The 144,179-nt window shown below is 44.9% G+C and overlaps 1 long non-coding RNA gene across 1 annotated transcript; it reads right to left on the bottom strand.

The window, feature by feature from the left end:
• Positions 1-33,142: 33,142 nt before the first annotated feature.
• Positions 33,143-106,533, bottom strand: LOC143774886 (uncharacterized). The gene is made up of 3 exons (XR_013215568.1): positions 106,396-106,533; positions 36,347-36,498; positions 33,143-33,261 (listed from the first exon to the last, which is right to left on the bottom strand). It is a non-coding gene; the product is annotated as an uncharacterized LOC143774886 (long non-coding RNA).
• Positions 106,534-144,179: the final 37,646 nt, after the last annotated feature.

The following is a 144,179-nucleotide window of genomic DNA, read 5'->3' as shown; positions in this document are numbered from 1 at the left end:
GCTTAATGTATGCGTTCTCAGTTTTATTGCGTTTTTATAGTGAAAAACTGCAAAAAAAACACGAAAAATCCTGAACGTGTGCACACAGCCTAAAGCAGTGTTCTTGTAGAACCTTTTTATCTTACCACACTGCATTAGTTTTCTTTAAACAATTTTAAATGGTTTATTTTCCTTATCCCCTTTCACAATAATAACTTCCACCGCATCCATCCAATTTCATAGTCCCAATTTTTGACATATTTCTTATGTTCTGAATACATTATAAGTCAAGATCTGATTCCTTTTCCCTTTTCCTTTTCAAGTGGTAAAGTGGTATACATGAAAAATTTCCAATTAATTTCCTTAGGAAAAAACTATTAGTCATTTCTTTACACTCTCCTCTTACAATTCTTAATATATACGTACCTTGTATTGTCTTCACATCCTATTCCATCCAAATGTGTCCGGATCCCAGAATTCCATGCGGCGTAAGTTCACCGACTGTCATATTGGAACATCCAGGTGATAGATTTCTCAATATGGACACTGCTGGTGGTACCAGCCTCTTGTGCGGTACCACCAGCGGTACCACCAGCAGAACACCGTCGCACCACACACACAATCACACACTGTGTACACCATATGCACCACACACACAAACGCAAACACACTCTGTATATGCTGTACGCACCACACACACACACACACTCTATATGCCATATGCACTGCACACACACACTGTATACGCCGTACTCACCACACACACACTGTATACGCCGTACTCACCACCCACACACACTGTATACACCATATGCACCACACACACACACACTGTATACACCATACACAGCCTCTTGCACGGTACCACCAGTGGAACACCATCACGAACACGCTGCCGGTGGCCATCACTGACCACCGCCATCTTTGTACAGAAGGAGCGCATGCACAGCTTTAATGTGACTGCCGCTATCTGTCTGCACAAAGATGGTGGTGGTCTGATTTACTGCGCCTGCACAAATTCTGTGCAGGCACAGTGAATCATTCGGCTGATCCCGGAGGCAGATGTGTGACATGTCTACACACAGAGGAAGCTGGTCACATTAAAGGGATTTTCCCATGAACAAAAGTTCATTTTAAAAATTGTCTGTGTCTGGCCATGTATGGAGCATACCACATCTCCTTGGCAGGGGAGGAAGCAAAAGACAATACTGAAATTACAGCAGGGGATCACAGAGGAATCATTTTGTAAGCTAAAATAATTCACTGACTGTTTTTAAACAATATTTTACCTCACAAAATGTATCCTCTGCGATCTCCTGCTGTAATGTCAGTATTGTCTTTTGCTTCCTCCCCTGCCCAGGAGCTGTGGTATGTTCTGTACATGGTAAAAAAGCACAGTGGTGGAGAAAAAGAGAGCACACAAGGGAGAGAGCACATGGGGTACACAGGTCAAGGAAGAGATGACATGCAAGGAGAAGACAGCAGATGGGGGAGAGAGAAAGCCCACAGGGGTAAGAGAGACAGAGCACAGGGGGGAGACAGCTCAAATGGGACAGCACATGAGGGGAGAACACAGCACAGGAAGGAGAAAGACAGCAGACAAGGGGGATATCACATGGGTAGACAGGTCAAAGAAGAGAGCACAGACGGGAGAAGTCAGCACATTGGGAAAGAGAGAGTGGATAGGTGAGTGAGCACATTGGGGAGAGATTCTCAATGCTGCAATGCCTGCCCCATCATGGCATTACCGCCCTCCCGATGCCATAGCATCCATGTAGTTCCTTTAATAAATGTTCATCGTATTACAATCATAGAGGGATATCACTCACATAAGCCAAAGTTCTTTTTTGTTTTTCATTTTTTCATCACGTTGCAACCCCATCATGGCTACTGCTCAGTGCTCACAAAACTTCCTTCCTTATAACTTCTGTACATGGATTCCTGCATATTTCCCCTTATATTATACTCTTTTTCTTTCCCCATACTCTCCTCTTAACCCCTTTCTGACATTAGACGTACTATCCCGTCGAGGTGGGGTGTGCCCGTATGACCACCGACAGGATAGAGCAGGCGCCGGGAAGCCTCCAGGAGCTGTGCACGTCAGATCGCCGATCTGACACAGTGCACAGCAAAGTGTCAGATCAGCGATCTTACACTATAACATGATGCACCCCCCGGGGTAACGTTATGGTGTAAAAAAAAATATTCACATGTGTAAATAAATACAAAAAAATCCCCCCCCCAAAAAAATAATATATATTGTTCCTATAAATACATTTCTTTATCTAAATAAAAAAAAACAATAAAAGTACACATATTTAGTATCGCCGAGTCCGTAATGACCCGACCTATAATACTGCCCCACTAGTTAACCCCTTCAGTGAACACCGTAAAAAAAGGCAAAAAACAACGCTTTATTATCATACCGCCAAACAAAAAGTGGAATAACACGCGATCAAAATGACGGATATAAATAAACATGGTACAGCTGAAAACGTCATCTTGTCCTGCAAAAAAACGAGCCACCATACAGCATCATCAAAGAAAAAAATGAAAAAGTTATAGTCCTCAGAATAAAGCGATGCAAAAATAATTATTTTTTCTATAAAATAGTTTTTATCGTATAAAAGCGCCAAAAATAAAAAAAATGATATAAATGAGGTATCGCTGTAATCGTACTGACCCGAAGAATAAAACTGCTTTATCCATTTTACCAAATGCGGAACGGTATAAACGCCTCCCCCAAAAGAAATTCATGAATAGCTGGTTTTTGGTGATCAAAAAATGTCACGTGCCTGAAAATGTCACTAATAAAAACGTCAACTCGTCCCGCAAAAACAAGACCTCACATGACTCTGTGGACACAAATATGGAAAAATTATAGCTCTCAAAATGTGGTAACGCAAAAAATATTTTTTGAAATAAAAAGCGTCTTTTGACGGCTGCCAATCATAAAAATCCGCTAAAAAACCCACTATAAAAGTAAATCAAACCCCTCTTCATCACCCCCTTAGTTAGCAAAAAATTAAAAAAATTAAAAAAATGTATTTATTTCCATTTTCCCATTAGGGCTAGGGTTAGGGCTAGGGTTAGTGCTAGGGTTAGGGCAAGTGTTAGGGCAAGGGTTAGGGCTGGGGCTAGGGTTAGGGCTAGGGTTAGGGTTATGGCAATGGTTAGGGTTAGGGCTAGGGTTAGGGTTAGAGCAAGGGTTAGGGCTAGGGTTAGGGTTGGGGCTAGGGTTAAGGCTACAGTTAGGGTTGGGGCTAAAGTTAGGGTTAGGGTTTGGATTACATTTACGTTTGGGAATAGGGTTGGGAGTAGGGTTAGGGGTGTGTCAGGGTTAGGGGTGTGGTTAGGGTTACCGTTGGGATTAGGGTTAGGCATGTGTTTGGATTAGGGTTTCAGTTATTATTGGGGGGTTTCCACTGTTTAGGCACATCAGGGGCTCTCCAAACGAGACATGGCGTCCGATCTCAATTCCAGCCAATTCTGCGTTGAAAAAGTAAAACAGTGCTCCTTCCCTTCCGAGCTCTCCCGTGCGCCCAAACAGGGGTTTACCCCAACATATGGGGTATCAGCGTACTCAGGACACATTGAACAACAACTTTTACTGTCCAATTTCTCCTGTTACTCTTGGAAAAATACAAAACTGAGGGCTACAAAATAATTTTTGTGGAAAAAAAAGATTTTTTTTTTTCACGGCTCTGCGTTATAAACTGTAGTGAAACACTTGGGGGTTCAAAGTTCTCATAATACATCTAGATAAGTACCTTGGGGGGTCTATTTTCCAATATAGGGTCACTTGTGGGGGGTTTCTACTGTTTAGGTACATTAAGGGCTCTGCAAACGCAATGTGACACCTGCAGACCAATCCATCTAAGTCTGCATTCCAAATGACACTCCTTCCCTTCCGAGCTCTGCCATGCGCTCAAACGGTGGTTCCCCCCACATATGGGGTATCAGCGTACTCAGAACAAACTGGACAACAACTTTTGGGGTCCAATTTCAATTGTTACCCTTGGAAAAATCCAAAACTGGGGGGCTAAAAAATAATTTTTGTGGAAAAAAAATAATTTTTATTTTCACGGCTCTGCGTTATAAACTGTAGTAAAACACTTGGGGGTTCAAAGCTCTCACAGAACATCTAGATGAGTTCCTTAGGGGGTCTACTTTCTAAAATGGTGTCACTTGTGGGGGTTTCAATGTTTAGGCACATCAGGGGCTCTCCAAACGCAACATGGTGTCCCATCTCAATTCCTGTCAATTTTGCATTGAAAAGTCAAACGGCGCTCCTTCCCTTCCGAGCTCTCCGAGAGGTTTACCCCCACATATGGGGTATCAGCATACTCAGAACAAATTGTACAATAACTTTTGAGGTCCAATATCTTCTCTTACCCTTGGGAAAATAAAAAATTGGGGGCAAAAAGATCATTTTTGTGAAAAAATATGATTTTTTATTTTTACGGCTCTGCATTATAAACTTCTGTGAATCACTTAATGGGTCAAAGTGCCCACCACACATCTAGATAAGTTCCTTATGGGGTTTTCTTTCCAAAATGGTGTCACTTGTGGGGAGGTTTCAATGTTTAGGCACATCAGTGGCTCTCCAAACGCAACATGGCGTGCCATCTCAATTCCTGTCAATTTTGCATTGAAAAGTCAAATGGCACTCCTTTGCTTCCGAGCTCTGTCATGCGCCCAAACAGTGGTTTACCCCCACATATGGGGTATCGGTATACTCAGGACAAAGTATACAACAACTTTGGGGTCCATTTTCTCCTGTTAGCCTTGGTAAAATAAAACAAATTGGAGCTGAATTACATTTTTTGTGAAAAAAAAGTTAAATGTTCATTTTTATTTAAACATTCCAAAAATTCCTGTGAAACACCTGAAGGGTTAATAAACTTCTTGAATGTGGTTTTGAGCACCTTGAGGGGTGCAGTTTTTAGAATGGTGTCACACTTGGTTATTTTTTATCATATAGACCCCTCAAAATGACTTCAAATGAGATGTGGTCCCTAAAAAAAAAATGGTGTTGTAAAAATGAGAAATTGCTGGTCAACTTTTAACCCTTATAACTCCCTAACAAAAAAAAAATTGGTTCCAAAGTTGTGCTGATGTAAAGTAGACATGTGGGAAATGTTACCTTTTAAGTATTTTGTGTGACATATCTCTGTGATTTAATTGCATAAAAATTCAAAGTTGGAAAATTGCAAAATTTTCAACATTTTCGCCAAATTTCCATTTTTTTCACAAATAAATGCAGGTAATATCAAAGAAATTTTACCACTTTCATGAAGTACAATATGTCATGAGAAAACATTGTCAGAATCACCAGGATCTGTTGAAGCGTTCCAGAATTATAACCTCATAAAGGGACAGTGGTCAGAATTGTAAATATTGGCCTGGTCATTACCGTGCAAACCACCCTTGGGGGTAAAGGGGTTAAAGGGGTTAAAATATTTCTAAACTTTTTAAATTCTACCACATCCTAAAAAGATGTACACATCATTTTAATTGTGGGTCCCTCTATATATCACCTGCATTGACCGCTTATAGTCTTATTACTGAATCTTATCTTCTAACTGTCACAAACATCTGCAACACCCCTTCCTATTTTGGGTAGTAATGAGTGAACCCAAACAGTAATTTTGGAGTTTGTACCGGACTCCTAGAGTCTGTGCACGGATATCAAACACAGACCTTTTCCCGGAAGTACATCATAATGTTGGGATTTGCAGCTGAATTATGCTTGCTGAAAAGCTGCTGTGCAGCCAAGAGCCATACCAGCCATGCCAAGTACTGGCCGGCATATCACCTGATGCAGCCTGTATAAAGGCAGGATCGCAAGTTGCCCCGCCATTCTATTCCTCATGCACTGTCAATGTTTTTCTCACTTCTCTGTGCCATATCAGCCTCATACTCTGTGCCCTAAAAGCCAGTCTCTGTGTGCCATATCAATATTGTGTAGAATGCTCTAACAGTCTGTTGCTCTCTGCCATAAAAGCCTGTTACTGTATGCCATATCAGTGTTGTTTAGACTGCCTTAAAAGCATGTTGCTTTGTGGCATAAAAGCCTCCTGTTTATAAGCACAGTCCAATATAGTAGAGGAATATAACCTCAAAAATATAACATCTACACTTCCCTAAAACAAATTGTTTAGGGCAAAAGAGGATCCATTCCTGATAGATTTTTTTTAAAATAACCAAAGTTTTATTTCCAATAATGTTTAAAATGTTAAAAATTCAAGCAGGATTAACAAAAAGTGACAAGGTCAAGTCAATATATCAGATGTCATTGATCCAAGTGGATTTTAAGCTCATAAACATAGTAAAAACTATATCCTTTTATTGTCCATTTCAATATATATATGCCAAACAGTAATCCCTGTAAAGTGCATGTGCCAAACAGTAACGAGATTATAGTGCTGAAACCACATGTTAAAGTAGAGATAATGTATTCTCTGCTAAAACAGAAATAGAGGTAGAGTGCTTATACTTACTTACATAAAGTGCCTATGATCTTGGTGTGCAAAAGACTTGATAAGGCTACGTTCACATTTGCGTTGTGCGGTGCAGCATCGGCGACACAACGCACAACGCAAATGTAAATGCATGCACAACGCAGCGTTTTGTGAGGCATGCGTCCACTTTTGCATGGTTTTTGGCGCAGAAAAAACTGCATCATGCAGCATCCTCTGCGCCCTGACGTATGCACCACAGTGATGCATGCATCACAAAACGCAAGTGCAACGCATGTCCATGCGCCCCCCGTGTTAAATACAGGGGCGCATGACGCATGCGTTGCCGCGGCTGCGCCTGACGCAACGCTAATGTGAATGTAGCCTTAAATGTCATCACCTCGATGACGCTGTTTCGCCATAAGTTTCTTCAAACAGGGGGCGATACTAACTAGCAGGGCTGCCTTCATTTTATAGACCGATGATAGATCTCATTGGTGGTCAGTGTTTATTTGGTGCATGTCCGTAAAATTCAAAAGACTTCCGAGTCAAGCAACGCTGGAGCACAGCATGGAACGCAAGTGGACCATAGTGCGCATGACCAGAAGTCTCCGGAACAGCTGAACTGACATACGCACCATCTGACCCACAATGAATATACATATACATATACCGTAGCGATGTTTGGAGGGGGTATGGCCAAAAAAAATTATGGACCCACTGGGAACTATATAGCTAAACTGCTGTACGCATCTTCTGACCCACAATAAATGTATATATACCGCAGCGATGTATGCAGGGGGCGTGGCCAAAACGTGATCTCACTAGGAGATATATATCAGCGGAATAGGTGAAAAAGAGGGAGGGCACTATAAAAAGATAATATGTGCAAATATATCTATGGCAATTTTTTATTTAGAAATTTTATTTTATATTTTTCAACTTTATTTTTATTTTTTACTTTCATTTTTTATTTTTCCTTATTTTTCACTATCCCCCTAAATCCTCAGTCATTTTATATCTAAGTTTATTTACCACAACCTGGTTACCATTTTTTAATTCTTTTGACATCTATTTTCTATCTCTGTTAGTAGAAACACAGTTCATTCCCTCTCCTTCCACCCAGTCATATTGCCTCTCACATAGCCTGTTTCACATGTACGCTGATGACAGCGCTTATCTCCACCCTTCCCTCTGTTTCCTGCCTACACATGTATATAAAGACAGCCTCCTGAGCTGTTTTAGTTCACCAGTGATTCCCAAAGCAGCACCAGACAAGGTTGGTACATCAAGCGCTCTCCACTTCACTATTTAACGGTTTCCTAACTGGTTTCTGACTGTACTTCTTTGCAGCCCATAATGGGATTTCAGTATTTATCATCTTTACACTACTTTACCCTTCTTTGAATCTCTACTATAAGGTCAGTATCTGCTGCTCTTAATGTGTCAGCTCTTTTATGTCCTCAGTAGTGCTCCACCACCCTGTATCAGTACCCTTTGGACACTAAACCCATGTATGATTCAGAATAGTCTCTATCTCATTATTTATACTGAGTCATGAATTCTTTGCATAATACCAGATTATTTCTTTGAGACTAAGGATTTATTTGTGTAAATGGGATCCTCTTTACGCACCATTATATCATTTTGTCTTATTTTCCTGCACATATTTTCTTTTTGTATATATCTCTATTATATTTATTTGTTTCTTTTCTTCTCCAATAAGGTTTGATAAAGACCAGGGACATGGTCGAAATGTTACCTTATGGAATAGTTTGCATTTCTCTACTGCGGTGAAGCAATTTTTCTTTATCTGGTGATTGAAATAAATCCTTTATTTGCAAATTATATGAGACTCTGAGAGCGACTGTTTATCCTCTGGAATATGGGTCTCAAGCCTGACAAACGGATCACAATACAGGTCCTCGCATGCATACACTGTATTCAGAATGTAATTCTGATGCTTTTGCTGTCTGGTAGAATCCAGTTTACTGTCATTGATCAAACAGCTCCCCCAACTCCTATATTATATTCACCTTACAGCATCTTTACCCACTATAACAGTAGTTCCATTGTGATCTAGTTGCCAAAATGAACCGTGACGCTCACAAAACTCATATTTATTGGCACCTGCTGACTGTCATGCTGCTGCAGTGCAGTGTAGCTCAAGCTCCACCAGGACGAGCTTGTGAGGGAAGTGAGACTGCACACAGAGTAGCGCTACAGAGCAGCAGCACAGGCGCCACCAAGTGTTGAGAGAGTCGTCAGACAAGCAGAGTCAAAAAACAGTCAGAAGCAGAAGTACCAGAGGTTGCAGCAGTACACGTTGTCAGGAACAAGCTAGGGAGTTCAGCAACGGTCGGAAGCAAATAAGACGAAGGCAGAAGCGAGTCCTAATACAAGCCAAAGTCAAAACCAGGGAATCAAACAAGCTTACAGGGAAACACTGGGAAAAGGCAGAGAGAGGGAGTCAACAGACGCGAGGCAAATCAGGGATCAAAGCAGGACAAATCAAGATCTACCAGAGTTAGGTACACACGTCGAAGGCAGAACTATAGATGACACCGACAGCGGGAAGCATCGGAGCTAAATAGCAAACTTGAACCCAGAATGAGGGAGAGCAAAGTTAACCCTTGACATGATCAGCCTGAAAAAAGGGCAGACAGGACAAAACCCAGAATGGACCATGACACTGACCTTCTGAAAATGTCAAGTGAGAGCCGCATAATGACATGGCGGTGGACATGATGGTGTTATCGGGTGAAGCTTAAAATTCAAATGGCCATGTTTTAGCTGGCACTGTAAAGTGATTAAGAATATGCATTTCACTATCTAGCTAACAATTTGGAATGAGGGAGAGACCTCCTATATATGGGAGTGAGAGCTCCCCCAAATGTATGATACAGTGCTACCTGAGGGCCCTTCCCATACTTAGGTTTCTTGGCACCTATTGGCCCTCTGAAAATGTCAAGTGAGGGCTTCATAATAACATGGCATTGCATGTGGTGGTGGTTGTGTGCTAAGCACTAAACATAAATTTGCAAAATGGACATGTTTTAGCTGGCATTGTAAAGTGATGGGGAATATGTATTCCACTATCTAGATAACAATTTTAAATGATGGAGGGTAATCACAAATGTAAGAGTGAGAGCCTTCACAAATGTAAAAGGAAAAACTAAAGCCCAAATGCTCAATGTGAACATATGCTACAGGGGAGGTATAATTTTTTAATTATTTTTATTTTGCATTATATACATGTAATTATGAAGTTAAAAATGTTTCTTAGCATTTTTCCCTTTAAAAAAGTTTAGGTTTGCTTTGGTAGGTCTCTTTATAAATCCGTAAAACCTCCGCTATATTCGGACAACATTATTCCCAAATACCGTATGTGAGTCAGAAAGACATGCAGGCATCTTCTCCATGCTGTTCCCATTTAGTTTTAGTTCTTTCCCAACCATTTCAGCTTTTTTCTCAGGCCCCCAGACCTGTTTGCTGCATCCAGCAGAAAAATATTCGGCTTTCCTATAGACTTGCATTGGATTCGTTATTCGGTACAAATACACGAATATTAGAAATTATTTGTTCAGATTTTTCCAGTTCTGAATATTTCACTATTCGCTATTCACTCATCACTAGTTGAGGTTACTTATATCAATTTTCCAAATTGATATATATTTTCAGACAAACCATCAGACAGCAAATGAAATCAGTTCAGAGTAAAAAATTATTTGCCTTCTCATGCAAATAAAGTATATCAGCATAAATATTTTATCACATTAAGCTTTTTCATTAATTAACAAGAAACATCACTTTCTCAAAATTAATACAACTACCATTAGGATTAGTCATTTTAATATATTTTTGACAATCTTATTATAAAGTGAGTGAAGAACTTAGATAGTTAGAGGCATTTTGATTTAATGTTTGGAAGGAGGAAAGGTCCACGTTTCTATGCTTTGCTATATTATCATTAATTTTTGGCTAACTTGTTAAAATGTATTTTTTTTTCCCGTGGGACAGACTTAACATTTTGCTATAAAATTGTAACATTCAATAGAACCAATTGATCTGCTCATAAAATACTTTAACAAGTTTAAAGGTACTGTATTTTTCGCGTTATAAGATGCGCCTGATTAAGACGCGCCCCCAAATTTTGTGAAGAAAAATATAAAATAAAAATGTTTTATGTTTAAATGGGGGTCTGTTTTATAATGCCAGTGACTGTCTTACAAATCATATACAGTATATGTCCCTCATCCTGGTATCTATATAACCCCAATCCTGGCACATTTCCCCCCCTGTGCTGGTACACTACACCCTTGTGCTGGCACACTGCCCCCTTGTGCTGGCACATTGGCACATGGCCTCCTTGTGCTGGTACATTGCCACCCCTGGGCTGCTGGTACATTGGCACATTGGCCCCTTGTGCTGGCACATAGCCCAGTCCCATCCTGGTTATGGCCCCCGGTTACTATATGACCTCCTGCTGGCATGCACATGGCCCCCCTCTATATGCCACCCTGCAGGCAAGCACATGGTCCCACTCTCTATATGCCCCCCTGCTGGCACGCACATGCCCCCCGGTCACTATATGCCCCCTGCTGGCACACACATGGCCCCCCTGTCACTATATGTGTTGTGGATTCTGTTTGCGGGCTCCCTCTGGTGGTTACTGCTGGTACTGGGTGACTTTGGTGGGTTGCGGCCTTTGGTTTCCATCTGTCCATCAGAGACTGGGTGTTTCCTATTTTACCTGGCCTTTCTGTCATTTCCCTTGCCGGCTATCAATGTGTTCAGATGTGCTCTGTTTGGTTCCTGCCTACCTGCTCCCAGATCTTTCAGGATAAGCTAAGTGCTGATTTTCAGTTGTTTGGTTTTTTTGTCCAGCTTGCTTAGAATGTCTCTTTGTTAGCTGGTTGCTCTAGTGGACTGAGGTTCTCCCCATGTGCCATGAGTTGGCACATGGGTTCTTGTAATCTCAGGATGGTTTTTTTTGATTAGGGTTTTTTGCTGACCGCTCAGTCCCCTTTTGTGTCATTCTGCTTTCTAGTTTTTAGCGGGCCTCTATTTGCTAAAGCTATATACATCATCTCTATGTGTGTGCCTTCCTCTCATTTCACCGTCAATACATGTGGGGGGCAACTATACCTTTGGGGTTAATTCCTCTGGAGGCAAGTGAGGTCTTTGTTTTCTCTGTAGTACTAGTTAGCTCTTAGGCTGGTGCGTGGCGTCTAGAACCAACGTAGGCACGCTCCCTGGCTATCTCTAGTTGCGTTTGTCAGGCGTAGGGCAGCGGTCAGCCCAGGTTCCATCACCCTAGAGCTCGTCCGATATTTATTATATTTTGTTTATCCTGTGCTATCCCTAGCCATTGGGGATTCATGACATATATGCCCTCCTGCTGGCACATACATGATCTCACCTTCCGATGACGGCTCCGTGCTCCCAGCTCTTCGGTTGCGCTTTCTGTTTCTTGGGTGTCCGATCATGTGACCTGGGCACACAGTGATGAAATCATTGTGCTGTGCCGATCACATGATCAGATGTTGGCACAGACAAAGGAAGAGCCACGGGGAGCTGGGAGCCATTATTAGAAGGTAAGTTAAGTGTTTGCTATTTTATCATGTGCGTGCCAGCAGGGGGGGCATATAGAGTGACTGGGGGCGCCATGTGCATGCCAGCAGGGGGCATATACAGTGACCGGGGGGCATATTCATGATGGGAGAGGGGAGTGCAGGCACCTGTAAAATGCGCGGCTCCCCTGTCAACCAACTCGGTGCGTCTTCAGCACTGAGGTGATGGACAGCGGGTGAAATGAATATTACATGAGGCTAATCAGCAGGAGCATGTGACCTCCCGCTGTCTCTGAAGCCTCAGCCAGCCCCCTGACACCACTCCAGAGCCACTCCCCCTCCTCTACAGCACATATTTGGATTGTAAGATGCACCCCCCATTTTCCCTCAAAATTTAGGGGAACAAAAGTGCATCTTATTATCCGAATAATACAGTACTCATCAGCTAATGCTGTCAGTTTGTCACATTTTCATCCTCCATACACCTGTAAATGTAATTTCTTTCCTAACTGCTATGTAGTGTTTGAGTAAGTCACTGTAAAAATAAGGTTCAAAATACCTTACATTCAATAATAAAATTGTAGTTTTACTAGTGTTTTGCGCATAGAGTATATTTTTATTGTTGCATAAATACAAAGCATATTTTTAAAAATAAATAAATACACTTATGAGTGAGTCCGGAATATTTCAAGTCGCAGACCAGTCTATATTCCCACTTTTAAGTCCTTCGCCAGGTGTGTATCAATCACTGAACAGTCAATGTTGAGGCCTCTCTGCTTTAGGTCTCATTCACTATACCATTTTTAAACATGTACTTGAAAAATTTCTCTGTGAGACATGGTTTGTGTAAAAACACAGACTTCTATATAGCACCACAGGTTATAATAAGTGCTTGTTCTATCTGAAAAAAAAAAGATGGACGTCTGAATGAGGCTTTTCAAATAGCAGCAGTGTTGCATAAATAAATTCTTTTGACATGCTCATAATATATACTGTACATGATTGTGAGCAAATGACAAGAGAAACTTTGATAGTGAAGCTGAAATCGCGCTTGAGGGTATATACACATATATGGCGTCATACATATGCCCCACACTCACACCCCACAGTGTGCAGGGTATCCCAGTTGAGACGCATTTGAGTTAACATTCCGTGGGTCTAATGTACCTGTGCTAAATATAGGATCCAGTAGGCACAAACAGTGGAAGCCTAAACGCACGATTATTTAAGGAGCCATCCACCCGTATTCAGAAGGGGACCTACTCAGTAAACCCCCCCACAGGTCTTCAGTGGGTGCACCCTTTTTCCTTTAATCTTTTACACATACCCCTTCACGGTTGTCATACCCTCAAGTGCAGTTTCATCTTCACTATCATCATTGTTTACAATATACGACAGTTCTAGCACATATCTGTCTTGATTCCAGCTGTTGAGGGTAACATTTAGGAGTTAGCGCTTGTGTTTTTTTCCTATTTACGGTCAAGAGAAACTTGTTCAAATATTCAAATAATCCAAATGGGCAGACAGTTTTTTTAGTATTCTGAATGAAAAATAAAAATGTCCGTTCTACTATTACAAATATACTGGTTAGGGCTGACATACAGCTCTGGCAAAAATTAAGAGACCACTGCAAAATGTTCAATTTGTCTGATTTTTCTCTTTATAGATATATTTTTGAGTAAAAAGTAAATTGTTCTTTTAGTCTCTAAACTTCTGACAACATGTCTCCGAATTTCCAAGAAAAAACATTTTGTATTTTTTTTTCTGACAAAGATAAATGGTCAGAATAAAAAAAACAGTGCTTTCAGACCTCAACTTGTGCAAAGAAAACAGGTTCCTAATCATTTAGAAACAACACTGCTAATGTTTTAACTTAGGAAGAGTTCAGAAATCAATATTTTGTGGAATAACCATGATTTTTAATCACAGCTTTCATGCTTTCCATCAGTCTTTCTCACTGCTTCTGGCACAAAAATGTAAGCAGTTCTTCTTTGTTTGATGGCTTGTGACTATCCATCATAATCTTGATTACATTCCAGAGGTTTTCAATGGGGTTCAGGTCTGGAGATTGGGCTGCTCATGACAGTTTTGATATGGTGGTCTCTTAATTTTTGCCAGAATTGTATATAATTCACATTGCCCTAGTTTGGCTTCCAACTAAGTCCTCTTTTGCAGTCAGACTTTACTTCTCCCCACATCCTTGGTTTGGAATCTTACGTGCCTCAAGGCCTCACTGGATGCTATGAGATTGATCGGCCTAGTAAATTCAAGGGCAACCAGGATTCCTCGCCAAAGATGGCAAAAAAATCATATTACAACTTTGCTCTATTTCATGGTCATATGTCCCCCAAATGGCCCCTTAGATATTACTGTTTGGCATTACAATTCCCCCCAAAATTAAACTCGTAAGGAGCAACATACAGTAACAAGCAAAAGGGTAACATTTTGAACTTTTAACTTTCAGACTCCACATTTCACCAACCACTGCTGCTTCAAATGTGAGATTACCATCATTTTATAGACAATTATTTTGGGGATATTATTTTTATATTATTTTGAAGATATTTAGCATATGATTAGTTATGCAGATTCTTGACATGTCACTTTATTGTTACCGTTTTGCTTCTTTTGGTGAAAAATCTTTTTCTTCCTTACCCTACAAAATAAAACCTGTTCTCACATTCCCTAATACATTGAGGGTAAACGTTTTAGAGACCATGTGCCCAAACTTCAATTCAAAACCCACTTATTTATCGCAGAGTGCCAATGTGGCAATTTAACAAGAACACTGAGGTTTTAGATTAGAAAAACAACTAGTACATTAGCGAGCTATAGAGTCTATTGCAAAGAGCTTGTAAGCACTGCATGCTGGATTGGCTCCCACAGTCCCCAAACCTCAGCCCAATCAAACACTTGTGGGTTGAGGTGAAGAATAAGCTGTGAGTTAACCAGTATCCACTAACATTGGGTACATGTAGAAGAGATCTGGAACAAGATTTCGGTTGAGACATGCTTACATCTGATCAAGAGCAGCCCAGAAGGATTCAGACAATATTGAAAACCAAATGTGGATTTACAAAATAAAATTAAAACTTGATTTTTAAGGGGCAAAATAGTAATAATGCAGAGACATGACAAAAATCTGCATAACTAATCATATGCTAATAAGTTGCAAGTCAAATGTGTGTTTTAGTTGGCCAACATGCTTGCCTATAAAATGATGGTAGTCTCATGTTCAGAGCAGTAGTGGATGGTGAGATATAGAGCCTAAAAGTGAAAGTTCACAACATTGCTACCCTTTTGCTTGTCACTGCATCATTTTGGCATGCGCTGTTAAACATATTTCATAATATACTGTATCTTCTATGTATTTTTCATTACCAAAAAAAATAATAGATTCATTTTTGTAAGAAGAATGCTTTAACAGTACAATATCTTAGACAACTTCATTTAATCAAAGTATTGGTATCTGTGCAATAGTCACATGACAAAAAACAAAAGTGCATCTGTTTCACGGCTTCTGGTCCATTTTTAATGACCTATTAATTTCATTGAGTAGAATAAAATCCTGCTGACATCATAAAAACTTCTCTGTAAAGACCTATATATGCATTTGAAAGATTGAAAGATTATTCTACTGTTGTGAATAATTGATCCTTTCTCATTGTCATTATTTTAATAAAAAGACTACTGGAAGTAACAGAAAATAAGCAGACAGTTAAAAAGCTATAGATTTCTAAAACTATGTTAACATAATTCAAATTCAAGGTTTTGCAAATTATTTTAGCAAAAGCAGGAAGATTCCATCAGTGTAACAAGTTGCTAATATATAAAGATACACATATTTTTTTTTATTCAAATTCACCAGCTTTTTCAAATTTTCATAAAAAATAATTTGACACAAATATTAATACTGCAAAGCATCAAAATGATTGGAGGTCTCACATTTCTATATTGAAGAAGATTTGAGCTATTTATTACAAACACATCCTTATTAACCCTTTCACGCCAGAGCTTGTTTTCACCTTCGTGACCGGGCCAATTTTTACAATCCTGTCCAGTGTAATTTTATGTGGTTATAATTTTAGAATGCTTCAATGTATCCCACTCATTCTGAGATTGTTTTTTCATGAAAAAATTGGAATAGTCCAGCAACTGCAAAAGTCATAAAACATTACATTTATTAGTAGATGAAAACATGAAAGGGAAAAATTTAAAAAACATGATAACGGTCGATGCGTTTCGAGCTACAATAATAAATAATAAATCACCTTGGTGATGAGAGACATTTTAATTCAGGAAATGCTGCCTATGAGAGAAAGCGAGAGCGACATCCACCTAACAAATCATTTTCTCAGATCACTAAATATTGGCCGGTAATTGCAAGAGTATAAAGTGCAGTAGGAGGAGGATAAATATACCCCCAAGTACTTGACAGCTTCAATCTTACATCTAAACTTAAAGTTTAATTTCAAATGGTCGAGAACAATCGGAGGAATGTTTAACGGCATGGCTTCTGTCTTGGTGGTATTCAACTTACTGTATATCCCGATACGCCCCCATACACTTTTAAAACAACCATTAAGTTAGGTAGTGCAGTGTGAAGTTTAGTGAGGGTCAAGAGGACATCATCTGCAAACAATGATCTTGTAGATTTTGTTCCTCACCTCTACACCTGAAATATTAGGATTTTGTTGCATAATGGCTGCTAGAAGTTCTCTACACATAACATATAGCAAAGGCGATAGGGGACATCCCTGGTGTGTGCCATTCGAGATGTTAAAAGGAGAGGATTGAAAAGACAATTTAATTGAGGCCGTTAATGCTCTTATAGCTGTTAAAAATGCCCTCATAGTCGCAAACAAAAAGAACCAGTTTAGTCTATCAAATGCCTTTTTTGTGTCTAGGCTCAAAATAAGGGTTTGTACATTATTTCTATTGAAAACCTCTATTCAGTCTATCGCCCTTCTAGTGTTGTCTTCCACCTGACAAAAGGGGACAAAACCCACCTGATCCTTATCAACAAGTCAAGGCAGCCAACAGTTGAGCCTATTAGCTAGAATGCCGGTGAAAATGTTTAGGTCATAATTTAATAGGGCTCTTGGGCGGTAGTTAGAGCAGTCCAATGGATCCCTCCCAGCCTTAGGAACAAGGATCAGATAGGAATGTGACAGCGAGTCTGGATTGGGAGAACCCTCCATAAAGGAATTAAACATCTTGATCATATACTGTAGAACTTAAGTTCCTCTGCAAAAGTTTTACAGTACAAATAAGTCAACCTATCTGTACCAGGGGATTCACCCAGGGGTAGATATTTTAAGATGTCTACAATTTAATTGTTAGTAACTGGCTGATTAAGAAATGTTATAGCTTCTGAGGGAAGCATTGGGAGGTTTAAGCCTACAAAATAATTTTGCAATAGGTGGTCTCTAGTATCCTTTTTTGGGGGGAGGGTATCCTTTAGGGTATATAATTTGCAACAGAAATCATAAAATAACTTTGAGATTTCAGCTGGATTATAATGAATCGTACTGTCACTCCCCCTAAGAGTGTGGGGATTAGAGGAGGAGACCTTCTCCTTCAACTGCCTAGCTAATAATGTGTGAGCCTTGTTACCCTTTTCATAACATTTTTGCTTTGCATATAAGAGTAGTTCATCAACTTTAAGGATGGACCTATCTTTTAGCCTATTCCTAAACCCTACCGCTTTCCTCAATACCCCTAGATACGGTAATGCAGCCAGTTTTCTTTTAACTTCCCTAAGTTGGGAGGTTAGTTTCTCATATTCAAAGTTAGCATTTTTTTTCATTCTGGAGCCTAGTATACAATAACCCCTCATTACTGCCTTGTGAGCCTCCCACAGAACATAAGGAGAAGAAACTGAACCCTCGTTAAGATGAAAGAACTCATTGAGATGGTCCAATAAGGTCTTTCTAATAGAATGTTCCTTAATTAAGAACTCGTTCAGATGTCAATAACAGGCCCAAGAGTGAGGTTAATCAGATTTAAGATCTAACACAACTGGGGTGTTATCAGATCACGTAATTTGACCTATCTCAACTCTTTCCAGTATCCTAAGAAATATATTAGCAAAAAATAAATCAATTCTGTTATGGGTATTATGGGGAGGAGAGGAAAAGGAAAAGGCCCTTTCTTTAGGATGATCTATCCTCCATAAGTCAAAAAGAGAATTAGCCCTTATTAACTTCCTAAAGTAAAGAGAATTAGTTCTTATTAATTTCCTAAAGTCTAACACTAAACTAACTGTGTTGTGTGATGGGGGCCTATCCCCAAGGGAATATGCCTATCGAATACCTCCAAAAACAGAATATTAAAGTCCCCTCCAACTAATAAAGCTGCTGGCGGAAGTTTCTGTAGTAGGGAAAACACTTTTCATAGAAAATGAATCTGCCCTGTATTTGGGGCATATAGAGCACATAGGATAATGGGACTACCCTTCAGAGAAGCCTCCAGAACAATAAATCTGCCCCCAGGGTCGATACATGTCTTATTCACCTGCAAAGGGCATGACGAAGATGTTAGAATCGCTACCCTCCCTCTTACCATTATTAAAAGCCGAAAAAAACTCAGGGAAGGTTATGAGGGCAAACTTAAATGTTCCATAATTATCATAATGTGTTTCCTGTGTAAAGGCAATGCCAGCTTTCTGAGACTTCAATTCCAATAAGGTAAGCCTCCTTTTTCTAAGGGAATTGAGACCCTTTTTTAACCAATAAATTTGTATTAAGTTTTAAACAAATACAAGTCATTCAGTCAGCACAGAGATAGTAGAATCAGTAATTGATACATTACGTGTAACTTGGTTCCTAGAAAAAAGGAAGAACCAAGTAGAACTGTAGTACAAAAATAGGGATCATATGAACTAAGGTGGGGGGAGGGGGGTGAGAGGGAAAGGTATACATGGGTCCATGAAACATTAACTGATTTTGATCATGTTGTAATTATTCAGTTTCAAATGCATCGTAATACCATAAGTAGGAGAGGTATTTTGTTTTAGGTTGCGTGTGTAACTGTCATGATCTCTATACATTAGATTAGTGTTTAAGTCAGATGGCTGATCGTTATATGTGGTTTAAGTTATAATTTCTGACTGATAGCTTGCCAAGGATCCAACTTTGGTCGGGTTTTATTGGCACATTGGCAGTCTGGAGCTAGCAAACATTCATATGAAATATATGAGCCTACCCTTGCCAAGATTTCCTGCATTGATGTAAGTGACGTGGATTTCTATTTTGAGGCTAAACCCTGTCTGGCTGCCATTAATATTAGTGAGCAAACCTATCATGTGCTGTAGGGGAGGTTGGTGACTCCGATGTTTAACAAAGCTAGGGACGAGTTAGGGTGAGTATGAGTTTCATTACAGCATGATATGGCATCAAAGATTTTTTCCCAATATTGCAATGCTAATGGACAGGACCACCATATGTGTAAGAGTGATCCCACCTCTCCGCAGCTCCTCCAGCAAAGTTGAGAACATGTGGGGATTATGTGAGCAATGCGCTTGGGAGCCAAGTACCATCTGAGATGGATTTTTTTCATAATATCTAAATGGTTTATGCAGGCTGAGGATTTAGTAGACCATGTTATTGCTAATTGCCATTGTTCATGTGAGAATGACAAACCCAAGTCTTTCTCCCATCTAGACATGTATTGAAGTTTGGTCTTGTCCGGCAGGGAGTATAATGTGTTGTAGGCAATTGTGATACATTTATGGCATCCTTTTTTCTTCAAAATAAAGGATAGGGTATCAGAAGGCAGGCTTTGCATCAAGATCACAGGGAACGAGTCTGGAAGACTTCGTAATTGCATATACTGGAAACAGAAATGTTGAGGGAATTTAAATGATTCTAATATGTCCTCAAAGGTTTTGAGTTGTGTTGAGCATTCTGATACCGCAAGTATCGGGTATCGGCCGATATTTGCTGTATCGGAATTCCGATACCGAGTTCCGATATTTTTGTGATATCGGAAATCGGAATCGGAAGTTCCCAGTGTATGGTTCCCAGGGTCTGGAGGAGAGGAGACTCTCCTTCAGGCCCTGGGATCCATATTCATGTAAAAAATAAAGAATAAAAATAAAAAATATGGATATACTCACCCCTCCGGCGGACCCTGGACCTTAGCGATGTAACCTTCAGCCTCCGTTCCTAAGAATGCAGTGAGTGCAGGACCTGCGATGACATCGCGGCTTGTGATTGGTCGCGTGAGTGGTCACATGAGCGGTCACGCCACCAATCACAAGCCGCGACGTCATCGAAGGTCCTTCACTCTGCATTCTTAGGAACGGAGGCAGACGCTTGGACCGGTGAGAGCCAGGGGCCGTCCGAGGGGTGAGTATATCAATATTTTTTATTTTTATTCTTTATTTTATACATGAATATGGATCCCAGGGCCTGAAGGAGAGTTTCCTCTCCTTCAGACCCTGGGAACCATTCCGATATTTTGTGTCCCATTGATATGCATGGGTATCGGGTATCAGCGATATCTGATATTTTTTGGGTATCGGCCGATCCAATCCGATACCTTTGCATATCAGAAAATATCGCTCAACACTAGTTTTGAGTTCTCTTCCCATAGTAACTGATTGCAAGATGGGAATGCCATGATCGTCCCAACATGAGAAGTAAGAGAACAGAATGATCAAGTCCATGCATTTAAAAGATAATCTGGATAAGGGTATATGCTCCTCTTTTTGGGATACCAGATCCTTTGGGGAATTGAGACCCCTAAAGTTCATTGATATTATACTAGTCATGTTGAGCAAGTGAAATACTCACATAAGCATTAAACCCTTAAGGTACCTTCACACGAAACGACATCGCTAGCGATCCGTGACGTTGCAGCGTCCTCGCTAGCGATATCGTTTCGTTTGACACGCAGCAGCGATCAGGATCCTGCTGTGATGTCGCTGGTCGCTGAACAAAGTCCAGAACTTTATTTGGTCGTCCGATCGCTGTGTATCGTTGTGTTTGAAAGCAAAAGCAACGATACCAGCGATGTTTTACACTGGAACCAGGGTAAACATCGGGTTACCAAGCGCAGGGCCGCGCTTAGTAACCCGATGTTTACCCTGGTTACCAGCGTAAAAGTAAAAAAACCAAACAGTACATGCTCACCTGCGCGTCCCCCAGCCTCTGCTTCCTGACACTGACTGAGCGCCGGCCCTAAACTGAAAGTGAAAGCACAGCGGTGACGTCACCGCTGTGCTGTTAGGGCCGGAGCTCAGTCAGTGTCAGGAAGCGGAGGCTGGGGGACGCGCAGGTGAGCATGTACTGTTTGTTTTTTTTACTTTTACGCTGGTAACCAGGGTAAACATCGGGTTACTAAGCGCGGCCCTGCGCTTAGCAACCCGATGTTTACCCTGGTTACCCGGGGGCCTCGGCATCGTTGGTTGCTGGAGAGCGGTCTGTGTGACAGCTCCCCAGCGATCAAACAGCGACGCTGCAGCGATCGGCATCGTTGTCGCTATCGCTGCAGCGTCGCTTCGTGTGAAGGTACCTTTAATGTCTCCCTACTCAGGCTTCTCAGCAAACATTGATTCTCTGAGCTCTTCAGATAGTCACCTTTCTCCCTTCCAAAAGACCGTACCTGAAGAAAAGGAAAGAGTGGAAACAGAAGGGCAAGGAGAAGACAAAGACAAAAACAGACAAAAGAACAGAATGCAAACTTTAGTAACATAAGTACCATAATTCCTAAGAGAAACTCCTTGCCCAGTGTTATTCCTGTGTTCCAAACTGAACCAAACAGGAATGGGAGACTTACAACTAAACCCCGGAGAAGTCACCAAGGTGGGCCGGGCTCAGAATCCGAACAGCTTAGAGGCGAGGGAAGGAAGAATTAAGGAGTTAAGAGAAAAAACCTCCAGAAAAAGGGAAAATAACTCCTTTCCAAAAAGTCAGGACCAGAGCTGCACCTGGCAAATAATAATGAACTCATAAGGGTTATTCCGCAAAACGTTTAAGCAGCTACATATAACTGACTTACTGTTATACAAATGTGCCTGTACCGGCTAATACTTTTGAATAGATGTTGGATGCAATATAAACTTTCACCAACATATTAATAGAAGTTAAACATCCATTTTAAACAACACAATTACGGGTATTTTCAAGGAAGTCTATTAGAAGGCAGTCTTCCCTTATTTGTTCTGTCTCCTGGTCCTCCTCTATCCTTTCTTTTTTTCTGGTTCCAAACTGGGGGTGAAGGAGAACATACAAGCAGAGAAGCATCTCAGTCCTCAATCTTGGGGATCTGCAACGCCATAGCTTCACTGAAAGCTGGAAGGTCCTCCAAAGAGCATAACGTCGCTGAGATTCCATCCCTGCGAGCTGTCAGAGCAAAGGTAAAACCCCATCTGTACAGGATATGGAGGTCTTTTAAAATGGACAGCAAGGGTCTGAGGAGCTGTCTTTTCTGTACAGTGAAACAGGACAGGTCCGGGAAAAACTGGACCAGAGTACCTCAGTATGTTATCTCTTTCTGTGACTTGGCCTTTGCCATGACCTTTTCCTTAGTCTCATAGTCATCGAGACAACAGATAATATCACAGGGGTATGGAGATGACCCTTTAGGCTGTAGGGCCTGATGGGCTCTGTCAAATTTGATAGGCATTGAGAGAGAGTCTCCCAGCACTGAGTTAAAAATCTCCTGAAGAACTGAGTTGGGATTTTCTTGATCCTTAGATTATGGGATGCCCCTTACCCTAATATTACACCTCCTTCCTCTATTATCAAGGTCTTCTAGTGGAACTCATAGATCTCTAACAGTCCTTTGTTGTGAAATGGTTAACTGATGTAATTCACCAACATGAGACCTAGTGGTATCATGGTCCTTTTCTAAAGAGTCTATGCGGCCAAATAGGTGGTGTAAGTCCTATCTCACACAAGCAATCTCAGACCTACCGGTCTCTTTGACTTCTGCAATTAGTGATTTAAAGTCATCTTTGGAAGGAAATTGTGAAAGAAGTCTATTCCAGGATGATAATAAGGGGGAACATCCATTTGACCCTCATCCTCCTCAGTAGACTCCCCAGTGTAATCACTCCAAATCACTGCATTATTAGCAGTAAGAGCTATATTGGGGGGATGTTTCTTGGAAGTCACCATTCCTACTTCAATGACCATTCTGGCCTCACTCAGGGGTGTCTTCTCAGCTGTATGATAGTGCAGCGTGGGAAGAGGTATCCACATATATCTCCCTGTGGTGGTCTGCCATCTTGGAAAGGATAATTTCATAGGGAGCCCAGATACATGTGCTCTCCCTGAGCCTGCCATTGCTGTGATGTGCCTCCAAGCTGTCAATTCTCACCACCCCTCTCAGGGATACACACGCCAGAAGAATTCTGAGAATCTTCTCCACTCATACCTCCTGGAACCACCTCCCCCTCATGCTTTCCAGCTTCTTACTTCTCCCAGCAAAATGGTGCCCGGACTCCCACACTTGCCTGCTTCCGCAGGAGGAATGCATCGAGAGCCGTTGTGGGGGTGGCTGGAGTCGATCTCGACAGCGCCGAAGTCTTCACACTCCTAGGTCCCATCTGAGCAGCAGATAAGTGGGCCGGTACAGGCACTTAACCCCTTTCTGACCTCGGATGGGATAGTACATCCGAGGTCAGATCCCCTGCTTTGATGTGGGCTCCGGCGGTGAGCCCACATCAAAGCCGCGACATGTCAGCTGTTTTGAACAGCTGACATATGCGTGCAATAGCGGAGAGTAGAATCGCGATTCACCCGCTGCCATTAACTAGTTAAATGCCGCTGGCAAACGCTGACAGCGGCATTTAACTACCGCTTCTGGCCACGCGGCCAGAAATGCACGCATCGCCGACCCCTGTCACAAGATCGGGGGTCAGCGATGCATCAGGATAGTAACCATAGAGGTCCTTGAGATCTCTATCGTTACTGATGCCGGTTTGCTGTGAGCGCCACCCTGTGGTCGGCGCTCATAGCAAGCCTGCAATTCAGCTACGTAGCAGCGATCTGATGATCGCTGCTATGTAGCAGAGACGATTGAGTTGTGCCAGCTTCTAGCCTCCCATGGAGGCTAGTGAAGCATGGCAAAAGTAAAAAAAATGTTTTAAATATGAACAAAATTAAAAAAATAAAAGTTTAAATCACCCCCCTTTCGCCCCATTCAATATAAAACAATAAAAAAATCAAACCTACACATATTTGGTATTGCCGAGTTCAGAATCACCTGATCTATCAATATAAAAAAGCATTAACGTATAAATGGCGTAGTGAGAAAAAAAATTGAAACGCCAAAATTGTGTTTTTTTGGTCGCTGTGACATTGCATTAAAATGCAATTACGGGCGATGAAAAGGACATATCTGCACAAAAATGGTATCACTAAAATTGTCAGCTCGGCACACAAAAAAGAAGCCCTCATCCAACCCCAGATCACGAAAAATGGAGACGCTACGGGTATTGGAAATGGCAATTTTTATTTTTTTTTAGAAAAGTTTGGAATTTTTTTTCACTACTTGGATAAAAAAACCTAGACATGTTTGGTGTCTATGAACTCATACTGACCTGGAGAATCATAATGACCGGTCAGTTTTAGCATTTAGTAAACCTAGCAAAAAAGCCAAACAAAAAACACGCATGGGATTGCACTTTTTTTGCAATTTTACCACATTTGGAATTTTTTTTCCCATTTTCTAGTACATGTCATGGTAAAACCAATAATGTCATTCAAAAGTACAACTCGTCCTGCAAAAAATAAGCCCTTGCATGGCCATATTGATGGATAAATAAAAAAGTTATGGCTCTGGGAAGGAGGGGAAAACGAACATGGAAAAATGGAAAATTCCAAGGTCATGAAGGGGTTAAAGCCGCTCTTAATCCAGGCCCGGCAGGCATGTCCATTCAGCACGGTATCCAGACATGCCCCCAGAAAGAATTGTTTAAGGCTGGATGAGGGATGGATGACAAAGAAGATATGCTCCAAAAATGATTAATTTGATATCCCTACTGTATGATGTTAGTAACCACCAAAATTTTTGGTGGCCTGTTGATGGGGCCTGCATACCTGTATAACATTGACTAGATGCTACAAGCAATTTCTATGTGAGATGTCCCCTACTGTATTACGTTTGTAACAGAAAAAAATATTTTTGCCTGTCGATGAGGCCTGTATGATTTTGACTAGATGGTCAAAAAAATTTCAAACTGAGATCTCCCCTTCTGTATCAAGTTGGTAACATAAAAAAATATTTTTAGTGTAGATGAGGCCTGTATAATATGTAAGATTGTCTGTGGCATTGGAATACCCTCTTTCCTACAATTGCTGCAGGTAAGGTGCAGACTTCTGGCAAATATAGCAGATGCGTCATTAGTTGCACTGATCAGGAAAAGGGGCATGATGACGGTGTGAATGGGAATATACAACAGGATCAATAACACAGCAGCTATGGGAAGTATGAGATCCAGTATCCAGCCTATAACGATTAGTCATTTACCCAACACCAATTACAAAAGAGCATTTGATTCTGGTTAGAAGATAGGTGTAACAGATGCACGTCTCAAAGTATGCATAAAAGATTGATTGCCAAATATGCACATAATCTAGAAGATAGGCTCAAAACAATTTCAAACTCAGATCTCGCTTGCTGTATCACATTTGTAAAAAAAAAAATGTGCAACTGCTCTGCAGACAGAACAATTTCAATGCCACTAAATGACAAGGTTGAATATAGCGAGCTGTATCACCATTAGTAACAGAATAAAAATGTGCATTTTAATGTGCTTGAGGTCTGCAGACAGCTTCATATCACCGCCACAAAATGACAGCATAGAATACAGCAGGCTGTATCACGTTTTGCAACAGAAAAAATATAATTTTTGTTTTTTATTGTGCGTTAGGTCTACAGACAGCTTCAATATGACAACGTGGGATATGGTGGGCTGTATCAAATTTTACAATAGAAAAAAATATTTTTCTTTCAATGTGCATGAGTTATGTACACTGTCTAATTTCACCATCACTAAATAACAAGGTGAGATATGGCATGGTGAGTCACAGTAGAAACTGCCCCCAAATAATATTTCTTCATGCGCAACACTTCAAATCACTTTCCAATGTCATCACACCACTAAATGATGGTGGGATATGGCATGCTGTTTCACATTTAGCTAGTGAACAAATAATTTTTAGAGCACTATACTCGTGTATGGAGCATAATATAAGCAGTGCACAACAGAATTGTAAGACATGGGCCCTGCTGTCTTTGTCTGTGGACCTCAGTAATGGCAAAAAAATAGCTTGAAGGTCGATTTCACAGCCACACAGAATACTACCTTGCTAAACTATCTGAGTAAGAAACAACCACCTAGCTAACTAAATAAAATCTAGATGCTAACACTGCCAGCATCAGGAGCAGCCTCTCTGCGCTGTTACAGTGTCAAAATAGTGCTGAAACAAGAAGTCTACTCTTTATATGGAGAGGGACATGTGATTTCAGCAGCCAATAACCCAAGCCATTGTGTCAGGACATTGTAGATTTTTCCTGCGCCTTGATAGCCGCAATGTGCACACATAAATTTTGGAAAAAAAATTAGTTTACAAGAATGCCGCACCTCTGAGCTCTGCAACCCCCCTACCCTCATCAAATGCATGCCAAACGCTCATTATACACCACCATTATCATTGCTAAAGTGCTTAAAATAATTTTGTGGCAACACAAATATTTTCCCGCACTTTTTACCGAATGTTACCGATTTGTCACTATTTTATAAAATGTTGCTCGAGTTTCCGATCACGAATCCAAATGTCAAATGTGCCATATTCATGCCGAATTTATATTTGGTGATAGTTTTCCAAACAAGTTCGCTCATTACTAGTGTCTGTCTCTCGTTTGATATGTTTTGGCAGAATTTGGAGCAGTTATAAGGTGGTCTGCATGCGTTTGTTTTTGCCTCCCATTGACGTAAAAGGAGTTCGGTTATGTTCGGCTAATATATGTTTGGCAATCATTTTCCGAACAAATTCACTCATCACTAATTATCATTTGAACACCTATTATTGCATTGCAGTACATAACTATTATTAAACATACTCAGTGAAATTGTTGGCATCTCCACGGAAAAATATTTTGCACCACAAGCACAGACATTTTCAAGCCCTAGCATACTACAGAGAGAAGAGATTGAGTGTGTGATAGGAGCAGAAATCCCCCACATTAAACCAGTTTGATGGCATTAGTCACTATTGATTGCAGCATCAAAGGGTTTAAACTGCCACATTTGGAACTGGCTTATATTATGGTTCTATGAAGCAGGTGTAATATGTTTAACTCCTTTAGACCCTCTACACATGAACACCTGACATGTTTTGTACATACACAGTGGGCATTGTGGAAGGGTTAAAACATATAAGTAAATATTATTTCTTTTTGCATTGCTTTTTATTTGCTGTCAATCGAAAATGGTTCAAAACACAATGAATAATGTTTTATGCAGAGAACTCTATGACCAGATCAATAATTGACAAGTAAACAGAACACAATAAGCTTGCTTTCAATTCTGAACAAATCCCAAATGGGATTAAAACTATCTTGGAGGAAAAACTGCAATAACATGAGCAAAGCTATTTTCCAGCAGGTAATCAGAGAACAGGTGTTTTTGAAGAAGGAAATTAAAAAGTATGACAATGGATAATTATTTTTTTCATACTGCTTATTTGTAGTTTCAGAAGTCATTTGGCAAAAATCCATAAATTGAAACAAATAATTCTCATTGCGTGCTATAGAAATATTTCTCAAGATCCTTTTAACGTATGAGGGTAAGATTGCATACAATGTTTATTGAGGGCTTATTACTTGGGACATTTATTAATACACATCAATAAAATATGTTTAACTACAATCTAACCTTAAATGAAAATACTAATCAGTTCTCAATATGGTCTATAGAACAAATCATATACACATTTTATACATCCCAAAAATCTGCTAAGCAGATTGTGCTCTGCCATTTAAGAAATTTAATTTAGAGTCGCAGACAGAGAATTGTCACAAGGATGGCAGTAGGTGGCTTAAGGGTGTTTTAAGCAAAAATAAAAGTAACTGGTAGAAATACGCAGATCAACCAAAATTGCAAAATTAGAATTTGCCTATTTTCATGGATTTTCCTAGAAAATTTTATTTGAAATTTTAAACTAAAGCATAAGAAATGTAATATGTAAAAAATGCTGAGTGGAGACTTTTGACTCAGATAATGCCTGGGAGGATTCTGTGCAAGCACGCAAAAGATCACAACATTGTGACATCAAGAGTTGCCAACAGGTGGTGAGGTGTAAGTAGGTGAGACTAAGAATTTCTATTAAATGTTTAACCTTTGCTGTTACAGTTTTGCTGAATGTGAGTAGAGGTAAATTACAAAAATATCCATATCTTGGCTAATGCAGATTTGGGAAGAGTTCAAGTAGAAATAAATTATTTGCTTATTTCTAGTGACAGAGGTTATTGGACACATTACAAGGACAGGCAGATGTTGTTTTTTATTTGTGCCCAAAATTCCCCTTTAACCCCTTAACGATCTCTAAAGTGTATATCCATCAAAGATCACATCCCCCTCTTTGGTGCGAGCTCCTACATGGAGCCCAAACTTTTTCCAACCCATGACAGCTGATCTTATAAGCTGGCATGTGCTTCTAACAGCCACAGATGGAATCGCGATTCAGCCGCTGCTGTTAACTAGTTAAATGCCACTGTCAACCTCTGACAATGTAATTTAACTCCCGCAAACCGGATGCACATCTTAGCTTCGTCTGTCTACACCTCTGTCACAAGATCGCGTGGTGCTGATGGATTGGCATGACTACCCAGGGTCTGCAGGAGACTGGTGGGTGGTTCTCATAGCAGGTGAGCATTTTTGTTACACATAGAAGGGCTGCAGCTCTGCAATATGTAACACAAGCGATACATACAACATACAATAGAGCATACAACATACAACAGTACATACAACATATGACATACAGTACATACAACATATGACGAGTACATGCAACATATAGCATACAACAACACATACAACATATAACATACAACATATGGCATACAGTACATACAACATACATACAGTACATACAACATACAACAGAACATACAACATAAAACAGTACATACAACATTGCATACAACATACATACAGAACATACAACATAACATACAACATATAACATACAACATACACCAGTACATACAACATATGACATTCAGTACATACAACAGTACATACAACATACATACAACATAACATACAACATATAGCATACAACAGTACATACAACATATGACATACACTACATAAAACATACAACAGCACATACAACATACAGTACATACAACACATACATATAGATATACAGTACATACATATAGACATACAGTACATACAACATAGAGTACGTACATACATATAGACATACAGTACATACAACAGAGTACATACCATCACCTTGATCCCCAAAGCCATTGCTCACATGTAAAAAATATTAAAATAATAAACAAACAATATACTCCCTGATCCACAGAAATCCAATTAATACAAGTGTCCCATGACAATCTCCCGTGGAGAGCTGCCACATCAGCTGATGCGACCGCTCTCCAGGGGCTCCAGCAATACAATGACGGAAGGTATCCTTGATCACTGTATCCCTCAGCTGCTGTGAGAAATAGTCCCTATTCTCAATTGTGGCACTGCTGTGTGGGAAAATTCCCACGCAGCTTTGTCATAAAGTGAGACCCTGAACTCAGGTAACCTCTTCAGTGATGCACTACAGGAGCCATTGTCTCCTGTCAGTGTGTCACTGGAGGCCTATAGAGCAGTGACATCACCCAATGTCACTGTTCTATAGGGGAGATCGTCGTGGGATACTCGTTATTAATTGGATTACGGTGAACAGGGAGTATATGGTTGGTTTATTATTTTAATTTTTTTCCAGGCGATCGAGTATGGTGAGTAAGGTGAAATTAGGAATACTAAAATACTTTTTTCTGGCTGTGTCTCTTTTTATTTAACTCTTTCACTACTATAGGATTAATAATGGAGAGGCATCTTATTAACGCCTCTCCATTATTAACTGGGCTTAATGCCACCTTACATTATCAAGGTGACATTAACACCTTATTACCCCATAGCCCACCACTACAGGGGAGTGGGAAGAGAGGGGCTAAGTGCTGGAATTGTACCATTTCTGGGGTGGCTGGGGGCTGGTATTTGTAGCCGGGGGGCAAATATCCATGGCCCCTCTCTAGGCTATGAATATCAGCCAGCAGCTGTCTGCATAGCCTTTCTGGCTATAAAATATAGGGGGACCCCACATCATTTTTTGGGGGGGTCCCCCTATTTTAATAGCCAGTAAAGGCTAAATACACAGCTGCGGGCAGAGATTCATAGCCTGGGAAGCTCCATGGGCATTAACCCCTTCCGAGGCTATAAACATCAGAACCTGGCCGTCGGCTTTTCCCCCTCTGGCTCAGAAATTTGAGCGGGAGCCAGCGCCATTTTTTTTTCAGTTTTTTTTTTTAAATAAACAGATTGCATTTACGGCACTAATTTTTCACTATTTATAACGGATCCTTTTTTTCAAAAATTCTCCGAATCCTGCCTGACGGAAAAAAACTGATGTGTGAAAGTAGCCTAACTATCCATATATCTATCTACATCTATCGATACATATATCTATAGATAGATACATAGATCTATCTCTTCATCTATCTATCTATCTATCTATCTATCTATCTGTGTATAATGGAGTGTGGTTGGACAAATGTAAAAGAGGAGGTTGGACAAGAAATGACATCACAATTTTTTTTTTGCTCAATAATACATCTTTATTTAGCTTTCAAAAACGCATCAAAAAACGCACTAAAAACAGGCACAAATATACATCAAAAATGCACTGTGTTTTCTGCCAAGAGCTGCGGATTTAGTGCAGAAAAATCTCCAGGCAAGTGTGCAACGTATGCACATACCCTAACTGTGAGTGGAGAAAAAGCTTTGGTGTTATCATTCATATCTCTGAAAAAAAGGCCAAGAGAGCAAAAATTATACCGGTGTATGTAAACTTTTCAGCACAACTGTGTATATATATATATATATATATATATATTAGCAAAAATTGGAACAGCACAAATCCTTTACTTATCTTCAGGTGCAAAGCCCCCAGACAGCCCGTCCTCCGGTTGTCACCAGTCCACACACTTCAAAAAAGCAGGCAGCACTCCATTTTCTTATAAATAATATGCAGGATTTATTTAAACCCACATCTCTGTGTGACATTTCGGCTCTGAATGAGCCTTTCTCAAGCAGTGAGTATTACTTCATATTGCATATATATAGACATTCCCATCATCCCCTAATCACAGCCAATTAAAGTGCTATTTTATAACATATATATTACAAATCATTACAATTAGCATAAAGTGCTCAAGTGCCACTAGTGTCCGGTGTTCATATACAGTATCTGTAATTAAACCATTTCATTCAGTTAACTACTGTCCATATGGTTAGTTGTTTATGCTTACCCCTGGAGGGACATGCTGTTCATGGAGGATATCGGCATTCTAAACTACTTACTGCTAGTGCTGAGCATTCCGATACCGCAAGTATCGGGTATCGGCCAGTATTTGCTGTATCGGAATTCTGATACCGAGTTCCGATATTTTTGTGATATCGGAAATCGGAATCGGAAGTTCCCAGTGTATGGTTCCCAGGATCTGGAGGAGAGGAGACTCTCCTTCAGGCCCTGGGATCCATATTCATGTAAAAAATAAAGAATAAAAATAAAAAATATGGATATACTCACCCCTCCGGCGGACCCTGGACCTTAGCGATGTAACCTTCAGCCTCCGTTCCTAAGAATGCAGTGAGTGTAGGACCTGCGATGACGTCGCGGCTTGTGATTGGTCGCGTGAGCGGTCACGCGACCAATCACAAGCCGCGACGTCATCGAAGGTCCTTCACTCTGCATTCTTAGGAACGGAGGCAGACGCTTGGACCGGTGAGAGCCAGGGGCCGTCCGAGGGGTGAGTATATCAATATTTTTTATTTTTATTCTTTATTTTATACATGAATATGGATCCCAGGGCCTGAAGGAGAGTTTCCTCTCCTTCAGACCCTGGGAACCATTCCGATATTTTGTGTCCCATTGATATGCTTTGGTATCGGGTATCGGTATCGGCGATATCCGATATTTTTTGGGTATCGGCCGATCCAATCCGATACTGATACCTTTGCATATCAGAAGGTATCGCTCAACACTACTTACTGCGCATGTCTCAATTCTTGTAATTACGTCATACCCACATGTTAGATTCAAGGCCAATCAGACGCCTGTATGCAGCATCTAAAATCAGACGCATGCGCAGTAGCGCCTATTAACGCCATTTTGGCTGTGGCATATCTCCCAGGGTGCTTATTATCGCCATTCTGGTTGTGGCATGCCTCTCAGGGTGCACCATCAACAGCGATCCACACGCACATCAATTGTATTATACTGCGCTTGCAAAATATAGTTACTTTGCTTTTTTTCTTTTTTTCTTTCAGCGCCTTTAACTCTATTAACCTCCTGGTATCACTAATTCGCACCATAGTGTAGTTCACAAAGCATAATAATCTTTCATTGCAACACGGACTTTGTTTTCTATTTATTTCTATGCCTAATCCCGCCCTGACAAACCAGATATGGCCTTTATTCAGACAATCATCAAGATGTCAAACAGTGTCAAGAGAGTGCAACCCAACCTTTCCAGGCAAAGTGCCTCAACTCCCGACCTCTGCACAGTGGTAGCACATCAGTCCCGGCTAATACCTAAACCGCAACTATATGAACAAACACATGGCTCTTTTACTTAGAAGTCAACCAGTACAAGAAAAATGCAGTTAACCCTTTCAGGCAAAAAAGCCCAACCTCTGATCACTATAGAAAAAAAGTACCAACCAATATATACAGCAATTTAAATAGTATCCAATTGTAAAAAATACTAAAAAAAAGTGTTTTTAAACAATTTATTTATTGGCCTTCAATCTCTTCACATGTATGACTTAATATATTTTTCAATGTGTTTTATATAATTATTTCTCATTATTTTGCTATTTGGTGGAACTAAATTCACAATTAATTTTTTGAAATTTTTTTTTTAGAAAAAAGAGCTTTTTTTCTCCAGCTCCGCATGTCACTCCAGATGAGATCTTCAACAATATTCAACAGCAAAAACACCTGAACAAAACAAATATATAAAATTAGGAACACACTCTAAAATAATTATGTACCCCCAAATATAAAATCACAGTAATAGACCAATACTTCCAAGTCATTCATTACAAAGTTTATGTTGAAGTACAGTATACTAAATAATTGCATGCATTTTAAAATTAATTAATTCTCTTTTCCTGAGGATCTGCTCCCTATCACCCCCTCCTATCTATGGGCAACACATCTATTATCTTGAATTTTAAGTCTTTTTCGGAATGATTACTTTCAATAAAGTGTTTGGGTACAGGAAGATCAGTCCTCTTCTTCCTTATGGTATATCGGTGTTGGTTCATTCTAACCTTGAACTCACAAATTGGTTCACCGACATACCACAGGATGCACGGACATATCAGGAAATAAATAACATGGTCTGAACTGCATGTTAAATAATGTGTATGAAATAAACCTTTCATGTTGTTGGGTGTTGAAATGTTGCACCCTTGATCATATGGGTGCACTTCACACAGTTTAGACACGGAAAGCATCCATTTTTTCTGGAACCTGTTAGAAACAATTGTCTGCTCATCTTTTTTGGGCCAACATCAGATTTCACCAAATAATCCCTAATATTCTTATTCTTTTTATATGAATATAGCGGCGGCAATTCAAATTCTTTTATACCCGGCAAACACCTTCCCAACATCCCCCAATGTTTTTTTATGACATTAGCTACCTCCCTTGTTGTGAATTCCGTCTGGGCTCCCTCTGGCGGCCTTTAGTGATACTGCGGGTCTGGAGCTGGGATCAGCTGCCTCATTTCCTGCTATGCTGGTTCCTATTTAAGTGCACCTGGACCTTTACTTGTGGCCTGCTGTCGTTGTATTCAGTACTGGTTCTGACCTCTCCTGGATTTTCCTGGTGACCTGTCTATTTCTGAGAAGCTAAGTCTTGCTAGTTCTTTTGCTCATTGTTTCCTTGAAAATGTTTCTCAGTATATGATGTGTTCAGTCCAGCTTGCTTATATGTGATTTTTCACTTGCTGGTAGCTCTGGGGAGCAGAGTGCGCCCCTCACATCGTGAGTCGGTGTGGGGGTTCTTGTACTTTCTGCGTGGATAGTTTTTGTACCGACCGCACAGATCCCTGCTATCTTCTGTCCATTTAGTGTTAGCGGGCCTCATTTGCTTAAACCTGTTTTTCATTCCTACGTTTGTATTTTCCCCTTAACTCACCGTTATTATTTGTGGGGGGCTGTCTAAAACTTTGGGGTTATTTCTCTGAGGCAAGTGAGGCTTGCTTTCTCTCTAGGCGTAGCTAGTTTCTCAGGCTGTGAAGAGGCGTCTAGGTTTTTAGGTAACGCTCCACGGCTGCCTTTAGTGTGTGTGGATAGGATCAGGATTGCGGTCGGTATAGTTTCCACATCCCCGGAGCTTGTCCTTCTATTCAGGTTTACCTATCAGGTCAGTTTGGTGATCCTACCACCGGATCATAACACTCCCTACTTTCTTCACCATACATAGTGACAAATGGAACCCTTCTCTGTTTTTCTTTGCGTTTACCTTTTAAATCTTTCTGTATAAGTTCTACCCTATTCTCTTGTAATACCTTATTTTTGGTTACTTCCAATAAACTTCTAGGGTACCCCCTATCCAGAAATTTTTTAACCATTAAATCCACCACTGTACCTATTTCTTCTTCTTTTTTAACTACACGCCTTACTCTGAGTAATTGGCTTAGTGGAATGGACTTCACCATATAACGTGGATGTTGGCTATCAAATAGCAACAGATTATTTCTATCTGTGTTTTTTACAAATAATGTAGTACTGAGTTCCCCCTCTTTTAGGCTGACAAGCACATCAAGAAATTGAATGTCTGTTCTAGACATAACCAACGTGAATTTGATTGTATCATCAATAGTATTCAAGAATTGATGGAATTCCTCTAACTCACCTTGAGACCCTGTCCACAGGAGGAAGACATCATCTATGTACCTCCACCACACCATAACATGTCAGAAGTGGTGGGATACATAGATGAGGTCCTCCTCCAGGACTTCCAGGACCAAATTTTCATATGAAGGGGCCATATTGGCCCCCATAGCTGTTCCACGCTTTTGCGTATAAAACGCGTCACCGAACAAAAAATAATTTCGTTTCAAAATGATCTCTAACATTTTCAATAAAAATGTTTTACCTTCCAATGAGTACTTCATTGGATCGAACTTTCTCTCAACGGCTTTTAAACCCTGTTCATGGTCAATGGACATGTATAGTGACACTACATCAAAGGATGCAAGTAGTACATCAACCTCCAAATGCAGTGCCTCTAATTTTCTTAAAAAATCAGTTGTGTCTCTAATATATGATTTACATTCTTTGACTATAGGATTGAAAATCTTATCTAGGAAGATACCCATCTTATTGAAAATTGAACCCACCCCCGAAACTATAGGTCGCCCTTGGGGGTTAACCAATGTCTTGTGTATTTTTGGGATTGTATATAGCACTGGAGTGCGCGGGTTTTCTTCCAATAAAAAATCATACAGATCCTGATCTATCACATATGTATCCAATGCTTCTTTTAAACAAGCCTTAATCTCTCTATTTATGTCAAACTTTGGATCACCATCCATTTTCCAGTACACATTGTCATCACTTAGCTGTCTCATTATTTCAGTAATATATATTTCCTTGTCCATGACGACGATTGCTCCCCCCTTATCTGCGGGTTTCACCACAATTTAATCGTCATGGACAAGTTCCTGCAATGCCTCAAACTCCTCCTTGAGGATATTTGGATGTGCATACTCCTTCACTACATTGTTTCTTAATTGTTCAATGTCTAGTCTTACTGCTGTTTCAAAAGCCTCAATCACAGCGGAGTTTGTTGGTGGTATAAATTTACTGTTTTTCCTTAGTTGTACTCTATTCAGATCAAATTCACTTATTTTAACCTTCTTATTAATATCTTTTTCATTAAACCACTCTCTTAATTTAATCTGTCTAAAAAAACGCTCAAGATCTAGCTGTAGCTCAAACCAATTTACATGTGCACATGGGCTAAAACTCAGTCCTTTACTCAATACAGAGATTTGCATGTCCGTTAATACCTTTTTTGAGATGTTTACTATAAGTTCTGTTCCCTCCTCCTGAGGTTCAATGTCTTTTGGGGTTGAGTTTTGATTTTTTTCTGATTTCTTTTTGCCTCCGGTGTTGGCGCCTGCCTCCCCGCCTTTTTCTTCTTCTGGAATTTTCATTAAATCTGTAAGGAACACAATCATTATTTAAACAGTCACTGTTACTAATATTAATTTCTCCTGTTCCCAAAGGACCTCTTTTCTTCCATGGCATTTTTAAATTATCTGTTTGCCAAATATATATACGACCAGTCTCATAGTCTCCAATGTCCCTGCTCCATTTTTTTCTTTTTGTTTCCTCCAATTCTCCTCGGAATTTGCACATATCTTTATCCACCTTCTCCTTAAACATTGTCCAATCATCTTTACTCAATACCTCCTGCATCCTCTTGTCCATTTCCCCAATATTATGTTGTAACTTCTTAACCTCGTCTTGCAAAAATTCAACATTCAACAGCATTATGTCCATAGCATATTTGTTTGATGTCATTGTGAATCTATTGCAAAATGCCACATTCCCAAAAAATAAATTGGGGCATATGTTGGATCTCAAACCTCTTGGTATTTTACGCTCCCTTAGATAGTGTCCCAGTGTGGTTAGATGTAGCTGTGAACTTATTAAATGCTTCATATCATTCATATACTTATGCTTCATTTCAGTATGTGAGGGTATTTTCAATTTCCATTCCACTAAGCCAATTACTCAGTAAGGCGTATAGTTAAAAAAGAAGAAATAGGTACAGTGGTGGATTTAATGGTTAAAAAATTTCTGGATAGGGGGTACCCTAGAAGTTTATTGGAAGTAACCAAAAATAAGGTATTACAAGAGAATAGGTTAGAACTTATACAGAAAGATTTAAAAGGTAAACGCAAAGAACAACAGAGAAGGGTTCCATTTGTCACTATGTATGGTGAAGAAAGTAGGGAGGTAGCTAATGTCATAAAAAAACATTGGGGGATGTTGGGAAGGTGTTTGCCGGGTATAAAAGAATTTGAATTGCCGCCGCTATATTCATATAAAAAGAATAAGAATATTAGGGATTATTTGGTGAAATCTGATGTTGGCCCAAAAAAGATGAGCAGACAATTGTTTCTAACAGGTTCCAGAAAAAATGGATGCTTTCCGTGTCTAAACTGTGTGAATTGCACCCATATGATCAAGGGTGCAACATTTCAACACCCAACAACAGGAAAGGTGTATGAAATTAAACATTATTTAAAATGCAGTTCAGACCATGTTATTTATCTCCTGATATGTCCGTGCATCCTGTGGTATGTCGGTGGAACGACTTATGAGTTCAAGGTTAGAATGAACCAACGCCGATATACCATAAGGAAGAAGAGGACTGATCTTCCTGTACCCAAACACTTTATTGAAAGTAATCATTCCGAAAAAGACTTAAAATTCAAGATAATAGATGTGGTGCCCATAGATAGGAGGGGGGGTGATAGGGAGCAGATCCTCAGGAAAAGAGAATTAATGTGGATATATAAGTTGAACACTCTCAGGCCTAAGGGCCTAAATGTAGATTTTAAAATGCATGCAATTATTTAGTATACTGTATTTCAACATAAACTTTGTAATGAATGACTTGGAAGTATTGGTCTATTACTGTGATTTTATATTTGGGGGTACTTGATTATTTTTGAGTATGTTCTTAATTTTATATATTTGTTTTGTTCAGGTGTTTTTGCTGTTGAATATTGATGAAAATCTCATCTGGAGTGACATGCGAAGCTGGAGAAAAAATATTTTTTCTAAAAATTAATTGTGAATTTAATTCAACCAAATAGCAAAATAATGAGAAATAATTATATAAAACACATTGAAAAATATATTAAGTCATACATGTGAAGAGATTGAAGGCCAATAAATAAATTGTTTAAACACTTTTTTTTAGTATTTTTTACAATTGGTTACTATTTAAATTACTGTATATATTGGTTGGTACTTTTTTCTATAGTGGCCAGGGGTTTGGGGCTTTTTTGCCTGAAAGGGTTAACTGCATTTTTCTTGTACTGGTTGACTTCTAAGTAAAAGAGCCATGTGTTTGTTCATATAGTTGCGGTTTAGGTATTAGCCGGGACTGATGTGCTACCGCTGTGCAGAGGTCAGGCGTTGAGGCACTTTGCCTGGAAAGGTTGGGTGCACCCTCTTGACACTCTTTGATGGTCTGAATAAAGGCCATATCTGGTTTGTCAGGGCGGGATTAGGCATAGAAATAAAAGTCCGTGCGGCAATGAAAGGTTATTATGCTTTGTGAACTACACTATGGTGCGAATTAGTCATACGAGGAGGTTAATAGAGTTAAAGGCGCTGAAAGAAAAAAAGCAAAGTAACTATATTTTGCAAGCGCCGTATAATACAATTGATGTGCGTGTGGATCGCAATTGATGGTGCACCCTGAGAGGCATGCCACAACCAGAATGGCGATAATAAGCACCCTGGGAGATATGCCACAACCAAAATGGTGATAATAGGTGCTACTGCGCATGCGCCTGATTTTAGATGCCGCATACAGGCGTCTGATTGGCCTTGAATCTAACATGTGGGTATGACGTAATTACAAGCATTGAGACATGCGCGGTAAGTAGTTTAGAACGCCGATATCCTCCATGAACAGCATGTCCCTCCAGGGGTAAGCATAAACAACTAACCATATGGAGAGTAGTTAACTGAATGAAATGGTTTAATTACAGATATATGAACACCGGACACTAGTGGCACTTAAGCACTTTATGCAAATTGTAATGATTTGTAATATATATGTTATAAAATTGCACTTTAATTGGCTGTGATTAGGGGATGATGGGAATGTCTATATATATATGCCATATGAAGTAATACTCACTGCTTGAGAAATGCTCATTCAGAGCCGAAATGTCGCACAGAGATGTGGGTTTAATTAAATCCTGCATATTATTTATAAGAAAATGGAGTGCTGCCTGCTTTTTTGAAGTGTGCGTGTGTGTGTATATATATATATATATATATATATATACACACACACACACACACACACACACACACACACACACACACACACACACACACACACACACACACACACACACGCGCTTTTTACAAAAATAGAATATCATCAAAAAGTTAATTTACTTCTGCTCTTCAAAAGAAAAAGTAAAACTGATATATTATATAAAGTCATTACAAACAGAGTGATCTATTTTAAGTGTTTATTTCTGTTAATGTTGATGATGATGGCTTACATAATTTTCTTAGTAAATTAGAATACTTTATAATACCAGCTTGAAAAATGATTTTAAAATCTGAAATGTTGGCCTATTGTAATGTATGTTCAGTAAATGCACTCAATACTGAGGGCTTCTTTTGCATCAATTACTGCATCAATGTGGCGTGGCATGGAGGCAATCAGCCTGTGGCACTGCTGAGGTGTTATTGAAGCCCAGGTTGCCTTGACAGCAGCCTTCAGCTCATCTGCATTGTTGGGTCTGGTGTCCCTCATCTTCCTCTTGACAATACTCCATGGATTCTCCATGGGGTTAAGGTCAGGCGAGTTTGCTGGCCAATCAAGCACAGTGATACTGTTGTTTTTAAACTAGGTATTGGCACTTTTGGCAGTGTGGACAGGTGCCAAGTCCTGCTGGAGAATTAAATTTCCATCTCCAAAAAGCTTGTCGGCAGAGGGAAGCCTGAAATACACTAAAATTTCCTGGTAGACGGCTGCGCTGACTTTGTTCTTGGTAAAACACATTGGACCTACACTTGCAAATAACATGGCTCCCCAAACCATCACTGATTGTGGAAACTTCACACTACTGTAGACCTCAAGCAGCTTGGATTGTGTGCCTCTCCACTCTTCCTCCAGACTCTGGGACCTTGATTTTCAAATGAAATGCAAAATTTACTTTCATCTGAAAACAACACCTTGGACCACTGAGCAACAGTCCAGTTCTTTTTTTCCTTGGCCCAGGTAAGATGCTTCTGGCATTGTCTATTGGTAATGAGTGGCTTGACACAAGGAATGTGACACTTGTAGCCCATGTCCTGGATATGTCTGTGTGTGGTGGCTCTTGAAGCAATGACTCCAGCAGCAGTCCACTCCTTGTGAGTCTCCCTCAAATTTTTGAATGGCCTTTTCTTAACATTCCTTTCATGGCTGCGGCTATCCAGGTTTCTTGTGCACCCTTTCCTACCACACTTTTTCCTTACACTCAACTTTCTATTAATATGCATTGTAAGACAGCTCTCCCTGAGTGCATTTGGGGATACTCGCTGGGCAACGGGATTAAAGCACTCAGGCACGGGTTCTCACAAAAACAGTCTTATTTGGTTTATTAACTCCATGAACCCCAGCGGCATAAACATAAAGTAACAGCCTTCAGATCCAGCAAAATAAAGTATCAATGTTCATAGCATGGTTCTACTCCATCAGGACTGTGACCATACCACCTGGAAGAGTCCAGTATTCAGGCTCGCTCTGGAGTCCAACACACACAGTTTGGGTTACCTGCTTGAAAACGTTGCAGGTTTGAACCAGCTGACATCACATGGGTCCTATCCTCTGGAGAAGCTGCCTTACGGGGGTCACCAACTTGCCTGGCAGGCACACATCTGTCAGTTCCAGACCCACCAAAGGATGGTAGCTTCCCCAATACAGTAGTTGTCACCGGCTCTGCAGATCCATGACCTCACCTCCTGCTCTTCAGGGATCCGGTCCACACACAGGACCTGCCAACACAGAGGTTACTCTGGATCACGGACTCATCAGGTGCTCTTCAGGGATCCGGTCCACACTCTGGACCTCCCAACACCCAGGTCTTTCCTCTCCCAGGATCTTATAGCCAAGAACCATTCAGGTCCATACACTCAGAACCTTGTGACCCAAACACTGGTCACATTATGTAATTGTAACCACTCCCATAGGTGGGAGGTGTGTGTGGTTAGCCAGTTCCACCCTGCTCTCCGGCTAACCCTGCAAGCCTCCCTTTTAAGTAAGCAAACACAAATACTTGTGGGACTACAGGTCCCAGAAAAACTTTACTTCAGGCTTAGAGCGCAGACTCCCTCTGCAACACATACCGGCCATTTACAATCCTGCCGGTCACTATTTCACCATTACCATTACAGATACGCCTCCATGCCTATCCTGAGGAGCACATAGAGCGCCCCCTGGCTGTAACATGGGCCACTGCACCACAGCTTGGATACAGCACTCTATGGACAGCCAGCTTCTTTAGCAATGACCTTTTGTGGCTTATTCTCCTTGTGAAGCATGCCAATGACACACAGAGACACACAGAGAAAAGAAGCAGGAGATGATTACCTGCTCAGGCCTCTAAACAAATGCACTGACAGGGTGCAGTGGACCCGATTAATGATGGCAGAAACACAGATGCAGCAATACCGATGAAACAGCCAGTTTCAATCCAGTGTTAGCTGTTTGGTATATTAGTGCACAAAAGATAAAAGATAATGATTTGTATGTGGCGTTATTCACGCAAGCAATGAATCTTGGTCCAATTGCACCATCAGTGCATTTGTTTGGAGGCCTGAGCAGGTAATCATCTTTGCTTCTGTTCTCTGTGATTTTTTTCCACTACACCCAATCCAGCATATGGAAACTCAACCAGGTGTGTTCACATTTCCAAAAATGTTTTGTAGAAAATACCAAAGTGGCATCAATTTCACAAAAGTAGAAATAGAATAAGCGGGACCGATAGGTCTTGCACTACACTTAATCTAGCAGATGGACACCCAACCAGGTGTGTTCATATTTCCAAAAAGTTTTGCCAGACAATACCATAGTGGCATATATTTCACAAAAGTAGAAATAGTATAATTGGGACCGACAGGCCTCAACTATACCCAATCCAGTAGATAGACACCAAGCCAACAGTGTTCACAGTTCCAAAAATTGTTGGCAGACAATATCAAAGTAGCATCAATTTCACCAAAGTTGAACAGTATAGTAGGGACCGATAGATCTTCCACTATGCCCAATCCAGAAGATAGTAAATATAGGAAAACTGACTGAACAGCGATCTAGTCTGAACTGGTGCATAACCAAAAAAAGTCTTACATAGCAAATAGATAATGGCTGCACTCAATTTTACTGTGCTAAAGCAAGGAAATGTGCGGTACATGAAATGTGAACAGCATACTGGCTTGTGAAATCTATGAAAAAACACAAGAGATGCTTAGCACAAGATTTGGCCAAAAATTGTGAGCCCATCCACCAAACGTCAAGGTAATCTCAGATCGGATGGGTAACTAACCTGTCTGCCTAGTGTGAACACTTACCTATGGCTAATAACATGGTAAAGCCTGCATTTATAGTAAGGTTAGAACCAACTGTGTTTGGATGTAATTAAAATCACAGCATGGTGAAGGGCGGGGCGTTCAAGTCAGAAAAAACAGTACGTAGTAAATATAGGAAAACTGACTGAACAGCGATCTAGTCTGAACTGGTGCATAACCAAAAAAAAGTCTTACATAGCAAATAGATAATGGCTGCAGTCAATTTTACTGTGCTAAAGCAAGGAAATGTGTGGTACATGAAATGTGAATAGCATACTGGCTTGTGAAATCTATGAAAAAACACATGAGATGCTTAGCACAAGATTTGGCCAAAAGCACAGTAAAATTGAGTGCAGCCATTATCTATTTGCTATGTAAGACTTTTTTTGGTTATGCACCAGTTCAGACTAGATCGCTGTTCAGTCAGTTTTCCTATATTTACTATGTACTGTTTTTTCTGACTTGAACGCCCCGCCCTTCACATTCTGTGATTTTAATTACATCCAAATACAGTTGGTTCTAACCTTCCTATAAATGCAGGCTTTACCATGTTATTAGCCATAGGTAAGTGTTCACACTAGGTAGACAGGTTAGTTACACATCCGATCTGAGATTACATTGACATTTGGTGGATGGGCTCACAATTTTTGGCCAAATCTTGTGCTAAGCATCTCATGTGTTTTTTCATAGATTTCACAAGCCACTATGCTATTCACATTTCATGTACCGCACATTTCCTGCTTTAGCACAGTAAAATTGAGTGCAGCCATTATCTATTTGCTATGTAAGACTTTTTTTTGTTATGCACCAGTTCAGACTAGATCGCTGTTCAGTCAGTTTTCCTATTTTTACTATGTACTGTTTTTTCTGACTTGAACGCCCCGCCCTTCACCATGCTGTGATTTTAATTACATCCAAACACAGTTGGTTCTAACCTTCCTATAATTGCAGGCTTTACCATGTTATTAGTAGTGTTGAGCGATACCGTCCGATACTTGAAAGTATCGGTATCGGAAAGTATCGGCCGATACCGGCAAAATATCGGATCCAATCCGATACCGATACCCGATACCAATACAAGTCAATGGGACTCAGGTATCGGACGGTATTCCTGATGGTTCCCAGGGTCTGAAGGAGAGGAAACTCTCCTTCAGGCCCTGGGAACCATATTAATGTGTAAAAGAAAGAATTAAAATAAAAAATATCGCTATACTCACCTGTCCGACGCAGCCGGGACCTCAGCGAGGGAACCGGCAGCGTTGTTTGTTTAAAATTCGCGCTTTTACTTGGTTACGTGAGGTCCCGGCTTGTGATTGGTCAGGGCGGCCATGTTGCCGGGACGCGGACCAATCACAGCAAGCCGTGACGAAATTACATCACGGCTTGCTGTGATTGGTCCGAGTCCCGGCAACATGGCCGCCAATAACCAATCACAAGCCGTGACGTCACGGGAGGCTGGACATGCGCGTATTTTGAAAAGCGCGCGTGTCCAGCCTCCAGTGACGTCCCGGCTTATGATTGGTCCGCGTCCCGGCAACATGGCGCCGTGACCAATCACAGCAAGCCGTGACGAAATTACGTCACGGCTTGCTGTGATTGGTCCGCGTCCCGGCAACATGGCCGCCATTAACCAATCACAAGCCGAGACGTCACGGGAGGCTGGACACGCGCGCTTTTCAAAATACGCGCATGTCCAGCCTCCCGTGACGTCCCGGCTTGTGATTGGTTAATGGCGGCCATGTTGCCGGGACATCACTGGAGGCTGGACACGCGCGCTTTTCAAAATACGCGCATGTCCAGCCTCCCGTGACGTCACGGCTTGTGATTGGTTAATGGCGGCCATGTTGCCGGGACGCGGACCAATCACAGCAAGCCGTAATTTCATCACGGCTTGCTGTGATTGGTCCGCGTCCCGGCAACATGGCCGCCCTGACCAATCACAAGCCGGGACTTCACGTAACCAAGTAAAAGCGCGAAATTTAAACAAACAACGCTGCCGGTTCCCTCGCTGAGGTCCCGGCTGCGTCGGACAGGTGAGTATAGCGATATTTTTTATTTTAATTCTCTTTTTTACACATTATTACATTAATGTTGTTGCGATACCCGATACCCGATATCACAAAAATATCGGATCTCGGTATCGGAAATTCCGATACAGCAAGTATCGGCCGATACCCGATACTTGCAGTATCGGAATGCTCAACACTAGTTATTAGCCATAGGTAAGTGTTCACACTAGGCAGACAGGTTAGTTACCCATCCGATCAGAGATTACATTGACATTTGGTGGATGGGCTCACAATTTTTGGCCAAATCTTGTGCTAAGCATCTCATGTGTTTTTTCATAGATTTCACAAGCCACTATGCTATTCACATTTCATGTACTGCACATTTCCTTGCTTTAGCACAGTAAAATTGACTGCAGCCATTATCTATCTGCAATCCAGAAGATAAACACCAAACCCTGAAGTTTTCACATTTAAAAAAATGAGGACCTGACATCACCTAAGTGGAATAAAGGTCATGAGAATAGAAATAGTATAATTGGGACCGACACATCTTCCACTACAGTCAACCTAGCATGTAGACCAACAATGACTCACATTTTCACAAATTTGTGTTAACATCATCATTATCAGAAGCAGCAGCAGCCAAAGCAGGCTCAGAAGCCACAATAAAGATATCACAAAGTGCAGTTATGTGACATTAATGCAGCACACTAAAAAATGCAATATCACCTACTCTGTACTGTCTGCGATTGGGGTGGAAAAGTTCTTGAAGATCCATGACTTGTTCATCTTGATGAAAGTTAAGTGGTCTACACTTTCAGGGGACAGCTGGTTGTGCTTATCCGCACAGTAGCACTGAAGACACGTTCTTAGAGGACGCTGGCTGCCGGGCATGATAAAACCTTCAAGGCGTGTGAGGCGAGCTAAGGGCACTCATCCATTTTGGAAGACCAAAATGTGAAAGGGTTCAAACCGTCCCTGATGCTATACTGATATTCAGTTCTAAACACTGCTGCACCATCCTCTCCATTAGTTCACCATGTCTAAGACGTGGATTCTGTTGTGCTGATGCATGAGATGGGCTAAATGAAGTGTCAAGGGACTCGCAGAAATTGCTTCTTCAACTTACACTGTTGCTGCTGCTAATGTTTTGGCATTGAAGAATTGATGTTGAAGTCTAGAGCTGTGATGCACACTGTGTGCTTCACTGCTGTCTTGGGGAAAAGCTCTCTTAAGGTTTTGTAAAAGCGTGTTTTGATACTCCAGCATTCACAGGTCCCTTTCCAGGGTTCGAAGCTTCTGGCAAAATTTGGTTTTATAGCTGCTTTACCTCTGTGGGTCACAGTCAGCTGCAGAGTTATGCTGACATCTGCCAGCATGATCCTGTAGCACTGTGACTGACAGAAGCGGCGGTAACGTTACCCCACTCACAGACACACACAGACACACGCACACACAGAGACACCCGCAGTACTGACATTAGTGTTACCGCACACACAGACACCTGCACACAGCTGCACACACAGACCAAGGATCTGATGAGCATGGCAGCGCCAGGTCTGAATTAGACCTGATGACGCTTTGCGGCCAGCCAATCACGGTAATGCCACAACCAACATGGCTGCGGCATTATAGTGTGTCAGACAATCCCTGCATGTTCATTAGATCTCTAGAGAGCACCAAACATGCAGGGGGGGACCCGAGCTCCAGCTGAGCAACCCCTTTAATACTCGGCGAGCTCAAAGCATCGTGAGCACTGAATAGTGGTGAGCATGCTCGCTCATCACTAGCACTCATATATCGGCTCTACCATGAGGTCCAAGCTTTGTTGGTGGCTGGGTAACAATGATCTTGTTTCCAAGGTGAAATATGGCATGCTGTATCGCATTAGTCACAGAAGTTTGAGTGTGGATGAGGATTGTATGACAAAGAACATATGCTGCAAACTATTTTAAAGTCTGGTCCCATATTGTATGACATTAGGAACACAAGAATTTTTTTTCTTGTGATTTACTCTTGTGAAATTGATGCCACTTTTGTGGTGTGAACACTCCTTGTTGGTTGTCCATCTGCTGGGTTGGGTGTAGTGGAAGACCTGTCGGTCCCTATTATACTATTTATACTGTGGTGAAATTGATGCTACTTTGGTGGTGTCTGCCAATAATTTTTGGAAATGTGGAGAGTCCTTATTTTATCTCTCCATCTTTTGTGTTGGCTGCAGTGAAAAAGAAACTTTGGTGAAATGCATGCCACTTCAGTGGTGTTAGACCATAATGTTTGGAAATGTGAACACACCTGGTTGGGTGTCCTTTTGATGGGTTGGCTGTAGTGGAAAAGATGTCAATCCCAATTATACTATTTCAAATCTTGTGATATTGATGCCACTTTGGTGCTGTCTTCCAATAATGTTTGGAAATGTGAACACTCCTGGTTGGGTGTTCATCTGCTGGGTTGTGCATAGTGGAAAACCTATCGGTCCTTATTATACTATTTATACTGTAGTGAAATTGATGCCACTTTGGTGATGTCTGAAAATAAATTTGGAAAATGTGTAGACTCTTGGTTGGGTCTCCTTCATACGTGTTGCCTGTAGCAGTAGGCCTCCAAGACCATCAGGCCTCCACTTCATTTGAGTCAACTACCCATGTTGCTATCATTAGAGTTTTCTGACAATAGCAGTCTGCAAAACTGATATTTGTGCCACTTGAGTGTGGCTGAGCTTGAAAGCAGATTGAGCTGCTACATGTGTTAGGTGTCGAGTTCCCGCCTCTGCACAGGGGGAATCTCGAGCCATCTCCACTGCGGTCTTCCATCCTTCTCCACCCGCAGTGGAGCCTGCTCAGCGGAGACGACGGTCCCAGCGTTTGACTCAGGCAGATACTCTGCGCCTGGTTACTGCTGTTCTTCCAGGTTCTGCCATTAAGTCCAGTGCTGGGCAGCGGCGAGCAGACGCTTTTGGGACTTAGTCCTGCTTTTCACCTTCTGAGCATGCCCAGGGTGAGATCTCTTATTGGAGGTCGAGGGTCACATGCTTTGATACTGCAGCAAAACCCATTGGTCCTCCAGGAAGGTCCTGAAGGTGCTCAGGCTCTGTGGTAGCCTCTCATTGGTCCTTCTTGGAAGGTCATGTACCTGCTGAAGCTATAAAGGATTCGCATGGCCGCAAATCTGTTATGTGCATGCGCCAGTGTGGTCACATTTATGTGTGTTCAGGGACTCGGCTGAAATAAGCCCCTAGAATGCCTGCACCTCCGGCGAGGAGATTGTGTGCGTGGATTTAGGGCCCCGGCTGAAATAAGCCCCTAGAATACCGGCTCCTCCGGTGAGGAGATTGTATGTTTGCGTGACCACAGACTGCCTTCAGCTCGGCAGTTAGCTGTGAACTCCTGTGGGGTTAACAGGGCACAGCGTCTTGTTTCCGTGCGACTCTGTGAAGTAGCAGAGTTCGCTTAAACCGCCATATAGTGCCATCATTTCTCCTGCACGGTGGACCCCGGGCTGCGAACGCACCAATAATAACATGTATATTTACTTGGTGCGTTCCGCTAGCCCTAACATAATACTAGCGCCAGGGTCTGGCTAGCAATGGCAGACAAACAGCAGCTGGAGGGTAGGTTGGCGGCTCTCGAGTGCACAACCTCAGCTGTGGATGTTACCGCAGTAGCTGTTCAGGCTGCTAGCATGGCTCCAGCAGCTTTTTCCACTGCCACTCCTGTTCCGACCCTATCTCGCCTCCTGCTGCCAGAAAAATTCTCTGGTGATGGCAAATCATGTAGGGGTTTCGTGAGCCAGTGCTCTATACACCTCGAGCTCCTGGCTGCACTTTTCCCTACAGAGCGGGCAAAGGTGAGATTCATTATGTCTCTCCTGTCGGAAAGGGCGTTGGAGTGGGCTACGCCGCTGTGGGAGCGTAGCGATCATGTGCAGAGTGCTCCGCTGTTTCTGAGCACTCTGAAACAGGTCTTTTTAGGACCTCGAGTCACCCATGATACGGTGCTCCAACTGTTGGCATTGACTCAGGGCTCGTCCTTGGTCAGCCATTTTGCCATCCACTTCCGCACCTTAGCATCTGAGCTGGAGTGGTCAGATAAAGCCCTCATCCCTATATTTTAGAGGGGGCTGGCTGACCATGTTAAGGACGCTCTGGCCACTAGGGAGATTCCCGCCACACTGGAGGAGTTAGTAGCTGTATCTACTCGTATTGACCTCCATTTTAACGAGCGGAGGTTAGAGCGAGCCCAGTGTAGGCAGAGGTTTCGGCTGGCTCCCACCTTCGCCAAACCTTTGGAATCTCCGGTCCAGGCACCCGAGTCACATGAGGCCATGGAGGTGCTACGAGTGGGACCTAAGTCCCGGACCGCTCGTGCACTTAGGGTCTGTCATGTTTGCCGGCAGTCAGGACATTTTGCCACCAGATGTCCTCAGCGGTCGGGGAAACGTCAGCGTCTAGTGGTAGTAGGTGGAGGTTCACTAGACATGGCGACGTTTGCCTCCTAATTGTCCTTCAAGGGGACAATTACCATTGGCCCATCCACTCATTCGGTAGAGCTTTACGTGGATTCCGGGGGGAGGGCAATTTTATGTCATGTGCCTTCGCCCAACGACACGCAATATCTCTGGTGATGCTCTCCCAACCAGTGACCATACGAGTGGTGAATGGGTCAACACTTCCCTCACAGATTACACACCAGACCATCCCATTTACTCTATCCATGTCGCCATCTCATCAGGAGATAATATCTCTGCTCATCATTCCTGAGGGAATTGATGAGGTCCTCTTAGGGATACCTTGGCTACGGTACCACTCTCCTCATATTGAGTGGTCCACAGGCAGGATTTTGGGATGGAGTGAATCTTGTGGGGGTAGATATCAGAGGGAATGCGTTCAGGTTGCTACTACAGAGGTACCCACAGATCTCTCCTCTCTCCCCAAGCAATATTGGCCCTATGTGGATGTGTTCTCCAAAAGGGCTGCAGAGACTCTTCCGCCTCACCGCCCCTATGACTGTCCTTTTGACCTCTTGCCTGGTGCTGAGCCTCCCCGTGGTCGAGTCTACCCATTGTCTCTCCGAGAAACAGAGGCAATGCCTCAGTACATCCAGGAGAATCTGGCAAGGGGATTCATTAGGAAGTCTGTGTCACCTGCAGGGGCTGGTTTCTTCTTCATGCAGAAGAACGGAGAATTACATCCATGCATAGATTACAGGGGTCTTAACACCATCACCGTTAAGAACAAGTACCCTCTGCCCCTGATATCTGAGCTTTTTGACAGACTTCGGGGAGCAAGAGTGTTTACTAAACTAGATCTGCGGGGTGCTTACAACCTGATTCGCATCCGTGAGGGGGACGAATGGAAGACGGCTTTTAACACCAGGGATGGGCACTATGAATATCTGGTGATGCCTTTTGGGCTTTGTAATGCCCCCGCCGTTTTCCAAGACTTTGTGAATGATATTTTCCGGGATATGCTCTCCACCTCGGTTGTAGTCTACCTGGATGATATTCTCATCTACTCTCCAGATATAGACTCCCACCGGCGAGATGTGTGCAAAGTCTGCAACCTCCTACGGGCAAATTCCCTGTTTGCCAATTTGGAAAAGTGTGTGTTTGAGCAGGAGTCTCTGCCTTTCCTGGGCTATATCATCTCGGCCCAAGGATTGGCTATGGATTCTGCCAAGCTACAGGTTGTGATGGACTGGCAAGAACCCCATTCTCTCAAAGCGGTGCAGCGCTTTATGGGGTTCATTAATTACTATCGCCAGTTCATTCCCCACTTCTCAACTTTGGTAGCTCCTTTGGTTGCCCTCACAAAAAAGGGAGCAAATCCCAAGTTGTGGTCGGAAGAGGTCTCCAAGGCCGTCCTTTCTATTAAGTCCCACTTTGCTAGTGCTCCCATTCTACATCGCCCCGATGTAGATAAACCTTTCATAATGGAGGTGGATGCCTCATCTGTCGGTGCTGGAGCAGTCCTATTCCAAAAGGATATGTCTAAAAATGAACCATACGGCGCTGCTTGGTTGCTCCAGGTGAATAAGCAGCAAATATATGGACGAAATCACTCCCAATCGTCCCAGAAATCGTTAATCAAAGAAAACAATATATGATATTTGCGCTAAGTTCACCTATATGGAGCCATAAATAGTTAAAATAGTTCAAATACTGGGAAATGTCATAAAACAAGGTTCCCCATACAGGACTGTGATTAACAAGATGTATTTACCTTAATATCAAAGAAAAGGAGATCTGTGTCCTAGTGCTGACATGCACAAAGGTCCTTCACTCATGCGCTGAAAGGTAGGTATCTGAAGCCTTCTCTGAATCTCTGTTCCAAAAATATCCAATATGTTGCAGAGCAAAATAGCTGGATAGGAGACGCTGTCCTGGCCGGTGACTAGCGTACTCTCCCAGAGCTTGGTAACTGCCGTGAACAGGCAGTGGCGGCCGCGTGTATAGAGCTGAAGCCGACAAGGTGCAGGACCTTGTGTGACGTCACAGTCACGTGATATGTACACGTGACCAGCTGCAAAACTGCTGAGCTGCGGAGCTACGGAGCTACGAGTAGCACACAGGACCAACTAATCCTACGCGTTTCAGAGTCACTGACTCCTTCATCAGGGATGTGACGTCACACAAGGTCCTGCACCTTGTCGGCTTCAGCTCTATACACGAGGCCGCCACTGCCTGTGCACGGCAGTTACCAAGCTCTGGGAGAGTACGCTAGTCACCGCCGGGACAGCGTCTCCTATACTACTATTTTGCTCTGCAACATATTGGATATTTTTGGAACAGAGATTCAGAGAAGGCTTCAGATACCAACCTTTCAGCGCATGAGTGAAGGACCTTTCTGCATGTCAGCACTAGGACACAGATCTCCTTTTCTTTGATATTAAGGTAAATACATCTTGTTAATCACAGTCCTGTATGGGGAACCTTGTTTTATGACATTTCCCAGTATTTGAACTATTTTAACTATTTATGGCTCCATATAGGTGAACTTAGCGCAAATATCACATATTGTTTTCTATTCCAAAAGGATGCTCAAGGTCAGAAGCATCCCTGCTTCTTCTTCTCTAAGACCTTCACACCGGCAGAGAGGAATTATTCCATCGGGGACAGGGAGTTGCTAGCTTTGAAGTTGGCCTTCTCGGAGTGGAGACATCTCTTGGAGGGGGCTCGTTTTCCCTTCCAAGTTTTCACTGACCACAAGAACTTGGTCTATATTCAGACTGCCCAGCGGCTAAATTCTTACCAGGCCAGATGGTCCCTGTTCTTCTCCCGGTTCCATTTCACCCTCCATTTTCTCTCTGGGGAGAAGAACATTCGTGCCGATGCTCTCTGCTGCTCCATAGTGTCATCAGTGGAGGAGGAGGAACCTCTGCTTATTGTCCCTTCTGAGAGTCTGAGGACCGTGGCTCCGGTTTTGCTAGAGTCTGTGCCCCTGGGTAAGACTTTTGTGCCAGCAAATTTGTGACTGGAGGTTCTCTCTTGGGCTCATTCATCCAGGGTGGGTGGACACTTTGGGACCAAAAGGACAACTGAGCTTCTGGCGAGGATGTACTGGTGGCCGCATATGGCCCGTGATGTCGGAGACTATATTCGGGCTTGTGTCTCCTGCACCAAAAATAAGTCTCCTTGACAACAGCCAGCTGGCTTACTTTATCCCATGCCGGTGGCAGACAGGCCCTGGGAGATGGTCAGGATGGACTTTGTGGTGGGCTTACCCAAGTCCTGTGGCTGCACCATTATTTGGGTGATCACTGACCATTTTTCCAAAATGGTGCATTTGGTGCCTTTTCCATTGCTACCTTCTGCACGGGCTCTGGCAGCGTTGTTTATTAAACATGTCTTTAGTTTACATGGTATACCGGACAAAATTGTCAGTGACCGGGGTCCCCAGTTTGCGTCTCGGTTCTGGAGAGAGCTTTGTCGTCTACTCAGCATTGAGTTGAATCTCTCTTCAGCATATCATCCTGAGACGAATGGGTTGGTAGAGAGGGCCAACCAGACTCTGGTCACATATCTGAGACATTTTGTTTCTGCTAGGCAGGATGACTGGGCATCCTTGCTACCATGGGCGGAGTTTGCGCTTAACAACGCCGTGTGCGACTCCACTGGTCAGACTCCATTCCTCCTTAATTACGGTCAGTATCTGCGGGTTCCTGTGCCTATGCCCGTGTCTTCTGCCGACTCCAGGGTGGCAGACTGGGCTGTGGAGGCATGGGATATTTGGGACCGCACTCAGGATGCCATCCGGGCCTCCAAGGAGAGAATGAAGTCCTCTGCCGATGCACATCGGCGCCCCGCTCCTATCTTTGCTCGTGGCGACTTAGTGTGGCTCTCCACCCGTAACATCAGGCTGCGAGTTGAGTCCACTAAGTTTGCACCTCGCTACTTGGGTCCCTTCAAGGTCCTCGAACAGGTTAACCCTGTGGTCTACCATCTGGCCCTTCCTCCACGCCTAGGTATCACCGACACCTTTCATGTGTCCCTCTTAAAGCCCATATACATGTCCCAGTTTTCTGAGTCATCTGCCGGGACATCGGGTTCATCTTCGGATGATTACGAGGTGAACGCTATCATGGGGTGCAAGGTGGTATGTGGCAAAAAATTTTATTTGGTGGATTGGAGGTGTTATGGCCCAGAGAACAGGTCCTGGGAGCCTGCTGAGCATATTTGAGCTCTGCAGCTCATTGCTGCATTCGAATGTAGTGAGGTCCAAGGAGGGGGGGTAATGTTAGGTGTCAAGTTCCCGCCTCTGCACAGGGGGAATCTCGAGCCATCTCCACTGCGGTCTCCCATCCTTCTCAAGCCGCAGTGGAGCCTGCTCAGCGGAGACGTCGGTCCCAGCGTCTGACTCAGGCAGATACTCTGCGCCTTGTTACTGCTGTTCTTCCAGGTTCTGCCATTAAGACCAGTGCTGGGCAGCGGCGAGCAGAAGCTTTCGGGACTAAGTCCTGCTTTTCACCTTCTGAGCATGCCCAGGGTGAGATCTCTTATTGGAGGTTGAGGGTCACATGCTTTGATACTGCAGCAAAACCCATTAATCCTCCAGGAAGGTCCTGAGGGTGCTCAGGCTCTGTGGAAGCCTCTCATTGGTCCTTCTTGGAAGGTCATGTACCTGCTGCAGCTATAATGGGTTCGCATGGCCACACGGCCATGCGCTAGTATCAAATCTGTTATGTGCATGCACCAGTGTGGTCACATTTATGTGTGTTCAGGGACTCGGCTGAAATAAGCCCCTAGAATGCCGGCACCTCCGGCGAGGAGATTGTGTGCAGGGCCGGCGTCAACACCCGGCCTAGCCGGGCAATTGCCGGGGCCCTGACGAGACAGGGGGGCCCACTCACACAGTCATAGAGCCATCTGGCTGCTTTAACCCTTTCTACCCTTTCAATTTGCGCTGGCACAAGCATCTTCTCACTGTCAGTGCAGGGCCAGGCACACATAGGGGTTAATTAAGGACACAGCCAGCGTGACATTGTGGGCGGAGAGTTCTCCTGCTCTGTATCTCCTGACTGTGTGCACTCCTGAACTTATCAAGGAGACCGAGCTCCTACCAGCACCTGAGTGAGTGCAATGCTATATCGCTGTATGTTCTGACAGTCTGGGACTGGGTGACCTGGGGCGGCCATGGGCTGGGCGGCTGCAGCTGATATATATATACTACAGCAGCCTCCCAGCCCAGGCCCCCAGCACAGCCTGTATAGATACAGTGTATATAATATATATACAGGACAGGTGCTGGGGGCCTGGGCTGGGCGGCTGTTGAAGTATATACACTGCACAGTACCACTCCCCTGTATATATACACTGTACAGTACCACTCCTGTCCTGTATATATACACTGCACAGTACCACTCCTCCTGTATATATACACTGCACAGTACCACTCCTCCTGTCCTGTATATATACACTGCACAGTACCACTCCTCCTGTCCTGTATATATACACTGCACAGTACCTCTCCTCCTGTCCTGTATATATACACTGCACAGTACCACTCCTCCTGTCCTGTATATATACACTGCACAGTACCTCTCCTCCTGTATATATACACTGTACAGTACCACTCCTCCTGTATATATACACTGCACAGTACCACTCCTCCTGTATATATACACTGCATAGCACCACTCCTCCTGTATATATACACTGTACAGTACCACTCCTCCTGTATATATACACTGTACAGTACCACTCCTCCTGTATATATACACTGCACAGTACCACTCCTCCTGTATATATACACTGCATAGCACCACTCCTCCTGTATATATACACTGTACAGTACCACTCCTCCTGTATATATACACTGCACAGTACCACTCCTCCTGTATATATACACTGCATAGCACCACTCCTCCTGTATATATACACTGTACAGTACCACTCCTCCTGTATATATACACTGCACAGTACCACTCCTCCTGTATATATACACTGCATAGCACCACTCCTCCTGTATATATACACTGCACAGTACCACTCCCCTGTATATATACACTGCACAGTACCGCTCCTCCTGTATATATACACTGTACAGTACCACTCCTCCTGTCCTGTATATATACACTGCACAGTACCACTCCTCCTGTATATATACACCGCACAGTACCACTCCTCCTGTCCTGTATATAGACACTGCACAGTACCACTCCTCCTGTATATATACACCGCACAGTACCACTCCTCCTGTCCTGTATATATACACCGCACAGTACCACTCCCCTGTATATATACACTGCACAGTACCACTCCTCCTGTATATATACACCGCACAGTACCACTCCTCCTGTCCTGTATATAGACACTGCACAGTACCACTCCTCCTGTATATATACACCGCACAGTACCACTCCTCCTGTCCTGTATATATACACCGCACAGTACCACTCCTCCTGTATATATACACCGCACAGTACCACTCCTCCTGTCCTGTATATAGACACTGTACAGTACCACTCCTCCTGTATATATACACTGTACAGTACCACTCCTCCTGTATATATACACTGTACAGTACCACTCCTCCTGTATATATACACTGCACAGTACCACTCCTCCTGTGTATATATACACTGCATAGCACCACTCCTCCTGTATATATATACCGCACAGTACCACTCCTCCTGTATATATACACTGCACAGTACCACTCCTCCTGTATATATACACTGCACAGTACCACTCCCCTCTATATATACACCGCACATTACCTCTCCTCCTGTATATATACACTGCACAGTACCGCTCCTCCTGTATATATACACTGCACAGTACCTCTCCCCTGTATATATACACTGCACAGTACCTCTCCTCCTGTATATATACACTGTACAGTACCTCTCCCCTGTATATATACACTGCACAGTACCGCTCCTCCTGTATATATACACTGCACAGTACCTCTCCCCTGTATATATACACTGCACAGTACCTCTCCTCCTGTATATATACACTGCACAGTACCACTCCTCCTGTATATATACACTGCACAGTACCTCTCCCCTGTATATATACACTGCAGAATTTACAATAGCTATCACTCATGTAAGAAGTGAAATCTGGCATTGTACTATACCTATATTTCTCCGCTGTATCTGGGCATCATGAATTGTGATATATTTTAAAGGGGGGGGGGGCCCACTGAGACTCTTTCGCCCGGGGCCCTCAAAAACCTGGAGCCGGCCCTGATTGTGTGTGTGGATTTAGGGCCCTGGCTGAAATAAGCCCCTAGAATACCGGCTCCTCCGGTGAGGAGATTGTATGTTTGCGTGACCACAGACTGCATTCAGCTCGGCAGTTAGCTGTGAACTCCTGTGGGGTTAACAGGGCACAGCGTCTTGTTTCCGTGCGACTCTGTGAAGTAGCAGAGTTCGCTTAAACCGCCATATAGTGCCGTCATTTGCTAGCAGCAGGTTCCTCCTGCATGGTGGACCCCGGGCTACGAACGCACCAATAATAACATGTATATTTACTTGGTGCGTTCCGCTAGCCCTAACAACATGTGGTATCAAATGCTGGCACAGACCCCGATACTTCATGCATGGCTGATTGATGTCTTGCCATGCTATAAATTGTACTGTGGGTAAATTGAGGCCACTTTCATGGTGCCTCCCCATAATTTGATGTGTTTTGGCAGTTTTGGGGGCCCTTTGAAGGTGTAGTGCATGCATTTGCTTTTCCTCCTTTTGTCTTGAATGGCGTTCGGCTGTGTTCAGCAAATATTCGACTAATAAATCAGTGAATATTGCAAATTCAGTGATTGTAATCCAAACCGAACATTGAAATATCTGCTCATCTCTACTTTTTACATCCATTTGAACATTTTCACTTCCCTCCCAGACCTCTTTGTAGGGTCTGCTGGAAAAAATCTTGGCTTTCCCATTGACTCCCTTTCCAGTCATTACTCAAAACAAGCAAATAAGCATGCAAGTATTAGGTGTTGCTCGATTCGAGAAGCGAGCACCTGAGCATTTTAGTGCACGCTCATCCGAAATAGACACACATAATACTATATCTCTTCCTCCCTTCTCTCTATTCCTCCTCTTTTATACTGATCAGTGGACATCTGTACAATTAATTGCACCTCTTTAGTTATTCTCTCCTCCTGTTTCCTAGACGCAACAGCCAGCTCCTACTCATGTGGCTCTGTACACCTTGCTGCACAGCAGTGTAATTGGGTAGACAAGAGAGTAGAAAGTTGATTCATTGCTCATTAACTGCAAGTCAACATCACCATCTGCTGGTCAAAGGCAAAAGTGAAGGTAAAAAAAGTTACAGCAGTAAGAACCTAATGGAGGCAACTAATGTTCCCAAATGAAGAGATTAAAGACAACACCAGGTCAGGTGACAACAGACTTGCAGTAACTAATTACAAATGGCCAGACCAGAAAGGGAGGAGTTGGCACCAGAACCTGGACTAGGATGTGTGCCTACGAAGTTGACTTACAGCCACCACAGAAGGATCTGAGAGTGGTGGGATGCCAAAGAAGGCATGGACTGAGTAAAAGATCCATGAGAAGCACTAATAGCAGTGCCAGTAGAAGATCTGTGAGCAGTGCCTGCAGCAGAGCCAGTAGAAGATCCGTTAGCAGCACCAGTAGCTATGCCAGTAGAAGATCTGTAGAAGCACAAGCATCATGCCCCACTAGAGTAAAAGACCTTAAGCAGTGCCAATAGAACACCGTGAAAACATTTGAGCCAGGCTCGGCAGGCGATCTGGGTGTAGCAGACCTTTCTTGTTGAAAGTTATATCCAGAGCAGATTACCGATACAGGGTGTGGGCTGGGGCCATGCTTCAGGAAATGGATATGGCCAGTGCCATGAGCACAATACATACCCAGTGGCTTGCTCTATCTAGGGCTTGTGGCCTATCGGGAAATACCGGTCACTTCAACGAGGGCTAGTGTACTGCTCAGAGGAGTTTACAGAGCCTACAGAGAGTGATGCCCATTAAGATGAGACATAAAGTAATTAATAGTCATTTAACTGCTAGAACATGAAAAACAACAGTGTATGTAATAGAACGTTACATAGGTATGATAGCTAGTCCTCATCCTTGAGTTCAGATAGTGTCAGAACATACTGTATTGACCCTGATACCCTTAATAGAGTGTATATATACAGTGCAGAACAAAAGTTTGGACACACCTTCTCATTTAAAGATTTTTCTGTATTTTCATGACTATGAAAATTGTACATTCACACTGAAGGCATCAAAACTATGAATTAACACATGTGGAATTATATACTTAACAAAATATGTGAAACAACTGAAATTATGTCCTATATTCTAGGTTCTTCAAAGGAGCCACCTTTTGCTTTGATGACTGCTTTGCACACTCTTAGCATTCTCTTGATGAGCTTCAAGAGGTAGTCACCTGGAATGGTCTTCCAACAATCTTGAAGAAGTTCCCATAGATGGTTAGCACTTGTTGGCCCTTTTGCCTTCACTCTGCGGTACAGCTCACCCCAAACCATCTCGATTGAATTCAGATCTGGTGACTGTGGAGGCCAGGTCATCTGGCGTAGCAACCCATCACTCCCCTTCTTGGTCAAATAGCCCTTACACAGCCTGGAGGTGTGTTTGGGGTCATTGTCTTGTTGAAAAATAAATGATGGTCCAACTAAACGCAAACTGGATGGAATAGCATGCGGCTGCAAGATGCTGTGGTAGCCATGCTGCTTCAGTATGCCTTCAATTCTGAATAAATCCCCAACAGTGTCACCAGCAAAGCACGCCCACACCATCACATCTCCTCTTCCATGCTTCACAGTTGGAACCAGGCATATAGAGTCCATCCTTTCACCTTTTCTGCGTCGCACAAAGACACGGTGGTTGGAACCAAAGATCTCAAATTTGGACTCATCAGACCAAAGCACAGATTTTCACTGGTCTAATGTCCATTCCTTGTGTTCTTTAGCCCAAACATGTCTCTTTTGCTTGTTGCCTGTACTTAGCAGTGGATTCCTAGCAGCTACTTTACCATGAAGGCCTGCTGCACAAAGTCTCCTCTTAACAGTTGTTGTAGAGATGTGTCTGCTGCTAGAACTCTGTGTGGCATTAACCTGGTCTCTAATCTGAGCCGCTGTTAACCTGCAATTTCTGAGGCTGGTGACTTGGATAAACTTATCCTCAGAAGCAGAGGTGACTCTTGATCTTCCTTTCCTGGGGTGGTCGTCATGTGAGCCAGTTTCTTTGTAGCACTTGATGGTTTTTGCCACTGCACTTGGGGACACTTTCAAAGTTTTTCAAATCTTTCGGACTGACTGACCTTCATTTCCTAACGTAATGATAGCCACTCATTTTTCTTTGCTTAGCTGCTTTTTTCTTGCCATAATACAAATTCAAACAGTCTGTTCAGTAGGATTTTCAGCTGTGTATCCACCAGACTTCTGCTCAACACAACTGATGGTCCCAAACCCTTTTATAAGGCAAGCAATCCCACTTATTAAACCTGACAGGGCACACCTGTGAAGTGAAAGCCATTCCCAGTGACTACCTCTTGATGCTCATCAAGAGAATGCCAAGAGTGTGCAAAGCAGTCATCAAAGCAAAGGTGGCTACTTTGAAGATCCTAGAATATAAGACATAATTTCAGTTGTTTCACACTTTTTTGTTAAGTATATAATTCCACATGTGTTAATTCATAGTTTTTATGCCTTCAGTGTGAATTTACAATGTTCATAGTCATGAAAATACAGAAAAATCTTTAAATGAGAGGTGTGTCCAAACTAATTATTGGCAATTATCAAGACACACTCAATAAAGGAGTGGTTCTGCAAGTGGGGATCAAAGACCACATCTTAGTACCCATACTTTCTGGCTGATTTTTTGGTCACTTTTTGATTGTTGGTTGTGATTTCACACTCGTGGTAGCATGAGACGGACTCTACAACCCACACAAGTGGTTCAGGTAGTGCAGCTCATCCAGGATGGCACATCAATGCAAGCTGTGGCAAGAAGGTTTGCTGTGTCTGTCAGCATAGTGTACTGTTGTGAATTTGCTTTTTGCTCCCTCTAGTGGTTACTAGTTTTTTGACTCTGGTTTTTCTGTCATTCCTTTTATCCGCACCTGGGTCGTTAGTTAGGGGTGTTGCTATATAAGCTCCCTGGACCTTCAGTTCAATGCCTGGCAACGTAGTTATCAGAGCTAGTCTGCTGTGCTCTTGTCTACTGATCCTGGTTCCAGTTATATCAGCTAAGTCTGCCTTTTGCTTTTTGCTATTTGTTTTGGTTTTGTATTTTTGTCCAGCTTGTTCCAAATCTATATCCTGACCTTTGCTGGAAGCTCTAGGGGGCTGGTGTTCTCCCCCCGGACCGTTAGACGGTTCGGGGGTTCTTGAATTTCCAGTGTGGATTTTGATAGGGTTTTTGTTGACCATATAAGTTACCTTTCTTTATTCTGCTATCAGTAAGCGGGCCTCTCTGTGCTAAACCTGGTTCATTTCTGTGTTTGTCATTTCCTCTTACCTCACCGTCATTATTTGTGGGGGGCTTCTATCCAGCTTTGGGGTCCCCTTCTCTGGAGGCAAGAAAGGTCTTTGTTTTCCTCTACTAGGGGTAGCTAGATTCTCCGGCTGGCGCGTGTCATCTAGAATCAACGTAGGAATGATCCCCGGCTACTTCTAGTGTTGGCGTTAGGAGTAGATATATGGTCAACCCAGTTACCACTGCCCTATGAGCTGGATTTTTGTATTCTGCAGACTTCCACGTTCCTCTGAGACCCTCGCCATTGGGGTCATAACAGTTTGCCAGGCCCGTATTAAATGTTTAATGCATTGCAGAAGAGGGATTATAAGAAAGAAGATTCTGAGTTTTTTTTTTTTTTTCTTCTTCCCCTTTACCTCAGAGTGGCTATGCTTGCTGCAGACATGAATGTCCAGACCTTGATTACAAGTGTGGACCAGCTGGCTACTCGTGTGCAGGGCATACAAGACTATGTTATCAGAAATCCTAGGTCAGAACCTAAAATACCGATTCCTGAACTGTTTTCCGGAGACAGGTTTAAGTTTAGGAATTTCGTGAATAATTGTAAATTGTTTTTGTCCCTGAGACCCTGTTCATCTGGAGATTCTGCTCAGCAAGTAAAAATTGTTATTTCGTTCTTACGGGGCGACCCTCAGGATTGGGCTTTTTCGCTGGCGCCAGGAGATCCGGCATTGGCTGATCTTGATGCGTTTTTTCTGGCGCTCGGTTTACTTTATGAGGAACCCAATCTTGAGATTCAGGCAGAAAAGGCCTTGCTGGCTATGTCTCAGGGGCAGGACGAGGCTGAAGTGTATTGCCAAAAATTTCGGAAATGGTCCGTGCTGACACATTGGAACGAGTGTGCACTGGCCGCTAATTTTAGAAATGGCCTTTCTGAAGCCATTAAGAATGTTATGGTGGGTTTTCCCATTCCCACAGGTCTGAATGATACTATGGCACTGGCTATTCAAATTGACCGGCGGTTGCGGGAGCGCAAAACCGCAAATTCCCTCATGGTGTTGTCTGAACAGACACCTAATTCGGTGCAATGTGATAGAAAAACCGCAAATTCCCTCATGGTGTTGTCTGAACAGACACCTGATTTAATGCAATGTGATAGAATCCTGACTAGAAATGAGCGGAAAATTCATAGACGCCGGAATGGCTTGTGCTACTACTGTGGTGATTCTACACATGTTATCTCAGCATGCTCTAAACGTATAGCTAAGGTTGTTAGTCCTGTCACCGTTGGTAATTTGCAACCTAAATTTATTCTGTCTGTAACTTTGATTTGCTCACTGTCATCTTATCCTGTCATGGCGTTTGTAGATTCAGGTGCTGCCCTGAGTCTCATGGATCTCTCATTTGCTAAGCGCTGTGGTTTTACTCTTGAACCATTAGAAAATCCTATTCCTCTTAGGGGTATTGATGCTACACCATTGGCAGCAAATAAACCGCAGTATTGGACACAGGTTACCATGTGCATGACTCCTGAACACCGCGAGGTGATACGTTTCCTGGTTTTACATAAAATGCATGATTTGGTTGTTTTAGGGCTGCCATGGTTACAGACCCATAATCCAGTCCTGGACTGGAAGGCTATGTCAGTCTCAAGTTGGGGCTGTCGTGGTATTCATGGGGATTCCCTGCCTGTGTCTATTGCTTCTTCTACGCCTTCGGAAGTTCCGGAGTATTTGTCTGATTATCAGGATGTCTTCAGTGAGTCTGAGTCCAGTGCACTGCCTCCTCATAGGGACTGTGACTGTGCTATAGATTTGATCCCGGGCAGTAAATTTCCTAAGGGAAGACTGTTTAATCTGTCGGTACCTGAACATACCGCTATGCGTTCATATATCAAGGAGTCTCTGGAGAAAGGACATATTCGTCCGTCTTCTTCCCCTCTTGGTGCGGGATTCTTTTTTGTGGCAAAAAAGGACGGATCTTTGAGACCTTGTATTGATTATCGGCTTTTGAATAAGATCACTGTCAAATTTCAATATCCTTTACCGCTGTTGTCTGACTTGTTTGCCCGGATTAAGGGTGCCAAGTGGTTCACCAAGATAAACCTTCGTGGTGCGTACAACCTTGTGCGCATTAAGCAAGGTGATGAATGGAAAACCGCATTCAATACGCCCGAAGGTCATTTTGAGTACTTAGTGATGCCTTTTGGGCTCTCCAATGCGCCTTCAGTTTTTCAGTCCTTTATGCATGACATTTTCCGGAAGTATCTGGATAAATTTTTGATTGTTTATCTGGATGATATTTTGGTTTTTTCTGATAATTGGGATTCGCATGTGGAGCAGGTCAGGTTGGTCTTTAAAATTTTGCGTGAAAATTCTTTGTTTGTCAAGGGCTCAAAGTGTCTCTTTGGTGTACAGAAGGTTCCCTTTTTGGGGTTCATTTTTTCCCCTTCTGCTGTGGAGATGGACCCAGTCAAGGTCCGAGCTATTCTTGATTGGACTCAGCCCTCGTCAGTTAAGAGTCTTCAGAAGTTCTTGGGCTTCGCTAACTTCTACCGTCGTTTTATCGCTAATTTTTCTAGCATTGTGAAACCTTTGACGGATATGACCAAGAAGGGCTCCGATGTAGCTAACTGGGCTCCTGCTGCCGTGGAGGCTTTCCAGGAGTTGAAACGCCGGTTTACTTCGGCGCCTGTTTTGTGCCAGCCTGACGTCTCACTTCCCTTTCAGGTTGAGGTGGATGCTTCGGAGATTGGGGCAGGGGCCGTTTTGTCGCAGAGAGGCCCTGGTTGCTCTGTTATGAAACCTTGTGCCTTTTTCTCTAGGAAGTTTTCGCCTGCCGAGCGAAATTATGATGTGGGCAATCGGGAGTTGTTGGCCATGAAATGGGCATTTGAGGAGTGGCGTCATTGGCTCGAGGGTGCTAAGCATCGTGTGGTGGTCTTGACTGATCACAAAAATCTGATGTATCTCGAGTCTGCTAAACGCCTTAATCCGAGACAGGCCCGCTGGTCATTGTTTTTCTCCCGCTTTGATTTTGTTGTCTCGTATTTACCAGGTTCAAAGAATGTGAAGGCCGATGCTCTTTCTAGGAGCTTTGTGCCTGATGCTCCTGGAGTCACTGATCCTGTTGGTATTCTTAAAGATGGAGTTATCTTGTCAGCTATTTCTCCGGATCTGCGACGTGTGTTGCAGAGATTTCAGGCTGATAGGCCTGAGTCTTGTCCACCTGACAGACTGTTTGTCCCGGATAAGTGGACCAGCAGAGTCATTTCCGAGGTTCATTCCTCGGTGTTGGCAGGTCACCCGGGAATTTTTGGCACCAGAGATCTGGTGGCCAGGTCCTTTTGGTGGCCTTCCTTGTCAAGGGATGTGCGGTCATTTGTGCAGTCCTGTGGGACTTGTGCTCGAGCTAAGCCTTGCTGTTCTCGTGCCAGCGGTTTGCTCTTGCCCTTGCCTGTCCCGAAGAGACCTTGGACACATATCTCCATGGATTTCATTTCTGATCTTCCGCTATCTCAGGGCATGTCCGTTATCTGGGTGATATGTGATCGCTTCTCCAAGATGGTCCATTTGGTTCCTTTGCCTAAGCTGCCTTCCTCTTCCGATCTGGTTCCTGTGTTTTTCCAGAACGTGGTTCGTTTGCACGGCATCCCTGAGAATATTGTGTCAGACAGAGGATCCCAGTTCGTTTCCAGGTTCTGGCGATCCTTTTGTAGTAGGATGGGCATTGATTTGTCGTTTTCGTCTGCTTTCCATCCTCAGACTAATGGACAGACGGAGCGAACCAATCAGACTTTGGAGGCTTATTTGAGGTGTTTTGTCTCTGCTGATCAGGACGATTGGGTGACATTCTTGCCGTTGGCTGAGTTTGCCCTTAATAATCGGGCTAGTTCCGCCACCTTGGTTTCGCCTTTTTTCTGCAACTCTGGTTTCCATCCTCGCTTTTCTTCGGGTCATGTGGAGCCTTCTGACTGTCCTGGGGTGGATTCTGTGGTGGATAGGTTGCAGCAGATCTGGAATCATGTGGTGGACAACTTGAAGTTGTCACAGGAGAAGGCTCAGCGCTTTGCCAACCGCCGTCGCGGTGTGGGTCCCCGACTACGCGTTGGGGATTTGGTATGGCTTTCTTCCCGCTTTGTTCCTATGAAGGTCTCCTCTCCCAAATTTAAACCTCGTTTTATTGGGCCTTACAAGATATTGGAAATCCTTAATCCTGTATCTTTTCGTCTGGATCTTCCTGTGTCGTTTGCTATTCACAATGTATTTCATAGGTCCTTGTTGCGGCGGTACATTGTGCCTGTAGTTCCTTCTGCTGAGCCTCCTGCTCCGGTGTTGGTTGAGGGCGAGTTGGAGTACGTGGTGGAGAAGATCTTGGATTCTCGCCTCTCCAGGCGGAGGCTTCAGTACCTGGTCAAGTGGAAGGGCTATGGTCAGGAGGATAATTCCTGGGTGGTCGCCTCTGATGTTCATGCGGCCGATTTAGTTCGTGCCTTTCATGCCGCTCATCCTGATCGCCCTGGTGGTCGTGGTGAGGGTTCGGTGACCCCTCACTAAGGGGGGGGTACTGTTGTGAATTTGCTTTTTGCTCCCTCTAGTGGTTACTAGTTTTTTGACTCTGGTTTTTCTGTCATTCCTTTTATCCGCACCTGGGTCGTTAGTTAGGGGTGTTGCTATATAAGCTCCCTGGACCTTCAGTTCAATGCCTGGCAACGTAGTTATCAGAGCTAGTCTGCTGTGCTCTTGTCTACTGATCCTGGTTCCAGTTATATCAGCTAAGTCTGCCTTTTGCTTTTTGCTATTTGTTTTGGTTTTGTATTTTTGTCCAGCTTGTTCCAAATCTATATCCTGACCTTTGCTGGAAGCTCTAGGGGGCTGGTGTTCTCCCCCCGGACCGTTAGACGGTTCGGGGGTTCTTGAATTTCCAGTGTGGATTTTGATAGGGTTTTTGTTGACCATATAAGTTACCTTTCTTTATTCTGCTATCAGTAAGCGGGCCTCTCTGTGCTAAACCTGGTTCATTTCTGTGTTTGTCATTTCCTCTTACCTCACCGTCATTATTTGTGGGGGGCTTCTATCCAGCTTTGGGGTCCCCTTCTCTGGAGGCAAGAAAGGTCTTTGTTTTCCTCTACTAGGGGTAGCTAGATTCTCCGGCTGGCGCGTGTCATCTAGAATCAACGTAGGAATGATCCCCGGCTACTTCTAGTGTTGGCGTTAGGAGTAGATATATGGTCAACCCAGTTACCACTGCCCTATGAGCTGGATTTTTGTATTCTGCAGACTTCCACGTTCCTCTGAGACCCTCGCCATTGGGGTCATAACAGTGTACAGAGGTTGGAAGCGCTACCAGGAGACAGGCCAGTACACCAGGAGACGTGGAGGGGGTCGTAGGAGGGCAACAACCCAGCAACAGGACCACTACCTCAGCCTTTGAACAAGAAGGAACAGGAGGAGCATTGCCAGAACACTGCTCAAAAATTAAAGGGAACACTAAAATCCCACATCCAAGATATCACTGAATGAAATATTCCAGTTGTAGATCTTTATTAATTACATAGTGGAATGTGTTGAGAACAATGAAAGGTAAAAATGATCAACGTAAACTACAACTAATATCCCAGGAAGGTCTGGAGTTGGAATGATGCTCAAAATCAAAGTGGAAAATGAAGTTACAGGCTGAACCAACTTCAGTGGAAATGTCTCAAGACAAGAAAATTATGCTCAGTAATGTGTGTGACCTCCATGTGCCTGTATGATCTCTCTTCAATGCCTGGGCATGCTCATGATGAGGCAGCAGATGGTCTCCTGAGAGATCTCCTCCCAGACCAGGACTAAAGCATCTTCCAACTCCTTGTCAGTCTTTTGTGCAACGTGACATTGGTGGATGGTACGAGACTTGATGTCCCAGATGTGTTCAATCGGATTCAGGTCTGGAAACGGGCGGGCCAGTCCATAGTTTCAATGTCTTCATCTTGCAGGAACTGCTGACACACTCCAGCCACATGAGGTCTGGCATTGTCCTGCATTAGGAGGAATCCAGGGCCAAACGCATCAGCAAAAAAATGTCACCCCACACCATTACTGACCCATTGCCAAACCGTTCATGCTGAAGTATGTTGCAGGCAGCAGATCACTCTCCATGGCATCTCCAGACTGTCACATCTGTCACATGTGCTCAGTGTGAACCTGCTTTCATCTGTGAAAAGTACAGGGTGCCAGTGGCAAATTGGCCAATCCTGGTGTTCTCTGGCACGTGCCAAGCATCCTGCATGGTGTTGGGCTGTAAGCACAACCCCCATCTGTAGATGTCTGGCACTCAGACCACCCTCATGGAGTCAGTTTCTAACCATTTATGCAGACACATGCACATTTGTGGCCTGCTGGAGGTCATTTTGAAGATCTCTGGCAGTGCTCCTCCTGTTCCTTCTTGCACAAAGGCTGAGATAGCAGTCCTGCTGCTGGGTTTTTGCCCTCCTACGGCCCCCTCCACATCTCTTGGTGCACTGGCATGTCTCCTGGTAGCAACTTCAGTGGAAATGTCTCAAGACAAGAAAATTATGCTCAGTAATGTGTGTGACCTCCATGTGCCTGTATGATCTCTCTTCAATGCCTGGGCATGCTCATGATGAGGCAGCAGATGGTCTCCTGAGAGATCTCCTCCCAGACCAGGACTAAAGCATCTTCCAACTCCTTGTCAGTCTTTTGTGCAACGTGACATTGGTGGATGGTACGAGACTTGATGTCCCAGATGTGTTCAATCGGATTCAGGTCTGGAAACGGGCGGGCCAGTCCATAGTTTCAATGTCTTCATCTTGCAGGAACTGCTGACACACTCCAGCCACATGAGGTCTGGCATTGTCCTGCATTAGGAGGAATCCAGGGCCAAACGCATCAGCAAAAAAATGTCACCCCACACCATTACTGACCCATTGCCAAACCGTTCATGCTGAAGTATGTTGCAGGCAGCAGATCACTCTCCATGGCATCTCCAGACTGTCACATCTGTCACATGTGCTCAGTGTGAACCTGCTTTCATCTGTGAAAAGTACAGGGTGCCAGTGGCAAATTGGCCAATCCTGGTGTTCTCTGGCACGTGCCAAGCATCCTGCATGGTGTTGGGCTGTAAGAACAACCCCCATCTGTAGATGTCTGGCACTCAGACCACCCTCATGGAGTCAGTTTCTAACCATTTATGCAGACACATGCACATTTGTGGCCTGCTGGAGGTCATTTTGAAGATCTCTGGCAGTGCTCCTCCTGTTCCTTCTTGCACAAAGGCTGAGATAGCAGTCCTGCTGCTGGGTTTTTGCCCTCCTACGGCCCCCTCCACATCTCTTGGTGCACTGGCATGTCTCCTGGTAGCACCTCCAGCCTCTGGATACTAAGCTGATAGACACAGCAAGCCTTCTTGCTACAGCTCGCATTGATGTGTCATCCTGGATGAGCAGCACTGCCTGAGCCACTTGTGTGGTTGTAGAGTCCGTCTCATGCTACCATGTGTCATGCTACTGCAGTGCAGTATAATGCAACCTCCACCAGAGGGAGATTGAGAGGGAAGTGAGACTGCATACACAGAGAAGCACCACAGAGCAGCAGCATTGGTGCCACCAAATGGCGAGAGAGTGGTCAAACTATAAGAGTCAAAAAACAATAATAGGCAGAAGTACTAAAAGGATCAGCAGTACATGTGGTCAGGAACAATCCAGGAGGTTCAGCAATGGTCAGGAGCACGTAAAACAAAGTCATAAGGCAGAAGCAAGTCAGAATATAAGCCAAGTCAGAAACCAGAGAATCAATCAAAAAACAGGGAGACACTGGGAAAAGGGCAGAGAGAGGGAGTCAACGGACACGGGGCAAGTCAGGAATCACAGCAGGACAAATCAAAGGTTACCAGAGTCAGGTTCACACGCCGAAGGCAGAAATATAGCTGACACCAACAGTAGGATGCATCGGAGCTAAATAGCAAACCTGAACCTAGAATGAGGCAGAGCAAAGTTAACCCTTGACATGATCCACCCAGAAAAAGGTCAGACAGAATAAAACCCTGTAATGGATCATGACAGTACCCTTCTCTGAAGGGGGGCCACCGGACCCCCAGGTTTCCAACGATAACGTGAGTGAAATGCCCAAACCAATCAATCAGCATGGACAGATCGCACCGGGACCCAAGATCGATCCTCAGGACCGTAATCCCTCCAATGGACCAAATACTGAAGTAAACTACGGACCATGTGAGAATCCACAATCCGTTCCACTTCATACTCAGTCTGACCATTCCCAGAGACAGGAGGCTGAGGGGATGGAGGCCCAGCAGAGGATGGTACAAATGATTTAAGAAGGGATTTATGGAACACTTTGGGGATCCAAAGTGACAGAGGAAGCCATAAGCGAAAGGCAGCTAGATTGACCACCTCAATGATCTCGTAAGTACCTATAAACCTGGGACATAGCTTAGCAGGAGAAACCCTAAGACAAATGTTCTTGGTAGACAGCCACACTTTATCTCCTACCAGGAATATAGGTCCTATAGACCGTTGCAAAAAGTTTATGTTTGCCCTGAGCCTCCCCAATATTCTTCTGGACCTCCCTCCACACCTCCCCCAATCGTTGTACTGCCATATCAGCCCCTGGACATCCTGAATCCAGCCTAGAAAATTCACCAAAATGGGGGTGAAAACCATAGTTACAGAAGAATGGAGAGGTGCCATTGGACTGGTTAATCTGATTGTTAAATGCAAACTCAGCCATGGGCAATAAAGAACACCAATCATACTGCTGAGACATAGCAAGACATCTCAGAATCTGTTCAAGTGACTGATTGGTCCTCTCCGTCTGACCATTGGTCTCAGAATGGTAAGCAGAGGAGAAGGTCAAATAAATACCCAATCTTTTACAAAATGCCTTCGAAAATTTGAACACAAATTGTACCCCTCTATCAGAAGCCTCATACAAAGGCACACCATGCAGCCGTACAATGTGCTCATCAAACAGCTTAGATAATTATTCAGCATTAGGCAATCCTGCCAGAGGTACAAAATGCGCCTGTTTACTGAATCTGTCAACCAGTACCCAGATTACAGTTTTGCCATTGGAAGGAGGGAGATCAGTGATAAAATCAATGGACAAATGAGTCCAAGGTCTCTTTGGAATAGGCAATGGCACCAATTCCCCAGCCGGCCAGTTATGGGAGCTCTTTGCACAGGCACAGGTATCACAGGCGGACACAAACACAGTGATATCAGAGGTCATGGAGGGCCACCAAAACAGCCTAGCAATGGCTTTCCGGGTGGCTGAGATCCCCGGGTGTCCACTGAGAGCAGAATTGTGGAACTCCCGGAGAACCCTCAACCGGTACTGAACCGAGACAAAGAGCTTATTGTCAGGCAACGATGGAGGAGCAAGAGACTGAGCCTTCTGAATCTCCTGCTCCAATTCAGAGGATACCCCCCACAACAACCAACCCATGCTAAAGAATGGAGGAAGGAGGGTTGGGGAGTGATATCGGATCAAAACTGCGAGATAAGGCATCAGCCTTGACATTCTTGTAACCAGGCCAAAAAGTGATTGAAAAATGAAAATGAGAAAAAACTGGCCACCTAGCCTGTCTAGGAGTTAACCGTTTTGCAGTTTCAATATAAGACAAGTTTTTGTGGTCAGTAATCACCATGATCTGATGAACCACCCCCTCCAAAAAATGCCTCCATCATTCAAAAGCCAATTTTATGGCCAATATCTCCTGGTTACCAACGTCATAGTTCCTCTCTGCAGAAGAAAACATTCCGGGAGAAAAAGGCACATAGTTTTAAATTGGTCAAAGTAACAGGTCCCTGAGACAACACCACCCCTACTCCCACCTCTGATGCATCAACCTCTACAATGAACAGTTCAGATGGATCAGGCTGAACTAATACAGGAGCAGACATAAAACACTTTTTTTACTGTAATAAATGCTTCAACTGCCAAAGGTGACCAAACTTTGAGATCAGTCCCCTTGCGAGTGAGATTGGTGAGTGGCTTGACCACCCGAGAAAACCCCTTGATGGAATCTCTCCCTCTCCCAGGAGAAGGTATCTGGGAGCTTGACTGTAGGTTCAGGAGAGTGCAATGAGAAATCAACAGTGTTAGAGTGCTTACAGTCAGTCTGCAACGATTTAACTGTGTCAGAAAGCTCCCTTTGCATGTGGTTAAGAGACAAGGACAAGGCCCTCTGTTCCACAAACAGGTCTTGTATCATCACTGTCAAACTGTCCATTTGATCTGCCAAGGTATGGAGAGGATCCATAGCAAACAGAGCAGAGAAAAAAATGCAGAAATCCCTTTAAATGTATATGGTCAGCTATAATGCCATGCTGCTGCAGTGCAGTATAACGCAACCTCCACCAGAGGGAGATTGAGAGGGAAGTGAGACTGAGTACAAAGAAAAGCACCATAGAGCAGCGGCATAGGTGCCACCAAGGGGCGAGAGAGTGATCAAACAAGCAGAGTCAAAAAACAACAATAGGCAGAAGTACTAAAAGGATCAGCAGTACACGTGGTCAGGAACAAGCCAGGAGGTTCAGCAATGGTAAGGGGCAGATAAGACAAAATCAGAAGGCAGAAGCAAGTCCGAATACAACCCAAGTCAGAAACCAGAGAATCAAACCGACAAACAGGGAGACGCTGGGAAAAGGGCAGACAGAGGGAGTCAACGGACACGGGGCAAGTCGGGAATTACAGCACGACAAATCAAGGGTTACCAGAGTCAGGTTCACACGCCAAAGGCAGAACTATAGCTGACACCGCCAGCAGGATGCATCGGAGCTAAATAGCAAACCTGAACCCATAATGAGGCAGAGCAAAGTTAAACCTTGACTTGTTCCACCCAAATAAAGGGCAGACAGGATAAAACCCTGGAACGGAACATGACACCATGAGTGTGAAAGCACAACCAACTTTCAAAAGTGACCAAAACATTAGCCAGAAAGCATTGGTACTGAGATGTGGTCTGTGGTCCCCACCTGCAGAACCACTCCTTTATTGAGAGTGTCTTGATAATTGCCAATAATTTCCATCTGTTGTCTATTCCATTTGCACGACAGCATGTGAAATTGATTGTCAAACAGTGTTGCTGTTGTAGATTTCACAGAAGTTTGATTTACTTGGAGTTATATTCTGTTGTTTGTGTTCCCTTTATTTTTTTGAGCAGTGTGTGTATCTATATATATATAAGAGGCATTGTGTTTACTCGCTAATCCTGCCCCCTGCACAGTAGCTCTGCCCCCCCACATCACCACACATAATCCTGCCCCCCAGCCCATGGTAACACAAGCCCCACCAAAATCCCCAATAAAAACACACGTGACATAAGAATCTTTTTGGAATACAATGGCCGTGGCGTTTATTTTGAGTTACATATAAAAATGCATTTTAATCCAAAAATAAAAGAATAAACCATTTGAATACTCATAAACTGACTTAAATCAAATCACATTACCAAATCCACCCGAAAGTAACAGGTGATTTTCCCACAAATAAATGACACGACAGGCTTAAATAAAATATAACCATAACTTAGGGAGGGAGGGAGGGGTCTTCAATCTTCATCAGATGACTGGTGACAAGCCGTCAAAACAACTGATTTTTATAGAGGAATTTCTTCCCGCACTTTTCACCTCAACCAATCAAATTAAACAAAAAGTGCGGGAAGACAACCAGATAAAACCAGAAAGAACCTGCTCATGCGTTAGCACAGCTTACTGAAAGTATTAACCCTTCACAAACTTAACTTCTTGATGCATAAATACCACACACAGCTAAAGCCTCACAGGAGGGGGGGAAGGGGGCTGTGTTATCATGCGACCCCCTTTGTACTCCCCAAAGGGAGGGCGTTCATTACCACACACAAATCCGCACCACATTACCACACATAATCCCACCCCCCACCACATCACCACACAAATCCCGCCACCCAACACATCACCACACATAATCCCGCCCCCACCACATCACCACACATAATCCCACCCCCCCACATCACCACACATAATCCCGCCCCTTCAACACATCACCACACATAATCCCGCCCCTTCAACACATCACCACACACAATCCCGCCACTTCAACACATCACCACACACAATCCCGCCCCTTCAACACATCACCACACACAATCCCGCCACTTCAACACATCACCACACATAATCCCGCCCCCCACCACACTACCACACATAATACTGCCCCCCCACCCCATTACCACACATAATCCCCCCACCCCATTACCACACATAATCCCGCCCCCCCACCACATTACCACACATAATCCCGCCCCCCACCACATTACTACACATAATCCCGCCCCCACCACATTACCACACACAATCCGCATATTACCACACATATTCCCACCCCCACAACATTACCACACACAATCCGCACGACATTACCACACTTAATCCCGCCCCCCAACACATCACCACACATAATCCCGCCCCCCAACACATCACCACACATAATCCCGCCCCCCAACACATCACCATAAAATCCCGCCCCCTCAACACATCACCACAAAATCCGGCCCCCTCAAAACATCACCACACATAATCACGCCCCCCACCCTATTACCACACATAATCCCGCCCCCCCACCACATCACCACACATAATCCCACCACTAGTGTTGAGCGATACCGTCCGATACTTGAAAGTATCGGTATCAGAAAGTATCGGCCGATACCGGCAAAGTATCGGATCTAATCCGATACCGATACCCGATACCAATACAAGTCAATGGGACTCATGTATCGGACGGTATTCCTGATGGTTTCCAGGGTCTGAAGGAGAGGAAACTCTCCTTCAGGCCCTGGGAACCATATTAATGTGTAAAATAAAGAATTAAAATAAAAAATATTGCTATACTCACCTCTCCGACGCAGCCTGCACCTTACCGAGGGAACCGGCAGCGTTCTTTGCTTAAAATTCGCGCTTTAACTTCCTTACGCGAAGTCCCGGCTTGTGATTGGTCGCGCGCCGCCCATGTGACCGCGACGCAACCAATCACAGCAAGCCGTGACGTAATTTCAGGTCCTTCAGGATTTTAAAATTACGCTCCGGCGTTGTGATTGGTTGCGTCGCAGTCACATGGGCGACGCGACCAATCACAAGCCGTGACGTCACGGGAGGCTGGACACGCGCGCATTTTATAATCCCACCCCTTCAACACATCACCACACACAATCCCGCCACTTCAACACATCACCACACATAATCCCGCCCCCCACCACACTACCACACATAATCCTGCCCCCCCACCCCATTACCATACATAATTCCGCACCCCCACCTCATCACCACACATAATCCCGCCACCCCACCACATTACCACACATAATCCCGCCCCCACCACATCACCACACAGAATCCCGCCACCCCACCACATTACCACACATAATCCTGCCCCCACCACATCACCACACATAATCCCGCCCCAACACATCACACATAATCCCGCCCCCAACACATCACCACACAATCCCGCCCCCCAACAAATCACCACACAATCCCACCCCCCAACAAATCACCACACATAATCCCACCACCCCACCACATTACCACACATAATCCCGCCCCCAACCAAATTAACACACATAATCCCGCACCCCCACCACATCACCACACATTATCCCGCCACCCCACCACATTACCACACATAATCCCGCCCCCACCACATCACCACACATAATCCTGCCCCGCACCACATTACCACACATAATCCTGCCCCCACCACATCACCACACATAATCCCGCCACCCCACCACATTACCACACATAATCCCACCCCCACCACATCACCACACATAATCCTGCCCCCCACCACATTACCACACATAATCCCGCCCCCACACATCACACATAATCCCGCCCCCCAACACATCACCACACAATCCTGCCCCCCAACACATCGCCACACATAATCCCCCCACCCCATTACAACACATAATCCCGCCCCCACCCAATTAACACACATAATCCCGCACCCCCACCACATCACCACACATAATCCCGCACCCCACCACATCACCACACATAATCCCGCCACCCCACCACATTACCACACATCGTCCCGCCCCCACAACATTACCACACATAATCCCGCCCCCACCACATCACCACACATAATCCCGCCACCCCACCACATTACCACACATAATCCTGCCCCCCACCACATTACCACAGATAATCCCACCCCCCACCATATTTCTACAGATAATCCTGCCCCCCACCACATTACTACAGATAATCCCGCCCCCCACCACATCACTACAGATAATCCCGCCCCCCACCACATTGCCACACATAATCCCGGCCCCCACCACAATAATACAGCTAATCCCGCCCCCCACCACATTGCCACACATAATACCGCCCCCCACCACATTAATACAGATAATCCCCCCCACCACATTACTACAGATAATCCCAACCCCACCACATTACCACACATTATCCCGCCCCCACCCAATTAACACACATAATCCTGCACCCCCACCACATCACCACACATAATCCCGCACCCCACCACATCACCACACATAATCCCGCCACCCCACCACATTACCACACATAATCCCGCCCCCACCACATCACCACACATACTCCCGCCACCCCACCACATTACCACACATAATCTTGCCCCCCACCACATTACCACAGATAATCCCACCCCCCACCATATTTCTACAGATAATCCTGCCCCCACCACATTACTACATATAATCCCGCCCCCCACCACATCACTACAGATAATCCCGCCCCCCACCACATTGCCACACATAATCCCAGCCCCCACCACATTAATACAGCTAATCCCGCCCCCCACCACATTGCCACACATAATACCGCCCCCACCACATTAATACAGATAATCCCCCCCACCACATTACTACAGATAATCCCACCCCCACCACATTACCACAGATAATCCCGCCCCCACCACATTACCACAGATAATCCCGCTCCCCATCACATTACCACACATAATCCCGCCCCCACCACTTTACCACACATAATCCCACCACCCCACCACATCACCACACACAGCCCCGCCACCCCACCACATTACCACACATAATCCCGCCCCCCAACACATTACCACAGATAATTCCGCCCCACCACATTACCACAGATAATCCCGCCCCCACCACATTACCATACATAATTCCCCCACCACATTACCACACATAATCCCGCCCCCACCAGATTATTACAGATAATTCAGCCCCCCACCACATTACCACACATAAATACATCACCACACATAATCCCGCCCCCCACCACATCACCACACATAATCTTTCCCTCCACCACATCACCACACATAATCCTGACCCCCACCACATTACCACACATAATCCCGCCCCCCCACCACATTACTACAGATAATCCCGCCCCCCACCACATTGCCACACATAATCCCGCCCCCCCACCACATTACTACAGATAATCCTGCCCCCCACCACATTACTACAGATAATCCCACCCCCACCACATTACCACAGATAATCCCACCACATCACCACACATAATCCCGCCACCCCACCACATTACCACACATAATCCCGCCCCCACCACATTACCACACACAATCCGCACCATATTACCACACATAATCCCACCCCCACCACATCACCACACATTATCCCACCCCCAACACATAACAACACAATCCCGCCCCTTCACCACATCACCACACATAATCCCGCCCCCCACCACATTACCACAGATAATCCCACCCCCCACCACATTAGCACACATAATCCTGCCCCCCACCACATTACCACACATAATCCCGCCCCCACCACATTACCACACATAATCCCACCCCCCCACCCCATCACTACACATAATCCTGCCCCACACCATCACCACACATAATCCCGCCCCCCACCCCATCACCACACATAGTCCCGCCCCCCACCACATTACCACACATAATCCCATCCCCCACCACATTACCACACATAATCCCACCCCCCACCACATTACCACACATAATCCCGCCCCCACCACATTACCACACATAATCCCACCCCCCACCACATTACCACACATAATACCGCCCCCCACCACATTACCACACATAATCCCACCCCCCACCCCATCACCACACATAATCCCACCCCCCCACCCCATCACCACACATAATCCCACCCCCCACCCCATCACCACACATAATCCCGCCCCCCACCACATTACCACACATAATCCCGTCCCCCACCACATTACCACACATAATCCCGCCCCCACCACATTACCACACATAATCCCACCCCCCACCACATTACCACACATAATCCCGCCCCCACCACATTGCCACTCATAATACCTCCCCCCACCATATTACCACACATAATCCCGCCCCCCCACCCCATTACCACACACAATCCCGCCCCCATCACATTACCACACATAATCCCCCCACCACATCACCACACTATTTTTATTAACTTCATTTTAAGTTAATTTACCACCTGCGTAAGCGCTATTAAATGTTGTCATTATTTACTTTAGTTTAATCACCAGCAGCGTTAATTAGATAGCAATGAGCATGCCGAGCGTTAGCTGGCTGGAAACAGCTAGTATATATATATATATATACACTCACCGGCCACTTTATTAGGTACACCATGCTAGTAACGGGTTGGACCCCCTTTTGCCTTCAGAACTGCCTCAATTCTTCGTGGCATAGATTCAACAAGGTGCTGGAAGCATTCCTCAGAGATTTTGGTCCATATTGACATGATGGCATCACACAGTTGCCGCAGATTTGTCGGCTGCACATCCCAAAGATGCTCCATACAAGGCAGGATGGATCCATGCTTTCATGTTGTTTACGCCAAATTCTGACCCTACCATCCGAATGTCGCAGCAGAAATCGAGACTCATCAGACCAAGCAACGTTTTTCCAATCTTCTACTGTCCAATTTCGATGAGCTTGTACAAATTGTAGCCTCAGTTTCCTGTTCTTAGCTGAAAGGAGTGGTACCCGGTGTGGTCTTCTGCTGCTGTAGCCCATCTGCCTCAAAGTTCGACGCACTGTGCGTTCAGAGATGCTCTTAGGCCTACCTTGGTTGTAACGGGTGGCGATTTGAGTCACTGTTGCCTTTCTATCAGCTCAAACCAGTCTGCCCATTCTCCTCTGACCTCTGGCATCAACAAGGCATTTCCGCCCACAGAACTGCCGCTCACTGGATTTTTTTTCTTTTTCGGACCATTCTCTGTAAACCCTAGAGATGGTTGTGCGTGAAAATCCCAGTAGATCAGCAGTTTCTGAAATACTCAGACCAGCCCTTCTGGCACCAACAACCATGCCACGTTCAAAGGCACTCAAATCACCTTTCTTCCCCATACTGATGCTCGGTTTGAACTGCAGGAGATTGTCTTGACCATGTCTACATGCCTAAATGCACTGAGTTGCCGCCATGTGATTGGCTGATTAGAAATTAAGTGTTAACAAGAAGTTGGACAGGTGTACCTAATAAAGTGGCCGGTGAGTGTATGTATATATATATATATATATATATATATATATATATATATATATATATATATACACAGTTATATGAAAAAGTTTGGGCACCCCTATTAATCTTAAGCTTAATGTTTTATAAAAAAAAAAATTTTTGCAACAGCTATTTCAGTTTCATATATCTAATAACTGTTGGACACAGTAATGTTTCTGCCTTGAAATGAGGTTTATTGTACTAACAGAAAATGTGCAATCTGCATTCAAACAAAATTTGACAGGTGCATAAGTATGGGCACCCTTAGCATTTTCTTGTTTTAAATAATCCTACCTACTTTTTACTGACTTACTAAAGCACTTTTTTGGGTTTTGTAACCTCATTGAGCTTTGAACTTCATAGCCAGGTGTATGCAATCATGAAAAAAGCTACTTAAAGTGGCCACTTGCAAGTTGTTCTCCTGTTTGAATCTCCTCTGAAGAGTGGCATCATGGGCTCCTCAAAACAACTGTCAAATGATCTGAAAACAAAGATTATTCAACATAGCTGTTCAGGGGAAGGATACAAAAAGCTGTCTCAGAGATTTAACCTGTCAATTTCCACTGTGAGGAACATAGTAAGGAAATGGAAGAACACAGGTACAGTTCTTGTTAAAGCCAGAAGTGGCAGGCCAAGAAAAACATCAGAAAGGCAGAGAAGAAGAATGGTGAGATCAGTCAAGGACAATCCTCAGACCACCTCCAGAGAGCTGCAGCATCAACTTGCTGCAGATGGTGTCACTGTGCATTGGTCAACTATACAACGCACTGTGTTTTTTTGCCACCATGCATAACACCTTTTTGTATTACCAAACAAATCAATCTTGGTTTCATCAGTCCACAGGACCTTCTTCCAAAAAGAAATTGGCTTCTCCAAATGTGCTTTTGCATACCTCAGCCGACTCTGTTTGTGGCGTGCTTGCAGAAACGGCTTTTTTCGCATCACTCTCCCATACAGCTTCTCCTTGTGCAAAGTGCGTTGTATAGTTGACCGAGTGGAGACAACAATATTAGGCAGGCACCACCGCCAGGGATCACCAATAGCATGCTACAAAAGACACAACATGAAATGAAAGAAAAAGGAGTAGCATGCATATTAAAGGGATCACCACAAGGATTATCAATAATAAAGGTTTATTTCAACACACTTAAACACTGCAAAAAGATATTAAAACCATTTAAAATTGCGAAAACACCGCAAAAAATAGAAACCAAGACCTATAAGGAGGTCATACCACGGTGCCACCCTCAATATATACAAATCAAGCACATATTGTTATTCATCCATAATTGACACTAAATGCCACACAGAACAAAACGCTCTAACACAGCAGGACTAAATATAAAGGAACCAAAAAGAATTAGGGGTTAAGGGGTTGGGGAGATTATGATTACTCATATAAAAATCCCCCTAAAGCTTAGAAATCAAGCAGTATAACATCCCATACAACCTGTCGCTGTTAGTAAGATTTCCAAGATGAAGTCCCTATGTAGCATAGCCATGAAATGAGAGATGAAAAATAAAGAGAGGTGGCACCGGGCATAAGTGCCCAACGCGTATCGCCAGTGATACTGGCTTCCTCAGGGGCAATGCAAGCAGTGTCCGTAATGTGGACTTAAATAGCTGTAAGGTGAGTAGTAGACCAGATACAGCTGGAGACCAGGAGTGACACAATAGAATCCGAGGGACCGGAAATTGGTAGAGACGCCCGCGGCTGCGCAATAAGCAGAAGAGACCTACAGCTTCCGTGCACAAGGGCCCGTCCAGGCACAATGCGCACGCGCCGAACGGCACACGCGCAGTGCGCACCACACGGACACACCTTTATTATTGATAATCCTTGTGGTGATCCCTTTAATATGCATGCTACTCCTTTTTCTTTCATTTCATGTATAGTTGACCGATGCACAGTGACACCATCTGCAGCAATATAATAATGTATAACATAATTTACAGTATAATGTACCCCACAGCCAGCCCCCCAATATAATGTACATCAATGCCAGCCCCCAGTATAATGTACCCCACAGCCAATCCCCAAAATAATGCACCCCACAGCCAGCACCCCAGTATAATGCTCCCCACATCCAGCCTCCAGTGTAATACTGTATGTATACCCCATAGTGTGATAGGTCCCCTGTATAATGTTCCCCACAGCCATTCCCCAGTATAATGCTCCCCACATCCAGCCTCCACTACAATATATACCACATGGTTTGGGGTGATAGGTCCCCAGTATAATTTTCCCCACTGCCAGCCCCGCGTATAATGTCCTCCACAGCCAGCCCCAGTATAATATGTACCCCATAGTGTGATAGACCCTCGCAGCCAGCATCTCCCAATATAATATGCCCACAACCCTTCTTGAGATGGGCCACATTCATTGGTTAAATAATATAAGAACATTTTAAAAAAAATAAGCTCATACTCAACAGTCCTGGCTCTCTGTCCACCACAGCCGCCATCTTCTCTTCTATGAAGTGCAGCAGTGGACTCTGAATAACACAATGATGTCACTGCATCACATCATCCAACATCCCCTACATGTGCCAACTTCTTCAGTGCACAGGTCTAAAGTGGCTTGCTTTCTGCCTGAGTTCAGGGTGGTGCAAGTGACTAATTGCATCTCTTCTCCTGTTCAGTGCGATGTCAACATCAATTGTATTTATGTCTGATAGATGCAAGTGCAATTAAGTGCAGAAAGGGAGCGATTGACAGGGTGCAAGGAGAGAGGGATGAATGGTGTCAGTGAGTGACACTGCTCCCCTGTCCCCTGTGTCCCCAGACTCTAGCTGTCACTGTGTTAAATACCTGCGGCTGGAGGAAGGTGAGGGCTGGCTGCAGGCATTCAGCAATGTCAGATGGTATTTTTCCCCCAAAGAGCACCCCCCGTTGATGAGGCAGGAGGCAGTGCCCTAGACAGGTGCCTACCCTGCCTATCCCTCATCCTGAACCTGTGTTGGAGAATTTGTAAAAGCAAAATGAAGTTGTTGGCTGACAGATTATGCAGAATACAACTTGGTGATTTTGTAACCTGCTTATGTAGTGGTAATATTTAATATGTTTCAATTTTGCAAATCAGCCATTGGCTCAGTCACACTGCCCTGTCCCTTCAAATCATTGCTGCCTTTCTTGCCTTTTAAAAACAGTTAAAGTACCCACACTCTCTTTTGGCAGGAGAAAAACTTTTTTCCTGTTGGTATATTTATTCAATGAAATGTTACATGATCAAATTGAAGCTATGTGTTTCTTTGCTTAATTGCATAGCAGTTTTTATGTATCTGGTTTTGTCTCTTACTAGATTGCCCGGTTGTAAATAAATAGCAGTCATTCTGTGTGACATTTGATACAACTCTCTGGCCTATTGCTGCCTGGAATAGGGAAATTAGGGTTTTGTTATACACAGCGCCCAATAAGGACAGTCAGCATATTCTTGTCATTCTACTCACCCTGTGACAATTTCTGATAAAGATTCCATGAATTAAAATGTCAATAAATTATTGTCATGATCAAGAAACATAGTTACATGCAGGGAAGGACTGGGGTGTCTGGGACCCACAAGTTGAATTCACTCTAGGAGCCCACCCTACAGTTATATCTGCAAATAGCAAACAAATACAATTATGGCAGTTTACATTAAAGGTGTTCTTTGGTGAAAAAAGTTATCACCGATTCACAGGTTGGGTAGGTCATAACTTATTGATCAGTGGAATCACCACTGGTTGGAAGAAAGGGGAACTTTAATACCTGACAGCACACTTTACTCCACATTTTAAAAAGCAGCAGGTTAGATATCTGACTTCAGCTCCATTCATCCTCTTTGGGGCTTCAAGAAAAGCCAAGTGCATCGTGCAGCCACTAAGGGAATGAATGGATCAGTGATCGAGTCACACATGCCACTCCATTCTAATGGAGATAAAAGTTCCACAGTCTGACGACCAGCCAGATCCCGGCAGACAGACCCCACCAATATATAATATATATATATATATATATATATATATATATATACGGTGGGTATGGAAATTAATCACAACCCTTTAACTATTTCACTCTTTGTTTCATTACAGACATTTGGTAGATTAAAAAAAAGTTGTTTTTTTTCTCATTAATGTACACTCTGAAATTCATCTTGACTGAACAAAATCAGAAATGTAGTAATTTTTGCAAATTTATTAAAAAAGAAAACTGAAATATCACATGGTCATAAGTATTTAGACCCTTTGCTCAGTATTGAGTAGAAGCACGCTTTTGAGCTAGTGAGTCTTGTTGGGAATGATGCAACATATATTAGAAATTATTTGTGACGATTTTCCCAAATTCACATATTTCACTATTTGCTCCTCACTAATAACCAGACATGATAAAGCTGACAGCTGAGGGCTACAGCCTGCAACTGACGATTTTGCTTGTGCAAAAAATAGAAGAAACCCAAAATTATTTTTTAAATAAATTAATTTATTTACATTACAGACATTGGCTGATGAATACGCTCATTTAGCCTCACCTGCTCTCACTGTTATCAGCCACAGCAGGCATACGCTGCTGAGAAGTAGTACTATCTTCATCCAACGCCTTTGACCAATCGTAGCAGTTGCTGGCTCACACATTGCCATCTGACAACGTGGGAAACGCAGCTCTCTGACCAGTTATAATGATCTTATCACCGATCATAGCCCAAGTTTGCCGTGCTGTGACACAGATGACACAGTAGCAAACAATGGATGTTCAGGCCCCTGAATTCATCTGAACGATGTCCGATTCAGGTTCGAGTTCGGGTACTGTTCTGGTACCCAAACAAAATTTTTTTAAATGGTCGGTTAAACTCACCAGACCTGAACAGCCATTGGTTAACCCATTATTATCCACCAGTGTCACTATCAGAGCCCATACTACCATAGCTGTTAGCCACCATAGCTGTCCAAGCCTGCAAAACAAGTAGCCTTTTTAATTGTGTCTTCTGTTTTATCCTGACCCATGTCATCCAAGTACAAAGACTGACTTTTCATCTCATACAAACCATCAACTGTGCAAATTGATAGATAGGTTGTGTCTAGCTAACATTTTTTTAAAGAAGGAAAGTGCTAATTTGGATGTAATGCAAATGATGTCATATATCAGGACTTTGCAAAGGCATTTGATATTGTCCCACATAACAGCCTTATAATGAAGCTGCATAAGCAAGGACAGGGGGAAACTATATGCACATGGGTAAGGAATTCACTAAATAACAGGAAATAAAGAGTCATCATAAATGGTACGTTCTCTCAATGGGATATAGTCAGCAATGGGGTACCACAGGGATCTGTGCTAGGAACGATTCTTTTTGACCTCTTTATTAATGACCTTTTGGATGGGATTGAGAGTAAATTGTCAGTCTTTGCTTATTTGCTGACTAAGTGCAACAGCAAAGGATGAGGGGAATTGAGCCCAACACTGAGAAAAGGACATTGGAGAGCCTGGAGGCACGTGACTAAGCGGACACCTGACTGTTCACTAGAGCCTCTGAAGGTGAGGGTAGACTTGGCTCCTGATGAACGCCAGGTACCACTCCTGGACAGACCAATGACACGCAGCAGCTATACCCAGAGGACAGACTGGAGAGAGCGGAGTTTGTATTAAAAAAACACACCAAAACACAAGCAAAGATGCTTACCTGTCCAGGTCTCTAAACAAATGCACTATCAGGGTGCAGCGGACCTAAATAAAGATGGCAACTACACAGGTGCAGTAATACCGATGAGGCAGCAAGCCTACAATCAGAGATTGGCCACTTGGCACACCAGTACAAACAAAAAATAATCTATATGCGGCGATGTTCACACAGAAAATGCAGAGCATCTGGCTCACAGCCTATTAATGACGTCCTATGGCGGGCTGACCATTGTTAACTATACTGCATCTCATGTGAACAGAGGCCACAATTTACAGAGCTGTTGTGAATCTGCTTTTGGGCTCCTTCTGGTGGTGGCTAGTGGTACTGGTGACTCGGGTGTGTTTTCTTTCTCAGTTTACCTGTTTTCATCAGTAGTGGGGAGTTCCTATTTATTCCTGCTCTTCAGTCATTGCCTTGCCGGCCATCAATGTAACCAGAGCCTTTCTGTTGCATGTTCCTGCTCCTAGACTACTGATCAGCTAAGTTGGACTCTTAGTCCTAATTTTGTTTGCATTTTTTGTTCCAGTTTACAGTTATATCATTCTCTGTAGCTGGAAGCTCTTGTGGGCTGAAATTACCACTCCGGTGTCATGAGTTGACACATGAGTCTTAAAGTAATTTCAGGATGGTATTTTAAAAGGGTTTTCAGCTGACCGTGCAGTTCCCTTTTGTATCTTTCTACTATCTAGTAAGCGGACCTCGCTTTGCTGAACCTACCTTCATACTGCGTATGTCTTTTCCTCTGAACTCACCGTCAATATATGTGGGGGGCTTCTGTCTCCTTTTCGGGGGAATTTCCCTAGAGGTAATCCAGGTCTGTTTTTTCCTCTACTAGGGTTAGTTAGTCCTCCGGCTGGCGAGAGACGTCTAGGGATAAAACGTAGGCACGCCCCCCGGCCACTATTAGTTGTGTGGTAGGTTTAGCTCACGGTCAGCTCGAGATTCCATCACCCAAGAGCTCGTCCGTTATTTATGTGTCCTGACGTTCCCCTGCCATTGGGAACCATGACAGTATGGCCGGCCAAGTGTTAAAACTGTTGGCAGAAGAAAGGAGAGAAAAAGAAGTCTGCAAATTTTTTATTTTTTTTTCCTTGGTGCTTGCTCTATAGTTGAATCAGTTGCATTTCAGCTCTAATTGCAGTCTTTGTCTCCCTCTCCTTCTAACCCTTGAATGGCTCTGATCTCACCTGCTTAAAATGGATCCTCAGAGTTTGGCTATAGGTTTGAATAATCTTGCCACAAAAGTTCAAGATTTACAGGATTTTGTTATACATGCTCCTATATCTGAACCTAGAATTCCTATACCAGAATTTTTCTCCGGAGATAGATCTCGTTTTTTGAATTTCAAATATAATTGTAAATTATTTCTTTCTCTGAGACCTCGCTCCGCTGAGGATCCCGCACAGCAGGTTAAGATTGTAATTTCCTTGCTGCGAGGTGACCCTCAAGATTGGGCTTTTGCATTGGCACCAGGGGATCCTGCGTTGCTCAATGTGGATGCGTTTTTTCTGGCTTTGGGGTTGCTTTATGAGGAACCTAATTTAGAGATTCAGGCTGAAAAAGCCTTGATGGCCCTGTCTCAAGGGCAAGATGAAGCTGAAATATACTGCCAAAAATTTCGTAAATGGTCTGTGCTTACTCAGTGGAATGAGTGCGCTTTGGCGGCGAATTTCAGCGAGGGTCTCTCTGATGCCATTAAGGATGTTATGGTGGGGTTCCCTGCGCCTACAGGTCTGAATGAGTCCATGACAATGGCTATTCAGATTGATCGGCGTTTGCGGGAGCGTAAACCTGTGCACCATTTGGCGGTGTCTTCTGAGAAGGCGCCAGAGAATATGCAATGTGATAGAATTCTGTCCAGAAGCGAACGGCAGAATTTTAGGCGAAAAAATGGGTTGTGCTTCTATTGTGGTGATTCAACTCATGTTATATCAGCATGCTCTAGACGCACAAAGAAGGTTGATAAGTCTGTTTCAATTGGCACTTTACAGTCTAAGTTTATTCTATCTGTGACCTTGATTTGTTCATTATCGTCAATTACCGCGGACGCCTATGTCGACTCTGGCGCCGCTTTGAGTCTTATGGATTGGTCCTTTGCCAGGCGCTGTGGGTTTAATCTAGAGCCTCTGGAAGTCCCTATACCTCTGAAGGGTATTGATTTAAACCACAATACTGGACACAAGTGACTATGCGTATGACTCCAGACCATCAGGAGGTGATTCGCTTCCTTGTGTTGTGCAATCTACATGATGTTTTGGTGCTCGGATTGCCATGGTTACAATCTCATAATCCAGTCCTTGACTGGAAAGCAATGTCTGTGTTAAGCTGGGGATGTCAGGGGGCTCATGGGGACGTACCTTTGGTTTCCATTTCATCATCTATTCCCTCTGAGATTCCGGCATTTTTGTCTGATTATCGTGATGTTTTTGAGGAGCCTAAGCTTGGTTCACTCCCTCCTCACAGAGATTGCGATTGTACCATAGATCTGATTCCAGGCAGTAAATTTCCAAAGGGCCGTTTGTTTAATTTATCCATACCTGAACATGTTGCTATGCGAGAGTATATTAAGGAGTCCCTGGAAAAGGGACATATTCGTCCTTCTTCATCTCCCTTAGGAGCCGTTTTTTTCTTTGTGTCTAAAAAAGATGGCTCTTTGAGGCCGTGTATTGATTATCGACTCTTGAATAAAATTACAGTCAAATATCAGTATCCTTTGCCACTGCTGACTGATTTGTTTGCTCGAATAAAGGGGGCTAAGTGGTTCTCTAAGATTGATCTTCGTGGGGCGTATAATTTGGTGCGAATTAAGCAGGGGGATGAGTGGAAAACCGCATTTAATACGCCCGAGGGCCATTTTGAGTATTTAGTAATGCCTTTTGGTCTTTCAAATGCCCCTTCAGTCTTTCAGTCCTTTATGCATAACATTTTCCGTGAATATTTGGATAAATTTATGATTGTGTATCTGGATGATATTTTGATTTTTTCGGATGACTGGGACTCTCATGTCCAACAAGTCAGGAGGGTTTTTCAGGTTTTGCGGGCTAATTCCTTGTGTGTGAAGGGTTCTAAGTGTATTTTTGGGGTTCAAAAGATTTCTTTTTTGGGGTACATTTTTTCCCCTTCTTCCATTGAGATGGATCCTGTCAAGGTTCGGGCTATTTGTGATTGGACGCAACCTACTTCTCTTAAGAGCCTTCAGAAATTCTTGGGCTTTGCTAATTTTTATCGTCGATTTATAACTGGTTTTTCGGATGTTGCTAAACCTTTGACTGATTTGACTAAAAAGGGTGCTGATGTTGCTGATTGGTCCCCTGCTGCTGTGGAGGCCTTTCGGGAGCTTAAGCGCCGCTTTTCTTCTGCCCCTGTGTTGCGTCAGCCTGATGTTGCTCTTCCTTTTCAGGTTGAGGTCGATGCTTCCGAGATCGGAGCTGGGGCGGTTTTGTCGCAGAAAAGTTCCGACTGCTCCGTGATGAGACCTTGTGCGTTCTTTTCTCGAAAATTTTCGCCCGCCGAGCGAAACTATGATATTGGTAATCGGGAGCTTTTGGCTATGAAGTGGGCTTTTGAGGAGTGGCGTCATTGGCTTGAGGGGGCTAGACATCAGGTGGTGGTATTGACCGATCACAAGAATCTGATTTATCTTGAGTCTGCCAAGCGCCTGAATCCTAGACAGGCGCGCTGGTCGTTGTTTTTCTCTCGGTTTAATTTTGTGGTCTCATACCTACCAGGTTCTAAAAATGTGAAGGCAGATGCCCTTTCTAGGAGTTTTGAGCCTGATTCCCCTGGTGATTCTGAACCTACAGGTATCCTTAAGGATGGGGTGATATTATCTGCTGTTTCCCCAGACCTGCGACGGGCTTTGCAGGAGTTTCAGGCGGATAGACCTGATCGTTGCCCGCCTGGTAGACTGTTTGTTCCTGATGATTGGACCAGTAGAGTCATCTCGGAGGTTCATTCTTCTACGTTGGCAGGTCATCCTGGAATCTTTGGTACTAGGGATTTGGTGGCTAGGTCCTTCTGGTGGCCTTCCCTGTCTCGAGACGTACGAGTTTTTGTGCAGTCTTGTGATGTTTGTGCTCGGGCCAAGCCTTGTTGTTCTCGGGCTAGCGGATTGTTGTTATCTTTGCCTATTCCGAAGAGGCCTTGGACTCACATCTCTATGGATTTTATTTCTGATCTCCCTGCTTCTCAGAAAATGTCTGTCATCTGGGTGGTGTGTGACCGTTTTTCAAAGATGGTTCATTTGGTACGGTACCTTTGCCTAAGTTGCCTTCCTCATCCGAATTGGTTCCTCTGTTTTTTCAAAATGTGGTTCGCTTGCATGGTATTCCAGAAAATATCGTTTCTGACAGGGGGACCCAGTTCGTGTCTAGATTTTGGCGGGCATTCTGTGCTAGGATGGGCATTGATTTGTCTTTTTCGTCTGCGTTCCATCCTCAGACTAATGGCCAGACGGAGCGAACTAATCAGACCTTGGAGACTTATTTGAGGTGTTTTGTGTCTGCGGATCAGGATGACTGGGTTGCCTTTTTGCCGTTGGCAGAGTTTGCCCTCAATAATCGGGCTAGTTCTGCCACTTTGGTTTCTCCTTTCTTTTGCAATTCGGGGTTTCACCCTCGTTTTTCTTCCGGTCAGGTGGAGTCTTCGGATTGTCCTGGAGTGGATACTATGGTGGATAGGTTGCATCGGATTTGGGGACAGGTGGTGGACAATTTGAAGTTGTCCCAGGAGAAGACTCAGCATTTTGCCAACTGCCGTCGTCGTGTTGGTCCTCGTCTTCGTGTTGGGGACTTGGTGTGGTTGTCTTCCCGTTTTGTCCCTATGAGGGTTTCTTCTCCTAAGTTTAAGCCTCGGTTCATCGGTCCTTATAGGATTTTGGAGATTCTTAACCCTGTATCCTTTCGTTTGGACCTTCCGGCATCTTTCGCTATCCATAATGTCTTCCATCGGTCGTTGTTGCGGAGGTATGAGGTGCCGGTTGTTCCTTCTACCGAGCCTCCTGCTCCTGTGCTGGTTGAGGGTGAATTGGAGTATGTTGTGGAGAAAATTTTGGACTCCCGTATTTCCAGACGGAGACTACAATATCTGGTTAAGTGGAAGGGTTATGGTCAAGAAGATAATTCTTGGGTAACTGCTTCTGATGTTCACGCCTCTGATTTGGTTCGTGCCTTTCATAGGGCTCATCCGGATCGCCCTGGTGGTTCTTGTGAGGGTTCGGTGCCCCCTCCTTGAGGGGGGGGTACTGTTGTGAATCTGCTTTTGGGCTCCTTCTGGTGGTGGCTAGTGGTACTGGTGACTCGGGTGTGTTTTCTTTCTCAGTTCACCTGTTTTCATCAGTAGTGGGGAGTTCCTATTTATTCCTGCTCTTCAGTCATTGCCTTGCCGGCCATCAATGTAACCAGAGCCTTTCTGTTGCATGTTCCTGCTCCTAGACTACTGATCAGCTAAGTTGGACTCTTAGTCCTAAGTTTGTTTGCATTTTTTGTTCCAATTTACAGTTATATCATTCTCTGTAGCTGGAAGCTCTTGTGGGCTGAAATTACCACTCCGGTGTCATGAGTTGACACATGAGTCTTAAAGTAATTTCAGGATGGTATTTTAAAAGGGTTTTCAGCTGACCGTGCAGTTCCCTTTTGCATCTTTCTACTATCTAGTAAGCGGACCTCGCTTTGCTGAACCTACCTTCATACTGCGTATGTCTTTTCCTCTGAACTCACCGTCAATATATGTGGGGGGCTTCTGTCTCCTTTTCGGGGGAATTTCCCTAGAGGTAAGCCAGGTCTGTTTTTTCCTCTACTAGGGTTAGTTAGTCCTCCGGCTGGCGAGTGACGTCTAGGGATAAAACGTAGGCACGCTCCCCGGCCACTATTAGTTGTGTGGTAGGTTTAGCTCACGGTCAGCTCGAGATTCCATCACCCAAGAGCTCGTCCGTTATTTATGTGTCCTGATGTTCCCCTGCCATTGGGAACCATGACACAGAGCCATCTGGCCCCAGCTGCACCCCGAAAAATAAATAAAGTGCACAAAAACATATAACAATATATGTATATGTAAGGTATTAGTTGATATTATAGCCACAATAGGTAAGCTGGCAACCCTCATCAAGGGTCCTCACACTTGCCAATCCTACTCTAACAACAAAAACAACCAAAACCAGAAAAATCCTCCACTATTATTGAAAAAAAACACCAAAACACAGGCATAGTTGTTTACCTGTCCAGGCCTCTAAACAAACACACTCTCAAGGTGCAGTGGACCCAAGTAAAGATAGCAACTACCCAGGTGCAGTAATTCCGATGAGGCAGCGAGCCTACAATCACGGATTGGCCGCTTGGCACACCAGTGGAAACAAAAAATAATCTGCATGCGGTGATGTTACCACAGACAATGCAGAGCATTATAGTTAGCACTGGTCAGCCTGCCATAGGGCGTCATTTGTAGGCTGTGAGCCAGATGCTCTGCATTTTCTGTGTAAACATCACCGCATACAGATTATAAGGATCTGCATCAGAGTCCAGGCAGGCAGGATTTACATCAGAGTGCATCAGGCAGGATTTGTACTAGAGTTCAGCAGGGACTGGTATGCAACCTTATACAACTTAGACTGAAAAACAGGAAGGTTGCTCAGTCACCTCCTCAGTGGGGAGGAAGCAATATATACATATTGTCCCACAGCTGGGGAGGAAATAGCAAGTGCCCACACTGACCCTTTAAGAGGGTGGGAGTGCATGCATGTGTACCTTAAGGACATGGCCAGAGAACTAGCTGGAAGCATGCAGAGCATGGGGAAAGGAAGAACTAATCGCAGCATGGGTGAATGAAGAGACACGCTGGAGACCCTGCTAACACTATGTAGGATATTAAAATCTGACCTTGCCAGTACAATTTTGCAAAACGATCTGGATAAGATGCCTGAATGGGCAAACACCTGTCAAATGAGGTTTAATGTAGATAAATGTAGAGTAATGCACCTAGGATGGAATAGTCTTATTGCTGCATACACATTAAATGGGAGCATAGTCAGGACTACAGAACAGGAGAAGGACTTGGGTATTCTGGTTAAAAGTAAGCTGAGCAGTAGTACTCAATTTCAAGAAGCAGCTGCAAAAGCAACCAAGATTTTAATGTGTATAAAAAGAGAGATAAAAAGAGAGATAAAATCCTGCAATCCCAATGTATTGTTACTGCTTTTTTATATCACTTGTGAGGCCACATCTAGAATATGGGATACAGTTTTGGGCTCCACATTTATAAAAGGTCATTCGGAAATTAGTCAGTTCAAAGACAGGCAACTAGATTATAACAAGGGATGGAAGGCCTCCCATATGATGAGTGGTTGGAAATGTTGGGCTTGTTTAGCTTAGAAAAAAGATGCCTCAGAGGGGATCTCTGTCATGAGTGTGTCAGAGGCTGCAGATAGTGGCACTGCATCTGGCTGCAGAAGGTCTCTGTGGTTGGCTTTGCAGACACCTTCCTAAGGCCGGGGTCACACTTGCAAGTGTGATGCGTGAAATTTGCATGAGTCAACTCACACGCATCAATTATAGGAACAGCCGCCTGCTCCAGTCCAGAGTGCTGCATAGAAATACATGCAGCTGCATACCTTGGTCCCGAGTGCCGCCGGGTATTAATGCGAGAGACTTGTGTGAGTTTCTTGCATCACACTCACAAGTGTGTCCCCAGCCTAATACTTCTGACTCTTGGACCCAGTGGCAACCTCCCCTGGTTCTAATTGACACACCTGGACTTGAGTGTTTATAGACTTCCTGCCTGCTTGTGGGAGTTGTGGGTGATATTTCCATTTTACCCTGTTAAGGCTTGGAGCTATAGCAGTCAGCTATCTTCCTCTTTGGTGTTTTGAGAACATATGTGTTACCTCTCTTAGTCTACTCAAGATAAGTGTTCCCCTTGTTTGTCTATCTCAGCTGTCTGTAGCTGTAGTGGGGATCAGCTAGTTTATCCCCTCCTTCCCTAAACAGGGCCTATAGCCAGGGTCAGGCAGGGATTAGGTTTGTGCTCAGTGATAGGAACAGAACCTATATAGGGATGTTAAGGGCAGACAAGAGTGACTTTAGGTCTGCCTAGGGGTCTCCACTCCCTTCTTTCCTGAGTGTTGGGTTTCGTTCCCCTCATCCTTTCCTGTTGCACTTAGTCTTCCCACACTGTATGTGACAATCTCATTTACATGTATAAATATTTGTTTGGTCAGTACAAAGGACTTCCACATTACTTATTCCTTTCAAGGACCATGCTAATAACCAGGGAACAATCATAACATGTGGAAGAAAGGCAATTCCGACAGCTAAATAGGAAAGGGTGCTATATAGTTAGAGTAGTCAGACTGTGGATGCCCTACTGCAAGAGGTAGTAATAGTTATCTTTTAAGCTGTGTGTGACAGTCCCACCAGCAGCGCATTAGTGATACCTCCCTCTGTTTTCCTTTCACCAAGTGCTATCTTTCCAACCGGTATCTGTGCAGCAGCTAAAGTATGCCATTTATGCGTTGCCATTAAGCAACTCAGCAACTTAAGTACATCTCCCCTTTACATGACACTTGTGTGTTATGAGATAATGAGACCCTATTGCGCTTTGTTTCTTCCTAGTTCTTTTCCACTTCTCATCCCCTTAGAGGTAGTAATGGCAGACACTATAACAGCTTTTAAAAAAGGGCTGGACAATTTCCTCAATACACATAACATTGCGGATTATAGTTAATTTAATGACTAAATGAACAATTGGTGGAGAAAGGTTGAACTTGATGGACCTAGGTCTTTTTCAAGCTATATAACTATGTAACTGGAGAAAGTTGTTATGGTGAAATATCTTTCTAAACCTTAAAGTGCTGGCGATTACGGAACTAAAGAGCTAAATGGATAGATATATCAATGATGGAATTGATAGTCCACTATGTAAAAGATTAGGTGCTTTGATGGTGGTTGACGGTAGAAGACTCAAACTAATACTTTCACTGGTAGACATAACATCATCCTGCTGTGGCTGAATCAAATTTACCACACATTCTATTATGCCCTTCATTTCCTTCTAATATGCTTTCCAGAGGCAAAGGATGGCAACTTATACCTGTGTTTGCTATTAATACTGCCAGGAGGACTGATGCTGTGACTGTGGTGCTGCTTTTGTTAGCTCAAATATTTTGGACACAAGTCTAGAGTTTAAAAAAATTTTACCGCATTTATCCAACCCTATAAAATGTAGAATTAAGCAAAAATGCTAGGTGGAGCAAATGTAATGGCTAAAAAGGCTACTGCAACAACAGTACTCCGTTATTGTAAGTGTGTCATGTTCATGTCTCCAATCAGGAAATTTAAACAGATATTCCAAAAAAGACCTGCATCGTAAAATATTTCAATTTAGTGTAATTTCTTTAAAAAAAAATTACTGAGTGAATTAAATCACTCTGCCCAAAAAGACAATGTAACAACAAATGGCCCGTAAGTACACAGCTTCAAAATTCAGCAGCAGCCTACAATATAGTGGTGGGTAGGGTTGAGCGAAATGGATCTTTCATTTTCATAAGTCGCCGACTTTTCGCAAAGTCGGCGTCTCATGAAACCCGACCCGATCCCTGTGTGGGGTCGGCCATGCGGTACGCGACTTTCGTGCCAAAGTCGTGTTTCAATGACACTAAAAGCGCCATTTCTCAGCCAATGAAGGTGGACGCAGAGTGTGGGCAGCGTGATGACATAGATCTAAGTCCCCACCATCTTAGAGAAGGGCATTGCAGTGATTGGCTTGCTTTCTGCCGCATCACAGGGGCTATAAAGGGGCGTTCCCGCCGACCGCTATCTTACTGCTGCTGATCTGAGCGTGGGGAGAGGTGCCGCTTCGTCAGAAGCAGGGATAGTGTTTTGCAGGGTACATTCACCCCCAAACCGCTTGTGCTGTAGCGATTTCCACTGTCCAACACCACCTTTTGTTTGCAGGGACAGTGGAAGCTACATTTTTTTTTCCTCAGTGCTGTAGCTCATTGGGCTGCCCTAGAAGGCTCCCTGATAGCTGCGTTGCTGTGTGTGTACGCCACTGTGCAAACCAACTGCTTTTTTCAAAGCACAAATCCTGTTGTTCCTTCCTTTCTGCACAGCTATCTTATTTGTTTGTCCACACTTTTGTGTGCAGCAGTCCTTTTTATAGCTGCCTGCCATACTTTTCTGAGATTACTGCAGGGAGATAAAGATTGGCAAGTCTGCCTCTGTGCCAGTGCTGTGTGTGGCATGTGTCTCTCATTGTGTGCCACCGAAAACCAGTGTGTAATACTGGTCCTTTATTTTATTTTTTTTTTATTGTTCCTTAAAAAAAAAAAATTAAATAGTGGGAGATAAAGATTGGCAAGTCTGCCTCTGTGCCATTGCTGTGTGTGGCATCTGTCTCTCATTGTGTGCCACCAAAAACTAGTGTGTAATACTGGGCCATATTTTTTTTTTTTAATTCTCCCTGTAAAAAAATAAATAAATAGTGGGAGATAAAGATTGGCAAGTCTGCCTCTGTGCCATTGCTGTGTGTGGCATCTGTCTCTCATTGTGTGCCACCGAAAACCAGTGTGTAATACTGGGCCATTTTTTTTTTGTTTTGTAAATTCTCCCTGAAAAAAAAAATAGTGGGATATTAAGATTGGCATTTCTGCTTGAGTGCCGGTCCTGTGTGTGCCATCTGTCTCAAATTATTGGGGCACAGAAAACCTAGTGTGTAACATTGGGCCTGATTTTCCTATCAGTGTCAGGCACCTATAAAGGTATATATAAATCCTACAGAAGTTTGAGTTCACCTTATCAGTTGTTTTACAGTAACAAATACCGTTACTTTGGTTATGTTTTGCAAACAATGAGGAAGTCTAGTGGAAGAGGTCGTGGCCGTGGGCGGTCATTGTCAGCTGGTAATGATGGTAGTGGTGGTGGAGCATCAGGTGGTCATGATAAAAGCAGTATAGCACCTAAGTCTCGAGTTGTTGAGCCAGGTTCGTCGTCTGGCTACACAAGGCCTCGAACGCTCCCTTTTCTGGGAGTAGGAAAACCACTTTTGAAGCCGGAGCAGGAGGAACAAGTATTGGCTTTCATTGCTGACTCTGCCCCTAGCTCTTTCGCCTCCTCCTCGGAAAGTGCCAAATGTCAGAGCAGTGCATCGTCAGTTAATGCTCCCGGTCAGGAACAAGTCGCTTCCTTGTGTCCTTCACCCAGAACAACAGTGAAGGATGCGTCAGTCGATACAACAGGATACTCCATGGAGCTCTTTACACATACCGTTCCTGGGTTAGACAGTGAAACAGTTAACAGGCCATGCCCATTAGAAGTTGAATCAGACATGGAGTGCACAGATGCACAGCCACAGCCAGATTACTTTGCTGTTCCTTTGACTCAGACCAGAACATTGCCCTCGCAGTGTACTGAGGCAGAATCAAACCCAGCGGAGACTATGGTGCCCCGTCACGAACGCTATACCACCGGCTTACACGGTGACACAGACGAAGTTGCACACGACATAGAAGAGGAGGTCATAGATAACCCAGTTGTTGACCCCGATTGGCAGCCATTGGGGGAACTGGGTGCAGGTGGCAGTAGTTCTGAATCGGAGGAGGAGGAGCCACAGCAGGCATCAACATCACAACAGGTTCAATCTGCCGGGCCCGTATCTGGCCAAAAACGCTTGGCAAAACCAAAACCAGTTGGAGGACAGCGTGGCCATCCGGTTAAAGAAGCTCAGTCTGCAATGCCTGAAAAGGTATCCGATAGTAGAAAGAGTGCAGTCTGGCATTTTTTTAAACAACATTCAAATGATCAGTGCAAAGTCATCTGTCAAAAATGTTCAACTACCTTAAGCAGAGGTCAGAATCTTAAAAGTCTAAATACAAGTTGCATGCATAGACATTTATCCACCATGCATTTGCAAGCCTGGACTAACTACCAAACGTGCCTAAAGGTTGCAGCACCCTCGGCCAATGAAGCTAGTCAGCAATGCTACATCTCTTCCCTCACTGTAACCCCACCATTTCCCACAACACCTGCAGTATCTGTGCAGCTTTTGTCTCCAGGCCAAAGCAGTCAGGGAATCACCAGGTTCGTAGTAGGAAACACTGCATGTAGGGCACCGGAAAGAATGCCATCTCCAACCCTCTCTCAGTCTGCCATGTCCACCGGCACCACCGCTAGTTCCACGATCGCCAGCTCTCCAGTCCAGCTCACCCTACATGAGACTCTTGTTAGGAAAAGGAAGTACTCATCCTCGCATCTGCGTACACAGGGTTTGAACGCCCACATTGCTAGACTAATCTCATTAGAGATGATGCCCTACCGGTAAGTTGAAAGCGAAGCTTTCAAAGCGCTGATGGACTACGCTGTACCACGCTACGAGCTACCCAGTCGGCACTTCTTTACTAGAAAAGCCATCCCAGCCCTCCAACAGCATGTTAAAGACCGCATCGTCCATGCACTCAGGCAGTCTGTGACTAAAAAGGTGCACCTGACAACAGATGCATGGACCAGTAGGCATGGCCAGGGACGTTACGTGTCCATCACGGCACACTGGGTGAATGTGGTGGATGCAGGGTCCACAGGGGACAGCAATATTGGGACAGTTCTGCCTAGCCCACGGTCAAGGAAAGAGTTGGCTGTAGGCGTTCGCCCCCCCCTCCTCCTCTTCCTCGTCCTCCTGCAGAAGCGAGAGCTCGTCCACAGACCACAGTCGCACATCCACTCCATCCGCAGCTGCCACTGTTGCACACCAGGTGTGCCATTATGGGACAGCTAGTGGCAAGCGTCAGCAGGCTGTATTGGCAATGAAGTGTTTGGGTGACAACAGACACACCGTGGAAGTTCTGTCCGAGTTCTTGCAGAAAGAAACTCAGTCATGGCTGGGCACTGTACATCTTAAGGCAGGCAAGGTAGTGAGTGATAACGGAAGGTATTTCATGGCTGCCATAGCCCTTTCCCAACTGAAACACATTCCTTGCCTGGCTCACACCTTAAACCTGGTGGTGCAGTGCTTCCTGAAAAGTTATCCGGGGTTACCCAACCTGCTCCTCAAAGTGCGCAGACTTTGCTCGCATATCCGCCGTTCGCCCGTACACTCCAGCCATATGCAGAACTATCAGCGGTCTTTGAACCTTCCCCAGCATCGCCTAATCATCGACGTTGCAACAAGGTGGAACTCCACACTGCACATGCTTTAGAGACTGTGCGAACAGAGGCGTGCTGTTATGTTTTTGTGGGAGGATACATATACACGGGCAGGCAGTTGGATGGCAGACATGGAGTTGTCAGGTGTGCAGTGGTCGAAGCTACAAGACCTGTGTCAATTCCTACAGTGTTTTGAGGAATGCACACGGCTGGTTAGTGCAGACAACGCCATAATAAGCATGAGCATCCCCCTAATGTGTCTGCTGATGCAAAGTTTGATGCACATAAAGGAGCAGGCGTCTGCAGCCGAGGAAGAGGAAAGCCTTGATGACAGTCAGCCATTGTCTGGTCAGGGCCGTGTAGAGGACGCGGTAGCAGGCGAAGAGGAGGAGGAGGATGGGGATGAGTACTTTTTTAATGAGGAAGCTTCTCCTGGGCCAACCGAAATTAGTGGCGTTGCAAGGCCGGGTTCTGTTTTTTTAAGGGAGACAAGTGACGTAGACTTGCCTGTAACTGCCCTTCAAACCAGCACAACCGCAGATTTGACAACTGGAACTTTGGCCCACATGGCAGGTTATGCCTTACGTATCCTCAAAAGGGACCCACGCATTATTAAAATGATGAGCGATGACGATTACTGGTTGACCTGCATCCTTGACCCTCGCTATAAAGGCAAATTGCAAAATATTATGCCACATGAGAACCTCGAACAAATATTAGCAACCAAACAAGCTACTCTTGTAGACCGTTTGATTCAGGCATTCCCAGCACACAGCGCCAGAGATGGTTCTCACACGAGCTGCAGGGGACTACAGGGCAGAGGTGTTAGAGGTGCACAAATCAGAAGTAGCGTTGGACAGAGGGGTTTTCTGACCAGGTTGTGGAGTGATTTCGCAATGACCGCAGACAGGACAGGTACTGCAGCATCTATTCAAAGTGACAGGAGACAACAATTGTCCAGTATGGTTACTAACTATTTTTCAGCCCTTATTGATGTTCTCCCTCAACCGTCATTCCCATTTGATTACTGGGCATCCAAATTAGACACCTGGCCTGAATTGGCAGAATATGCATTGCAGGAGCTTGCTTGCCCAGCAGCTAGTGTTCTATCAGAAAGAGTATTCAGTGCTGCTGGTTCAATATTAACCGAAAAAAGGACTCGTCTGGCTACCCAAAATGTGGATGATCTAACCTTCATTAAAATGAACCACTCCTGGATTTCAAATTATTTTGCCCCACCTTTCCCAGCTGACACCTAGCTTTCCTATAAAAAGTTCTTGCTTGTGGACTGGTCTTACTGAGTGTTCCAATCTCTTAATTTGCAGCAGCTGTTTGTCCAGCATATGACATGTTTACACCTCCCTCAATGGGAAAACTCCCCCCACGGGGCCGTGGTCTCGCCACTTGGCGCAAGCACCCGTTAGAGTGCCGTTTGTCTGAAGAGGTGGGTGTGCCCACTTTTGGTCAACGGCAAAGCCACTGGGTCCCTCATAGTACAATAAAGTGACTCTGGCGGTGGTGGCGCGCATCCAACGTCAGACACACCGTTGTAACATGAGGGGCCCTGGGACGGTACCGCCGGCCACAAGACAGTTCACCCCCCAGCTCAAACTGTGCTCTACCACGTGCAAAATTATCTTGCACAGCTCCACCAATGTTTAGTCTATGCGCTGACATCATTCAATGCCTGGCACTGACAATACCAATTTGTTGACATCTATGATGCTAGTTAAAGTAGTCTGGGTCAGTGTCCTATATTGACACCAGTAAATACTTACTGCCAAATTACTATGTCAGAAACTCAGCAGATGAGCCCACCCCTGTACCTAAGTATGCCACCTTTTTTTTTGTTGTTGTTGTTTTGCGAGACATTAACATCTATTTATTTTTTGTGAGTACTAACTGTGTCAGACACTTCTTGCAATCGTCCTCCGCTGACCACATCAATGCTGCCTGTGTACCCCTGCGAGATAACTCTAACTGCCTTGAGCCTATTTTTAGTTATTTTAGGCCTAGTAAGCCTGTCTGCGGTCCCTCCTTGCAATCCTCCTCCGCTGACCACAATGCTGCCTGTGTATCCATGTAACCGATTTAAAACTGCCTTGAGCTTATTTTTAGTTATTTTAGGCCTAGTAAGCCTGTCTGCGGTCCCTCCTTGCAATCCTCCTCCTCCACTGACAATACCAATGCTGCCCGTGTACCCCTGGAACCTATTTTAAAGTGCATAGAGCCACTTTTTGAAATTGTAGGCGTACTACACCTGTCTGCGGTCCATCCTTGCAATCCTCCTCCTCCGCTGACCACACCAATGCTGCCCGTGTACCCCTGGAACCTATTTTAAAGTGCATAGAGCCACTTTTTGAAATTGTAGGAGTACTACGTCTGTCTGCGGTCCCTCCTTGCAATCCTCCTCCTCCGCTGACCACACCAATGCTGCCCATGTACCCCTGGAACCTATTTTAAAGTGCATAGAGCCTATTTCTTTATTTTACGTAATATTAAAAAAGCCATGATGGACTACGCTGTCCCACGCTACGAGCTACCCAGTCGACACTTCTTTTGTAAGAAAAGCCATCCCAGCCCTCCACCAGCACCACCTTCATTGTCCATGCACTCTGGCAATCTGTGAGTACAAAGGTGCACCTGACAACAGACGCATGGACCTGTAGGCATGGCCACGGAAGGTTACGTGTCCATTACGGCGCAATGGGTTAATGTGGTGGATGCATGGTCCACAGGGGACAGCCTACTAAGTCTGTCTGCAGTCCCTAATTCAAATTGTCCTCCACTGTCTAAATCTAAGCTTCAACCTTCTGGCTCTCATTAAGTGCTTGTTTAAAAAAAAATGGTGTTTAGGGTCTACTAACGTCTGCCACTCCCTGGTGTTGTCCTCCACTGTCTAAATCTGAGCTTCAACCTTCTGGCTCTCATTAAGTGCTGTTTTTTTAAAAATTGGTGGTTAGGGCCTACTAACGGTGCCTGCCACTCCTGGGTGTTGTCCTCCTGACTGAGTGTTCTCCTCCTCCTTGGTGTTCTCCTCCAGGTTGCTTTGTCTGAGCTTCAACCTTCTGGCTCTCATTAAGTGCTTTTTTTAAAAAAATTGGTGGTTAGGGCCTACTAAAGGTGTCTGCCGCTCCCTGGTGTTTTCCTCGACTGTATAAATCTGAGCTTCAACCTTCTGGCTCTCATTAAGTGCTTTTTTAAAAAAAAGGGTGGTTAGGGCCTACTAACGGTGTCTGCCGCTCCCTGGTGTTGTCCTCGACTGTATAAATCTGAGCTTCAACCTTCTGGCTCTCATTAAGTGCTTTTTTAAAAAAAATGGTGGTTAGGGCCTACTAACGGTGTCTGCCGCTCCCTGGTGTTGTCCTCGACTGTATAAATCTGAGCTTCAACCTTCGGGCTCTCATTAAGTGCTGTTTTTTAAAAAATTGGTGGTTAGGGTCTACTAACAGTGTCTGCCGCTCCCTGGTGTTGTCGTCCACTGTCTAAATCTGAGCTTCAACCTTTTGGCTCTCATTAAGTGCTTTTTTAAAAATAAATTGGTGGTTACGGCCTACTAACGGTGTCTGCCGCTCCCTGGTGTTGTCCTCAACTGTATAAATCTGAGCTTCAACCTTCTGGCTCTCATTAAGTGCTGTTTTTTTAAAAAATTGGTGGTTAGGGCCAACTAACGGTGTCTGCCGCTCCTGGTTGTTGTCCTCCTCACTGAGTGTTCTCCTCCTCCTTGGTGTTCTCTTCCAGTTTGCCTTGCCTGAGCTTCAACCTTCTGGCTCTCAATAAGTGCTATTTTTTAAAAAATTGGTGGTTAGGGCCTACTAACGGTGTCTGACGCTCCCTGGTGTTTTCCTCGACTGTATAAATCTGAGCTTCAACCTTCTGGCTCTCATTAAGTGCTTTTTAAAAAAAAATTGGTGGTTACGGCCTACTAATGGTGTCTGCCGCTCCCTGGTGTTGTCCTCCACTGTATAAATCTGAGCTTTAACCTTCTGGCTCTCATTAAGTGCTTTTTAAAAAAAAAATGGTGGTTAGGGCCTACTAACGGTGTCTGCCGCTCCCTGGTGTTGTCCTCGACTGTATAAATCTGAGCTTCAACCTTCTGGCTCTCATTAAGTGCTGTTTTTTAAAAAATTGGTGGTTAGGGCCTACTAACGACTAACGGTGTCTGCCGCTCCTGGGTGTTGTCCTCCTGACTGAGTGTTCTCCTCCTCCTTGGTGTTCTCCTCCAGGTTGCCTTGTCTGAGGTTCAACCTTCTTTCACTCATTAAGTGCTGTTTTTTAAAAAATTGGTGGTTAGGGCCTACTAACGGTGTCTGCCGCTCCCTGGTGTTGTCCTCGACTGTATAAATCTGAGCTTCAACCTTCGGGCTCTCATTAAGTGCTGTTTTTTAAAAAATTGGTGGTTAGGGCCTACTAACGGTGTCTGCCGCTCCCTGGTGTTGTCCTCCACTGTCTAAATCTGAGCTTCCACCTTCTGGCTCTCATTATGTGCTGTTTTTTTAAAAATTGGTGCTTAGGGCCTACTAACGGTGTCTGCTGCTCCCTGGTGTTGTCCTCCACTGTATAAATCTGAGCTTCAACCTTCTGGCTCTCATTAAGTGCTGTTTTTTAAAAAATTTGTGGTTAGGGCCTACTAACGGTGTCTGACGCTCCCTGGTGTTTTCCTCGACTGTATAAATCTGAGCTTCAACCTTCTGGCTCTCATTAAGTGCTTTTTTTAAAAAAAATTGGTGGTTACGGCCTACTAATGGTGTCTGTCGCTCCCTGGTGTTGTCCTCCACTGTATAAATCTGAGCTTCAACCTTCTGGCTCTCATTAAGTGCTGTTTTTTAAAAAATTGGTGGTTAGGGCCTACTAACGGTGTCTGCCGCTCCTGGGTGTTGTCCTCCTGACTGAGTGTTCTCCTCCTCCTTGGTGTTCTCCTCCAGGTTGCCTTGTCTGAGCTTCAACCTTCTGGCTCTCATTAAGTGCTGTTTTTTAAAAAATTGGTGGTTAGGGCCTACTAACGGTGTTTGCCGCTCCCTGGTGTTGTCCTCCACTGTATAAATCTGAGCTTCAACCTTCTGGCTCTCATTAAGTGCTGTTTTTTAAAAAATTGGTGGTTAGGGCCTACTAACGGTGTCTGCCGCTCCCTGGTGTTGTCCTCGACTGTATAAATCTGAGCTTCAACCTTCGGGCTCTCATTAAGTGCTGTTTTTTAAAAAAATTGGTGGTTAGGGCCTACTAACGGTGTCTGCCGCTCCCTGGTGTTGTCCTCCACTGTATAAATCTGAGCTTCAACCTTCTGGCTCTCATTAAGTGCTTTTTAAAAAAAAATTGGTGGTTACGGCCTACTAACGGTGTCTGCCGCTCCCTGTCCTCCACTGTATAAAGCTGAGATTCAGTCTTTAGGCTTTCGGCCTATAGTATCAGATATTAAACTGCATTTGGCCTTCAACTTTGGTTACGGCCTACTAACGGTGTCTGCCGCTCCCTGGTGTTGTCCTCCACTGTATAAATCTGAGCTTCAACCTTCTGGCTCTCATTAAGTGCTTTTTTTAAAAAAATTGGGGGTTAGGGCCTACTAACGGTGTCTGCCGCTCCCTGGTGTTGTTCTCCACTGTATAAAGCTGAGCTTCAGTCTTTAGGCTTTTGGCCTATAGTAGCAGATATTAAACTGCATTTGGCCTACTAGTGTGGTTGGGCCCTTGAAACAGTGTCTGCTGCTCTTTGGTTTGCTACTCCACTGAACAAAGCAATGCCGCCTGTTTAGTCCTGTTACCAATTTTGAACTGCATTTAGCCTACTTTATTGAGATGAGTCTGCTGGTACATTGACCTAGACCACTGCATTCCCCTTGCACTCTACACAGCCAGAATCTGACCCTGCTGAAAGTAAGGTTCCCCTTCCCGCATGTTATACCACCTTACACAGGGACAAAGAGGAAGGTGCAGATGAAAGTGCAGGTTCCTTCATCAGGTGGGGGGCATACTCGTTGGCGACGTCACTGGCACAGGGCCCCTCAGAGTACGCAAAAGTGTCGCTGCCGGTGGGAGGCGCCCCCGCCGTGCAAACACACCACCGTACTTTGAGGGGCCCTGTGCCAGTGCCAATGCAAACGAGTGGGCCTCCCTGCTTGCTCAGGATCACAGCACTTGCAAAGTGGAAGTACTTACCTCTCACTGCTCCACCGCCGTGACGTAGTCCACGTTTCCTGGGCCCACTAAAACATTGAACCAGCCCTTCCCCCCACAACTTTTGCCAAATGACCCCCAATTTCCAATGCCCAACTAACATTATAAAGTTAATTAAGATTGACAAGCTTCAGAAACAAGAATGGATGTTTTTGACATTAAAATGGGCACTGTAGGTGTTTTCCTGGCCTCCACTCACTGCCGACTATGCTTCCCCATTGACTTGCATTGGGTTTCGTGTTTCGGTCGATCCCCGACTTTTAGCAATAATCGGCCGACTGCACTCGACTCGACTTTGGACAAAGTCGGGTTTCGCAAAACCCGACTCGATCTTAAAAAAATGAAAGTTGCTCAACCCTAGTGGTGGGTTGTATGGATGACATACTGAAATAGTAAAGCAGGTTTTCAAAAATAACAACATTTATATTATTTTTTCCTCATTTTAAACACTTTTCTCCCCTGACCAAAAAAGTAATATCCAAAAATGCAACCCTCCTTGGTAGGTATATGCATAATAAGGAAAATGCAGCATATGGCTGAAATAATATTATTTGGTGTATGGTTGCTAAAATTGACATAAAACAAATATGACAAAAGTTAAACGTATATATACATTTTTTTTTACTTAAACATTATTCTTTCCCTCTCCCTCCCAAACATAAAAGACCTAAAAAGAATTCTACACTGGTTGGAAGGTACACTCACTAAACGTAACATGCTGTAACTGTATTGTTATTAAATTGGACTAATAAAAGAGGTATGTAAAATGTTACACTTACTTTTTAGCAATTTTTTAAAAACCCCTTTTTAACAAAAAAATTGGAAAGGAAGTTGTGAAAAGAGCACACAGAATTTTCGTTTGGTGTACAGTTGCTAAATTGCAATAGTTAAACTGGTATGCAAAAAACAAAATGTGCAATTTTAAAAAAATATTCTTAAAAGAGAATAACACTTTATTTAGCTTGGTAGGTGCACATTCCAAAAGCCAGCACCAGCAAAGGGTCAGTGTATTAGTAACACAAAACACAGTTTGAGCGGGCACCATCAACTTTAAATAAACAAGGGGATCTCCAGATGCATTTCAATGTAAGCAAACCACAAAAAAGAGAAAGTACATGCATCCAAAATTGGGATCACCACACTAGTAATTTTGATACAAACATAACAATTTTTATTAAAAACACCACACAAAAGCCATATTAAAAACATTTAAAAGCTCCCAAACAGGGTGAAGGATTAGGGTCCAGATAAATATGAGTTAAATGCTCAAAAAGGAAAACACTTCACAGTTAAATCCATTAATATATATGTCAAATAGACCAGGTATTAAAATGACATTAAATAGACACTATAAGCATCCTGTTATCTACAGTGGGGCAAAAAAGTATTTAGTCAGTCAGCAATAGTGCAAGTTCCACCACTTAAAAAGATGAGAGGCGTCTGTAATTTACGTCATAGGTAGCCCTCAACTATGGGAGACAAACTGAGAAAAAAAATCCAGAAAATCACATTGTCTGTTTTTTTTATCATTTTATTTGCATATTATGGTGGAAAATAAGTATTTGGTCAGAAACAAACAATCAAGATTTCTGGCTCTCACAGACCTGTAACTTCTTCTTTAAGAGTCTCCTCTTTCCTCCACTCATTACCTGTAGTAATGGCACCTGTTTAAACTTGTTATCAGTATAAAAAGACACCTGTGCACACCCTCAAACAGTCTGACTCCAAACTCCACTATGGTGAAGACCAAAGAGCTGTCAAAGGACACCAGAAACAAAATTGTAGCCCTGCACCAGGCTGGGAAGACTGAATCTGCAATAGCCAACCAGCTTGGAGTGAAGAAATCAACAGTGGGAGCAATAATTAGAAAATGGAAGACATTCAAGACCACTGATAATCTCCCTCGATCTGGGGCTCCACGCAAAATCCCACCCCAAGGGGTCAGAATGATCACAAGAACGGTGAGCAAAAATCCCAGAACCACGCGGGGGGACCTAGTGAATGAACTGCAGAGAGCTGGGACCAATGTAACAAGGCCTACCATAAGTAACACACTACGCCACCATGGACTCAGATCCTGCAGTGCCAGACGTGTCCCACTGCTTAAGCCAGTACATGCCGGGCCCATCTGAAGTTTGCTAGAGAGCATTTGGATGATCCAGAGGAGTTTGGGGAGAATGTCCTATGGTCTGATGAAACCAAACTGGAACTGTTTGGTAGAAACACAACTTGTCGTGTTTGGAGGAAAAAGAATACTGAGTTGCATCCATCCAACACCATACCTACTGTAAATCATGGTGGTGGAAATATCATGCTTTGGGGCTATTTCTCTGCAAAGGGGCCAGGACGACTGATCCGGGTACATGAAAGAATGAATGGGGCCATGTATCGTGAGATTTTGAGTCCAAACCTCCTTCCATCAGCAAGGGCATTGAAGATGAAACGTGGCTGGGTCTTTCAATATGACAATGATCCAAAGCACACCGCCAGGGCAACGAAGGAGTGGCTTCGTAAGAAGCATTTCAAGGTCCTGGAGTGGCCTAGCCAGTCTCCAGATCTCAACCCTATAGAAAACCTTTGGAGGGAGTTGAAAGTCCGTGTTGCCAAGCGAAAAGCCAAAAACATCACTGCTCTAGAGGAGATCTGCATGGAGGAATGGGCCAACATACCAACAACAGTGTGTGGCAACCTTGTGAAGACTTACAGAAAACGTTTGACCTCTGTCATTGCCAACAAAGGATATATTACAAAGTATTGAGATGAAATTTTGTTTCTGACCAAATACTTATTTTCCACCATAATATGCAAATAAAATGATAAAAAAACAGACAATGTGATTTTCTGGATTTTTTTTTCTCAGTTTGTCTCCCATAGTTGAGGTCTACCTATGATGTAAATTACAGACGCCTCTCATCTTTTTAAGTGGTGGAACTTGCACTATTGCTGACTGACTAAATACTTTTTTGCCCCACTGTAGTTCAAGCAACAATATACAACAGCAGAACTCCAATGGAGTGACAAGTTAAATACACACTTAGCGCAATTAGCAAGTAAGGAGAGGCCTGTTTATCCATAGAGCACAAAACGATCCAGTGCTCAGGGAATAAAAACCTTCAAGAGGCTACACCAAAGGTCCCCATATCTTACCCAGATGCTGCCAAGTAAGTCATCCCTAAATCAATGACATGGCAGACTGTGCGTGTTGAGACCCACACATATCGACGCCTATAGCATCTTCCTCAAGGTCAGCAGTATTGTAGTGGTGTAATACCAATACTTATATACATCAATTCAAAATTATCAATCCATACCAGGTGTGCAGATGATGGCGGCAAGGAATACGAGTTGCGGCCGATTGACGTGTTACAATTCCAACTGTTCAAGTCCCGATCTCCCTCCATAGCCGGAAGTGTGGCACGGGAGTCATGTGAGTGCACAGTAAGAGCAAGTTGTCATGACAACTAAGACGCAGCTCTCCCCGTAGCAGAGGATCTAATACCAGACATCAAGAGCATGCGCAGTCACAAAAAGCATTTCCATAACGGCTCAATAGTCTAGTAGAACAAATACTGCATGAATCAAAACCACCAAAAATAAATTTATAAAGTTAGATTGGGTTGTCATGGCAATTGAGACGCAGCCCTCCCCGTCACCGGGGATTTCTTACCGAACATCAAGCGCATGCGCAGTCATAGAGGGGTTATCATGACGGCAAAAGTGTGACTCAATAGTCTCATCTAACAAGTATTGCATGAGTCCAGACCATCGTGGGTAACATTTATAAGGTCAAATATAAACCTTTTCTACCTATATTATTTCATCTTAGCACACACAAATAGTTTTGATCATAGCCACTAGATGATCATTGATGCATAGGTCTTTGAAATATAAATCCGACGATGGCCCACAACAGGTATGTATAAAATACAACCTAAATTCAAATTTAAATTTAAGCCGCAGGTGACCACCTCAGTTAAGTGGCTTCCAAGCCAAATTTTTAAACACAAAATGCCCACCCAGTATGTCTCACAACCTATCAAGTAAAGAGAAAAATCAAACTGGGTACATTGGTGGGGCTGATATCACTTATTGGTAAGTCACATGTATAGATACACATACTGTACATGCACATTGTTAACCCAAGGTGTATCCCTCTGTGAAAACCAACAATACAGAAGAGTTACAAAAGGGTAAATCATTAATTATCTTAATTTGTAGAGCTGGTAGATAACAGCATGCATATATGTATGACCCCCATATCATGAGTCAGTGGGGTAAGTGTATTAATGTGACATGTATGCATGTAATAATAAACCATTAAAGCAAATGTGCAAAAAGTTTTAAACTTTTTAAACATTGATAACTTTGTGAGATAGACAGTTCCATTTACATTTTTGGAGTTCTGGAAAACTTTTGCCTTAAAAAAAACAAAACAGCTTCATAAACAGACATGCATGAGAAATAATACATGATGATGCTTATGGTTTATCTGTCTGACAATCAAGAAAGTACACTTCCTCTGACAGAATAGCCTTAGCTTCAGTGTTTTTCTTCAGTGAAAAAATTAAGACTGAGTTAAATTAAACTGACCTCTTTGTTTGTCTTGAATGAAAAAAAAATCTTCACACATAGCAACAGACTCAAGACCAAGATAGACTTTATGTCAATAAATTCCATTATTCTTTTCCTTTATAAATGTATTAATATGAATTGATTAGATCGGCTAAACATTTTATACTGTTTGTTTTTCAAATTCTTCATTACGTTCATTTAATTAATGTTGCTTGAAAATAGACTAACAAAATACATATGTGTTATGGTTTTAACACATTTCATAAATTGCTCTGAAAAAAGGAAAATCATGCACATATCTATATTTTTCAAATTATTGATGGGTAAGGCACAGTGACAGGAATAGCATCTGTAGAAGTGTTATTCTCTTTCCTGCGGGAGCAAAAAAACCATAAGGATTGCGTGAGGCTGGGGATATTCATATAAAATGCTGCACTGCAACCATCTGCTCAAACTGTCGTTAAAGACATTGAAGTTTGTTGGCATTGAGAAATACAATAAAGGTGAAGCATTATGAGATGTTCATGAGAAACAAGTCATTTCCTTCAAGCCTGAATGTTTGATAACTAATGCCAATTATGATCGAACATACTGGCACAATATACACTGCTCAAAAAAATAAAGGGAACACTTAAACAACAGAATATAACTGCAAGTAAATCAAACTTCTGTGAAATCAAACTGTCCATTTAGGAAGCAGCACTGTTTGACAATCAATTTCACATGCTGTTGTGCAAATGGAATAGACAACAGATGGAAATTATTGGCAATTATCAAGACACACTCAATAAAGGAGTGGTTCTTCAGGTGGGGACCACAGACCACATCTCAGTACCAATGCTTTCTGGCTGATGTTTTGGTCACTTTTGAATGTTGGTTGTACTGTCACACTCGTGGCAGCATGAGATGGACTCTACAACCCACACAAATGGCTTAGGTAGTGCAGCTCATCCAGGATGCACATCAATGCGAGCTGTGGCAAGAAGGTTTGCTGTGTCTGTCAGCGTAGTGTCCAGAGGCTGGAGAGGCTACCAGGAGACAGGCCAGTACACCAAGAGATGTGGAGGGGGCCAAAGGAGGGCAACAACCCAGCAACAGGAACTCTACCTCAGCCTTTGTGCAAGACAGAACAGGAGCAGCACTGCCAGAGCCCTGCAAAATTACCTCCAGCATGCCACAAATGTCCATGTGTCTGCAAAAGCGGTTGGAAACCAATTCCATGAGGATGGCCTGAGTGCCTGATGTCCACAGATGGGGATTGTGCTCACAGTTAGTGTTGAGCATTCCGATACCGCAAGTATCGGGTATCGGCCGATACTTGCGGTATCGGAATTCCGATACCGGGATTCCGATACTTGCCGCGTATCGGATACCGGAATCGGAAGTTCTAAGATTCAAAAAGCAGAAATTCAGCCAATGAGATTGATTCCAAGTGTGGGCACATCCTGTTTAGCATGGAGGGCATGAAACTACTGGCAAGGCTGTGATTGGCTGGTGTAATGATGTCATGATGCAGTTTAAAAGTCGCTGGCGCCATTTTGCGATCACTCTGCTGTGAATTCAGTTAGTGACAGGACGCTGTTTGCTGACTGAGGGACAGTTTAGAGATAGCGATTTGCTTCTTTGTGCTTTCCAAAGGCTAATTTAGCAACCGCTGTGTTCACCTACTATTCACCTTGCTTTTGCCTTGTAGCGCTGTTTTCACAGCGATCTGCAGGGTCTGTGTGTGTGTGTGTGTGAGTGCAGCCCAGTCTCCAGTCTGAGTGCAGCCACATAGGCCATCCATAGTTGGTTGTATTCAGTTCAGGGAGGGTGGTTCATTGCCTCATACTGTTCCTTTTTTTTTTTTTTTCCCAAGTAGTGTAGTCTGCTGCTAATTTATTCAAAAAAATCCTATTAGTGTCTTTCCACCCGTCTCCAGCTAATTTGTGGAAAAACACTACATAGGATAAAGTAGAGGAGGGTTTTTGGGCCTTGCAGCGCCGTTTACGGCCGTCTGCACGGTCTCCGTGTGACTGCAGCTCGCCCTGTAATCTGTGAGCAGCTGTAGCCTGGTTGTCTCCAGCTCAGGGTTTTTCACTGCGTCATACCGCCAAATCAATTTTCTTTTTTTTCAAAGTAGTGTAGTCTGCTGCTAATTAATTTAAAAAAATCCTATTAGTGTCTTTCCACCCGTCTCCAGCTAATTTGTGGAAAAACACTACATAGGATAAAGTAGAGGAGGGTTTTTGGGCCTTGCAGCGCCGTTTACGGCTGTCTGCACGGTCTCCGTGTGACTGCAGCTCGCCCTGTAATCTGTGAGCAGCTGTAGCCTGGTTGTCTCCAGCTCAGGGTTTTTCACTGCGTCATACCGCCAAATCAATTTTCTTTTTTTTCAAAGTAGTGTAGTCTGCTGCTAATTAATTTAAAAAAATCCTATTAGTGTCTTTCCACCCGTCTCCAGCTAATTTGTGGAAAAACACTACATAGGATAAAGTAGAGGAGGGTTTTTGGGCCTTGCAGCGCCGTTTACGGCTGTCTGCACGGTCTCCGTGTGACTGCAGCTCGCCCTGTAATCTGTGAGCAGCTATAGCCTGGTTGTCTCCAGCTCAGGGTTTTTCACTGCGTCATACCGCCAAATCAATTTTCTTTTTTTTCCAAATAGTGTAGTCTGCTGCTAATTTATTCAAAAAAATCCTATTAGTGTCTTTCCACCCGTCTCCAGCTAATTTGTGTAAAAACACTACATAGGATAAAGTAGAGGAGGGTTTTTGGGCCTTGTAGCGCCGTTTACGTCTGTCTGCACGGTCTCCGTGTGACTGCAGCTCTATCTGTTGTCAGTTCAGCCCCCAAAAAATAAATAAATAATAAAGTTCACCAAACACACCAGTTACACCACTTTACATTTCTGTAGGCCACATTAGCTCATATTAAAGTCTAGTCCACACTTTAGATAATTAGTGCTTCTTATACCTGTTAGGAGGAGTTGCTCAGGAATAAGCACACAAATCCGTTAGTACTTTTCTGCTTATCTTTATCAGTCAACCAAGATGAAGAAGGCAGTGAGTAAGGCACGTGGGCGTGGGCGTGGGCGTGGAGCAGGGAGGGGACGTGGGGATTCTGTGCCTGCTGCAGGCACCGGTGACTCATCAGCACCCACTTTCACCAGGCAACAGTCGTTCATGCGAAGCTTTGTGTCCGAGCGCCGTACACCGCTGCTGCGTGAAGAACAAATTGAAGCTGTTGTCGGATGGATGGCAGCTAATGCATCAACTTCCATTAGTGCCACATCCTCTCAGACACAGAGCACTGGAGAGCAGCCATCTGTCTCTTCACCACCTGCCAAATTGCCCAGGCAGACAGAGAGCCCAGGACAGGAGCCGTCTCTACTTCTGTTCTCTGAATCATCTCTTGGCTTGGAAACAGGGGGCCAGCCAAGCAGCATTGGAGAAATGGAAGAAGAGGCAGGGTGCAGTGATGCCCAACAGCTTTTTCTGTCTTCCTCTGAAGAGGCGGGTGGGCCAGTGGCTCCGGTCACCACATCGCAGGCCGCATCAGCTGATGATGACACTCAGGTGCCACTTACTGGTGCGTGCTCTGCTGCTGAGACTACCCAGGAGGAGCAGTTGGGGGCAGAGGGTAGTGTAGATGATGAGGTCCTCGACCCATCTTGGCGTGAGGGACAGGAAGGTGGTGGGAGCAGCTCTGAGGAAGAGATTCCCCGTACGGCCCAAAGAGGGAGAGGGAGGGGGAAGACTGCGGATCCTGCAGCCTCCGCTTTGGCACCCGTTAGGAGCATGTCTCTTCCAAAAGCCAAAAAGGGCGCTCCCAAGACTTGCAGTGCCTGGTCCTTTTTTGACACAGTTGCAGATGACATTTGCTATGTCAGATGCAACGTGTGTCATCAAAAAGTCAAAAGAGGGAAAAATGTCAGCAACCTCAATACCTCCAACATGTGGAAACATGTGCGCAACAGGCACCCGGCGGAGTTAGAAAAACACACTGAAGAGGTAGGCCAACCAACAGCGGCAGCTACCACCTCTTCAGCTCGTGTTGCCTCTTCCTCTACCTCACACGCAGCTGGTTCGGCGTCCTCCCAGGATCGCCGTGGAAGAACCTCTGCCCCTGTTGTCCAGAGACCCGCTGTAATTCCACCCGCAGCGCCACTTTCCCAGTCATCCACACACTCCCAGCCCAGTCTACAGCCATCGGTAGTACAGGCATGGGAGAAAAGGCGGCCTTTCTCGTCAAACCACCCACGAGCACAGGCTCTGACTGCAGGCATTGCCAAACTTCTGTCACTGGAAATGCTGTCATTCAGGCTGGTGGAGACTGACAGCTTCCGTGACTTGATGTCATTGGCAGTCCCACAGTACAATGTGCCCAGCCGCTTTTACTTCAGCAGGCAAGCCGTCCCTGCCCTGCAGAAGCATGTGGAGGGACACATAAAACACGCGCTACTGAACGCCGTCAGTAGCAAGGTCCACCTCACCACCGATGCGTGGACCAGTCAACATGGACAGGGGCGATACCTTTCCCTCACTGCCCATTGGGTTAATGTCGTTGAGCCGGGTACAGACCGTGCGAGTGGCGCAGGACGTGTCCTGCCCACTCCAAGGATTGCAGGAATCCATTCTGTACGCATTGACTCCTCCTCTTACACCAGTTCCTCAGAATCATCGCTGCAGGAGCCGTCACAGTCCACCTCCACATGGACCCGTGATGAACGTGTACCTGTTACGACCGACATGAGCACAGCCGTGGCCAAACGTCAACAGGCCGTCTTGAAATTAATTTTCTTGGGGAATCGTAGCCACACAGCGCAGGAGCTCTGGAATGCCATCAAGCAGGAGAGCGATGTGTGGTTTGTGCCAGCGAATCTCCAGCCAGGCATGGTAGTGTGTGATAATGGCCGAAATCTGGTGGCAGCTCTGGGCCTCGGCAACCTCACTCACATCCCATGTCTGGCACATGTGCTCAATTTGGTCGTGCAGAGCTTTTTGAGGGACTATCCGGATCTTGATGCACTGCTGCACAAGGTCCGCCTAGAGTGTGCTCACTTGCGGCGTTCCAGCACGGCAAAAGCGCGCATTGCGGCTCTGCAGCGCCGACACCGCCTGCCGGAACATCGCATCATATGTGACCTACCTACCAGGTGGAATTCCACGTTACATATGTTGGAGCGGTTGTGTGAGCAGCAGCAAGCTGTAATGGAGTACCAGCTGCTTCAGGCGCAAAAAAGTCGCAGTCAGCGCCGTACAGACTTCACAACCACAGAGTGGGCCACTATGAATGACGTCTGCCAGGTTTTGCGTCCCTTTGATTATTCCACGCGGATGGCGAGTGCAGATGATGCACTAGTCAGCATGACTGTCCCCCTTATCTGCCTGCTTGAGAAATCACTGCAAGCGCTAAGGGATGATGTTGTGGAAGAGGTGGAGGATGAGGATTCACCATTTCCATCATCTTCTGGACAGTCAGCGCCACGTGGTTCCTCACAAACGCGTAGGCAGGGGACCGTTTGTGAGGAGGATGAGGAGGAGTCAATGGAGGAGGAAGACATCCGTCCAGAGGAGGGAGTTACACAATTGTCCAGTAGTCAGTGTGTACAGCGAGGGTGGGGTGATGACGAGCGGGCAGAGATCACGCCTCCAGCAGGGGACAGCGTTTCTTGGGCAGTTGGCAGTCTGCAGCACATGGTGGATTACATGCTGCAGTGCCTGAGAAACGACCGCCGCATCGCCCACATTCTCAACATGTCTGATTATTGGGTGTTCACCCTCCTCGATCCTCGCTACCGGGACAACGTAGAAAGCCTCATCACACCGTTGAACCGGGAGCGAAAAATGCGGGAGTACCAAGACACACTGGTCAATTCCATCATCTTCTCCATTCCAACTGAGAGAAGTGCTGCTAGTGCATTCCAAAGCAGCTCAGTGCGTCCAGGCCGTGGTGGAGGCTCTGCACAAAGAGGGAGCAGAAGCAGTGCCTCTGCCCAAGGCAAGACCAGTATGGCCGAACTGTGGCACAGTTTTCTGTGCCCGCCACAAAAGTCTACACCATCACAGACGGCTCCAGTCAGCAGGAGGCAACGGTTCCGTCAGATGGTGACAGACTACATGTCTTGCCCTCTTGCTGTACTCCCAGACGGCTCTTCCCCTTTCAAGTTTTGGGTCTCAAAGCTGGATACATGGCCAGAGCTAAGCCAGTATGCATTGGAGGTGCTGTCTTGCCCTGCGGCCAGTGTATTATCGGAACGTGTCTTTAGTGCTGCAGGTGGTGTACTAACTGACCGTCGCATGCGACTATCCTCCGATAACGTTGACCGGCTTACTTTCCTGAAAATGAACAAGGCCTGGATCTCGCCGGAATTTGCCACTCCTCCTCCTGATTGAATAATTAGGTCACTGTATACGTTATCCAGGTCTCCTGTTGTGTTCATCTTTCTACCACCTGAACTTAAATTCCTGGGCTCCAACACCGCCAGTTGAGGCTCAGACGTGCCGTCTGCACAGTCAAAACATACGACCCAGTGTTATTGGGTTTCAGTAACGTCAGCTGATCCCCAGCTGTGTAGCCGGCAATGTGTCATGCGACCGCCACGCTGACACAACAACTGAAATGTAAGGGAATCTGTCCCCCCCCCCCCAAGGCGTTTGTTACTGAAAGAGCCACCTTGTGCAGCAGTAATGCTGCCCAAGGAAAAGGTAGCTATTTTTGTTTAGCTCCTTGCACACGCAGAACTTAACACTTATAAAATGTGTCCACTGATACCGTAAAACCGTCCCGGAGGTGGGACTTTCCTTCGTAATGTGACGCAGCCCAGCCGTCATTCCTACCCCCCCGGCGCCGCGCACCGGCTCCTCAGCGTTGTTTTATTCCGTCCAGGAGCCTGCGCTGTTATGTTATCCCGTGGCCAGGCACACTTAGCGCTGCCCGTCTTCTGGCATCATTTGGTGTCTGGATGGCTGTGCCTGTGCGGCCGCGCTGGCAGAGAGCCCGCCTCGCAGTGTCTTCTGATTTAATCCCACTGGGGGCCTGGGATCCATGGACATGCGCAGTGCATATCTGAACCTCCACCTCTCACTCATTTCCCTATGGCTTCTTCAGACTGTTCGGTGTCAGCTGGTCCCTAACAGCATGCCACGGCCGTGACACCGCACAGTCTGAAGAAGCCATAGGGAGATGAGTGAGAGGTGGAGGTTCAGATATGCACTGCGCATGTCCATGGATCCCAGGCCCCCAGTGGGATTAAATCAGAAGACACTGCGAGGCGGGCTCTCTGCCAGCGCGGCCGCACAGGCGCAGCCATCCAGACACCAAATGATGCCAGAAGACGGGCAGCGCTAAGTGTGCCTGGCCACGGGATAACATAACAGCGCAGGCTCCTGGACGGAATAAAACAACGCTGAGGAGCCGGTGCGCGGCGCCGGGGGGGTAGGAATGACGGCTGGGCTGCGTCACATTACGAAGGAAAGTCCCACCTCCGGGACGGTTTTACGGTTGCAGGGGACACATTTTATAAGTGTTTAGTTCTGTGCTTGCAAGGAGCATGATGAAAAGAGCCACCTTTTCCTTTTGCATCTTTTGTGCTGCACAAGCTGGCTCTTTCAGCTACAAACGCCTTGGGGGGGGGTTAAAGGTTCCCTTTCGACTTTCTCAGGCTTCGGCCTACATTGTGTTCCTCTGCTTTTCCACCTGTCCCTGGGCTCCAACACCGCTAGTTGTTGCCTGGTAGTGCTGTACGCACAGTCCCAACAGTCGCTCCTCTGTTATTGGGGTTCAGTAACGTCAGCTGTTCCCCTGCTGTGTGTGTGGCAATCCCTCCTACCTCCTCCAACCTCCTCCTCCTCCACCTGTCCCTGGGCTCCAACACCGCCAGTTGCCGTCCAGAAGTGCTGTACGCACAGTCAACAGTCCCTCCTCTGTTATTGGGGTTCAGTAACGTCAGCTGTTCCCCTGCTGTGTGTGTGGCAATCCCTCCTACCTCCTCCAACCTCCTCCTCCTCCACCTGTCCCTGGGCTCCAACACCGCCAGTTGCCGTCCAGAAGTGCTGTACGCACAGTCCCAACAGTCGCTCCTCTGTTATTGGGGTTCAGTAACGTCAGCTGTTCCCCTGCTGTGTGTGTGGCAATCCCTCCTACCTCCTCCTACCTCCTCCAACCTCCTCCTCCTCCACCTGTCCCTGGGCTCCAACACCGCCAGTTGCCGTCCAGAAGTGCTGTACGCACAGTCAACAGTCGCTCCTCTGTTATTGGGGTTCAGTAACGTCAGCTGTTCCCCTGCTGTGTGTGTGGCAATCCCTCCTACCTCCTCCAACCTCCTCCTCCTCCACCTGTCCCTGGGCTCCAACACCGCCAGTTGCCGTCCAGAAGTGCTGTACGCACAGTCCCAACAGTCGCTCCTCTGTTATTGGGGTTCAGTAACGTCAGCTGTTCCCCTGCTGTGTGTGTGGCAATCCCTCCTACCTCCTCCTACCTCCTCCTCCTCCACCTGTCCCTGGGCTCCAACACCGCCAGTTGCCGTCCAGAAGTGCTGTACGCACAGTCAACAGTCCCTCCTCTGTTATTGGGGTTCAGTAACGTCAGCTGTTCCCCTGCTGTGTGTGTGGCAATCCCTCCTACCTCCTCCAACCTCCTCCTCCTCCACCTGTCCCTGGGCTCCAACACCGCCAGTTGCCGTCCAGAAGTGCTGTACGCACAGTCAACAGTCCCTCCTCTGTTATTGGGGTTCAGTAACGTCAGCTGTTCCCCTGCTGTGTGTGTGGCAATCCCTCCTACCTCCTCCTACCTCCTCCAACCTCCTCCTCCTCCACCTGTCCCTGGGCTCCAACACCGCCAGTTGCCGTCCAGAAGTGCTGTACGCACAGTCAACAGTCGCTCCTCTGTTATTGGGGTTCAGTAACGTCAGCTGTTCCCCTGCTGTGTGTGTGGCAATCCCTCCTACCTCCTCCAACCTCCTCCTCCTCCACCTGTCCCTGGGCTCCAACACCGCCAGTTGCCGTCCAGAAGTGCTGTACGCACAGTCCCAACAGTCGCTCCTCTGTTATTGGGGTTCAGTAACGTCAGCTGTTCCCCTGCTGTGTGTGTGGCAATCCCTCCTACCTCCTCCTACCTCCTCCTCCTCCACCTGTCCCTGGGCTCCAACACCGCCAGTTGCCGTCCAGAAGTGCTGTACGCACAGTCAACAGTCCCTCCTCTGTTATTGGGGTTCAGTAACGTCAGCTGTTCCCCTGCTGTGTGTGTGGCAATCCCTCCTACCTCCTCCAACCTCCTCCTCCTCCACCTGTCCCTGGGCTCCAACACCGCCAGTTGCCGTCCAGAAGTGCTGTACGCACAGTCAACAGTCCCTCCTCTGTTATTGGGGTTCAGTAACGTCAGCTGTTCCCCTGCTGTGTGTGTGGCAATCCCTCCTACCTCCTCCTACCTCCTCCAACCTCCTCCTCCTCCACCTGTCCCTGGGCTCCAACACCGCCAGTTGCCGTCCAGAAGTGCTGTACGCACAGTCAACAGTCGCTCCTCTGTTATTGGGGTTCAGTAACGTCAGCTGTTCCCCTGCTGTGTGTGTGGCAATCCCTCCTACCTCCTCCAACCTCCTCCTCCTCCACCTGTCCCTGGGCTCCAACACCGCCAGTTGCCGTCCAGAAGTGCTGTACGCACAGTCCCAACAGTCGCTCCTCTGTTATTGGGGTTCAGTAACGTCAGCTGTTCCCCTGCTGTGTGTGTGGCAATCCCTCCTACCTCCTCCTACCTCCTCCAACCTCCTCCTCCTCCACCTGTCCCTGGGCTCCAACACCGCCAGTTGCCGTCCAGAAGTGCTGTACGCACAGTCAACAGTCGCTCCTCTGTTATTGGGGTTCAGTAACGTCAGCTGTTCCCCTGCTGTGTGTGTGGCAATCCCTCCTACCTCCTCCAACCTCCTCCTCCTCCACCTGTCCCTGGGCTCCAACACCGCCAGTTGCCGTCCAGAAGTGCTGTACGCACAGTCCCAACAGTCGCTCCTCTGTTATTGGGGTTCAGTAACGTCAGCTGTTCCCCTGCTGTGTGTGTGGCAATCCCTCCTACCTCCTCCTACCTCCTCCTCCTCCACCTGTCCCTGGGCTCCAACACCGCCAGTTGCCATCCAGAAGTGCTGTACGCACAGTCAACAGTCCCTCCTCTGTTATTGGGGTTCAGTAACGTCAGCTGTTCCCCTGCTGTGTGTGTGGCAATCCCTCCTACCTCCTCCAACCTCCTCCTCCTCCACCTGTCCCTGGGCTCCAACACCGCCAGTTGCCGTCCAGAAGTGCTGTACGCACAGTCAACAGTCCCTCCTCTGTTATTGGGGTTCAGTAACGTCAGCTGTTCCCCTGCTGTGTGTGTGGCAATCCCTCCTACCTCCTCCTACCTCCTCCAACCTCCTCCTCCTCCACCTGTCCCTGGGCTCCAACACCGCCAGTTGCCGTCCAGAAGTGCTGTACGCACAGTCAACAGTCGCTCCTCTGTTATTGGGGTTCAGTAACGTCAGCTGTTCCCCTGCTGTGTGTGTGGCAATCCCTCCTACCTCCTCCAACCTCCTCCTCCTCCACCTGTCCCTGGGCTCCAACACCGCCAGTTGCCGTCCAGAAGTGCTGTACGCACAGTCCCAACAGTCGCTCCTCTGTTATTGGGGTTCAGTAACGTCAGCTGTTCCCCTGCTGTGTGTGTGGCAATCCCTCCTACCTCCTCCTACCTCCTCCAACCTCCTCCTCCTCCACCTGTCCCTGGGCTCCAACACCGCCAGTTGCCGTCCAGAAGTGCTGTACGCACAGTCAACAGTCGCTCCTCTGTTATTGGGGTTCAGTAACGTCAGCTGTTCCCCTGCTGTGTGTGTGGCAATCCCTCCTACCTCCTCCAACCTCCTCCTCCTCCACCTGTCCCTGGGCTCCAACACCGCCAGTTGCCGTCCAGAAGTGCTGTACGCACAGAGCCAAACACCTCGCCAATGTGTTAGTGGGGTTCAGCACCGCCAGCTGTTCCCCTGCTGTGTATACGGCAACGTGTACTGCGACCGCCACGCAGACACAACAAGTTAAATGTAAGGGAACCTGCCCCCCCCCCCCAGGCGTTTGTTACTGAAGGAGCCACCTTGTGCAGCAGTAATGATGATGCAAAGGGAAAAAGTGCCTCTTTTCGTGATGCTCCTTGCACATGCTGAACCAAACACTTATGAAATGTGTCCCCACACAGCGTTACACCGTCCGGTAGGTGGAACTTTCCTTTGTCGTGTGACGCAGCACAGCCATCATTTTTACCCCCTTGGCGCCGTGCGCCCCCTCCTCAGCGTTGTTTGAATCTGTCCCGGAGCCTGCGCTGTTAGGTTAGCCCTTGGCCATGCACACATGTTGCGCTGCCCGTCTTCTGACCTCATTTGGTGTCAGGCTGGCTGCGCCTGTGCGGGTGCGCTGGCCGAGATCCCGCCTCGCAGTGTCGTCTAATGTAATCCCACCGCGGGCCTGTGATCCGTGCCCGTGCGCAGTGCATATCCTCTCCTCTCACTCCCCTCCCTACGGCTTCTTCAGACTGTGCGATGTCAGCTGGTCCCTAATAGCATGCCACGGCCGTGACACCGCACAGTCTGAAAAAGCCGTAGGGAGGGGAGTGAGAGGAGAGGATATGCACTGCGCACGGGCACGGATCACAGGCCCGCGGTGGGATTACATGAGACGACACTGCGAGGCGGGATCTCGGCCAACGCACCCGCACAGGCGCAGCCAGCCTGACACCAAATGAGGTCAGAAGACGGGCAGCGCAACATGTGTGCATAGCCATGGGCTAACCTAACAGCGCAGGCTCCGGGACAGATTCAAACAACGCTGAGGAGGGGGCGAACGGCGACAAGGGGGTAAAAATGATGGCTGTGCTGCGTCACACGACAAAGGAAAGTTCCACCTACCGGACGGTTTAACGCTGTGTGGGGACACATTTCATAAATGTTAGGTTCCGCATGTACAAGGACCATAATTAAAAGAGCTAAGTTTACCTTTTCCAGCATTAGTGCTGTACACAATGGCTCTTTCAGCTACAAACGCCTGGGGGGGGGGGGGTTAAAGGTTTCCTTTCAACTTGCTCGAGTGCAGGCTTCGGCCTACACTCCGCTCCCCCTGCTCCTCCTGCTGACCCTGGGCTCTAACACCGCCATTTTTTGCCCAGATGTGCTAGCTGCACAGAGAAAAACACCAGCCAATGTGTCAGTGGGGTCCAGCACCGCCAGCTGTTCCCCTGCTGTGTAGCCGGCAACGTGTCCTGCGACCGCCACGCAGACACAAGAACTGAAATTGAAGGGAACCTGTCCCCCCTCCCCCAGGTGTTTCTATGTTTTACAGCTACCTTGAACAGCAGTAATGCTGCATGTGTTCAAGGTGGCTCAGAAACTTATTCTCCTTGCCCATGTTGAAGTGAACACGTCTAAAATGTGTCCTCTGTGACCATTAAAACGTCCCTCAGGTGTGATTTGACTTTGTATTGACACACGCAACAAGCTCCTTGGTAACGCTGCCCGTCTTCTGGCATCATTGTTTGGCTGGCTGCGCTTCTGCGGCCGCCCTGACCCACACAACGCCCCTCAGTGTCTTATTTATTGGGACTGCGAGGGTGTGATTGATGGGCAGGATCAGTGCATCAGTTCGCCTGTCCCTCCTCTCCTTCCGCCTTCTTCGGACTGTGCGGCTTCATGGCCGTGGCATGCGATAAGGGATCAGATGACGCCGCACAGTCTGAAGCGGGTGTAAGGACCCGAGTGTGAGAGGCGAACATATGTGCTGCGCCAGGCCCTGAATCCCAGCCCCGCAGTGTTTTAACAATGTTAAGACACTGCGGGGCTGGGATTCATGGTCATCGCGAACCGCACCGGCCGACATTACATGATGCCAGAAGATGGGCAGCGCTAACGGCGCTAGGCCAGGGGATAACACGACAGCGCAGACTCCTGTACAGCAAATAACAACGCTCGGGAGGCTGCACCCAGCACCAAGGTGGGATTCTTGACACCTGTGCTGCGTCTCATTACAAAGGGAACTCTCGCCTCCATTACACAGTTTGACTGTATAAAGGGCTGAATGTTATACATGTTCCATTCAGCGTGTGCAAGGAGAAAAATTACAAGAGCAACCTTTGACTTGCGCAGCACTGCTGCTGCATAAGCTGTGGCTCTTCTACTTTGTAACCCCTGAGGGGGGGTTAAAGGTGACTTTTGAAATCGGTTCAATTAGGCTTCGGCCTACACTCTGCTCCACCTGCAGAGCCCGGGCTCCAACAACGCTAGTTGCTGTCCGGAAGTGCTGGCTGCACAGAGCCAAACACCTCGCCAATGTGTCAGGGGGGTCCAGCACCGCCAGCTGTTCCCCTGCTGTGTAGCCGGCAACGTGTCCTGCAAAAGCCACGCAGACACAACACACCCAAAGCTGCCGCCAGTGCAGGCTTCGGCCTACACTCCCCTCCCCCTGCTCCTCCTCCTCCTGCTCCTCCTCCTGCTGTCCCTGGGCTCTAACACACCGCCAGTTGGGGCCCAGATGTGCTAGCTGCACAGAGAAAAACACCAGCCAATGTGTCAGTGGGGTCCAGCACCGCCAGCTGTTCCCCTGCTGTGCAGCCGGCAACGTGTCCTGCAAAAGCAACGCAGACACAAGAACTGAAATTGAAGGGAACCTGTCCCCCCTCCCCCAGGCGTTTTTACGTTATCCAGCCACCTTGTACAGCGGTAATGCTGCATGTGTGCAAGGTGGCTCAGAAACGTATTGTCCTCGCACATGTGGAACTGAAAACACGTCCGCAATGTGTCCTCTGTGTGACCATTTAACCGTCCCGGTGGTGTGACTTTCCTTTGTAATGACACGCTGCAACCCCCTTGGTAGCGCTGCCCGTCTTCTGGCATCATTGTTTGGCTGGCTGCGCCTCTGCGGCCGCCCTGACCCACACAACGCCCCTCGGTGTCTTATTTATTGGGACTGCGAGGGTGTGATTGATGGGCAGGATCAGTGCATCAGTTCGCCTGTCCCTCCTCTCCTTCCGCCTTCTTCGGACTGTGCGGCTTCATGGCCGTGGCATGCGATAAGGGATCAGATGACGCCGCACAGTCTGAAGCGGGTGTAAGGACCCGAGTGTGAGAGGCGAACATATGTGCTGCGCCAGGCCCTGAATCCCAGCCCCGCAGTGTTTTAACAATGTTAAGACACTGCGGGGCTGGGATTCATGGTCATCGCGAACCGCACCGGCCGACATTACATGATGCCAGAAGATGGGCAGCGCTAACGGCGCTAGGCCAGGGGATAACACGACAGCGCAGACTCCTGTACAGCAAATAACAACGCTCGGGAGGCTGCACCCAGCACCAAGGTGGGATTCTTGACACCTGTGCTGCGTCTCATTACAAAGGGAACTCTCGCCTCCATTACACAGTTTGACTGTATAAAGGGCTGAATGTTATACGTGTTCCATTCAGCGTGTGCAAGGAGAAAAATTACAAGAGCAACCTTTGACTTGCGCAGCACTGCTGCTGCATAAGCTGTGGCTCTTCTACTTTGTAACCCCTGAGGGGGGGTTAAAGGTGACTTTTGAAATCGGTTCAATTAGGCTTCGGCCTACACTCTGCTCCACCTGCAGAGCCCGGGCTCCAACAACGCTAGTTGCTGTCCGGAAGTGCTGGCTGCACAGAGCCAAACACCTCGCCAATGTGTCAGTGGGGTCCAGCACCGCCAGCTGTTCCCCTGCTGTGTAGCCGGCAACGTGTCCTGCAAAAGCCACGCAGACACAACACACCCAAAGCTGCCGCCTGTGCAGGCTTCGGCCTACACTCCCCTCCCCCTGCTCCTCCTCCTCCTGCTCCTCCTCCTGCTGTCCCTGGGCTCTAACACACCGCCAGTTTTTGCCCAGATGTGCTAGCTGCACAGAAAAAAACACCAGCCAATGTGTCAGTGGGGTCCAGCACCGCCAGCTGTTCCCCTGCTGTGCAGCCGGCAACGTGTCCTGCAAAAGCCACGCAGACACAAGAACTGAAATTGAAGGGAACCTGTCCCCCCTCCCCCAGGCGTTTTTACGTTATCCAGCCACCTTGTACAGCGGTAATGCTGCATGTGTGCAAGGTGGCTCAGAAACGTATTCTCCTCGCACATGTGGAACTGAAAACACGTCCGCAATGTGTCCTCTGTGTGACCATTTAACCGTCCCGGTGGTGTGACTTTCCTTTGTAATGACACGCTGCAACCCCCTTGGTAGCGCTGCCTGTCTTCTGGCATCATTGTTTGGCTGGCTGCGCCTCTGCGGCCGCCCTGACCCACACAACGCCCCTCAGTGTCTTAATTATTGGGACTGCGAGGGTGTGATTGATGGGCAGGATCAGTGCATCAGTTCGCCTGTCCCTCCTCTCCTTCCGCCTTCTTCGGACTGTGCGGCTTCATGGCCGTGGCATGCGATAAGGGATCAGCTGACGCCACATAGTCTGAAGCAGGTGTAAGAACCCAAGCGAGAGGCGAACATATGTACTGCGCCAGGCCATGAATCCAAGCCCCGCAGTGTTTAAACTATGTCAATACACTGCGGGGCTGTGATTCATGGGCATCGCGAACCGCACCGGCCAACATTAAATGAGGTCAGAAGATGGGCAGCGCTAACAGCGCTAGGCCAGGGGATAACACGACAGCGCAGACTCCTGTACAGCAAATAACAACGCTCGGGAGGCTGCACCCAGCACCAAGGTGGGATTCTTGACACCTGTGCTGCGTCTCATTACAAAGGGAACTCTCGCCTCCATTACACAGTTTGACTGTATAAAGGGCTAAATGTTATACGTGTTTCATTCAGCGTGTGCAAGGAGCGAAATTAAAAGAGCAACCTTTGACTTGTGCAGCACTACTGCTGCATAAGCTGTGGCTCTTCTACTTTGTAACCCCTGAGGGGGGGTTAAAGGTGACTTTTGAAATCGGTTCAATTAGGCTTCGGCCTACACTCTGCTCCACCTGCAGAGCCCGGGCTCCAACAACGCTAGTTGCTGTCCGGAAGTGCTGGCTGCACAGAGCCAAACACCTCGCCAATGTGTCAGTGGGGTCCAGCACCGCCAGCTGTTCCCCTGCTGTGTAGCCGGCAACGTGTCCTGCAAAAGCCACGCAGACACAACACACCCAAAGCTGCCGCCTGTGCAGGCTTCGGCCTACACTCCCCTCCCCCTGCTCCTCCTCCTCCTGCTCCTCCTCCTGCTGTCCCTGGGCTCTAACACACCGCCAGTTTTTGCCCAGATGTGCTAGCTGCACAGAGAAAAACACCAGCCAATGTGTCAGTGGGGTCCAGCACCGCCAGCTGTTCCCCTGCTGTGCAGCCGGCAACGTGTCCTGCAAAAGCCACGCAGACACAAGAACTGAAATTGAAGGGAACCTGTCCCCCCTCCCCCAGGCGTTTTTACGTTATCCAGCCACCTTGTACAGCGGTAATGCTGCATGTGTGCAAGGTGGCTCAGAAACGTATTCTCCTCGCACATGTGGAACTGAAAACACGTCCGCAATGTGTCCTCTGTGTGACCATTTAACCGTCCCGGTGGTGTGACTTTCCTTTGTAATGACACGCTGCAACCCCCTTGGTAGCGCTGCCCGTCTTCTGGCATCATTGTTTGGCTGGCTGCGCCTCTGCGGCCGCCCTGACCCACACAACGCCCCTCGGTGTCTTATTTATTGGGACTGCGAGGGTGTGATTGATGGGCAGGATCAGTGCATCAGTTCGCCTGTCCCTCCTCTCCTTCCGCCTTCTTCGGACTGTGCGGCTTCATGGCCGTGGCATGCGATAAGGGATCAGATGACGCCGCACAGTCTGAAGCGGGTGTAAGGACCCGAGTGTGAGAGGCGAACATATGTGCTGCGCCAGGCCCTGAATCCCAGCCCCGCAGTGTTTTAACAATGTTAAGACACTGCGGGGCTGGGATTCATGGTCATCGCGAACCGCACCGGCCGACATTACATGATGCCAGAAGATGGGCAGCGCTAACGGCGCTAGGCCAGGGGATAACACGACAGCGCAGACTCCTGTACAGCAAATAACAACGCTCGGGAGGCTGCACCCAGCACCAAGGTGGGATTCTTGACACCTGTGCTGCGTCTCATTACAAAGGGAACTCTCGCCTCCATTACACAGTTTGACTGTATAAAGGGCTGAATGTTATACGTGTTCCATTCAGCGTGTGCAAGGAGAAAAATTACAAGAGCAACCTTTGACTTGCGCAGCACTGCTGCTGCATAAGCTGTGGCTCTTCTACTTTGTAACCCCTGAGGGGGGGTTAAAGGTGACTTTTGAAATCGGTTCAATTAGGCTTCGGCCTACACTCTGCTCCACCTGCAGAGCCCGGGCTCCAACAACGCTAGTTGCTGTCCGGAAGTGCTGGCTGCACAGAGCCAAACACCTCGCCAATGTGTCAGTGGGGTCCAGCACCGCCAGCTGTTCCCCTGCTGTGTAGCCGGCAACGTGTCCTGCAAAAGCCACGCAGACACAACACACCCAAAGCTGCCGCCTGTGCAGGCTTCGGCCTACACTCCCCTCCCCCTGCTCCTCCTCCTCCTGCTCCTCCTCCTGCTGTCCCTGGGCTCTAACACACCGCCAGTTTTTGCCCAGATGTGCTAGCTGCACAGAGAAAAACACCAGCCAATGTGTCAGTGGGGTCCAGCACCGCCAGCTGTTCCCCTGCTGTGCAGCCGGCAACGTGTCCTGCAAAAGCCACGCAGACACAAGAACTGAAATTGAAGGGAACCTGTCCCCCCTCCCCCAGGCGTTTTTACGTTATCCAGCCACCTTGTACAGCGGTAATGCTGCATGTGTGCAAGGTGGCTCAGAAACGTATTCTCCTCGCACATGTGGAACTGAAAACACGTCCGCAATGTGTCCTCTGTGTGACCATTTAACCGTCCCGGTGGTGTGACTTTCCTTTGTAATGACACGCTGCAACCCCCTTGGTAGCGCTGCCCGTCTTCTGGCATCATTGTTTGGCTGGCTGCGCCTCTGCGGCCGCCCTGACCCACACAACGCCCCTCAGTGTCTTAATTATTGGGACTGCGAGGGTGTGATTGATGGGCAGGATCAGTGCATCAGTTCGCCTGTCCCTCCTCTCCTTCCGCCTTCTTCGGACTGTGCGGCTTCATGGCCGTGGCATGCGATAAGGGATCAGCTGACGCCACATAGTCTGAAGCAGGTGTAAGAACCCAAGCGAGAGGCGAACATATGTACTGCGCCAGGCCATGAATCCAAGCCCCGCAGTGTTTAAACTATGTCAATACACTGCGGGGCTGTGATTCATGGGCATCGCGAACCGCACCGGCCAACATTAAATGAGGTCAGAAGATGGGCAGCGCTAACAGCGCTAGGCCAGGGGATAACACGACAGCGCAGACTCCTGTACAGCAAATAACAACGCTCGGGAGGCTGCACCCAGCACCAAGGTGGGATTCTTGACACCTGTGCTGCGTCTCATTACAAAGGGAACTCTCGCCTCCATTACACAGTTTGACTGTATAAAGGGCTAAATGTTATACGTGTTTCATTCAGCGTGTGCAAGGAGCGAAATTAAAAGAGCAACCTTTGACTTGTGCAGCACTACTGCTGCATAAGCTGTGGCTCTTCTACTTTGTAACCCCTGAGGGGGGGTTAAAGGTGACTTTTGAAATCGGTTCAATTAGGCTTCGGCCTACACTCTGCTCCACCTGCAGAGCCCGGGCTCCAACAACGCTAGTTGCTGTCCGGAAGTGCTGGCTGCACAGAGCCAAACACCTCGCCAATGTGTCAGGGGGGTCCAGCACCGCCAGCTGTTCCCCTGCTGTGTAGCCGGCAACGTGTCCTGCAAAAGCCACGCAGACACAACACACCCAAAGCTGCCGCCAGTGCAGGCTTCGGCCTACACTCCCCTCCCCCTGCTCCTCCTCCTCCTGCTCCTCCTCCTGCTGTCCCTGGGCTCTAACACACCGCCAGTTGGGGCCCAGATGTGCTAGCTGCACAGAGAAAAACACCAGCCAATGTGTCAGTGGGGTCCAGCACCGCCAGCTGTTCCCCTGCTGTGCAGCCGGCAACGTGTCCTGCAAAAGCCACGCAGACACAAGAACTGAAATTGAAGGGAACCTGTCCCCCCTCCCCCAGGCGTTTTTACGTTATCCAGCCACCTTGTACAGCGGTAATGCTGCATGTGTGCAAGGTGGCTCAGAAACGTATTCTCCTCGCACATGTGGAACTGAAAACACGTCCGCAATGTGTCCTCTGTGTGACCATTTAACCGTCCCGGTGGTGTGACTTTCCTTTGTAATGACACGCTGCAACCCCCTTGGTAGCGCTGCCCGTCTTCTGGCATCATTGTTTGGCTGGCTGCGCCTCTGCGGCCGCCCTGACCCACACAACGCCCCTCGGTGTCTTATTTATTGGGACTGCGAGGGTGTGATTGATGGGCAGGATCAGTGCATCAGTTCGCCTGTCCCTCCTCTCCTTCCGCCTTCTTCGGACTGTGCGGCTTCATGGCCGTGGCATGCGATAAGGGATCAGATGACGCCGCACAGTCTGAAGCGGGTGTAAGGACCCGAGTGTGAGAGGCGAACATATGTGCTGCGCCAGGCCCTGAATCCCAGCCCCGCAGTGTTTTAACAATGTTAAGACACTGCGGGGCTGGGATTCATGGTCATCGCGAACCGCACCGGCCGACATTACATGATGCCAGAAGATGGGCAGCGCTAACGGCGCTAGGCCAGGGGATAACACGACAGCGCAGACTCCTGTACAGCAAATAACAACGCTCGGGAGGCTGCACCCAGCACCAAGGTGGGATTCTTGACACCTGTGCTGCGTCTCATTACAAAGGGAACTCTCGCCTCCATTACACAGTTTGACTGTATAAAGGGCTGAATGTTATACGTGTTCCATTCAGCGTGTGCAAGGAGCGAAATTAAAAGAGCAACCTTTGACTTGTGCAGCACTACTGCTGCATAAGCTGTGGCTCTTCTACTTTCTAACCCCTGAGGGGGGGTTAAAGGTTACCTTTGAAATTGGTTCAAGTAGGCTTCGGCCTACACTCTGCTCCCCCTGCAGAGCCCGGGCTACAACACCGCTCGTTGCTGTCCGGAAGTGCTGGCTGCACAGAGCCAAACACCTCGCCAATGTGTCAGTGGGGTCCAGCACCGCCAGCTGTTCCCCTGCTGTGCAGCCGGCAACGTGTCCTGCAAAAGCCACGCAGACACTTGCTCTTGTACCTTCTGCTCCCCATCCTGGTTCCAGTACCGTCAGCTGGTTCCGGGCAGAGCCTTTGGCTTAGGTGCCTCCCTCTGGGTATCCGAGTTCCACCAACGTCAGGTGGTCCTTGGTAGTGCTTTCAGGCACGGGTACCTCCTGCTTAGTAACCGGGTTCCAGTAACGTCAGCTGGTCCTCGGTAGTTCCATTGGCTCTTGGACCTTCGGCTACCCATCCGGGTTCCAGCACCGTCAGCTGGTTCTCGGCAGTGTCTTTTGCTCTTGTACCTTCTGCTCCCCATCCTGGTTCCAGTACCGTCAGCTGGTTCCGGGCAGAGCCTTTGGCTTAGGTGCCTCCCTCTGGGTATCCGAGTTCCACCAACGTCAGGTGGTCCTTGGTAGTGCTTTCAGGCACGGGTACCTCCTGCTTAGTAACCGGGTTCCAGTAACGTCAGCTGGTCCTCGGTAGTTCCATTGGCTCTTGGACCTTCGGGTAGCCATCCGAGTTCCAGTTCCATCAGCTGGTTCTCGGCATTTTCTCAGCCTTCTTGTACCTTCTGCTACATTTCCAAGTTCAAGAGACTAAACACGATGACCCGGAAGAACACCCCTAAGATGACGACGACACCAGAGACGACAACCACCGTGATGACGACGACCCTGGAGACGATGACCCTGAAGACCACCCCGATGACGACGACCCCGGAGACCACCCCGATGACGACGACCCCGGAGACGACGACCCTGGAGACGACGACGACCTGGAAGACCGAGAAGCAGAAGAACAAGAGGCTGCAGAACAAAGAGCAGAAGGACATTAAGCATAACACAAAATATCAGAGCAAAAAAATATAATGTAAATTATAAGCAGAAGAAGACTAAGCAGTGTATGGGGGTGAGTCCGTTCCTCCTCGTGGTGCCCCTGGATAAAGCCTGATGCTGCAGGCCAAACTGAACGCGGACAAATGTAACTGGTTTGTGACAGGCAGAACGGAAGGTGTAATCTTCAAACTTTTATAGATAACAACTACGGGAATGCCTGTCACAAATAAGAATATGATGAAGAAGTTGAATATGATGAAGATAAGAGTAAAATAAAAAGAATATGAACAATGTAACCCAAAAAATAATAGGTAGAAGATGAAGAAGAAGATGAATAAGGTGAAGAAGTTGATGTCAAAGAAGCTGATGATGAGGATAATTAAGAAGAAAGCGTGGGAGAAGTAAAAAAGAAGGTGAAGGGCGTGGAAGTAGTGAAACATCAATATCTGACATAAAAAAAAAAAAAAATAACATAGTCAAATTCTTTCTAACGCCGAACTTCATAAAAAAAAAATTAAAAATCCTGCTATTCTATTACATTGGGCTAAACCTCTGTCCCTTTAATATCTCCGCCACGTCCCCCAATACATCCTACATTATTCTTAGTTGTTTTCCTTCATGTAGAATGAACCTACAAGTGTATAAAGGGTTTATTTTAATTCCGATATTTTCGTCCCATTGACTTGCATTGGGATCGGGTATCGGTATCGGATTGGATCCGATATTTTGACGGTATCGGCCGATACTTTCCGATACCGATACTTTCCGATATCGGAAAGTATCGCTCAACACTACTCACAGTTTAACACCGTGCAGGATACTTGGCATTTGCTACTGAACACCAGGATTGACCAATTCACCACTGGCGCCCTGTGCTCTTCACAGATGAAAGCAGGTTTACACTGAGCACATGTGACAGATGTGACATAGTCTGGAGACACCATGAAGAGAACGATCTGCTGTCTGCAACATCCTTCAGTATGACTGGATTGCAAGTGGGTCAGTAATGGTGTGGGGTGGCATTTCTTTGGAGGGCCGCATAGCCCTCCATGTGCTCGCCAGAGGTAGCCTGACTGTCATTAGGTACAGAGATGAGATCCTCAGACCCCTTGTGAGACCATATGCTGGTGTGGTTGGCCCTGGGTTCCTCCTAATGCAGGACAATGCCAGACCCCATGTGGCTGGAGTGTATCCTCATTTCCTGCAAGATGAAGGCATTGAAGCTATGGACTGGCCCACCTGAATTTGATTGAACACATCTGGGACATCATGTCTTGCACCATCCACCAAAGTCACGTTGCACCACAGACTGTCCAGGAGTTGGCAGATGCTTTAGTCCAGGTCTGGGAGGAGATCCCTCGGGAGACCATCTGCTGTCTCATCAGGAGCATGCCCAGGCATTCTAGGGAGAGCATACAGCCACGTGGAGGCCACACAAACAACTGAGCATCATTTCCTTGTCTTGAGGCATTTCCACCGAAGTTGGATCAGCCTGTAACTTCATTTTCCACTTTGAGTTTGAGCATCATTACAACTCCAGACCTCTGTGGGATATTAGTTGTGATTTACGTTGATCATTTTTAGGTTTCATTGTTCTCAACAAATTTCACTTTGTAATGAATAAAGATTTACAACTGGAATATTTCATTCAGTGATATGTAGGATGTGGGATTTTAGTGTTCCCTTTATTTTTTTGAGCAGTGTATTTTTATGTCATACCTTGGATGCTAGTTCCAAATCAACCCAGCAGCATCTAAGTCCTCTCCATAAAGATTGGTAACTACCACATTAACCAGTTGGCACCTAATTCTAACAGCTGGATCCAATTGAGTCGGTTTAATGATTTAAATGCAATTTATTTATTCTCAGAGTCACTTTATTTACTCCAAACCTCTTCACTTTGGAGTGCCACTTTTTTTCTTTTTCATTCAGTGTATTCATGTTTGGAATATCATCAACTTACATGCCAGGTACAGGATTTTCCAGACCTCTAGCTAGCAGTAGCATTGTGGGACAGTTTATAACTGCACTGCACCAAGTAGGGCAAAACCCTGCTCATTTACCATCACTTTTCTACAGATACAAAAAAGACATCGATGCAGCTTTGGCATGCAAAAACTCTCGAATAGCTGAATTTACTGTGGATATACTGACCCCCAACCACTCAAGTTGTCAGTAATGAAAGAACAGACAAAATTAGGGACTGACTCCTTCATTAAGTTGGAGAATGCTTTGAAAGATAAAACAGTACATAAAATTGATTGACATTTTTTTTAACTGAAAAAATCACCCTATGGGTTATTAGATTGATTTTGAGACCTACATTTGAGAATGATGCAGCTTTTTGTGAAGATTGGAATACTTTCCCTGAGTCATGTACAATTGGCCAGATGATGCATTTTCAAGCTATAGGTAGGGCTTTATATACCAATCTTTAAGGATTAATGAATTTATGAGACTTTTAACACATTTTACATAGAGACAGAACATCCCAATTTTAGAATAATGCTGTCTTCCTTTAAAGGACATGAAGGTGGAAATTTTCAATAAAACAAAAATTAATCATGATAAAGAAGATAATACATTGAGGAGAGTTGGGGATTGGACATCCTTCACTTTTAAAAACCCCTCAAATGCACCAGTCACCCACCCTACCCTCCATGCTTCAATCTTCACCTCCAATAGAGCCACCACAATGACAGCCAACTGTGTAATTGATTTAAAAAAGAAAACAACTTTTTAACAATAACAATTTTTCCACTCTTTCTAAACTATCACCAAAAGATTTTTAACTAAATGTCCTCCACAATTCAATTGAACAATAAATCGGGTGCACATCATACATTATATTCTCCATAAGTTCATTTTTTAGAACTCAGACACCAACTTTTCCTTTAAAATTTTTTAAGACTTCTATCTAGACTTACGATGACTTTGAAAATTATTCCTCCTCAAAATTCCTCAATGACCTTATACTTAATTACTATTCTACAGTGGCAGATACTAACCTTTGTTCTACTCATTCTAAAGGTGTTAAAAAGAGGAAAATAGAACAAGAAGTAAACATTTTGATATTGGGGGCGTGGATGAGCAGTAGATCTAGAACTAAGACATAGCAAACAAAAAAGAACTGCACCAAACTGAAAAAATAATAAATCTATCAGAATGTGTATTGAAAGCGCATAAAAGCTCATTGTTGTCCAAAGGTTTGTCATATTACACACAGCTCCACATAATCATTTTCAGCTTTTCCTTGATCATTACACCTTTACTGAGAAGCTTACCTTGAAATTTTTTTATGACCTCAACATGTATGACTGTCCTGAGGAAGGGGTCTGTGGACTCTAAAATGTATAGACTTGTCTTGACTCCAGAGAGTGCAGAACAACTTCCTTTCCCAGCATCTATTTCTGACATATCCCCAAAAAGCAGCAGCATCTGGATTCCAAGCTTGTTAGGTGAGCAGCAGCTGGTCCTCTTTTTACAAGCCTACAAAAGAGTGAGAAGATGGCTGACAACGCTTGAAGAAATTGTAATGGTTGTTTTTTTTCATTTATAAATGTTATATTATTGTGTTCTTGAAAGTTGATGTTTATTGCAACTATTTATTTTGTGATTTAACCCTTCATCAGCTAATTTTCATTTTTGCATTTTCTTTTTTTCCTTCACTTTTTTCAAAAGCCATATTCTTTGTTATATTTGCACTGTCATAGATACATAAGGGCTGTTTTGTGAGAGAGATTGTAGTTTTAAATTACATCATTTATATTGCAACATATAGTAAGAGAAAATGTAAAAAAAAATTATGTGAGTAGTAATAAAAAAATGTAGTTCTTACATTGTTTTTGGATTTTTGTTTTTACAGCATTCATTGGACAGTAAATATAACCTGGAAATCATCTATATCACCACGTAGAATATTGTAAAGTGGTAAAAAAAAAAGTTCCATGAGCAGTAATAGTGTAAAAAAATTCCAATTCTGTCATTGCTTTTTGAGCTTTGTTATTACAGCATTCATTGTACACTAAAAAAAACAGGAAAATGGTTTATCTCACAAAAAATCAACTGTGATCCCATTCTGCGCTATTTTTATATTCTTTTTTCCTTCCTCCCCTGTCCAGGAGATGTGGTACGAGAGGACCATGTTCCATGCATGGTCAGAAAAACACATTACACAGTTGATGTTGTGGGATGGTACCGTGCATGAGCTCAAGGAGTTTATGCTGTGCATTTATGACAATCCACTCAATATTCGTTTGACTTATACTTTCCATCATACTAAAATTGATTTTCTGGATGTCACTCTGGAGGTTGTGTCGAATTTTAGAGAACCTACACCATTGGGGCTGTCCCGGTTGGCCAGTTTCTCTGGATGGGATGGATATGCTGCTCCGAATCTAAGTTTGAGGCCAGAGCAGCAGATCTTAAGGATCACTTTTTGGCTCATGGTTATAGTATTAGATCTATTCGACGAGGCTATGATAGAGCAAGGAGGACTCCACGAGGTTGTTGGTTACACACTGGGAAGGGACTTAGGAAGGCTGGTGATGGACCCATTAGATTTATTACGACTTTTAATCATGAATGGTTCAATATCCAGAAAATCTTAACTAAACATTGGGACGCCCTTAGAGCTGAATCTTCCCTGGGGGAAGCACTTGGTGACTTCCCCTCTATGACTTCCAGGAGGTCTAAAAATCTTAGTGACATCTTGGTTAGAAGCCATTATACCCCTGCCCCTAGTAATTTTTGAATATGTGGGGTCCTACTCTGGGTTTTGTTGCCTGCAGGTACTGTCTTGCCTGTGCCAATATGCTGCGCTGCTCCAGATTTTCATCATCTAATGGTTCCAGACGTTTTAACATTCGCCAGCATATATCCTGTGGCAGCAATAATGTTATGTACTATGCCACTTGTGACTGCCCCATGATATATGTTGGCCTCACCACTAGGGAAATTCGCAAACGTGTGCGGGAGCATGTGTGGGACATTGGCGCAGCCAGGACAGCATCTGATATTTCTGATCTAAAAACTATCCCCCGCCATTTTAGACTGTTCCAAGATTGTGACCCTAGGTCTCTCAGAATAAGGGGTATTGATGTTTTACATCTGGACATTAGGGGTGGCAACAAAAAAAACTACTTGCCCAGGTGGAAACAAGATGGATCGTCACTTTGTACACCATGACCCCGAAGGGCCTAAATGAGACCCTGAGTTTTTCTCTTTTCCTGTAGGAGGCCCTGTATGGGTTAGATCGCCCATTTGTTGGATGTTTTTAGCCTTTTATTTGTGTTTCAAAAAGAAAAGAAAAAACATTTTTAATCTGTTTTCTTTTTGCTTTTTTATACTTTGTAGTTACCTACAAATTGGTTTGCCTTTGATTTTCCATCTCCCTTGGACACTATTGGGAACTGTCTCTGATCATTCTTCATGATGGAATAACGACCTTTTTGATCATCTGTTTTATGAACCGGGGACATATTGACTGTATTGCCTTTTTATCTTTGATACATGCCATAATTTAATGTATTTCCTCTTGTTTGTGATACGACCGGCATTGTTATTTGTAATGTTGCAATGATTCAGTATATGTGCCCTGTGATATACATTTGTAATGTATGCCAGGTGTTATTTATTGACATTGCAGTTTATGTGTCCCTTGTTCCTGATCTAACTTAGTGGTGCGCATCCGCGCTGTAGTGTCCATGTTCTGTCCATGGATGGGTGTCTCCTTGCCTCCTGTGCACAATGGGGGAAATTTTCCCTGCATGTGTTCAGTGATACTTGGCGTCCACACTATGTTTTAGGACCTGCGACGCACACTGCACATGGACCACTATCCCTTTGATAAAGCTGAGCTTTGGCCAGCAAAACACGCGTCGGGGTGTTTTATCCTGCCTGGGTCACTCCTACCATTTGCTGCAACTAGTCCGGTAAGCCTTGTTCTATTGCTGTTACTCTGCTATGCTGGATATTTGTGTCTTTCTTTACTTTGAGCAGGGCTTCTGGGACAGTAGTAATATTAGATTATTGTACTGACAAACTACTCTTTTTACCTAGGAGGGGTCTTCCCCACCCGTTGTGTTACCATCCTATGTCCTTTATCATTATGTTTTGGTTATTACTTTGTATTATAAATTTTTTTGTATATTTAATAAAAAAATGTAGATACATTTTTCTATTAGCACTCATTACTTGCTTCTTCTCCTATGGCTGATACAATTCATCCCCTAATGTTATTACTATGAAACTGGATTTGTGTCTACATTACACAGTACATAGCAGGGGTACATTTAGAAGATTATCTCAGCACAGGAAAAAAAATTAAACACATCCAAATGTGGAAATTAATATTATTCCAAGATGTACTAATTAAAATCAACTTTGCTCATGGGACAACCCTTTAAAATAACATAGCAGAAATAAAAAAAATAATAATAATCTTGAACCAGGAGGCAGAGGTTCAAGTGGAGAAGCTTGACGAGGTAGTGTAGGTGGGCATGGACGTTAAGGTGAAAAGAGCGGAGGAGAAGGTAGCAAACACTTTTTTTATTTAAAAAAAATATCAATAGAAAAATGCGGGGGCCAAGGGCCCAGTCCGCTCACCAACAGACCACAGGAGCACATGAACCCGTCCTGACCCAGATGTGGCAACAGCTCAAGACGTAAGAAATGTGAAGATTGTTCCAGCTCCTTTCCGATTAAAAATCCTTTATTGATCCATATCCTTAAAAATCATCCCTGCCTGGATCATTTTAATGAATGTGAGCTTTCCTATGTTGGCTGTGGACAGGTGGATGCACCTGTCTGTGAACACCCCCCCATGGTGCAAAACACACATTTAGACAGCATACTTAACACAGGGCTGGCCAGCACCTCTAAGGTGTAAAGGACAAACTCAGGCCATGTGTTCAGTTTGGAGACTCAGAAGTTAAATGGGGAAGACCCATCACTCAGTAAGTGGAGACTCTTCGACCATGTTGTTGTAACGCTGTCACCTGCTAACACGGATCACATTTAGATGGTGGTGCAGATAGAGATGGGTGGACACTTGAATGTTTGAGTCTGGTGGGTTTGACCAAAATGTTATAAAAAGTTTAGGTCTGGGTACCAGAACAGTACATAGACTCGAACCCAGACTCTATTCGCTTGAATGGGGGCCCCAAACATCCAGTGTTTGCCACAATGTCACATGCGTGGCAAAGCACGGCAAACAGCGCTTATGTCATAAGACAGCATCAGTCAATAACTGTGATCAGAGGTAAAAATTTTACCTGAGGTTACTGCTGCCAGCTGATGGGACTACTGCTCCCATCAGCCAATGCCTGCTGCCACTAATAATAGCGGGAGCAAGAGCAGCTGATAGGAGTATTCATATGCCATCATCTGCGTTGTAAATAATTTTAAAATAAATAATTAAAAATACGACGTGGGTTCCCCTGTATTTTTCATAGCTAGCCAGGCAAAACTCACAGCTTGGGGCTGCAACCCTCAGTTGTCAGGTTCAGCAAGGTTGGTTATCAAGAATTGAGGGGTACCCAAGGTGTTTTTTCAATTATTTAAATAAATAATTTAAAAAAACGGCAAAGGGTCCCCCTCATTTATGACAACCAGCCTTGCTAAAGCAGACAGTTGGGGGCTGGTATTGGGGGCCATGAATTTTGCCTCCCCCATCTAAAAATGGCAGCCCGCAGCCACCCAGAAAAGGCATATCTATTAGATGCACCAATACTGGCTCTTTGCCCGGCTCTTCCCACTTGTCCTGTAGCTGTGGGTTGATGTTTGGCTTCTTTCACATTTGCGTATCGTACCGATGCACGTCGTGCAAATTATGCATGACGTGGGCAGCGGATGCAGTTTTTCAGTGCATTTGCTGGCCATTCTAAAATCCGGGGAGGAGGTGGCGGAGTTCCAGCCGCGCATGGGCGGTAGAAATTAGCAGACACGACGTACGAAAAAACGTTCCCTTGAACGTTTTTTCGTGCCGACAGTCCTCCAAAACACGACGGATCCAGTGCACAATGGATCGTGACGTATGGCCACACAAGTCAATACAAGTCAATGGGAAAAAACGCATCCTACGGGCACATTTTCAGGATCCATTTTTTGCCCAAAACGACGGATTGTGATGGATTCAATAAAACGCAAGTGTGAAAGTAGCCTTTGTGGGGTTGATGTCACCTTTGTATTGTCTGGTGACATCAAGCCCACAGATAAGTAATGGAGAGGCAACTATAAGACACCTATCCATTACTAATCCTATAGTTGAATTGTAAATAATCACATAGTCAGAGCAAAGTCCTTTATTTAATATAAAACAAAAACAGTTTTCCATTTTAATTTAACGTGGGAGTGTTGCCGCCCTTTTATGTCTGTAGGTTTCTCTCTTGGTGATGTCATGTGCTCCGAAAAATACCATTACCGGTACATAACTAAGACTTTCACCCATACAGGGGACATTGGTACACTCATGTGAAATAGCACAACAAATTTTGGGGTCCATTTTCTCCTCTTACCCAGGAGAAAATAAAAAATTTGGAGCTAAAAGAAAAATTTTGAGTGAAAAATTAATTTTTTAAAGCTCTATTTTATAAACTTCTGTAAAGAACCTGTAGGTTAAAGTTGCTCACCACACATCTAGATAAGTTCCTTGAGGGAACACATTTCCAAAAATGGGTCAATTGTGGGGGTTGCTACTGTTTAGGCGCATCAGGGGCCCTCAAAATGTGACATGGTGTTCGCTCTCAACTCCAGTAAATTGTGTGTTTCTCTTTCCCTTCTGAGCCCTGCTGTGCACCCAAACAGTGGTCTTCCTCCACATATGGATTCTTCGTACTCAAGAGAAATTTAACAACAATTTTTGGGGTCCATTTTTTCCTGTTACCTTTGTTTAAAAAAAAAATGGGGCTAAAATATTATTTTTGTGGAAAAAATGTGATTTTTAATTTTCACAGCTCTATGTTACAAACTTATGTGAAGCACCTGGGGTTTCAAGGTGCTCACCAAACATCTGAATTAGTTTCTTGAGGGGTCTAGTTTTCAAAATAGGGTCACTTGTGGGGGAATTTCCACTGTTTAAGCACAACAGGGACTCTCCAAATGGGACATGGCATCCGCTCTTGATTCCAGCCAATTTTATGCTCAAAACATCAAAAGGTGCTCTTTCCCTTCTGAGCCCTGCCATGCACCCAAACAGTGGTCTTCCTCCATACATGGGTTATCAGCATACTCAGGAGAAGTTGCACAAGACATAATGGGATTCATTTTCTCTTGATACCCTTGAGAAAATAAAAAAAATTGGATCGGTAGTAAATTTTTGGTGAAAAAAAGTTAAACGTTCATTTATTCCTTCCAGATTGCTTCAGTTTCTGTGAAGCACCTGAAGGGTTAATACACTTCTTGAATATGGTATTGAACAGCTTGAGGGGTTCAGTTTTAAGAATGTCACTTTTGGGCATTTTCTGTCATATAGGCCCCAAAGTCACCTCAAATTGTATGTGTTATCAAAATAATATGGCTTTGTACATTTCTTTGAAAAAATTAGAAATCGCTGGTCAAATTTTAATCCTCAAAACTTCCTAACAAAAAAAATAAATTGCTTAAAAAATTGGGCTGATATAAAGTAGACATGTGAGAAATTTTATATAGTAACTGTTTTGTGTGACTTAACTCTCTGATTTAGTGGAATAAAAATTAAAAGTTTGAAAATTGTGAAATTTTCAAAATTTTGGCCAAATTAATGATTTTTTCACAAATAAATGCAAATATTTTCAAAGAAATGTTACCACTATCATAAATTATAATATGTTACAAACAAAATCTCAGTGGGATCCATTGAAGCAATCCAGAGTTAAAACCACAAAAAGTGACAGTGGTCAGATTTCAAAATTAAGGACCGGTTATTAACCTACAAAGTGGCTCGGTCCTTGAGGGGTTAAGAGTACGCTGCACCAAGTTGCATTACAGGCATGCTACATCAGCCTGTATTATGGGCATGGTACACCAGGCTGTATTTTGGACACACTGCACCAGTCAGTTTTACAGATTCACTGCCATAGGCCGTATTACAGACACACTACAGCAGCCTGTATTACAGGCATGTTACACCAAGTTGTATTACGGACGCGCTGTGTTCTGCCCATCTGAATATAGGGCAATATGTTTGTATTTATGTGCTGGTTTGTTGCGTTATAGCACCATCTAGTGGTGGCTGAATTTATAGCCTGTGTCTTTAACAGCAGATAGAGTGTTGCATTGTGGGATTAAAACAATGTATGCTGGGTAGAAGAAACTCCACTTTCCTCTGTGTACTTCCTGGGACACACATGTTTATTTGCCTTCCTGTAACTGCTCCAACTTGAGTTTGCTATCTGGTAAAGCATATCTGGTAAGATTACTATCTATGTTCTAGCTATACAGTATTGTACATAAATGTGATTAACTGTATAGCAGCCAGTACATAGAAGATGTGATTAGAGATCTGTGTATTTCCATGTTAAAGTTTGCATCATACTGTGTACTTTCCTGTTAATTGTAAAGTGTCAGCTGTGTGATTATTTGCCCAATATTTACCCATGTTGTTTGTATTCTTATAGTTTTACCGCATGTTCTATACCTGGTTACCAATAAGCAAGTTAGACTACAGAGAACGGTCTGCTTATTTGGAAGACAGAAAGTGGTTTATGCTGTATGCTTGATTGCACACCATATCAACGTGTATGAAGACAGAACATGCTGCACCAGGCTGTGTTATAGGCACACTAAATCAGCCTGTGCTACTGGCTACATCAGGCTGTATTACAGAGAGGCTGCACACGGCTATATTACAGATATGTTACACCAGGCAGTATTACAGACACACTGCATCAGGCTGTATTGTGGGCACGCTACACCAAGCTGTATTATGGGCACGCTACCCCTAGCTGCATTAAATACACCCTACACCAGCTTATATTATGGGCACACTACACCAGGTTGTTATGGCACTCCATACAAGGCTGTGAGGGCACACTGCACCAAGCCCAAAGGGTTGTACACCAGGCTATTAGGAAACTAGTCATTAGAATGGCAGCGCAACTCAAGATCCTGTCTTTAAGCAGGCCGGGTCACGTGGTGCGCCTGCCGATTAAATCTATGCCAATATTCAGCATGGCTGTGATGGGCCTGGAAGCACCCACAGCCTTAAAGCTTGTTTATTTGCTGCACTACATCCCTTCAATAAGCTTTATTAGACTGGCAAACACAAACTGTAATAAGGACCTCAGAGTAAACATAATTGTACTCTGCAGCATTTTTTTGTGGAGTGTTTAAAAAATAAATGTACTCTGCAGTGTCTTTTTTCAAGTAATGTGTAAAAAAGGTGTATTCTGCAGCTTCTTTTGCGAATAATATGTCTAAAAAAATTCTACTTTGCAGTTGTCTCTTTCCCATTTGTAGGTAAAAAAACATTTTATTCTACTGCTGTGTCTATATGAGTAGTGTTTCTAAAAAAATAAAAATAAATAAAAACACCATTTTTCGAGACTAGTAGTGTCTCCATTTTTGGGAATCTGGGGCTGGGTGAGAGATAATTTTTTGATGAATGTGGAGGACTTAAAACACTTGTACCAGGCAAGATAATCCATAAGATGTCATAGCTGCAATGCATTTTGGGAAACCCAGGTGCAGCAAAAATATATTAGCCTGCACTCAGATGCTTCATAGGTGCAGTAAATTGTGCCTGGTATATTTTTTTTGTCAAACAGGAATTGAATTTCAAAGTGTTTGAATTTGCATAAAACCCCACATTTCTTGGAATTTCAGCTTGCACCCCCACCCTGCTCAGACAAATTTGCTTAACTATAATAGCCAAGTTTTACATACTTGCTATAAAAGCAAAATGGGAGAATTTTTTCTAACTTACGAAAGGGAGATCAAATTGGCATATTGCCAAGATAAACTGTGTTATCTATTCAGTGAAGATTTTGAAAAGTGAACTCATGCTGACTAAACAGCTGACCAGGAGACAATTCTCGGCTTCATGCAGAGCTTATGCTCCCTTGCCTGTACAAAGAGACCGAGGAATTAGCAACAACTACAGTTTATTTGTGATAATGGAACAGATGTTTTATCTGCCATTGTACCAAACTGATCCCATTCAGCAAATAGAGATGCGTGGTTGAACAGCCAGGTTTTGTCATACTTTCACTGTATCTTTTCTCTGCCAATTTTCTATGGGTATGTTGTTATATCTAGAAATTGTTAGGAAAATGTTCACTATTTTCAAATGTTTGGATTCTTGAGCGTTTTCAACAAAATCGGCAAAATTCAGGCAAAGTTTGGCAAATGATCGAGTTCTCACTAAGGCTGTGTGCGCATGGTGTCTCTGATCAGCGGTATTGTTAGCACCAATAAGATCGTTATGGCTGCTCAGAGTGCTGCGGGGTCATGCCGTCAGCGTGCCATTTCTGGGAGGCTGCCATCTGCTTTTCAGTATGAGGGGGACTGATATCCATGGTCCCTTACCAGCCTGAGAATACCAGTCCTCAGCTGTCAGCTTTAGCTTGGCTGGTTGTGAAAGATGATGGGGACCCAAGCAGTTTTTTAAGTGATTTATTTAAATAATTTTAAAAAACAGTGTGGGGACCCCTCTATTCTTGATAACCAGTCTTGCTAATGCTGACAGCTGGGGGTTGCAGCCTACGGCTATCAGTTTTGTCTGGATGGTTATCAAAAACACATGGGAACCCATGTAATTTTTTTCTTTATTATTATTTATTTATAGCACAATTGAAATATCATTTGATGCCACTTTTATTGGCGTCTGCCCCTAATTTTAGCTGTTTTGGCAGCTTTTTGGCCCCCCAGAAAGAGGTGTCTATACATTTGGTTTTGCATCCCATTGAATTCAATAGTGTTCAGTTATGTTAAGCGAACTGTTCAGCGAACATCGAAAAATACAGTGAAGATAGCCCAACTGAACCATATAAGGTTTGCTTATTTCTAGTCATATTTAGTCTTGAATGTAGAGAGGGTACTCAGCATGGTGGGTAACTTTGTCATGCTAAATTGGAGCAGATTATGCTTCCTGATTTTTAAAAATCTAACATTTGTCAAAATGAATGAGGCATTGATCAGTGCCATCTTTCATTCAACTGTGGCTGATGCCATTCCATCTGCCTGACATCTTCTAGACCTTTCTGCTGCCACCATTGCTAGTGGCCTACTCCCCAGCTGGACTTATAATCTTTTTCCTTAATGTCAGCTAAACTGTAGTACTGCTATAGCCAGGACTGACAGACATCTTCTTGCAGGCCAAGTTATATTTTTTCATCATGTGATTTCTGTCATTGCCACTATACTGCCATGACAAAAACACATATCCTGGCTGACCACTTTGTATTGTAGTTCTTTACTGTTCTGTTGATGCTAGGATTGTTGTTGCCGACCTTAAACAGCCAGGCAATCTTTGCCTGGCTTATCATATTTTCTACCATGTGATTTATACTCCGACCACTGCTACTTCAGAGCTATACCAAATAATCATCTCCTGAATACCTAATGTGTTTTACAGTGCTATACTGTACTACTGCTGTTCAGTTTGCTGGTAGTGCCAGTCAGTCTTTTGTTATTTGTATCATTGCTATTGGAACAATGCACACCGCCCTCCAGCCTGTGGCAATTTTAACCCCTTAGTGACCTCCAATACATCTTTTTACTGACCTGCAATATAAGAGAATAGCATTCCCATACAGGGGACAATCCAGCAACTATCAACTGTACACTATAGCTGACAACTTGCTGCATATGACATGATCAGTTTTGGTACCGACTATTGCAATTTTACCCTTTAAATACTGCTGTCAATAATGACTAGAGCATCAAGATCAGTGTTTCCCAAACTCCAGTCCTCACGGACCCCACGGGTCAAGATTTCAGGATTTCCACAGGTGAGACAATTCCTGATGCCTTGATAATACTTCCAATACTAGCGCAATATGTTATGGACTGGTAATTTAGGAGCAACATGAGACTAGCTCTGGGCATGTGGTAACTATACAGACCGCAGTTCCTGATCTTAACACAACACTAGCAGTAGCCGTGGAATGTTCCTGTCACTCCCTGGACATCTCGTCACAGCCAGAGAACTAGCTACCCCTAAAGGTAGAAAACGGAAAGCTATCTTGCCTCAGAGAAAATCCCCAAAGGATAGGACAGCCCCCCACAAATATTGGCTGTGAGAGGAGAAGGAAATGACATACGTATTATGAAACAAGATTAAGCAAAGGAGGCCAATTCTAGCTAGATAGACAGTAAGGAAAGAAACACTGTGCGGTCAGTAATAAAAACTAGAAAAAGTCCACCGCAGAGATATGCAAAAATCTCCACACCTGACTAAAGGTGTGGAGGGCAAAATCTGCAGCCCAGAGCTTCCAGCTTAGCCAAATAGATCCATATTGATAAGCTGGACAAATGAACAAAACATAAATGTGCTGAACAATAAGTCCACAACAAGTGGACTGCAAAAGGACAAGCAAGGACTTATCTTAGCTCAATTGGTCAGAGTGTCAGGGAAATCCAAGAGCCATGCCTCCAGGCAGGAACAATTGACAACTGGCATTGATTGAGGGAAAAAAGGAGACTAAAATAGCCGAGCAGGCAGAAAGAAGATCAGTGGAAGCAGCTGCTAATGCTAAATCCAAGAAGCAGCTATACCACTCAAAACCACAGGAGGGAGCCCAAGAGCAGAATTCACAAAAGTGCTACTTACAACCACCGGAGGGAGCCCAAGAGCGGAATTCACAACAGTACCCCCTCCTTGAGGAGGGGTCACCGAACCCTCACCAGAGCCCCCAGGCCGATCAGGACGAGCCAAGTGAAAAGCACGAACCAAATCGGCGGCATGGACATCGGAGGCAACCACCCAAGAATTATTCTCCTGGCCATATCCCTTCCACTTGACAAGATACTAAAGCCTCCGCCTCGAAAAACGAGAATCCAAAATTTTTTCAACCACATATTCCAACTCCCCCTCAACCAACACCGGGGCAGGAGGATCAACAGAGGGAACCACAGGTACCACATATCTCCGCAACAACGATCTATGGGAAACATTGTGGATGGCAAAAGAGGCTGGAAGGGCCAAACGAAAAGACACTGGATTGATAATCTCAGAAATCTTATAAGGACCAATAAACCGAGGCTTGAACTTAGGGGAAGAAACCTTCATAGGAACATGACGAGAAGATAACCAGACTAAATCCCCCACACAAAGCCGAGGACCAACACACCGACGGCGGTTAGCAAAACGCTGAGCCTTTAACTGAGACAACGTCAAATTGTCTACCACATGAGTCCAAATCTGCTGTAACATGTCCATCACGGAATCAACACCAGGACAATCAGAAGGCTCAACCTGCCCTGAAGAAAAACGAGGATGGAAACCAAAATTACAAAAAAAAGGCGAAACCAAAGTAGCCGAACTGGCCCGATTATTAAGGGAAAACTCGGCCAACGGCAAGAAAGCCACCCAATCATCCTGATCAGCAGA

The sequence above is a fragment of the Ranitomeya variabilis genome, chromosome 1 (assembly GCF_051348905.1).
Source record: "Ranitomeya variabilis isolate aRanVar5 chromosome 1, aRanVar5.hap1, whole genome shotgun sequence".
NCBI classification, from domain to species: Eukaryota; Metazoa; Chordata; class Amphibia; order Anura; family Dendrobatidae; genus Ranitomeya; species Ranitomeya variabilis.
Note: the sequence above shows the minus strand (reverse complement) of the source record. Positions and strands in the feature narration are given on the sequence as shown.